Here is a 144,179-nt window from a genome sequence, read left to right as displayed (position 1 = left end):
ATTGATCCCTAGATTTGATTTAAAGCTTAAATTTATCTTACTTTACATCATCATATATAAATGCAGTTTTAAGAGTTAAGACTGACTTTGGATCTCACCTTTATCCACCACCTATTCATTTATCCATCCATACCCTCAGATTCCCCATATGCAAAATGGACATAATAAGAGTATATTCCTAACAGGATAGGATGAAGTAATCCATGAAAACTACTTAATACAATGCCTGGCACATAGTAAACACATACTAAATTGTCAACCAGTAGAAAGAGCACAGCATTCTTTTGGAAATGATGGTGCTCGCAGGGAGCAAATTCATGTATACAAGTGATGTTGAGGCAGCAGTGCTGATGATTCCCTGGGTGTCTTCACAGGCTCCTTCTCCTAGGAAGAAAGTGAAGATTGGCCACATTGGGTCAGCGATGAAAACAACACCTCCCCCACTCTTCTGTGAGTGAGATGGATGGTCATGGCATACAAATGTTGGCTCTTCCACTGAGGAGGAGTTCAGGCTTGTCATAGCTGGAGGGCAAACCTATGCTGACAGTTTCCCTCTAGAACTGGTTTAAACACTAATTCTTTCTGTGTATATGTAATGACAAACCTTTGTTGATCCTTTATTTTGCTTGTTAACTGAGTATCTTAACACACTTTGAACACCAATGTTTATAAAGTAGCATGAAGCAGACACAAAAAAATATATTTACTCCCCTCAAAGTAACTTACTTAGTTGAGAAAGGTACTTGTTCTCTCAGAGCCTAAATTTTCTCATGTATAAAATGAGAAGGTTAGTAGATTAGCTGTAACACTATTACCAAACAAATGGAGGTTTGGCTGCCTGTTGCCACAAAAAGCCAAACTTGTCAGGAAGGTGTTGGTGCAAAAAGGAAAGAGATTTATTCAGGTGCTGCACAGCCTGGGAGAATGGTGGACTCCCATCTCAAACACCATCTCCCTCCTCCTGCTCAACCCCAGAGTTCTTACAGAGAAAGGAGACAGAGGGTTTTTTTCCTAGTCCAATTATTTTTCTAGCTTTTGGTGTGCTTGGGCCCCATCCATTCATCTTTTGAGTCTTTAGCATACTCAGGCCCTATCCATTCATATCACTAGCTGTCAGTGCACTCAGTGTAAGAACCTCCCCCTGCTACCACCTTGGCTGATGGGTGGAGACTCTCCTGGCACTTCTAACTGACTGTTTTATGGATATAACCCACCCCCCCTTCAAAACTCTGGACCCTTGAAATCTTACATGGGTAAATGGACAAGGATCTTATTGTTCTGTAGTTACTTCCTGCTCACAAAGGATGCAGTCTTACCTATCTCTGGGTCCAGAGATTCTTACTATCTAAAAAAGGAAGAAGGGATCAGGAATTAAGGTAAGCTTTTATGCAAAGGAGAAGGATTACTGTCTTCAGAAGGTGGCATATGCAGTATTTCAAAGATGGCACTGGTGAACAAGTGAACCTGGTAGACTGCTTCATGTTTCAAGAGATGATGTTGCAGATGGGCTTCCAAAGTAAGACTTATTGTGCAGACAATGAATCAAGTGTTTAGTGAAGGGCAAGTCTAGTAGTACAGGAAGAATTTTAGTGAAATCAGAAACTGGAGAGTCTAAAGGATCCCCCATGACCTAACCCTGATTGGTGACACACCCAATAGCAGAATAAATTTGCTCAGGAAGCCACTGTCTGGGAAACGCAAAATAAAATAAAAAGAAACATTGTCACTTAGCTTTGGGAAACACTGTCCCTTTCCAAAATAGAAACTTTAAATCTCCTTCAGGAGTGTAGGCTCAGCTTTCCCTTGCAGTATCAACAGCAGCAGCAAGCTACCAGTCCTCCTCAGGCGGCAACCCCTTTATCCGTATGTGGTGGATCCAAGGCTTGATTCCCATGAGCTTTAGGAAAGACTATGTTGTCAGCAGGACATCATAGGGACTGGTCCATTGGTTGGCTAACTTCTGTTCAGGATCTTGAGTCTTCCAGGGTTTCAGTAAGACTAGATCCCCTGGCTGGAACAGGTGTAAGGGCTTGTCAGATGGGTAGATGGACCTGCAATGAGCAAACTTGTACCAAATTGTTAGTGTTTGCCTTAGATATTGTACATATTTTTTGTTTTTTTTAATTCATGTTCTAAATCTTAAGGGAGTATTCCTAAAACAGAAACTTGAATGGGTCTCCCATAACTATTTCAAAAGGCTTAATTTAGGCCCATTTCAGGATGTTACTCTAATTCAGAACAAGGCAATAGGAACTGCCTGGTCCCATTTCGAATGTGTTTCCTGGCATATTTTTGCCAGGGTCTTCCTTATTGTGTGGTTCATATTCTCAGTCTCCAAGATGCAAGTAGTTTCCATTGAATCTGCAGTGCCTGTCTTGTCTTCTGGGAGATTTCTGAAGTGAACGATGGTCTGTTGTCACTTTGAATGCTGTGAGGAAGGCCAAACCTTGGGATTATTTCTTTAAGTAGAAGTTTTGCTACTTGGGTTTCCTTCTCAGTTCTAGAGGAGTATTCCTCTACCCATACAGAAAAACTGTCCACAAAAACTAAAACCTTTAAAGTTTCCTCTGGTTTTAGGCACCTGTGTAGTCAACTTGCCAATCTTGAAATGGGCATATCCCTTTATGTTGTTCTCCCTTTTCTTTGGGTCATGTTCTATTTTAGGATTGTTTTTGGAGCATATCTGGATGGTCCTTTGCAAATGAAGGCCCTTCCAATGTGGTTTAATGGGGTCCATTAAAGCATCCCTTCTATAATGGGTCCCTTAGTGTGTTTGATGATACTGGAGGTTCAAGGAGTAAGATCATACCATGACTCTTGATTTTCCATATAGAATTAGAGTCAGTATTAGATAATCCTTCTCATCTCATTCTGTGTAATGAGGCTTAAAGTCTGACAAGACCAGGTGTGGAATCAAAGCCCCAAGAAGTGGTGGCCCTTGAATGTCTTGTCTTGCTGCTTTATCAGCAGTTTGGGTTCTGTGGCTTTTTTGGTAACCATTCCTCTGATGTCCTGGGCAGTATATTATGGCAATCTGGTTCGGTAGATTCACTGCTTCTAGTAATTGTAAAATCTCTTTCGCATGTTCGATGTCCTTATTCCCCAAGGTTAAGAGTCCTCTTTCTTCCCATATTGCCCCACAGGACGGACTACCATGTAAGCATATTTAGAGTCAGTGTGAATGTTAACATTCTTTCCCTGGGACAATTCTAAGGCTCTTGTGAGGACTATCAGTCCAGCCTTTTGTACTGAGGTTCCCAAGGCAAGGGCTTGGTTTTCTATTACCTTGTCCCATGGTGACTACTGCATTCCTGGCTCATTGCTGACCATTCTCTGAAGCTGCTCCCATCTGTACATAATTCCCAGTCAGGTTCTGTAAGCGGCTGGTCTAATAGATCCCGTCTGCTAGAATAAACTTGGTCAATGATTTCCAAGCAATCATGCTGGAGGTCTGAGCCTCCCTCTGAGTCTGGGAGCAGAGTGGCCAGGTTTATGGTAGTGGTAGTCTGTAAGGTAACATTTGGGCTGTCTAAAAAAACAACTTGATATTTTCCATGCACCGGCCATCAGCTAATACCCTCCTTTCTGTTCCAATAGAGCTAAGACCTGGTGTCATACATTTACCATGGTAGGCTACCCCAGAGTCAATTTCTCTGCTTCCTGTAAGATGTCACAAGTAGCTGCTACTACTCAGAGGCATGGCAGCCATCCTTTTGTTATGTGATCCAGTTTCTTTGAGAGATAGGCTAAGGGTTGAGGGGTATTTCCCAGAGTCTGGGTTAATACCCCAGTCCTATTACTTGCCTTTCATGAATGTATAATTTGAAAGGTTTCTGTGAATTGGGCAATGATAGTGTGGGAGCCGAAACTAGTTTTTCCTTCAAGGTGTTGATGGGGGACTCAAAAGTTGGAAAATTTTAGTTTGAGGTAATAGTTAAAAAGCCTAATAGTTAATGCATGTGAAAAGCTATTGTTTCAGGAACTTCAGGAACAGCCCCATCTGACTTCAGGAGACCACAGGTGATTGACCGTTGTGCTCCGGAAGAGACCATAAGTAATCAAGGTGCTATCCCAGCCATTGTGTTCCAGGGAGAGGCAGTCTGCTGCCCATGACCCAAATGAAGAAAATCACCCAGAACACAGGACACAGGACACAGATAAAGATCACCTGTCAGCAGATGAAAGTATGTTAGGGAAATTGCTGGACTGCAGCTTTTATCTGATTAATTCCTTTCCCGAGTCCCAACTCCTTTACCTACAGTTTTTTTCCCTTGAATTTCAAGTCTCTTACCTACAGTTTTTCCCCCTTATAAAAATGGCTGGCTTGAAAGGAAATGTAAGACGGTCTGTTAGGGTACAAACCTGCCATCTTCTCAGATTGCTGGCCATCTGAATAAAGCACCCATAAAGATTCAATCCCTGTCTTTACTTATTGGTTCTTATAGGTGACAGGCAGCCCGAACACCAGCTTTTCCAGTATCAATATCAAATGCCATCTGACAGTCTCTTGTCCATTCAAAAGATTAAGTCTAGTCCTTTGAAACAATTATACAATGGTTTTGCTATGAGTCCAAATTTTGGAATCCAAATTTGGCAGAACTCTGTAATCCCTAAGAATTCACGAAGCTGCCTCTGGTTCTCTAGGACTTTTATTGTAGCAATAGCTTGTTTTCAACCAGCCATCAAGCTCCTAGTACCCTGTTTTACTTGGAACCCCAGGTATGCCACCTCCTGTTTGCAATTTGGGCCTTGTGAGGTGATACTTTATAGCTTCTTCTTGACTAATGATTCAGAACTGTGATGGTATTGAGCAAACAGTCCTCATAAGTATTGCTAGTTATCAGTAAGTTGTCTACGTACTGTACTGGATTGGCAAAAAAAATCCATTTAGTTTTTTCTATAAAATAAAAGACAAGTTTTTCATTTTCATCAATAACTGTATTGATTTGGATTATTTGTGTATGTTGTCTATCTCCCACTATTGGATTCTAGTGAGTAGAGGCCAGGGGTGCTGCCAAATGTCTTCCAAGGCATAAAACAGCCCCACTGCAAAGAATTATGTGGCCAATGTTTCAATAGTACCAAGAATCTTCTCAAACCACTTAAACCACTTTTGACACATTCGATCAGTCACGGCACCTTCTCCATACAGTACACAAATCTTTTTTGTATATGTTTCAGTTGCATTTTTACCTCTCTTGAAATAATAAAGAGTAATATGCTGAAAATGCTGTGTATTTTCTTCCATCTTCAATATTAAAATGGCTGCACAAAATTCACTAATTTTGATAAGGTTTTTTAAATGCATGCTGATATAACAGTTGTCACAATACAATCTAACAAAAATTGTTTCCAATGAAGTTAAAGACAACTAAGCACTAGTAGAGCCATTGTACAGGAAAAACTTAATGAACTTTTTGGTCAATCCAAAAGAAGAACTCTCGATTTCAATGGAATCTACCTTAAGTCTTTTGCTAATATCTTCCCAAATATAGTCAGGGAATTCTTAAACCCTTGTGGCAACACAGTCCAACAGTTTTGGTGGGTGGCTTTAGTATCTGGGTCCTGCCATTTAAAGGTAAATAACAGTTGAGACTGTTCATCTATTTGAATGCAGAAAAAGGCATCCTTCAAGTCTAGGATTGAAAACCGTTTGTTATTCCTAGGGATATGGTCAACAAAGTATAAGGGTTGGGCACCATAGGATGAATATCCTGGACAATGTAATTTATGACCCTAAGATCCTGTACAAATTGATATTAGAGTGATGCTTTTAACTGGCAAAATGCTACTGTTACAGGAAGAATGGTGTGGCCAAATGAATCCTGATTTTAAGACCTTCTGTAATACTGGTTGAATTGCTTCTAAAGCTTCCTTTTTAAGCTTTCCTTCTTTTTTATTTTTTCTTCCATGGGATCCTCACCCCTTCTATTAGGTTAATTTTTACAGGTTGGATGTTAACTGCTCTACCTGGGTTTCCACTGGCCCAAACAGTTTGATCGACCTCTTCATAGATCTCAGGTGGGAAGATTTCACCACCAGGTCTTTCCAGGCAAGTCAGGAGTGCTTGGGCTGGAGAGCATGTTCCAACATGATTTCTATAACTAATTGCTGCTTCTCAGGAGAAAAAGTTATTTGTGTATGCAGTTTACAAAATAAATCTTGTCCTAGCAATGAAGTGGGTCAGGTGGCATGTAGAGAAAACTATGCCTGTTTTTGATCCCCAGTTGGCAATCTAGAGGTTGAAGGAATGTCTGTTTTTGTAATTGTCTGTAATTGTTTGTAATTGTAATTGTAATTGTCATTCTAGTGACCATTACTACAGCTAAATTTTTCTTGGTTAGTTTTGTATTTAGCACTGAGTATATAGCTCCTGTATCTACAAGGAATCAAGTAGCTTGTTCCTAATGTCCATTGTACCTGGTGCTCCTGTGGGGAAATAGTAATAGGTCAGAAGATGTCATGGGGAGACCTTGGGCCTCCTCATTTGTCATCAGATTCATCTTTCCTTTCTAGCATTTCTCAGCCAGAGTTTTAATCTTTGCTATTTTTCTTTTTGAGTTCTGGGTGGTCCTTTCTCCAATGGCTTTCTTCCTTGCACTAGGCACATTGATTGGCACCTACTGGGTCTTTTCCTTTTCCTTTTAGTTCCTACCTGTTTTTCTGGTTTCTCTGCATTGTTTCTAAGGAAAGCATACCCTGTTTTAACTTCCTTGTTTCCCAGGCATGGTAAATTTTAAAGGCTATGCCCCCCCACTGGGAGGGATTCATTCCCAATGCCCAGTCTAAACATTGGTGCTTCCTTCTGATATCTGGGGTGCTTTGCCCAATAAAAGTCATGTTGATCATCCAGACATTTTCTGGTGCCTGTGAGTCAGCACCAGTGTTCTTTCAATAGACCTGATAGATCCTTTCTAAGAATTCAGGAATATCTTTTTTATTTTCTGTTGAATGGCTTGTATCATATTCAGGCACTTTTGATTAAGCACCCTTTCCTTAAGCCCTTTCAATATGCACATTTTTATAATATTCTTTGTAATATCCTAGACTGAGGCTAGGTCTCCACTATTCAGGTCCCAGTTGGGCTCTGTCAAAAGAATTGCCCCAGCTGGGTCTGGGGTCCCACTGGGATTCTCTTGATAGAGTCAATGAGCCTCTTTATTAGCCTTATTTAAAACTAACCACCTTTCATCTCCTGTTAGCAGGATGTTAAGGAGAGCCTATACCTCTGCCCAGTTTGGATTGTGAGAAGCAAAAATGGAGGTGATAAGATCTGCCATTTTCTGAGGATCCTCCCTATATGAGGGGTTTGAATTCTTCCAATTCAGCACATCTGAAGTGGAAAGTGGAATATGGGCCCAATAATAGCCAGTGGGCTGGCCTTCCTGGTTTATTCTATAGGGTATTGCTTCAAAGGGAATTGTTCTGCTCTGAATAGGGATACTCCCTGGCCAAACTGGGTGTCCTGCTGGGTCATTGAGGGGGCGATCATTCCTTCATCACATAGGGGTGGGCCTGTTGCCCCTCTGGGCCCTATTTCAGGGGCATCTAACAGCAGGAGTGGTGATGGGGGAAGTCTTCCTGCTGCTAATTCTGTGTTCCCTAGCTTCAGGGCATTAAAGAGACTCATTTCCTATTTTCCTTTACTTCCTGTGTCTTACTATCAGAGAGTGGTTTTGAAACCACTTCCCTTCTCCACATCATTAAGTAGTACCCTTTCCTTGCCAAATCCTTATTATATAAAGACATAAATGCCTGGACATAAGGGATTTCATCCCATTTCCCTGACCACTGGCAAAATAATTCTAATTGCTTAGTGGTATAGTAATTTAAGGAACCATTTCAGGGCCACTTTCCCTCAGAGTCTAAAGTATACATAGGCCAAACAGTGTTAAAGTAGAAAACCAATTCCTTCTTAGCCATTGGATAATAGCTGTACATGGACCAATATGCTAAAATTTGACCCAGTGGGCTCCCTCCAGGAATTGAAACAGTGTTACAGAACAGAGCCAGGGTGGGTGAATGATGTACTATTACCAAAAGGACCCCCCTTTTTCTCTGGGGGTTCCCCCCAACCTACTAGGTTCACTTTGCCCACCACCAGAGGAAAGATGTCTCTCAATGCCAGAGATTGGTGAAAAGGAAAGAATTATTTATTTAGAAGTTATACAGACTTAGACTAATGACTTAATGTCTTCATTAAAATACTAAAGTTCTTTAGAATACCCACAAATGCACACAGTCCTTCCTTGTCCCCTTTGCCCAGTCTGGTGTACCGTATCTCAGGAAAAGAAGTAGAAGTCCATGGTTCAGGCAGCCCCTCGGTTTGGGCACCATCAGCTGTGTCACCACTGCAATCTCCAGTTAATCCAGAGCCATGTGGCACCTTCTCATGGCCCACCAGCAAGAGTCCTTTCTCCCCTTTTCTTCCAGGCAACATCTCTCCTGCTGCCGAAGCCACATGGCAAAAGGGAGCACCCCAAAGCCACGTGGTCCTCTCCCTACTCCTCCAAAGCCAAGTAGTCCTCTCTGGTATGGCTGCCATGCTTGGGTTTAAATCCCCTGCACCAATCTGCAGCCCCATTTCTGACTCCTCCTACAATCAGTTACACCTGCCACCATTCCTGTATTCTTCCAGCTTTACTGGGCTGCCATGGTAAGTCCAGGCAGGCGTGGTCCCATGGCATGGAGCCAGTCATCTCCAAGCTCTCACATAGGCACTGTAACCAGGGGGAGTTGCTTCCCAGTTACATCCTGGGTTGAAGTCACTCCTATCCTCCTGGCTCAAAGCATGGCCACAGCTATTTAACATATCTATGAAACCAGTTAAAGGTTATAGATATGTTAAATGACCATGCCAGAGGTTAGCTTTGCAGCTAAGGACATCATATATATTTTTCTCTAATATTTCCTGGACACCCTGAGTTCTGGACCCCATTACAAATCCCTATTTGGAGCCCCGCCTTGGCTGCACCCTGTTACAACAGAACAATCCCTGACACACAAAAGTTCAATCCCAAAACCATAACCACGACAAGACCCCAGACAAAGTCAGAATATACCAACAAAACTTGAATCCACAGTTCCATTATTCCAAATGAGTGCTCACAATCAAGTCTTAGTATCTTATCTCCTGCCAGCTGATACTGCAAGTGGTCCTAACCAGATGCCAGTGGCACAAAGGCCCAAATGGTAGGGATAGAGGACCCACAGTGTGCAAGCTGGTTCTACTCATACAGTCTTGGTGTCCATCTTCTACCAAGACCCATTCCCTTTCACCAGCCAGGTGTTTCAGGAAGCTGATGCCTCAAGCCTGGGGAATGCAAGGAAATTCCCTGAGACTGGGAAATCCCCATAACCCTGCTCTCAGAGTCAGCCTGCCACAGGCAGCTGGGACTGAGCCTGAGCCCTCTAGGGCTTCCCAGGACCATGAAGCCTCATCTTGGTTAGCCACAAACAGTTACTGAACAAAAAGGGAGGTTTAGCTGCCTGTCACCACAAAAAGGTGTCGGTACAAAAAGGAAAGAGGTTTATTCAGGTGCCACACAACCTGGGAGAATGTGGACTTCTGTCCCAAAGACTAACTGCCTCCTGCTGCTCAAGCCTGCAGTCCTTACAGGGAGAGGGAGGAGAGAGATTTTTCCTAATCTAATATCTTTCTAGCTCTTGCTGCACTCAGTGCCCTATTCATTCATCTTGCTAGCTTTCTAACCACACTCGGGCCCTATTCATTCATATCTCTATCTTTCATTGCACTCAGTATAAGAACTTCCCCTTGCTGCCATCTTGGCCAATGGGTGGAGACTACCCTGGAATGCCTACTAACTGTTTTATGGTAACAACACTATGTCTGCCTTTCTGGCATTTACCAGGAACTCTCATTGGGGTTTCCTAATTCTTGGACCCTGTCACAATTGTGTATGGAAACATATGGAAAATACTGATATTGACAATTTGGGACCTTCCCCCAGGTTCAAGTACCCTGCTATTCCTTCTCTATCTCCATTTCCACACCAAGATCAGATTGGCAGATGAGAGGAAAAGGAACAGGAAAACTAAGTGATAATAAATCTCTAACTGTACCAAATCTTTCCTCTGCTGGGATTGATGGCCATACTTTAATTTTATCATCTCTTCAAGGAACATCTAGGTGAGGGGTGTCCAACCTTTTGGTGTCTCTGGGCTACACAGAGATACCAAATGGAAGAAGAGGTGTTTTGGGACACACATTAAATACACAAACACTAACAAAAACTGATTAGCAAAAAAAAAAAAAAAGGTTTGTGCATAATTTTCATGATATCTGCCACCACAGATAAACAAAAAAGTCCTAACTATACAGTGGCCTTTTCTATAATCTTTTAAAATCACTGAGAAGGTGCCAAGTTTGTGATCACTAATATAGGAAATGTGCATATATAAGTAATAAAATTAAGTGATGTGTTAAGTAAATTTATAATTTTGTATTGGGCCGCATTCATAGCCATCGTGGGCCATGGGTTGCACACCCCTGGTCTAAGCTGTGTGCTTTTTGCTTATTAATAAGAATAAAAGTGCCCTGGCTGGGTGGCTCAGTTGGTTGGAGCATGATCAATTCCAAGTGAGAGCACATACTAGGTTGCAAGTTCAATCCATGGTCAGGCACATATGAGAGACAACTTATCCATGTTTCTCACATCGATGTTTCTCCTTCTCGCTTGCTCTGTCTCTCTCTCTCACCTCATTCCTTTTTCTCTAAAATCAGTAAACATATCCTCGGGTAAGGATTTAAAAAGTAAAGAAGTATAAGCAGGAATGCAATACTATTACAGCAGCCAGCATTTACCGTGTGCTAGCATTTATCAGTAAGACCTTTATAAGCATCATCTTATTCCCTCTCTTTTAGGATTTTTTTAATCATCACCCAAAGGACATGCTTATTGATTTTAGAGAGAGGGAAAGGGAGAAGAGAGAGAGGGAGAAAAACATTGATTTGAGAGAGAAACAACTATCATATGCACCCCAGCAAGGATCAAACCCACAATCTAGGCATGTGCCCTGACCGGGATCAAGCCCAGGACATTTTGGTTTATGGTACAACACTCCAGCCAATGGAGCCACAAAAACCAGGGCTCAGGACTGTTCTTAATCAGGACTTGTAGCAGCTCATGGCACTATTAGAGCTTTACCAGTTGATAAAATATGGAAAAACTACAGTACTAGTTGGTAACTAGACCCACCAAGTGCTCCCCACCTATCCATTTCCCTGACCCCAGGTAAGGCACCTGAGGGGCTGCCCTGGCTTCTACCCATTAAAAACCTGCTGGGGCTGCAACAGCTGCCACCCATTTTTTTACCCCCAGGCTCATGAAAAATGCCCAATACCAGCCTGGCTTTGCAAGGTGTGTTTTCCTGCCATCTGGCTCTCTCCGTAATTATGGTAGCTGCTTGTTGGAGTGGTCTCCAAGGTATATAATACAGGTTATTCAAAATTTTGAATGCCACCCATTGCTTCTTTTTTTAGTACCAACTACAGCAGATTAAAGCAAACCCAACTAAAAGATCTTTTTAAATCTCCCCAGAAGTCAGATGGTTTTCATTTTTACCTGCCATCTTGGAGAACTTGTTTGTGTATATCCATAATTATTACATAGTTGTAATCATAGCAAAGTTCATTTTTGTGTTTTGCTTCTTTTACTTAACATTGTCATAAGCATTTTCCCAAAGTAATACATAGTTTTCAAAATTATTATTTTAATGATTTATCAGGTGTTGCTTTGATTTAAGCCAGTTGTCTGTGCTCTAAAAATTATGTGTGGTGGGTGAGGGAGAAAAAGAGATAAAAGAAAGACAATAAAATGTTATCTCTCCCCATTTACTGGGGCCTCCCACATCCCTGTATATTTTCACAATGTAAAGTTCAAAGTTCTCCTACTGGGCTGAATTCATTGCCCTGGAGAAGAAATTCCAATAGAACTTCACAAATACTGTAATACAACCTCATCAAGATATCTAGTTCTTTGGTTCTGCAGTACTTATTTTAAAGTCATTTTCTTGTGGGAGATCAACCCCCATGACGCTATAATGCCTTTTGTAGAGGTACTAAGACTACAATTAAAGTAGGGCAACTAGGACAAATGATTAGTTTTGAAAACATAGCTTGTCCATTAAGTTCTAGAGAAAGATCACTAACTTCTCAGAAACATCACTTGAGGTCAAAGTGAGTAATTTATTTATGAGAACATTTTTAAAAATTGGGTCATCAATTTCTATGCCTTAAATCAATTGTCTCTATACTTTCCCATGTCTTCTTTCAAGTTGGGAAAGTAATAAAGAAAACTGAGAGGACTTGATAATTCTAGATATTCAACACACTTTCTAGTTACTAAGGCTTTAAGTTTTTTTTCTTCATAGAATACAATATTATCCCCTGCTTAGCATATTGTAGGCAATTTAACAACAGGGTTTACCTATCAGAGAAGTTTTTACTTGGTCTAGTTTTAGGTAATTACCTGTCTTTTCCATGCTTGTTTCTCTAGTACTTATACTGGCCCTGGTTTGTCACACAGCAACATTTATCCAAGAATCCCTGCTTGCAGGGCAATGGAAAGAACAGCTCAATCTCCTTCATGGAGTATCAAGTATGAAATATAAGCAAATGGATATAATAAGAAATTCCATGCCAGTAATAAAAATCTACCAATAAACAGGTGGAGAATGAATAAACAAAACCTGAACAAAATGCCTAAATAAGTGAATGATTTCATAAAACCAAGCCAACACTAACATTATGGGCAGCTGGATACCTAATCTGAGTCATTACCCAAATAGGGCACCCTACTCTATGTTTGTCGAATACTGGGGATTTTCATTCAAAAGGCTGTGCTTTCCTGGAACTGAGCTTGCTAATGCCTTAATAAAGTTAGTCCTTGGAAGTAAAGAAGTAACCTCTCGATACAAATTAAAAAGAAAATAAAGACAGGAAAAAAAACCTTTTTACTTACAGAGCTTCAATCTTTTTGTTTGAGCGTATTAAAAATGCTTTACTTCAAATAAAGGACACATTTCTAAATATTCATTACACCAGAGGGACAGAAAATATAATTTCTTCAAGACCTCCTCCATGCCAGGCGCTGAGTTGGTGCCTTTTGGGTATTTTCTCATGGAAACTCAGGCAAACCAGAAGCTGAAAACTGTCCCCAGAGGCTCCATGCCACTGGGTTGCTGAGCAGGCACTATAATAGCTTCCCTGCTTATACCACAAAGTTTTTGTAAGACTAGATCAATGAGGGCAGTTGGGGGCAGGGAGGACTTGAAACTTTTAAAAGCCATTATCTGTTTGGGGTCAGGGGCTGCCTTTTACTTTAGGCATTATTAAGATTATGCATTACATTTGAAGCAATCTACTTTTCCTTTACCAGTAGTATGCTAAAGATGTCTTAAAGTCTACAACATATTACAGTAAATATAACAATTAGTATAATCCATTTAATATTTAATTATTCCCCTGAAATCTAGTGAAAATGAAAAATAGCAGCTGAAAATTCCCTTTTTAATAAATAGACTTTATTTTTAGAGCAATTTTAGGTTTACAGAAAAAAATTAGCAGAAAACACACAAAGTCTTTATATACCCCCCTCTTCTCCATACATCCTTTCCCTATTATTAACATCGTGCATTAGTGTGGTACTTTTATTATACTGGATAAGCCAACATTCATACACTATTAACTCAAATCCAAACTTTACATGAGGGTTTACTCTTGGTATTGTACATTCTGTGGGTTTTGAAGTGTCAGCAAATTCACATGGTTTCACATGGACCAATCCCCTCTTCCCTCTTTTTGTAATTTTTCACTTGTCTGACTCTTCTCAAGGCCTCGCCATTCCCCCTTCTTACTCCTTTCTTTTCCCTTTAAAACATCCAGTCTTCTCTGTATAGATCAAGGTTGAGTTCAGTTTACCCTGAATTCTTTTCCTTCTTGCAGCTGCTTAAAATGTGTCCTTACTACTTTAACTAACAGCTTTATCTTTGACACCACTCATCTCATTACTATTTCTATAGTTTTGCCTCTTCCGGAATGTCACACAGTTGTTATCATACAGAATTCAGCCTTTTCAGGTTGGCTTCTTTCACTTAGCAATATACAGTTGAGTTTTCTCCATGTCTTTTCATGACTTGACAGCTCATTTCTTTTTATCTCTGTGTAATATTCTGTCGTCTTGATTTACCATAGTTTATCCATTTACCCATGGAAGGGCATTTAGGCTGCTTCCAAGTTTTGGCAACTGTGAATAAAGCTGTATAAACATTTGTGTGCAACTTTTTGTGTGGACATGTATTTTTTTAATGTAATTTTCATTTTGCTTTTCCTCCTGACACATTGTCTTAAGTCACTTCCAGAATAAGTAAAATTAAAAATGGTAAAACCCTAGTGAGTCGGAGAATTTAACATGTGCGATGTGCAATTAACCAGGATATTTTCCTCTGCATTGATTTTTAAGTAGAGAACAAATATATAAGGGAAAAAACTATTAGAAACTTATTTTTAAAAATATTACACCTTATAGTTTGAGTCCTGGGGATTTTTGCAGTTTTTATTAAGAGTTGTACCTATATCTACGTCTATGTCTTATAGGAGAGGAAAAACTTCCCCTCCTTCCCTTCCAGGTTCTTTGGCTGGCCTAAAATTAAATTTACTTAAGACAGACTAACAGAAGAAACAAATATATGTAGGGGAGCTCATAGAAATTTGAGACTCAAAGAAATAACCAAAGCAGGCAGCTTTTCTACTTTTCAGATAAAGAAACAACAAATTTGTGAAGATTAACAAGACAAAGGGGTTTGGGCTTGGGGTAATAAATTAGTGAAGAACAAACGTTGTTTATACAGCCTTCTCCTTTCTGAATTCCCCATCTCTGGTGATAAGGTTTTGTCTCTACCTCCTGATACAGGGAAGATACCTTTCACTTGGGAGATTTATCTCCTGACTTCAGAGGGACAAAGGCAGGTCAGTGTGTCCTTCTTATACTGGCTGTTTCTTAAGTAACTTTTATTCAAAATAATCAGTATGCCAAAATGGCATATTTTGGAGTGGCATATTTTGCTCCCCATCAAACTATAATGGCTTTCTCACTACACTGTCTAATATTGAGCAATATTAAAATGCTTGCCTTGGCCACCGATCTCAACTAATGAGCTCCCTATAAATGGGATGCCATGATTGGTACTATGAGATTTCACATCACACCATGATTCTGGCATATTTATCAGATGATTATCCCCCTGGTGCAATAATAGCAGGAAGCAGCTTGGGAGGTGATCTTTTGTGAGAACTCTACCCACTAGGGTCAAAGTAATAGGTGTCTTTGTTTAGTATACCAAGAAAAATACCCGTCTCCTGAGAAACATTCCTCTGACCACGTGGCACATATTGCATTCCATCAAGTTGTGAATGATGCTCTTGCCATTGTGCAGTCATGATCCTATCATGCCAGTCTGTTCTTCCCCAATATATACCTTCTTCCTTAAAAACCTTCGATGGTTCTCCATTATAATAAATAAAATCTAAACTGACTTTCAGACATTTCATGATATGTCTCCCACTAGTTTTCTTACCATTAACATTCACTACATGCCCCTCCCTTTTATGTCATATTGCACCCAAGGCTTGGCCTATTAGATAAGCCGTATTTCAATACATTCTGCACTCCTTAACTTCCATGGCTGGTCCAGTGTGGGAATCTCTTCCTCTTTTTCTCCTAGCACCTCATCAGACGACACTGTAACCATCATTAAAGGCCCTGCTGATATTCTACTGTAATTAACTTCCTAAATACTCCCAATTAAAACATATCACTTCATCTTCCATTGGCCAGTTATACTTTGTTTGTACCCTTGACTATTGTATATCCCACTGCTTATCTGTGATGATAGTCTTAATCAAAAGTCTCTTTCCTCCATTTTATATGAACCCCCAGAGCACAATGACTATACTGTCCACTTGGTATCCCCCATAGCTTCCCAACAGAGCATCTCACTCAATTCATATTTTCCATTTGGCAGAATGGAAGTCTTTAAAATTGGACAGGAAGCAGTTCAGGCAGTTGAAGTGAGCCAATTTGGGGAATCCTAGGAAAGTAATTTTTCCAAGTTGGCCTTGTCCTCTTATGCTGCCCACCATACAAGGCTCTCTCTTAAGCTCTGCACCCACAGCTCCACTGGAGGTGGCTCTGGGTCCTATTGAACTTTATTAAGCAATGACACTAGCATGAAAACCTTTGGGTAAATTTTCTTTGTTTTAATACTAATGAGAACCATGTGGCAACATTGTGATTTGTAAGAAATATATATTTGGTTTTAAAAAGTGTTGAGAGTGAAAAAGGTGTTTTTTTGTTATGTTGATGAAGTTGCAAAGCACAAAGGGTTGAGGGCTTGTTGCCAATGGAGCCAGTCTTATGATTAAAGGGTTGAAACTTTCAGTTCCACCTCACCACCTGACCTCCAGGGTGGGGAGATAGAATGGAGGTTAAGTCTATTGCCATGATTAATCAACCATTCCTATGCAATGAATCCTCCATAAAAACTCAAGAAGATGGGTTCCAGAGAGCTTCCAGGTTGATAAACACATGGATGCTGGGAGCATGGCCTGCCCAGAGAGGGTGTGGAAGCTTCATTCCTCTTCCCACATACTTTGCACTTTTCATCCCTTCCATCTGGCTGTTCCTGAGTTATATCCTTTTACAATAAACCAGTGATCTAGTAAGTTCCTCTGAGTTCTGTGAACCATTCTAGCAAATTAATGGAACCTAAGGAGGAGGTGGTTGGAACCTCCAATCTATAGCCAGTCAGTTAGAAGCATAGGTAGCCTGTGTATCTGAGGAATATGTGGGGAGGAGGAACAATCTTGTAGGACTTAACCTGTGAAATCTGATGTTATTTCCAGGTAGATAGTGTTGAGGCTGGAGAAACTTTCCCCTTGACCAGTTAATTCTTCTGCTTGGTTGAATAATTCAAACAACATACAGTAGATTAACAGGAAAAAAAATAAAAATTTTAATACATGTATACAGGGAATTCACAAAAACACAAAAATTCCACAAATAAGCAACATAGGGTATTATAACATTTTGGAAAAAGGAGGAAAGGGGGAAAAGGGCTCTGTAGATTTCAGAAGTGAGAATGAGAGATTTACAGGTAATTGAGAAAGAACTGAATATACATGGCAGGTAAATTTTTGCTAGGCAACTGAGAAACAATGAAACACAGAAGGTAATTTAGTAAACATGCTGGGAATCTTCCTGACGTGCTATGGTAAAAATGCTCAAGGTGTTTATGCCAAGGCACCTTACTAAAGAAGGTTCTTCTATCTAAATCTTTTTAAGGAAAAGGGGAAATAAAGAACTATTCCTGAGTCTTTTGGGCTTTTATTGGTTTCAGTTTAAAATGAGCTGTTCACCAGGATGGCACATTCTTGGGACACTCACTCTCAACACCCCCAATAGTGTCAGAATTGAATTAAATTCTGAGGATACCCTAGTGTCCTAAAAATTGTTTGTTGGTGTTGGGAACACCCCATCTACTTTGGAATTGGGTCCAGGAACCCAATTTAGATACAAAGAACCTGAAATAATGACTGGATTAAATGAATAAAATGAATTAGGGAAGAAAAAAAATGTTCTCTATAAAATGGGTGTTTTCTTCAAGTATAGAGTGACCCATCACCATTCTTGGAATTCTGTTTTCTAAGAGACACTGGGCCAATATATAATTTTAGTGATGTCTTAGACAATAATATCATACATCATATTTTATTTTTAATATCTTAGATTTTAATACAGAAAAAATAATTATGTGTTTAAAAAGAGGGTCACAATAATTATTCTATTATGTTTTTCTTATTAAAACACATTAGATAGTACCCAGAATAAAAATAATAATAAAAACTACCGGCCAATATGGAGGTGTAGGTAGATACACTTTGCCTCCTCCTCCAATCAAGAGAAGGACAACAACAAATTTAAAAACAAAAAACAACCAGAACTGCCAGAAAATCAAACTGTATGGAAGTCTGAGAACCAAGGAGTTAAAGAGGAAACATTCATCCAGACTGGTAGGAGGGGAGGAGATGGGCAGCTGGGGTAGAGAGGACTCACAGCAAGGTGGCTGCTGGAGGACTGGGGTGGGCAAGGTGGTGGATGGTGGACCAGGTTGCTTGCAGATAAACTGGGAGGAACAACTGGGGAGAAAGACAGACCGCACAACCCAGGGATCCAGCTTGGGGAAATAAAGCCTCAAAACCTCAGGCTGTAAAAACCTCTGGGGGTTTCAGCAGTGGGAGAAACTCTCAGCCTCACAGGAGAGTTCACTGGAGAGACCCACAGGGTCCTAGAATGTACATAAACCCACCTACCTAGGAATCAGCACCAGAAGAGCCCAATTTGATTGCAGGTAGAGGAGGAAGTGACTGAAAACCCACGGAGAGTTGAGCAAGCTGCATTGCCCCCTCTCAGAACCCTCTTCCACATACAGTGCCACAACACAGCAATGTGGGTTACCCTGCTCTGGAGAATACCTAAGGCTCCAATCCTTACTATGTAACAGGCTGCTGAGACAAAGAAATATGGCCCAAATGAAAGAAAAGATCAAAACTCCAAAAATAAAACTAAGTAATGAAGAGATGGCCGACCTATCAGATGCAGAGTTCGAAACACTGATAATCAGGATGCTCACAAAAATGGTTGAGTATGGTCGCAAAATAGAGAAAAAAGTGAAGGCCATGCAAAGTGAAATAGAGGAAAATGTACAGGGAACCTGCAGTGAAGAGAAAGAAACCAGGACTCAAATCAATGATTTGGAACAAAGGAAGAAATAAACATTCAACCAGAACATAATTAAGAAACAAGAATTCAAAAAATGAGGAGAGGATTAGGAACCTCCAGGACAATTTAAAATGTTCCAGCAACCTAGAGATGCCAGAATGAGAAGAGGAAGAGCAAGAAATTGAAAACTTATTTGAAAACATAATGAAGAATTAACCCAACCTGGCCAAGGAAATAGACTTCCAGGAAGACCAGGAAGCTCAGAGAGTCCCAAAGAAGTTGGACCCAAGGAAGCACACACCAAGGCACATCGTAATGACATTACCCAAGATGAAAGATAAGGAGAGAATCTTAGAACCAGTGAGAGAAAAAGAGAGAGTTACCTACACAGGAGTTCCCATAAGAGTATCAGCTGATTTCTCAAAGGAAACCTTGCAGGCAGGAAGGGTCTGGAAAGAAGTATTTGAAGTCATGAAAATCAAGGACCTATATCCAAGATTACTCCATCCAGCAAAGCTATCATTTAGAATGGAAGGGCAGGTAAAGTGCTTCCTAGATAAAGTCAAGTTAAAGGAATTCATAGTCACCAAGCCCTTATTATATGAAATTTTAAAGGGACTCAAAGGAAAAGAAGAAGATCAAAAACTATGAATGGTAAAATGACAACTCTCAACTATCAACAACTGAACCTAAAAAAACAAAAACAAAAACAAACTTAAGCAAACAACTAGAACAAGAACAGAATCCCCCAAATGGAGTTCACATGGAGGGTTATCAGCAGGGAGTAGGAGGGGAGTAGATGGGGGAAAAGGTACAGAGAAAAAGTAGCATAAATGGTAGGTAGAAGATACACAGGGGGAGGGTAAGAATAGTATAGGAAATGTAGAAGCCAAAGAACTAATATGTATGACCCATGGACGTGAACGAAGGGGTGGGTGTTGCTGGGAGGTGGTACAGGGTGGAGGGGAATAAAGGGGAGGAAAAAATGGGACAACTGTAATAGCATAATCAATAAAATACATTTCAAGAGTTCATCAAAAAATAATAATCAAATTTGAGGACATCAGGAGTCTAATTTACTTACTTGGAATTTCTGAATACTTAAAGTGTGGTATATATATAAACTTTGGTATTTTATTTTAATGACTTTTTCCCTCCCTGGTTAAACATTCATCCTTGCTATTTCTGTAAATTTTTATTGCTTTTAGCCTGACATGGTGGCTCGTTTTCCTGCACTGAATCACTGATTGTAATTTCTTAATAAAAGATCATTATATTATCCATGCTATGGTCCCTTGAAACAGCCTCATTTTTTATTCTCCTGAGAAAAATATTCCTTAATGATGGAAAAAAAGGGGGAAAAGAAAGAAGGAGGCAAGGAAGTTGGGAGGGAGGTAGTAAGCGGGGAGGGAAGTGTGAAAAGAGAGAAAGAAGAAGAAAGAAAAAGTCTTTACTGTTAGCAAGCACTGAGCTAGGTTCAGAAATGAGCTTCTTAAAAAAATCTAAACAGTGACTATTTAGTTTTTTCCTTAACATTCTTTAATTCATGTCTCCTCTTTTCTGTGAAAGTGATTAATATCATATATAATACTTCTTATATTTACTTTACTTAGTAAGTAAATTTTTAATGTATATTATATTGATTATGCTATTATAGTTTTCCCAATGTTACCCCCTTTATCCCCCCTCTGCTCTGCACCTTCCAACCCTCCAGCAATCCCCCACCCTTAGTTCATGTTCATGGGTTGTACATATAAGTTCTTTGAATTCTCTGTTTCCTATACCATTTTTGACCTCTCTCCAACTATTTACGCTTACCAATTATGCTTCTTCTTCCCTGTACCTCCCCCCACATTCCTCCCCTCCCCCTCCCCACTGAAAACCCTCCATGTGACGTCCATTTCTCTGATTCTGTTCCTGTTCTAGTTTGCTTACTTTTTGTTTTCATTGTTTTCTTTTCTTTTTTTTTAGGTTCATTTGTTTCTAGTTGTGAGTTTGTTCTCATTTTACTGTTCATAGTTTTTGATCTTCAATTTCTTAGATAAGTCCCTTTAACATTTCATAAAACAAGAGCTTGGTGATGATGAACTCCTTTAACTTTACCTTATCTGGGAAGCACTTTATCTGCCCTTCCATTCTAAATGATAGTTTTGCTGGGCAGAGTAATCTTGGATGTAGGTCCTTGCCTTTCATGACTTTGAATACTTCTTTCCAGCCCCTTCCTGCCTGCAAGTTTTCTTTTGAGAAATCAGCTGATAGTCCTATGGGAACTCCTGTGTAGGTAACTCTCTCCTTTTCTCTCACTGCTTTTAAGATTCTCTCTTTATCTTTCATCTTGGGTAACTTAATGATGATGTGCCTTGGTATGTTCCTCTTTGGGTCCAACTTGTTTGGGACTCTCTGAGTTTCCTGAACTTCCTGGAAGTCTATTTCCTTCACCAGATTGGGGAAGTTCTCCATTATATTTTCAAATAAGTTTTCAATTTCTTGCTTTTCCTCTTCTCATCCTGGCACCCCTATGGTTTGGATGTTGGAACGTTTCAAGATGTCCTGGAGGTTCCTAAGCCTCTCCTCATTTTTTTAAATTCTTGTTTCTTCATTCTGTTCTGGTTGGATGTTTATTTCATCCTTTTGTCCCAAATCATTGATTTGAGTCCTGTTTTCCTTCCTGTCACTGTTGGTTCCCTGAATATTTTGCTTTATTTCACTTTGATTATCTTTCATTTGTTCTTTCATTTTTCAACCAAGCTCAATCAGATCTTCGAGCATTTTGATTACCAGGGCTTTAAACTCTCCATCCGATAGGTTAGCTATCTTCTAATCGCTTAGCTCTCTTTCTGGAGTTTTGCTCTGTTCTTTCATTTGGGCTCTATTTCTTTGTCTCAGCACACCTGTTAAGGTGTAAGGGGACGGGGCCTTAGGTATTCACCTGGGCAGTACAACCCTCCTTGCTGTGCTGTGGTGCTGCCTGTGGGGGAGGTGCCAGAGAGGGAACAATTCAGCTCGCCCACTGGGCTCTAGCCCCCCCTTTCCAACAAACTCTCATGTGAGACTGGGAGTTTCTCCCCCCCATGGCACCCCCTGCCATAGTCCACAGTCAGCTCTGAGTTCACTTTCCCATTCATTCATCACTGCCCCTGCATTCTGCCAACTTGCCAAGGGTTCTCTCTGTTTGCCCTTCTTACCTGTCTTGTTGTTCTGGTTGACTGGTTCTTTAATTCCGTGGTTGTTGGGGTTCCATGCAGTTTGATTTTCCGGCACTTCTGATTGTTTATTGATTTTAGATTGGTTGTTAGCCTCCTTTTGGTTGTGCTAGGAAGCAAAGAGTTCTACCTACACCTCCATCTTCACTGGAACTCTAAATTTCTAATTCTATTGGTGATAGTTCTCCTACTCATGCTGTATACTCTGTGTCCCACAGCCATATGTATCCTTCATGTACAAGACCTATTATCAAGTCCTCTAAAAAACTTACCATATAATTTTGCCACAACCTCCTCTCTGCTACCTCTCACTTCTTTGTGGAATTTGTCATTCTGAATTATCATTCTTATGTCTGGCTTCCTCATTGAACAGTGAGTGAGGTTTCTTTTTTTTTTTCATTATTTCATCTTTCATAATTTTATTATTTTTATTACAGGTGACATACAATAATACATTAGTTTCAGGTGTATAACCCAGTGACTGGACATTACAAAACTTACTAAGTGGTCGTCCTGAGTCCTGATAAATCTAGTATGCATCTGACACCATTAATAGTTATTACAATACTATTGACTATATTCTCTATGTTTTGATTTTTATCCCTGTGACTGTTCTGTAACTACCAATTTGTACTTCTTAATCCCTTCACCTTTTTCACCCATCCTCCCAACCCAAAGTGATTATTTCTTAATTATGAAAAATAAAGAAGACCAAGTAAACATGATTTCTAATTTTAGGTATTATAGTATTATGTGATATTTTAAAATGTTACTTGTAAATGAACAAGATGAATTGCATCAAGGGCTTTCTTTTTTTATTTTTATTTTTTATTTTTTATTATTTATTTTTTAATTGTTATTCAATTACAGTTGTATGCCTTTTCTCCCCATCCCTCCACCCCACCCCAACTGAACCCACCTCCCTCCCCCACCTCCACCCTCCCCCTTGGTTTTGTCCATGTGTCCTCCATAGTAGTTCCTGTAATCCCCTCTTCCCACGAACAGTGAGTGAAGTTTCAATAACAGGAACCTTTTAAATTCCCCCTTAGTTGGGAAGCCTGTGAAAGCCTTTCTTTTTCATTTTTTACCCAGTAAAATGCTGCCACCTTTCTCTGGAGCTGACACACAGATTCAGGGAAGTTATTTCTCAAAAGGCCTCACCTAATCTCCATAGTCCTTTACAATCTAGACACTCATATAGTTTTGGATGGTTCTAAGCCTGTTTCTCTTACCCCTCATTCCCAGCTCACTTTTCTGTCTCCATAAACTGTCTAGCATATGTTCCCTTCCAGACGTCATTTCTTTTCTTTTGTCACATAGTCATTCTTCCTGGATATTCTTCCACTTCACATTCACTCAGCAATTAGAACAGAAATAGTCAGGGCACATGCCTGGGGTGCAAGCCAGGTTCTCAGTAGGGGGCCCGCGAAAGACAACCACACATCGATGTTTCTCTCCCTCTCTTTCTTCTTCCCTTCCCCTCTCTCTAAAAATTAATAAAATCTTTTTAAAAAGAACACAGATAATTCAATCTGAGAATTGTTTGAGTATTCTAGACTAATTGAGTATCCTAGATTCTATAGTATCAAATCCTATTATATCACTTATCCAAGTTTCTCTCCCCAACTATAAAATTATGTAATTTTATCTTCTGTATCCAGTGCTATTCAATTTCTAATTTCTTCTTTAGGTGCTGTGTACTCTTCCAGATTGCCATAGGTAGAAAGAATGGAAGACCCTTATTCCTCTCAAATGTACTCCTTCAGAGCACCTGCTCTTATAAAATGACAAAATGGTGAATTTATCCATATTTCTTCTTTCCTCCTAAGGAGATCCTAAGACTTATTTTAAGTTAATTTTAACTTACACAAGTAATATAAGATGCAAAAATTTCAATACTTATGGATAAATGTAAAGTCCACCCATTTCCAATCTTTACTATTATCACCAGGCTGGTGCATATCCTTCCAAGACATTTTCTATGCATGCACATATATGTTTAAATAGTCATAGAAATATATAGAATTTTTGGTTTTGCTTTGAGTTGCAGAACTATTAGTGGGAGTCAAGACCAAACCCCTAAGAAATTATAACATGCCAGTCCTAGCCTTTTGTAATATCCTTGCCCTGTGCAGTATAGTTCCCAAGGCAGCCAACTGCTCACTGTCCAACTGCCAAACTGAAGCATAATGTCTGGTAATAGCTATGGATTTTTGAGAAACAACTTGGCCTATAGGATGCCTGTGGCATCACTTCCCACTGTTAGCCATGACAGGTATAGATGAGGGAGGCTGGGATCCACCAAGCAGTGGTGAGAAGTATTGATTGCCATGGTCCAGTACTGGCCTGCGTCTCATTGCCAATTCTGCTGTCAGAATCTCAGGCTTCTGTCATGGATGTGGCAAATAATGACCAAGGAGGACAAATGGACTTGATTCAAGATTTGCTCTCTATGGTTTTTGATAAAACCATTAAAAAATTTCATGTAGCATAATTTTGGTTACTTATATAAAGCAAAATCAAACAAGCCAAATGCTATTGGAACTCCTGGAAGCTTTCTAATGCTTAACACTTGATAAGAATTCTGATCCATTTATAAGACAAGCCAGAATTGATGAGAAATAAAAACAAATACTTAGTCTATGATTGCATCATCACTTCTACATTTTTCCATTTCAGAAGGAATTCTGGCTGCATACTCTAAAGTGGAAGTTGTTGGTTAATGCATGCTAATGGGAAGCCTAATGGTACAGCAAAAGACTTTGTGCTAGGGCCCATGGCAAAGCACAAGATTTATTGAGAGATGATAGCACTGCCAGTTCTTTTATAAGTAAGAGAAACATCTTATCCAAAATATATTTTAATAATGCAGTGAAGCCTCCTTGTCCACCAAAGGCTGAACTAATATGAAATAACATCAGGCATCACTCAAGTTTTTTTATAACATGATACATAAACAAACACACACTCTACTTATATAAAATGTCTTGGTGAAACATACATTCACTATTTTTAAAAATGAAAATACTACATAATTGTGAAGGCTAAACATATTATTATTTTCCTACCACTTTCTAAGTTCTTCTAGTTGGGCTAATCAACAAATTAGCAGAGGCAAATGAACAAGAGAAAATCAAATTTTAATACATGTGCATGGGAAATTCAGATAAGCATGAAAATTCCAAAGACAGTGAGGCAACATTGGGTATATATGATATTTTGGGCAAAGGTTAAAAGAAGGGGAACAGGATATTAGAGTTCAGATGTGAGAATGGGCGTTTGACAGGTAGTTGAAGAAGAGCTGAACACACATGGCAAATCCTGCTTGGTAACTCAGAAACAATAGGACACAAGTGTTATCTAGCTAACTGGCCCCTGCCTGATGCCCAGGCTAAAGTAAAATCCAAAGATTCCCTTTCTGGAGTGGGCCTTTCCATCTGAAACTCTTAGGCAGGAAGGGGGATGGTTTAGGTTCTTTCTGAGTTTTGTTTCTCAAAAAATAGCTTAAAATCAATGTCCCAAAAAGTCAGCTTCAGGGTGGCAAAACTTTGGTTCCCTTCATAATCAACAGGGAAAAAAGTCAGCCTATTTTTAACAGTATAGAAATAACCCACTGTAAGAGTTTTCATGTGTGTCCTTCCATTCTTTTTGCTGTGATTATAAGGCAGAAGAGAAAGAATTTAGGGAGAGCTCCCCACAAGTGAAATGAGGAAGTAGGAATGGACATCACAGGCTGATAAGGTGCTAGGTCCTCTCACCAGAGCTCCCCACCCCACCCCCTGTGAATGAATGATCAAAGGAAAACAGTTTATGGAAGGAAATTCCTTTGGTGGTCACAGAAGTCAATGACAAGAACTGGCTAAATCAGATCAATCCAAGATGGAGGAAAAGTTGACTGGAGAATGACCCCAAAGTTCATTATACCATCATTATAATGAAAATTGACATCATAAGTAGTAAGAGGGGAACAAATGCCATGACAGTTACAGAACAGACCATATTAGGAACAAGACACCCTCCCAACCAAAAGGCAGAGACAGAAATTGGCACCACAAACTTCAGGAACAACCCATCTTTGGGAACACATAAAATCCCAAGAAGTGACTGACCTTGGTGCACAACTCACTTGTGAGTTTCCCTGTGTCTACTTGGATGTACACTTTTGCTTCTTTCACAACGGTGCCCTGTAAGACTTACAACCAAGGGAGTAGCAGGGAGCAGCAGCCAGTTCCTGCCGGAGTCCACATCCTGACCTCTTTCTTTCTCTCAACCTAAGTAAAACTTCTTTTGAATTCACTTAGACTCACTCTTGAATTCATCCTGTGTGAAGTCAAGAACCTGCGGGTCACAAAGTGCTTAGGAGCCTCATTTCCGGTTCGCCTCCAGTGATAATTATATATGTTTTTTTCAATTTTTAAACACTTCTTTCTATGAGTTTTAATGCAAATATATCAATAGATATATGTGACCTCCACCAAAATCAGGATATATAACAGGTTTATCACCCTTCAAATTCTTCTTGTTATCCCTTTGTATTCCTACCTTCCCTCACCCCTAATCCCTGGTACCAGCAAACATTTCTGTCACTAAAGCTTTGGGTTTTTGAAAGTATCATGTAAGTAGAATTATAGAATCTGCAACTTGTTGAAATTGGCCTTTTCACTTGGTATGTATCAGATTCATCCAAGATGTATGTATAAATAGCTCATGACTTTTTATCGCTGAGTAGTATTTCATTGTGTGAATGTAACATGGTTTGTTTACACATTTATGGGTTGAAAGACATTAGGTTGTTTCATAATTCTAGTGAATATGAATAGAGCTCTGAAAGAACTCTGAAGCTGCCTTTTTGGGATAGTGATTTTTAAGCTGATTATTAAGAAATGAAAGTCTGAGAAAGAACCTTTAACACTCCACCCCTTTCCTACTCAAGAGATTAAAAAAAAAAAAAAACCTGCTTCAGAAAAGGAATTTTAGGAGACTTCCAGCCAAGGAAACACAGGTAGATACACTTTGCCTCCTCACACAACCAAAAGAAGGACAACAAAAAATTTAAAAACAACCAGAACTGCCAGGAAAGTGAACTAACTATATGGAAGTCTGACAACCAAGGAATTAAAGAAGAAACATTCATTCAGAGTGGTAGGAGGGGTGGAGATGGGCAGCTAGGGTGGAGAGGACTCACAGCAAGGCAGCTGCTGGAGGACCAGGTGGTCCCGAATTTGTGTACGGATAAATCAGGAGGAGCAATTGGGGAGCGAGACAGGCCACACAACCCAGGGTTCCGGTGTGGTAAAAGAAAACCTCAAAACCTCAAGCTGTAAAAAATCTGGGGGTCGTGGCAGTGGGAGAAACTCCCAGCCTCAGAGGAGAATTCATTGGAGAGACCCACAGGGTCCTAGAACATACACAAACCCACTCACCTGGGAATCAGCACCAGAAGGGCTCTATTTGCTTTTGGGTAGTAGAGGAAGTGACTAAAAGCGGGCTGAGAGCCCAGCAAGCAGCCTTGTTCCCTCTGCCCCCTGCCCACATACAGCGACACAGTGCAGCAATGTGGGTTGCCCAGTCCTGGAGAATACCTAAGGTTCCATACCTTACTATGTAACAGGCACACTGAGACAAAGAAATATGGCCCAAATGAAAGACAAGATCAAAACTCCAGAAAAAATATGACTAAGCAATGAAGAGATAGCCAACTGATAAGATGCAGGTTTCAAAACACTGATAATCAGGATGCTCACAAAAACGGTTGAGCGTGGCCGCAAAGTAGAGGAAAAAGTGAAGGCCATGCAAATTGAAATAGAGGAAAATGTACAGGGAACCAGCAGTGAAGAGAAGGAAACCAGGACTCAGATCAATGATTTGGAACAAAAGGAAGAAAGAAACATTCAACCAGAACATAATTAAGAAACAAGAATTTAAAAAAAATGAGGAGAGGCTTAGGAACCTCCAGGACATCTTTAACCGTTCCAACATCCAAATCATAGGGGTGCCAGAAGGAGAGGAAGAAGAGCAAGAAATTGAAAACTTATTTGAACAGATAATGAAGGAGAACTACCCCAACCTAGCCAAGGAAATAGACTTCCAGGAAGACCAGGAAGCTCAAAGAGTCCCAAAGAAGTTGGACCCAAGAAAGCACACACCAAAGCACATCATAATTACATTACCCAAGATGAAAGATAAGGAGAGAATCTTAAAAGCAGTGAGAGAAAAGGAGAGAGTTACCTACACAGGAGTTCCCATAAGACTATCAGCTGATTTCTCAAAGGAAACCTTGCAGGCAAGAAGGGTCTGGAAAGAAGTAATCAAAGGCAAGGACCTACATCCAAGATTACTCTGTCCAGCACAGCTATCATTTAGAATTGAAAGGCAGATAGAGTGCTTCCCAGATAAAGTCAAGTTAAAGGGGTTCATGAAGCCCTTATTATATGAAATGTTAAAGGGACTTATTAAGAAAAAGAGGATCAAAAATATGAACAGTAAAGTATCAACAAACTCAACTATCAACAACCAAACCTAAAAAAAACCAAAACGAACTCAGCAAACAACTGGAACAGGAACAGAATCACAGAAATGGAGATCACATGGAAGGTTATCAGTGGAGAGTGGGAGGGGCAAGGATGAGGGAAAAGGTAAGGGAATAAGAAGCATAATTGGTAGGAACAAAATAGACAGGGGGAGGTTAAGAATAGTATAGGGAATGGAGAAGTGAAATAACTTATATGTACAACCAATGGACATGAACCAAGAGGGAGGGGAATGATGGTGGGAGGAGGTTGCAGGGCAGAGGGGGAAAAAGGGGGAGAAAAAATGGGACAACTGTAATAGCATAATCAGTGAAATATACTTAAAAAAGGAATTATAGGATGTTTGTCTTAGCCTAATTTCAACTAAGTAAGGTAATAGGAGGGCTTTTAGGTTAGGGTCTTTTAGCTAGATATCCCCTGTATCCCATTGTTTCTCAGTTGCCTAGGAAGAATTTGCCTGCCATGTGTGTTTAGCTCGTCCTCAACTGCCTGTAAATAATACATTCTTACTTGTGAAATCTAGTACCCTATTCCCCTTCTTTTATCCTTACTCCAAAATGTCATGTATACCCAGGACTGCCTTATTGTCTTTGGAATTTTCATGCTTATGTGAATTTCCTATGCACATGTATTAAAATTTGATTTTTTCCTATTAATGTCTCTGCTAGAATAACTTAGTGGAAGAAACAATATTTTTCAGTCTCCACAGTTGCTATAAATATTTGTGTACAAATTTTTGTGTGAAATAAGGTTTCATTTCTCTAGGATTTAAATACCTTGGAGTGGAATTACTGGGTCATATGGGAAATATATGTTTACTTTGTAAGATATTGTTACATTATTTTCCAGAGTAGCTGTACTATTTTTCATTCTCAACAGCAATATGTGAGAGTTCCAGATGCCCTGCATCCTTGTTAGTGTTTGATACTGTCAGAATATTTAATTTTAGCCATTATAATAGGTGGTCGTTGTAACTTGAATACTTTTAAGTTTAATTTGCATTTTCCTATTGACTAATGTTGTTGAACATCTATACTTATTTGCAGTCCATATGTCCTGTTTGGTAAAGTGTACAAGCCTTTCACCATAATTTAATTGGCTTATTTTCTTCATATTGAGTTTTGAGGGCTCTTTTCATATTGAATCACCAGTGTTAGCTAAGTGATTTACAAATTATTTTCTCCAAGTCTGTAGGTTTTCTTTTCATTCTCTTCACAGTGTACATAGATTTTTTAAAAAACAAATGTGAACTCAGCATGTGCATGCTATTTTGTTATATACATTTTTTCACTTAACAATGTATCTTAAACGTCTTTCCATGTTATTAGTTCTTCTCAACATAAATTATATCCCTTAAGTTTCACAGCTGAGTCAGAAGCATTAGTACTTTCACAAAGGGGGCATCACAGTCTAGGGAGAGACGGAAGGAAAACTTCATTTCTTCCTAGTTGGAATTGGAACCCCTACTCAGCCTTTCTACTTCACGGCACCCAGGACGGAAGCACCTACAAGAAAGGGAGATTTTATGTTGCGCCCTGGGTGAGCTTCGCAGCGACTTCTGCCTGTCCTGCCCGAGACAACGCTCAGACCCGGGTGCCAGGTAACCAAGGGAATAACTACGGGGTAGGCGTTTCCCTGGAGACGCCGGATCCGGAAGTACACAGTCCACTCAGTACCGCTGCCGTGCCCAGTCCCTCGCTCCTCCCACCAGTCTGGCCGCGCGAGATGACGTGTCTGAACTCTGTAGGCCTAAGCCAAGAAGAGGACGCCGGGTAGGAGATGGCTAAGTACTGCTGGTCAGCCTTGCGCCTGCGCGATCCACGCTCTCCTAGGCCAGGAGGGTGTCGGGAGTCCAGAAACCATTTCTTTCGAGGACTACTCCACTTGTCCGGGGTTTTGCTTTTGCTGAGCTCAGATGATTGAAGAGCTGGAGGGGTTTGGAGACAAAGAGGTTGGGGATTCGTTTCGACTCCCTGGCTGCTGAGGGCTCAGCCTCAATGAGTAGCCGAATGGCTGTGAGCAGTCAGTCATTCCTCTTTCCTCTCTAGAAGGAAGAAGTTAACCTTGTCTGGAAAACCTGACGTTTATTTCAGCGCTGGAAGTCTGCGATTCTAAATTCTGACCTGGAGTTTCCGTGGCTTGGCGCTACCAGTCCTGTAGTGTTTTCCGGTTACTTGCACCTCTTGTCTTTATGTGCCAGAAGCTGCTATAGATTCTGGGGATGTAGAGATGAGATCCTTACTCCGTGGAGTTTACATATGCATGGGGAGTGAAAAAGTAAATTAACCACACTAACTGCGAATAGTGGTAGTGTGGGATGCCATGCATTAAGCAGAAGAGTGGTATCGAAAGGAATTAAAAACTTTTGCCACCGAAAACTTTTCTGAAAGAAAGGGTTTATTGAGCAATATGCTAGCCAGATAAAGGACCAGGTCCTGGGGCATGCAGTCTAAACCACCAGCAGCAGGGCTAGGTGAAGAAGACAAACATGTCTGCTGTTCCGGTATGCAAAGTGCTCTTTTATACAAACTATTGGGGAAAAGAAAGATGTAAGTTGTTTTGAAGGAATTTGCATTAGCTATAGATGAAGGGGGTGGGAGAAGGTGAAGTAGGGACAGTTCTGGAACAGGTGATAAAGAAGTGTTTGCTCTTTGGATTAATTGTGGACAATAGTCTGGAAGATGTATTGGAGTAGCACCTGCTGGTAGGGTACTCTCTAAATAATTGTGGAAATAGCCACCTGGAAGTTAATTCAAAGTTTCTACATATATTCAGGAATATTATCAGTCTTGTTGGTTTCATCCTCTCTTGTCTCTTCCTTCCACACTCCAGCCTGCTGTAGTTTGACTTTGGGCATCTCAGAATTTTTCAAAGCTGGAGCCCTTAGTGTAAACTACCTTTACAAGCAAGAATTCTATCTTTCATTGTTCTGATTACCCTACAGTGTAAAACAATGATTCTTAATCTTTTTTGCAGGGTATTAGATCCCTTTGAAAATTTAATGAACGTCATCAACTTTCGGGGGGGGGTGCAAACACCCACAATGAGTTAGATAAGCTTTCATGGGGCTTCACACTTTTCTGAATTGTCCATTTATCAAACTATCCCATTCTTCAATTCTGAGCTGGATCCCTGGTGTAGATTCCTTGGTATATGGTGGTTAAGTTGATGCACTTTTTCAAAGTATTCATTGAACTATCTAGGCTCAAATTAATTGACTTAGTGTCACGAAAAGCAAATTTAACCTTGAAAAATACTCAGAAAATGTACCACACACGCGCGCGCACACGTGCACAAACAAACACGGACAACACGTCACTTCAATAGGAAAAGTGACAGAAACGTAGGTTTAATCATAGCGGATTTGTTTCGCTAGGACTACTTTCCAAACTGAGCTGTAGGGTGCCCATGTCTTTGCAAAGTGTCGACACTAGCTTCTTCTACTTGTCTGCTCCCATTTTTCCACCTCTTCAAGAGGTCTTGTGTGTTCTGTTCAATCACTTGTCCTACGTAGGAATGCTTGGAATCTCTCCGTGCAGACACCTCTGTGTAGCTATTTGAGCGAGGACTTAGAGCTAGTTCCTCCCCATTTATCTTCTTACCTGTTTATAAACAAATGTTTCCCAAACTTCTTTCTGCCACCAACTCGGCTTCCATCAGCAAGTACTCTCTGGAGCACCAGCTCTTTCATAGGGGTTAGCATGCTGGGGACAGAGCGGTAAGAAAATTTCAAGATATTTAAGGGAAATTGAGACAAAGCAAGGAGCCTGGGGGTGTCAGGCAAACGGAACTGGTCTACTGAGACCTAAGGGAGCTCTAGATCGGAACTTTGAATAGGAACGAGAACGCCGAAACGTCTCTCCCAGCAACCATCAAGCCAGCCAGCTGAAAACCTGGAAAGTGGATTTTCTCCACGCTCCCTCCCGGAAACTCTTCGAGGCGCTTGCGGCCGCTCTCATTGAGCATGTGCAGGCGGCGTTGCGCATGCTCTGCGCAGGTCCGGTTCGGTTTCTGTTGCGGGATCCGCTGTGTCTTCTAGCGCAACCGGAACTGCCCGTCGCGGGGCCGGACTCAGCTTGGGCGACGTTGTTGTCGTCTCTGAGCCTTCCTTTCCCTTATTCCCTTTTCATCCCTTCGACTTGTCTGCCCTGTTTCCTGAAACAGCCGTCATGATCGAGAGGCTGTTGGCGTGGACTCCACCTCGGTGGCCGGGGTTGTTGCTCCTATCGCTACTCCTGCTTGGGGCAACCCCGGGCCCGCGTCTGGGCGCGGCTTTCTATTTGCCCGGCCTGGCACCGGTCAACTTCTGCGAAGAAGAAAAAAAGAGCGACGAGTGCAAGGTGGGTGAGGCCTGGTGGACCTCCGGGTGCACTGTCGGAAGGGGAAACTTCCCTCTTCTGGAGAGCTTGGGTTTGAGGGGAAGGGGGTGTAGCAGTGGGTGGGGTCAAGTGTCTCCTGTTGCTTTGCGGCTCGACCGGGCTGTGGATCTGAGGCTCTGGAATGGCCCTTGCAGGGGGTTAGATTTTGGAGGACTCTGGGCCTCAGGCACTTCTCCCGTGTGGTGGGCCAGGTTGCACCAGCAGCTGTATTCGGTTTTCCTGGAATAGGGACCACGTATGTATGACGCTCCCCTGGAGTTGGATGCCTGCATGTCAGCAGCAAGCGTCCCACAAGTGAGAGAGTACGCTCACAGCCGTGTCACGCACTCCAAGCGAGTGGATAACCAGGTCTTCCAGTAACTTTTTGCTCCGTTGCTTCCTGTTTTATTCTACTTTACGAGAACTCTTGGTTGGTAATGAGAGCTTGTTCTTTCTAGAACTTTGATATTTTAAGTTCATGTTTAGCAGCTGGTTCCTTACATGTGGGATATAACACCCTGAACCGCGTAAACTGCATTAATAAAGATTTGCTGTAATGGTTGAAACTTTTAAGTGTAAATTTTTTTTAATATACAAAAAATATGTAAGATCCCATTATTTAGTTTCACTGAGATTGTTTTAAACACTCAAAAGGAGCAGAGGACAGGAGAAACTGACGTTTTCTTCCTAGAGCAAGTCTTGAAAACGTTGATCTCTAAAGACCATCACTGTCGAGGTTTTCAGTTTAACTGCTAGCAAAAGAGACGTAAGTAGAAGTGAACGCCTTTTAGGTTATTTGGCATAGGGCATAATGATATACATACATAATTATTCTAAGTTGGTAAAACTTAACCTTTTGGGCTTGAGGATCTCTTTGAAACCATTAATAAATTTAACAGTGCGAATAATCACTTAGCAAACTTTTACAATCTGTAAGGGTTATTTACTAACTTTGATTTTTTTTAAAGCTGGTGTTTATTTTATTACTGCCAGCTTTAGGGTAGCCGTTAATATTGAGCTGATTTTAGGGAATTAAAGAAGCTATTAAGTTTTTCATAGCATTTTAAAATTTCTGTTTAAAAATTTGGATCTCTGAAAATGTCTGAGGATCTTTAAGGTTTACTCAAGTCAATAATTAGCACGTGAAACTGTAACTCTCACACTTCATAGTGCAAGAAGCTTTGACTCTAAGAGTTCTGACTGAAAGAATATAGTGCTTCCAAGTGAAAGGGAGAACTAGTTTCCCAAGCACACTAGTTTTTCCACTAAATATTTTAGTAATCAGCCTTTAAAACCTAGTATGTGGTCTTTAAATTAAATTTAATAGCAATTGTGTACTGTATTCCTAGTGCCTCAGAGACAAAAAGTGTATCTCTGTCTTCTAGGAACCTCAAAGTAAAAGGACATATGTTTATGAATAGATTATTGAAAGCTGATGTTATTGAAGATGTATGTCCAAAGTGCTCTAAGAGAGACATGAAGAAACATTTGTGGATTGGAGTCTTAAGGGAAAAAAGCTTCAGGAGGAAATGACATTTGAGATAAACTTAGGAAAATGATTATGAGTGAAATTTACAAGTGGTCTGCCATTTAGATGGTTTTTGTTTTTTCAGCAGGTCCTTCTTTCAGTAGCTACTTTTTGACTGACTTTTGGCTAATCTCCTTTGGATTTTTAATTTTCAAAAGTACAGACACAAAACAGGGAAGGCACATTATTTTTCTGAAATGTTTGGATTTCATCTTTGTTGCCAGTTGTTTTCACATCTTGGTCAATGGAAACAACTCTTTGATGGGAAGAAAGATGTACTTTTAGCAGTTTTTCCCCCCTACAATTTGACTAACTAGTACAGGGAGTTTGAGGTCAATTTCAACATTTCTTCTCTTTTCCTCTCAAAGAATAAACAGTTTAAGCAGTAAACAGTTTAAAATTTCATTGCTTCAATCAGTGCATTAAACTATATTTTTTTCATCCATTCCATATTTGTTGAAAACAGTCTTGTTTACATTATTCAGAAAAGCTGAAGGGGCCTATTTTAAAAACTAAAAATGGGAATTGTGAAATGGGAATAATTATTTCCAGAAGATGCTGTTAGAGTAGGGAATCAAGAGCTGGATGAATTGGGCAAGTCATTGATGTTTCCATCTGTTTTTCCATCTGTAACATGGAGATGCTTATTACGTATAATACATGTAATACATGCTTATTATATATTCCCCTTGAAAGATACGCATTTCTCAGAGAAAAGTGCAGAACTTACTATCTTTGTGATACTATAAAATATTCATAAGTATAGAGATGAAACAAAGATGTGTATCTTTAGCATAAATGTAATTTATGTAGTTTAGTCTTTGTATGTACTGTAAAGTTCATGTCCTGCATTTAGCTCACCATGTATGTTGAAAGAGAGTCAAAAGAACCCTGAAGATTTGGTCATCTTTTCCTTTCAAAATATTTTGTGTTCAATTTAGTGGCAGAGAAACAGAAACTTAGTGAGTATGAAATTCTATTTATATTGCTCTGACTTCTGATTTATGATCTTTATTAGCATTCATAAATGCTTTGTGTTCTGTGGCTCACTTTTTTTCTTTTAGCTTGCTAACGTTACATGTACATACATTTGAATAGTGGACATTCTTAATGGTTTTTATTGACTATGTAGTATTTCATTCTATTACTGTACTATGGGTTGGTTAACCATTTCTTGCTTGCAGAGCATTTAGATTGCTCCCAATTTTTCTCTATTATAAGTAGCTTCTCTAGAATGTATTAAACAGGAATTACTTGCATATTTCTGAATATAAAATTACTAGGTCAAAGATAAGAAGCAATTTGATAGCTGTATTTAATATTACCACAGTTCTTTTAAAAAAGATAGTTTTGATTTACAATGCCATTAGCTAAATGATTCTATGACTCCATAATATTTTTTATTTTTATTTACCATTTCAATAGCTATGTGATGGTACCTAAAACATTTTTTAAAGATTCTACTTTTTAAAAATATTTTATTTATTTTTAGAGAGAGGGGAAAGGAGGGAGAAAGAGATGGAGAGAAAGATCAATTTGAGAGAGAAACCTTGATTGGTTGTCTCTTGTATGTGTCCTGACCTGGCCAAGCCTGCAACCCAGGTATGTGCCCTGGTTGGGAATCCAACTGGTGAACTTACGCTTTGTGGAACGATGCCCAACTGAGTCATACCGGTCAGGGCCTAAAACATTTTTTAATGCTGCATTACTTTCATTGCTATTGAGGTTTCTCTGTCTTTTCATTGTTTTCTTTTATTGAGGTGGCCAAAAAGTCTATTCAGTTTTTTCTTTAAAAGAAAAGACATTTTTCATTTTCACCAATAACTTTATCAATTTGGATATTTTGAGAATGTCAGCTGTCTCCCACATGGTATAACCTTGGTTGTTCTCAGTGTCTCGATTTGATCATTATCAACTCAAATGGTCTACCTGACTGTGGAGTGAGAAATCTCCAGCAGGAAACTTCACAAACCACTTTTGACACATTCACTCAGTCACAGCACCTTCTCCATACACTGCACAAATTTTTTTTTATTGTGTTTCAGTTGCATTTTTACCTTCCTTGAAATAATACAGCATAATATGCCCAAAATGTTGCTTATTTTCTTCCATCTTCAATATTAAAATGGCTACACAAAAATTCACCAATTTCGATAAGTTTTTTTTTAAAAATACATGCTGATATGACAGCTGTCACAATACAATATAACAAAATTGTTTCCAATGAAGTTACAGATAACTGAGTGCTACTAGAGCCATCTTAGGAAAAAACCAAATGAGCATTTTGGCCAACCCAATATTTGCCCTATTTTGTTAGTTTTTGAAACCAGAGCTATAAAAGATTGAACCATGGTATTACTTTTCTCTAGGATAAAATCAGGGGACAATAAGTTGAATGCAGTAAGTAGAATAAAGTGCTGATTAGAAGTGAATAGATCTTCACAGGGTAAAATGTGCAGTTCTACTCTACTTTGTAAAAGTTTTGGCTACTTCATTCAGCTGCTACATGTTAATTTATCTTTCAATTGAGTCTTAAGTGTGCCAAGTGACATTCTCATAGCTAATAGCTGAAGATTAGTGAGCAGTTCACTGTCACTGCTTTTAACTTTCAAGTAATTATTGGCTTGGCAACATGAATTCATATCTAACAACTAAACTCTCCAAACATCTGCCACTCTTTTACTATTTGATGTGCAGATCATATTCTTAGATGAAAGATTAATGTTTCCTTCCCTGTCTAGTAAGTAAAAAGAGCTAAATATATTCACTGATAGTTTTTAAAGGGAAGGTTTAAATGAATTAGTAACTTTTTGATAAAAAGAAAACTTAGAAGCATACTTTTTTAAAAATCCCAACCTAAGGTTATGTTTATTGATTTTTAGAGACAGAAGAAGGGAGAGGAAGTGGCGGGGGTCAGGGTGAGCAGGAGAGAGAGGAACATCACTATGAGACAGAAACATTGACCTATTGCCTCCCATATGTACGCCAACTGGGGATCTCACCGGCAACCTAGTTATGTGCCCTGACTGGGAATTGAACCTGCAAACTTTTGGCATATGCGATGATGCTCCAACCAACTGAGCAACCTGGCCAGGGCCAGAAGCATACTTTCAGTCTTCCTTTCTTGAAAGATTTTTTTAGAAGCTTTTAATAAGTGATATGTCTGTCGTTTTCTGAGCAGTTGCCTATAAATATGGAATAAGTCAAATTTAAGAAAATAGTTCTAAATGTTGCTTTGAACTGACCCAAGTATGAATGTATATCTACCTGTTTTAGTTCAACCATAGAAATAGTTTGAAGATTTTGAAATATTTAAAGAAAATATCATTTTTGTGATTAATATAATTGACATACTTAGTTATATATAAAATAATTGACATATTAATATAGTAATATAATATCAGTATAATTGATGTATTTATTGGTACTTAGTTTCACGTTCTCATAGTTTCCTCTGGAATAATAGCATTGATTCTTAGCTTCTGGAAAGCAATCATTGTGTGGGAGTTACTGATATTGTTTCAAATATGAAACCTGGCATTGGAAAGAATGGCTCTATGATAAATTCACATTCCAGCAGTTCTCCTTCCTGTTGAAAAAAATATGTGGAGTTGAGTTAGAAAGTTTGCTTTCAGAAATAAAAATTTTGAATGAAATTATTTTAAAACTGTGACTATTCATAGTGGATCTGAGAGCTAGGACTGGGCATGCAGATGTGGTCACTATAGATAAACTAATGTTCTGCTGCCTTCGGCTCTCTACAAAGAAAAGCCTCTCCAAAAGTATATACTTGAACATCTGAAACAAAATGACAAATATGTGTTCTACCCAACACCCAGACACAAGTGAGTTGTAAATACTGGTCCCTGCTGTCAAGTCTTAGAGCCCAGTTCCTATTCTTTGCAATTTTCTATCAGTATCCTCTCAGTAAGTGTTGTGGTTCATTGTAGGCACTTTAAGTGTGTTCTACAAGATGTTTCTCTATTGCCATTAAAATTAACTAAGTATCCATGAAAGACTTTGGAGGCAATTTGTGATTTTTTTTCTTTGCTCTTGTTATTTCTCAACTTTCAAATCTATTTATTGCCCTTTGCTAATAATAATAATGATATCATTAATCCTTAGAACAGCCCTGCGATTTTAAGATGGGGAAACTGAAGCTGGATAAAACATAGTAACCCTTCCAAGAATACATAGCTAGTAAGTAGTGAAGCCAGGGTACAAACCCAGGGGTCTCTGAACCGGAAGTCTGAGGTCTTCTTCATGTTGAGGTCCTGCTATATCTCCCACGCTGAGCACTCTCTACTTCTCCTGCCCTACTCTGGATATCCCTGGCTGCTTGTAATCCTGGACTTCCACAATTAGTACAGTCAACATAAAGTTCTTTACCTATGTAATCTTTAAGTAGTCAGATTTTATATTTATTCCTTTCTTTGATGTAGTCTAAAATTGAAATTCTTTTTTTCAGTAGAGTGGGGAGAAGAGACTTAGTATCTAGGAGATCAGCTTCTGGGCATTGCTGGTGAGATAATTCAAAGCTCATGAACATATATTTGTGTGTTCCACCATTTTTATTGTCTGATTTAAGATTTCTCTTCTTCAGAATTTTTGCCCCTATAAATACTCATAGCCCAGGAGCCCCAAAGCAGGGAGCTACTTAAGTGTTTGTGATATTCTGAAAAAAACCACCTGGAAGACTAGCAGATGTGGACACACCGTTTATCACTCACATTACAGGGGAGGGCACTGAGGGCAGCAGGTCAGTGAGAGAGGCCACACCTTCTCCAGTTTGAGGCTCATTCCAGACAAAGGAGGCACATGTTGAATGCAGGACTCTAAAAATACACTACCTTAGTGTGTACCTGCAGAAAGAAAAAGTCAAGAAGCCATCACAGGATAAGAAACTGCTTCCAAAAGGAGATAAGGAAGGAGTTACAATCAATTCCCAAAACAATGCCCTCAGTCAGGGGAGGGACAAGGGTCATGTCCATTGACCCCACAATAGTTCTTCAGTATTTAACAGTGGAAGCTTTTATAGTTTTTCTTTTTTTGTGGCTCTATCTTGGTATCTTAAACCCTTTTGTCACTAGTCACTTGCTTTGATCTGTGTACAAAGTCAAATTTCTTCATAGATTTCTTTCTACCTTGAAAACCAGTTGTAGGTGTGGGATGGGGGAGATGTGATGGCAGCCAGGTAAGATGTAGTAAAAACAGAAACAAAAGGAACAAGGAAATCAGAAAAAATGCAGTCCTGTAGCATGGACCATGTCTTAAGGCAATAAAATAGAGTGTAATTGTGACCAAAGCTGGGATCAGATGTAAAATGGACAGATTAGGACTAGAAATAAAATTGTACTTTTCGAAGGAGAAGGATTTAGAAAGGAGACCATAGACCTCTAAATTAAATTAAACTGTTTCTATTAAAAAGTTCTTATGGTGGATTGTAATCTGTCTGAGTCTTTCTTTAGAATTTACAGTCTTGATTTAGGATTTATCTGTAACTTTCTTAAAATGTTTAACATTGTAAGAACTTTTTGGGCTTGTAATTACTCAGTTTGGGACATTTTGAAAGCAAGATTATGCTCTAAGTAACACATAATACTCTTTCATGTTATATCAGTAATATTTTGGAGTTGGCCCTCTCTACTTAAGGCAAATTTCCAGAAGGAGATGCACTCAATGAACTTCTAGATGAGTAATAAAGAAATTTAGAGAAGAAAGTGACCTTAAGGCTAATCAGATATTATCCTCTTCTAGCACATTGCTATTTTAATGGTAAGAAAATTAAGCCCCATTGAGATTCAGTGTATGCCCCAAGATTATGTAAATGGCTTTGTCACTTTTTATTTTACTTTCATGAATGTATGCCTTATTTCCCCATCTGGATTATAAATTCTTTGAAGGCAAGTATTTATGTACTTCATATCATATCACTCACAATGTTTAGTAAAGTATATTATGGGTACGAAATAAATGTGTTGATTGAGTGAATTTCTTCAGGTTTTTCAGGATTTGTTAATGTTCTTCAGTTTTCACATATACTGCAAATTCTACAATTTTCCCTTATTTAATACTTTAAAAAAAAATCTTCACCTGAGGATATGTTGTTATTGATTTTAGAAATAGAGGAAGAGAAAGAGAGGGAAAACATCGATGTGAGAGAGAAACATCCATGTGTTGCCTCCTGTATGCGCCCCAACTGGGAATTGAACCTGCAGACTTTTGAGGCACAGGATGATGCTCCAACCAACTGAGTCACCCGGCCAGGGCTATTTAATACTTCTTTTGAAGTCATCTTCCCTGCTTCTTTTTTTTTTATTGATTGATTGATTTGAATGAAAGAGCAAGAGAAACATTGATTGGTTTTTCCCCTTATTTGTGCATTCGTTGGTTGATTCTTGTCTGTGCCCTGACCAGGGATCAAACCTGCAACCTTGGTGTATCAGGTCAATGCTCTAACCAAGCTACACACCTTGGTGTATCAGGGTGATGCTGTAAACAACTGAGCTACACAGCCAGGGCATCTTCTGTGATTCTCGAACATTTTTCCACACTAAATTTTATTCTTTTGTATTTATTTCTTACTGCTTTGATTTGGCTTCCATTGATTGATAATAAGACTCAAAGTCTGCTCCCAACTTAAAGCCTTTTCTTTTTCCAACTCAATTGTGACAATTTTGAAAATTCAAGAAAGTTGAAAGAATAGTATAATATTACCTGTATATTCATCTAGACTCCTAGGGCCAACAGTTGTTTATGTTTTTCCCTACTTATTTTATCTGTGTGTATATTTATATTTTTAGGGGTGAATTTCATGATGTACTTTGCCCTTTATCAAAAATAACAACATAAAACACATAAACTCATTAGCACCTCATTTCCTTTCTCCTTTCTGTCAATTTTTTTTAATTCTTACCCATGGATTGGTTTATTGATTATAGAGAGAGAGGGAGAGAGAGAGAAACATCTATGTGAGAAACATCAGAAACATCAACAGGTTGCCTTCTGTATGCACCCCCACTGGAGATCAAACCTGCAACCTCTTGGTGTACAGGACAATGCTCCAACCTACTGAAACACTCACCCAGGGCATTTCAATTTTTGACATTTGTTCTACTGCCGTGTTATGAGGATTCACATTCTTATAATACTTTTGAAATGTTCTTGTTTCATTATAAGGATCAATATTTAAAATAGAGTATCATAAATGTAGCATATTTACAGACATCGTAAATCAGTCTGTTTTATGTTAAAAGTATTCTTTTAAACTACTTTTCTTAGCATGTTTTAAGTGAAATTATAATTCTTAAATTTTCAGATTTTTACAGTGTAAAAAGGAAGAATGAATGAAAGTGCTACAAAAATAGCCAAGATGAACTGAATATCAAAGGTGTGTTGAGTAATTCACTAAAGAACAGGAAAAAGTCCGTAATTTAGTGGTGGTATTAATGATAGACTAACTTTCCTGTAAAAGTAAGTGTGGAAAAGTGTCAGAATTCTGAGACAAGAAGGAAGGAAAGTAGAGGACTGAGGGCAGCAGAAATTAAAAGTGATGGTAGCAGCAGTTGAGTTTATTTTTTTTTGAGGTAGCAGTCCAGTTTTTTAATTTATTTGTCTTAAAGTAGAGCAAGCAATCCCTAGTTCAAAACATTATTATGAGACTTGTGCTTGATGATTATCTTCCCCTTTCCTACACTTACAGCAAAGAAGATGAATAGCCATAAATGGTAAATCAAAAAGCATACTGTCCTAGTGTCCTTTAATGGAAGGAGAAGAGAGTGGGCCTCTTACAGAAACCCTCAAGGCTATCCTTATACTAATAAGTATTCAGATTTAGGAATGTCTGATTTTTCTAAAATAATAGGTAATAATAGCTACACTTATTTAGTCATTTAAATTATACTGATTGCGTACCAAACTCTGGCCAGCTTCTGTGTTGTTTGCTATTTTAGTATTACCTTATTCATTCATCACATGAAAAAATTATTACTTGTTTAGTAGGAGTTCATATTTATTAAGAATAGTCATAGGATTTGAGATGAACCCAACTGTCTGACATAATGCTACCTTCAAACTGAAGTTGTGTTCTCTATTTATGTGCTGTGTGTTAAAATTAATTTTGTTTATAGGTGAAAGTTTTGTGATAAGAATTTTCTTTTTGATTTTACTTGTTGGAAAAATTTGTGGACAGCCCTTGATGGCTTGTAGACATCCTTATAAATCACAAAGCAAGGCTAAAACAAGTGCTTGTTAGGTGGCCTTAACCCCTTTATTTTAGGAGTTGAACTTGAAACTGCTTAACCAAATGAGGAAAAGTTGACAGATAAGGTAAATTTAATGGGGATTTAAAACTAGATAAAATGCCAAGAAAATGGCTAAAACCTAATAATGTTCAAATAGGAAAATAGGGAGGGAAAGGCGTATAGGGGCCTTCGGGCTCTAGACTAAAATGGAGTAAGTGTGGTAATCTGTTAAAATGATAGTAAATTATATAAACAAAAGACTAGCATGATTTCTGGAACAGAAATTTTCGTGGTGTATAGAAGTTATTCAAGGACTTGTAGTAGACTTAGAGGGAGCTGGTGAGTTTGATTTCTGAGGTTTTTGACAAGATTTTAGTTTTAAAGGTTAAGTTGGAATTTACAGTAGCTTGGGTTAGCTTACATGCAGTGTGGAGTACTGAATAAATACATGGGGAAAACAGACTTCCAGGACAGGTGCTTGAGTCTAATTTGGATATTATATTTAATAGAGAATGAAAGCAAAATGTTTCATAGTATTAAGCTCTTATGTGTAACACATGGTAAAGCCAAGGGAATATATTTCCAGAAATTCTCTTAAAGTTACATGAGAACAAATCGGTAAGTTAGTTTAGTCGTGGACAAGTTAAGAAAGTATATTTAAGGAAAAACAACAACTATATTTTTGAGATAATGAGCTCTAAGCTGTTGCTTATATTGGATTGACCAAAAAAATTGTTCAAATTTAGAGTAAGACTTTTTTTTGTAAAAATTTTTAAAGATTTTATTTATTTTTAGAGAGAAGGGAATGTAAAGAGAAAGAGAGGGAGAGAAACATCAGTGTATGGTTGCCTCTCACACACCCCCTACTGGGCCCACAACCCAGGCATGTGTCCTGACTGGGAATCAAATGGGCGACCCTTTGATTCACAGGCTGGCACTCAATCCACTGAGCCACACCAGCCAGGTAGAGTTAAAGACTTTTTTTTTTAAGTATATGTTGTTGTTATGCTATTACAGTTGTCCCGATTTTTCTCCCTTTGCCTGCCTCTGCCTGGTACCTCCCGTCCCTCCAGCAATGCCCCCCAGTTTAGCTCATGTTCATGGGTTGTACACATAAGTTCTTTGGCTTCTCCATTTCCTATTCTGTTCTTAACATCCCCCTGCCTATTTTGTTCTTACCAAGTTTGCTTCTTATTCCCTGCACCATTTTGACCTTTCTTCCCCTTTCCCCTCCTAGACGATAACCCTCCAAATGATCTCCATATGATTCTGTATCTGTTCTGGTGGTTTCCTTCATTTTTGTTTGTTTTTTAGATTCAGTTGTTGATAGTTGTGAATTTGTTGCCTTTTTAATAATGTTCATGGTTTTGATCTTCTTTTTCTTAGATAAGTCCTTTTAACATTTCCTGTAATAATGGCTTGGTGATGATGAACTCCTTTAGCTTTACGTTGTCTGGGAAGCACTTTATCTGCCCTTCCATTCTAAATTATAGCTTTTGCTGGTTAGAGCAATCTTGGATGTAGGCCCTTGCCTTTTATGACATTGAATACTTCTTGCCTGCAAAGTTTCTTTTCAGAAATCAGCTTATAGTCTTATGAGAACTCCTGTGTAGGTAACTCTCTCTTTTTTTTCTTGCCGCTTTTAAGATTCTCTCTCTATCTTTAACCTTTGATATTTAAATTATAATGTGCCTTGGTGTGTTCCTCTTTGGGTCCAACTTGTTTGGGACTCTCTGTGCTTCCTGGACTTTTATGTTTATTTCCTTCACCAAATTAGGGAAGTTTTCCTTCATTATTTTTTCAAGTAAGTTTTCAATTTCTTGCTCTTTCTTTTGTCCTTCTGGAACCCCATGATTCTGATGTTGGCACTTTTGGAGATATCCCTGAGGTTCCTAAGCTTATCCTCGATTTTTTGAATTACTCTTTCTTTCTGTTCTGTTTGAATATTTATGTCTTTCTTATGTTTCAAATTGTTGGTTTGAATCCAGGCTTCCTTCCCTTCCCTGTTGGTTCCGTGTGGATTTTTATTTATTTCACTAAATGTAACCTTCATTTCTTCCTTTATTTTTATTTTTATTTTTTGCCATACTCAATGAATTCTCCAAACATCCTGACCACCAGTGTTTTTAATTCTACATCTGATAGGTTGGCTATCTCAGTTTCGCATAGTTCTTTTTTGGGGGTTTTGTTCTGTTCTTTCATTTGGGTCCTATTTCTTTGTCTCCTCAGTTTAGCAGCTGCCCTGTGTTTGTTTCTGTGTGTTAGATAGAGCTGTTTTTATTCCCTGTCTGAGTAGTGTGGCCTATTGTAGAAAAGGCACCAGTAAATTGCATGGGGCGGAGCCTTAGATAATTGTCAGGAGGAGACAGTCCACTTCTCTGCTTTCTTGATGTGTGGGGAGGGATCAGAGGGGGGACAGCCCTGCCACCTGGCTTCTGGAGGTTCACCTGGCACTCTTCCCATTTCCAGTCACTTCACCCCCTTCCTGTGTGACTGGCACCCTTCCAGCTGCTGCCCTGGTGGTGAATCCCAGAGTGGGTGGGTTTGCATATATTCTATAACCATGCGGACCTTCTAAGCCTTGAAATTGTGGCAGTTTCTTCTGCTGCCCCAATCCTCACTGGTTTTTACAGCCAGAGTTAATGGAGATCATCATCTCGTTGCTGGAACCCTGGGCTGTGTGGTCTGACCTTGGGCTGGGATCACTCTCTCCTAAGGTATCTCTCCCAATTTTCATCCACCATATGTGAATGGGGGACTATCTGTTTTGCCACTACGTTGCTGTACCACACTGCGTCCCCATGACTCTGCCCCTCCTAACCTGGATGAATGTGGCTTCTTTAAATTCTTGGTTGTTGGACTTCCGTGCAGCTTGATTTTCTGACAGTGGGTATTAATTAGTTTTGAGATCTGGTTGTAATTCTTTCAATGGTTGCACAAGGAGGTAAAGCATGTCTACCTGCCTCCATCTTGATCAGAAGTCTGAAGACATTTTTTTTTTTTCACCAAGAACTTTTGAACAACATATTTACCATTTGTTCCACTACCTTCTGTCATCTTTCAGGCAACTTCATAATTCCATCTTCCCAAAACTTTATATCTTTCTGAGCAAAGAACTGTTCCAGCTGTTTTTTGCAGTCTTTCTGGGAATTAATATTGTTTTTATTAAGAGAATTTTGTAAAGACCGAAATAAATGGAAATGTCTGGTGAATATGGCATTGAGTCAGAACTTCCAGCCGAGCTGTAACAGTTTTTGCCTGGTCATCAAAGAAACATGTGATCTTGCATTACCCTGATGGATGATTATGTGTTTTCTGTCGACTAATTGCAGAATCTTTTCGTCGCATGTTGCTTTCAGTTGGTCTATCTGGAAGTAGTACTTGTTGGAATTAATTGTTTGGTTTTCCAGAAGGAGCTCATAATAGAGGACTCCCTTCCAATCCTACCCTATACACAACATCACCTTCTTTGAATGAAGACTGGCCTTTGATGGTTCATTTTGTTTGCCCACGATCTCTGCTGTTCCACATTATTGTAAATTATCCACTTGTCATTTCCTGTCACAATTTGTTTTAAAAACAGAACATTGTTGTTAAGTGTAAGTAGAGAATCACATGGAAAAATATGATCAAGAAGGTTTTTTTCGCTTATCTTATGTGGAACCCAGACATCAAAGTGATTAACATAACTAAGCTGGTGCAAATGATTTTCATTGCTTGATTTGGACATTTTGAGTGTGTCGGCTATCTCCTGCATGGTATAACATTGATTGTTCTCAGTTAATGTCTTATCAATATGATTGTTGTCAACTTCAACTGGTCTACATGACTGTGGAGCATCATCCAGCAAGAAATCTCCAGCACTAAACTTTGATAACCACCGTTGACATGTTCGATAAGTCACAGCACCTTCTCTGTACACTGCACAAATTTTTTTATTGTGTTTCAATTGCATTTTTACCTTTCCTGAAATAATATAGCATAATATGCCAAAAATGTTGCTTATTACCTTCCATCTTCAATATTAAAATGTCTACACAAAACTTCACCAATTTTGATAAGTTTTTTTAATGCACACTGATATGATAGTTGTCACAATACAGTCTATCAAAATTGTTTCTAGTGAAGTTAAAGACAACTAAGTGCTACTAGAGTCAGTTTTCAGAAAAACCTGAACAATGTTGTTGGCCAACCCAGTAGAACATAGGTAAGAGATGAAGAGTGTCATCGACAAATTATGCTTAATGGCCAGAAAGGCTAATGAAAAGTAACAATGTCATTCTATACATATATAAAACTATAGTGTCTAAACCTTTGATTTTTGTTGTAATTCTCAATCACATACCTTTTAAGAAGGGTATGAGGGTAGGGCAAGGTCCTGAGAAAAGCAGCTGGCATGATCAAGAAGATAGGTGACTCAGAAAATTGAGACCTTTCTGTTTTGAAAGATTAAGATTCAGAGGAGATATGAGAGAAGTCAGACAATGAGAATAGGGTTTTCTCTCTGTCTTATAATCCTATAGCCAGAAGACCTACCGTGAAACTTCAGAGAGAACATCATAGGCTACGGAAAAATTATTGCCTCATCATTTGGGAGGAAATGGAAGAAACTTTTACCCATCAATTGATATGCCCTTGAACAATGTTCTAAAATTTTTCACACAGCATCAGGTGTTTAACCCAGCGCCCTGTTTTAGGTTTTCTAAGATGTGAATTTAAAGAACATTGAAAAATATGTAGGGCCTTGGCGGGTCAGCTAAATTGGTCAGAGCACTGTCCCAATACACCAAGGTCCTGTGTTAAATCCCTACCCAGGGCACGTACAAGAAGCAACCAATGAATGCATAAAAAAGTGGAACAACAAATCGATGTTTCTCTCTCCCCTTCCTCCCTCCCTCCCTACCCCTCCTCAAATCAATACATTAAAACAAATTTTTTTAAAGAAAAATGGCTGGCAAACACAGGTCGAGGATGGACTAGTAGTCAGATCCAGCTTGCTTATTGTTTTGTAGGATCCTCAAACTAAGAACATCAAACTTCAGTAACCAATAAGTAGAGTTTTATTGGGATGCACCCATCTTTATTCACTTATATACTGCTTATGGCTGCTTGTTGCCCTACAATAGCAGAGACTGGAGTCCTACAAAGCCTGAAATATTTACTCCCTGGACCTTTGATAAAAAGTTTGCTAAACCCCTGGTTTAGACTAACAATATTAGAATTATTTTTTGAGGTCAATAAAATATTGTAGTGACATGAATAAAATGTTATATGTATGAAGGGGTACTGAGCAGCATTTTATACTTTTCTGTTACTATGCTAATACAAGCCATTACTCTCCTGTGACTATTTAAATGTAATTAAAGTTAAATTTTAATTAATTATTTTACATTTTACAGTATTTATTTGAAAAAAAATCACCATGTAAGTAGACCTGCACAGTTTAAACTCATGATGTTCCAGCATTGGCTCTATTGTGTCTCTCTCTTTTTTGGTTATATAGCATCATGCTGTTTATTTTTTTTTCCATTTTTTTATTACATGTTTTTTTCCATTACCATTTATTCCTCTTATACCATTCCTCCCCCAAGCAATCACTACACTGTTGTCCATGTCCATGATTCCTTTTTTTTGCTCAAACCCTCCACCCCCTAACTTACCCTCACACCCCTGAGCCATCATTCTGCTCTCTGTCTATGAGTCTGTATATATTTTGCTTGTAAGTTCCGTTTATTCATTAGATTCCACATACAAGTGAAATCATATGGTATATGTCTTTCTCTGACTGGCTTATTTCACTTAGCATGATGTTCTTCAGGTCCATACATACTGATGCAAAGGATAAAATTGTTTTCTTTTTTGATGGCTGAGTAGTATTACATTGTATAAATGTCCCACAGTTGTTTTATCCACTCATCTACTGATGGACACCGGGGCTGCTTCCAAATCTTGGCTAATGTAAGTAATGCTGCAGTGAATATAGGAGTGCTTATGTTCTTTCAAGTTAGTGTTTTGGGTTCCTTCAGTTATCGTCCCAGAAATGGGATCACTGGGTCAACAGGCAGATCCGTTTTTAATTTTTTGAGGTATCTCCATACTGCTTCCCACAGTGGCTACACCAATCTGCATTTCCAACAACAGTGCAGAAGGGTTCCCCTTTCTCCACGTCCTCACCAGCACTTGTTTGTTGATTTATTGATGATAGCCGTTCTGACATGTGTGAGGTGATATCTCATTGTAGTTTTAATTTGCATTTCTCTGATGATTAGTTATGTTGAGCATCTTTTCATATGTATGTTGCCCATCTGTATGTCCTCTATGGAGAAATGTTTATTCAAGTCCTTTGCCCATTGCTGATTTTTTACTTGGGTTGTGTTTTTGGTGGGATTTTTGAGGGGGGGATGTTGAGTTTTGTAAGTTCTTTATAAACGTTGGATATTAACTCCTTATAAGATGTATTGGTGACCATGTTCTCCCATTATGTGGGTTGTCTTTTTATTTTGTTGATGTTTTCCTTTATCGTGCAAAAACTTTTTGGTTTGATGTAGTCCCATTTGTTTACTTTTTCTTTTATTTTCCTTGCTTGAGGAGAGATTTCTGATAAAATATTGCTATAAGCATTGTCTGAGATTTTGCTGCCTGTTTTCTTCTTCCCGGGGTGCTCTGCCTGCAGAGCTCCCACACTGCTACAGATAAGAATAAGTCTACCAAGATATGATCTGTTTGGGAAGGAAAGGCTGACCAGTTTCTCAGAGGAAAAAGGCCTCGAGCCTGTTTCTCAATGGGCTTTTGTTGGGTTTAGTTTGCATAGGAATATAGGGCATATATGTAAAGCTTATCAATTATTGTCAGGCAATAATGATCAAGGAATAGATAACATTCAAAGAACTATAAGGGCTTATTCTGAGTCAGGGTCAGATAGATAGAGTGATGCCAAAGGGCTATAAAACTGGGGAACAAACTCCTTTTGTGCTTGGACCCTTGACATTTAAATTGAGGACATTCTTAGCAAAGCAGGTTTCACAGGATTTTATGCATTCTTTCTTAGGCCTGATTCCCCCTGCCCCCCCCCCCCCGCCCTGCCCCCAGCCAGGAACCACCCATTCTGGCACAGGGCTACACCCCCCTTCAGTATTGTTTTAGGCTTAAGTCGTGGGGGGGGGGGCGGCGGGGAAGTTAGGCAGCCCAGAGATTAGGAGACTTCTTGCAGATAGAATGAGGACTCAGGCTATGATAAAGCCAAGGGGTGAGGGTCTTTTGTCCCTCCTCCATAATCCCCTAAGTCCTTCCCTGATGGCCCCTTCATGACTGTTCCTGTCTTAGGTTGTTCCTTCCTTGAGGAATCTTAACTGCCATTGGCTAACCAGCCATCCTCCAGGGGCCAAGCAGGGTGAAGTAAAGGGGACAGAGGCTGTGCTCCTACTGGGAGGATAAGTTTTGTCTCCTTAGTGGCTTATGGTCCCAAGGTCTTTTTACTCACCTTTAGCCATGGGGGGTTACACTTCTGAAACCATGCAGGGCAGTTCCCAACATTCCTCTATGATTTTTATGGTTTCAGGTCTGACATTTAAGTCTTTGATCCATTTTGAGTTTATTCTTGTGTGTGGTGTAAGAAAGTTTCATTTTTATGCATGTATCTGTCCAGTATTCCCAATAGCATTTATTGTATAAACTGTCTTTAGTGAATTTTATGTGCGTGCTTCCTCTGTCAAATATTAGTTGACTATAAATGTGTGGGTTTATTTCTGGGCTCTCTATTCTGTTCCATTGATCTATGTGTCTGTTTTTATGCCAATACCATGCTGTTCTGATTACTGTGACCTTAGAGTATAGTTCCATATTAGGTACCATGATTCTTCCAACTTTGTTTTTCTTTCTCCGGATTGCTGTTGCCTTTTGTGGTTCCATATAAATTTTTGAAATATTTGTCCTAGTTCTGTGAAATATACCATCAGAATCTTGATACCAATTGTGTTGAATCTATAGATTGCTTCAAGTAGTATGGGCATTTAAATGATGTTAATTCTTCCTTTCATTAACATGGTTAACAAGCATGGTAAGTGCTTTCACTTACTGGATCTTCTTCACTTTCTTTCTTCACTGTCTCATAATTTTCCCAGTACGGGTCTTTTACATCCTTGGTTAGGTTTATTCCTAGGTATTTTATTCTTTTTGAAGCAATTGTGAATGGGATTGTTCTCTTAATTTCCCTTTCTGTTAGGGAAATTGTGTTGGCATATAAAAATGCAGCTGATTTCTGGATATTAATTTTGTATCCTGTTTCTTCGCTGAATTTACTTACCAGTCCTAGTAGTTTCTTGGTGGAATCTTTGGTGTTCTCTCTGTATAGTATCATGTCATCTGCAAATAAAGACAGTTTTACTTCTTCCTTTCCAGTTTGGATGCCTTTTATTTCTTCTTCTTGTGTCATTACTGTGGCTAGGACTTGCAGTACTATGTTGAATAAGAGGGGTGAAAGCTGACATCCCTGACTTGTTCTTGATCTTAAGGGGAACGCTTATAGGTTTTGCCCATTGAATGTGATGGTGGTATTGGGTTTGTCATATATGGCCTTTGTTATGTTCAGGTATGTTCCCTCTATTCCCACTTTGCTGAGAGTTTCTATCATAAATGGGTGCTGGATTTTATTAAGTGCTTTTTCTGCATCTATTGATATGGTCATGTGGTTTTTATCCTTTATTTTGTTTATGTGGTGAAAACATTTATTGATTTGCGAATGTTGTACCAACCTTGCATTCCCGGAATAAATCCCGTTTGATCACAGTGTATGATCTTTTGATGCATTGCTGTATTTGGTTTGCTAATATTTTGTTGAGGATTTTAGCGTCTATGTTCATCAGGGATATTGCCTATAATTTTCTTTTTTTTTATAATGCCTTTATCTGGCTTTGGAATTAGGATAAAGCAGGCCTCATAAAGTGAGCTTGGGAGCCTTCCCTCCTCTTGAATTTTTTGAAATAATTTGTGAAGCTGAGTTGTTGGTTCTTCCCAGCATGTTTGGTAAAATTTCCCTGTGACGCCATCCGGTCAGGGCTTTTGTTTGTTGGGAGTTTTTGATTACTGCTTCCATGTCACTAGGTGTAATCTGTCTATTCAGACTCTCTGATTCTTCCTGATTTAGTTTTGGAAGATTGTATGTTTGGAATTTATCCATTTCTTCCAGATTGTCCAGTTTATTGGCATATAGTTGTTCATAATATTTTCTTACAATCCTTTATATTTCTTTGGTGTCAGTTGTTATTTCTCCTCTTTCATTTCTGATTTTATTTGGGTACTCTCTGTTTTTCTTGGTGAATCTGGTCAGAGGTCTGTCGATCCCATTTATCTTTTCAGAGGACCAGCTCTTGGATTCATTGATCTTTTGTGGGTGTATTTCATTTATTTCTGCTCTAATGTTTATTATTTCATTTTTGCGCACTTTGGGCTTTGTTTGTTGTTCTTTTTCCAGTTCCTTTAAGTATAAACTTAGATTGTTTATTTGAGCTTTTTCTTGTTTTTTGAGATAAGCCTGTAATGTTAATAGTTTCCCTTTTAGGCTTGTTTTCCCTGTGTCCCACAGATTTGTGCATTCTCATTTTCATTTGTTTCAAGGTATCTTTTGACTTCTTCCTTGATCTCGTTGTTGACCCATTCATTGTTTAATAACATGTTATTTAACTTCCATGTCTTTGTATGTTTTTCATATGATTGATTTCTAGTTTCATAGCATTGTGGTCAGAGAAGGTGCTTGATATGATTTCAGTCGTCTTAGGTTTATTGAGACTTGTTTTGTATCCTAACATGTGGTCTGTCCTAGAAAACGTTGCATCTGCACTTGAAAAGAATGTATATTCTGCTATTTTGGGATGAGATGCTCTGAAGATAATCAATTAAACTCATTTGATCTGGTGTGACATTTAACGTCACTGTCACCTTGTTGATTTTCTGTCTGGAATATTGATCCATTGAAGTTAATGGGTGTTAAAATCCCAGACTGTGACTGTATTTCTGTCGCTCTCTCCCTGTATGTGCATCAAGATTTGCTTTACATAACTTCTCCTTTGTTGGGTATGTAAATGTTTACTGTGATTATATCCTCTTATTGGATTATTCCCTTAGTCACTATGTAGTGTCCTTCTTTGCCTTGGTTTTAAAGTCTATTTTGTAGGATATAACTATTGCTACTCCAGATTTTTTTTTCTTTCCATTTGCATGAAATATCTTTTTCCATCCTTTTACTTTTAGTTGTTGTGTATCTTGCAATCGAGGTGGGACTCTTGGAGGCAGCATGTATATGGGTCTTGTTTTCTTATCCATTCAGCCCCCCCTGTCTTTTGGTTGGAACATTTAAGCCATTTACATATTGCTAGATACATATTTAGTGCCTTTTTATTTTTAGAGTATTTTCCTCTCTCTTTTTTTTTCCTCTCTTCTTTAAGCAATCCCTTTGACATTTGTGGCAATACACATTTGGTGGTAACAAATTCCTTTCTTTTTTTTTTGCCTGGGATGCTCGTTATTTCTCTTTCAATCTTAAAATGATAGCCTTGATGGGTGAAGTAGCCTTGGTTGTAGGTGCTTGCTTTCCATCACCTTGAGTATTTCGCACCACTCCCTTCTGGCCTGTAATGTTTCTGTTGAGAAATCAGAATACAGTCTAATTGTTGCTCCCTTGTATGTAACTACCTCCTTTTCTCTTGAATCTTTTAGGATTCTCTCTTTGTCTTTAAGCCTTTCATTTTAATTATGATGTGTCTAGGTGTAGTCAGGCATCTCTGGGTCCAAATTGTTTGGAACTATTTTTTTTTTTAATTGGTTATGCTATTACAGTTGTCCCATTTCCGCCCCTTCACTCAACTCCATCCTGCCCACCCCCTCCCTCCCACACTCCCCCCCTATAGTTCATGTCCATGGGTCATACTTATAAGTTCTTTGGCTTCTACATTTCCTACACTATTCTTACCCTCCCCCTGTCTATTTTCCACCTATCATCTATGCTACTTATTCTCTGTACCTTTCCCCCCCTCTCCCCCTCCCACTCCCCTATTGACAACCCTCCATGTGATCTCCATCTCTATGGTTCTGTTCCTGTTCTAGTTGTTTGCCTAGTTTGCTCTTGTTTTTGTTTTAGGTGTGGTGGTTAATAACTGAGTTTGCTGTCATTTTCACTGTTCATATTTTTTATCTTCTTTTTCTTAGATAAGTCCCTTTAACATTTCATATAATAAGGGCTTGGTAATGATGAACTTCTTTAACTTGACCTTATCTGAGAAGCACTTTATCTTCCCTTTCATTCTGAATGATAGCTTTGCTGGATACAGTAATCTTGGATGTAGGCCCTTGCCTTTCATGACTTGAAATACTTCTTGCCAGTCCCTTCTTGCCTGTAAGGTCTCTTTGGAGAAATCAGCTGACAGTCTTATACAATCTTCTTTATAGGTAGCTTTCTCCTTTTCTCTTGCTGCTTCTAAGATTCTCTCCTTCTGTTTCATCTTGGGTAATGTAATGATGATGTGCCTTGGTGTGTTCCTCCTTGGGTCCAGCTTCTTTGGGACTCTCTGAGCTTCCTGGACTTCCTGGAAGTCTATTTCCTTTGCCAGACTGAGGAAGTTCTCCTTCATTATTTGTTCAAATAAGTTTTCATTTTTTTGTTCTTCCTCTTCTCCTTCTGGCACCCCTATAATTCGGATGTTGGAACGTTTCAAGATGTCCTGGAGGTTCCTAAGCCTCTCCTCATTTTTCCGAATTCTTGTTTCTTCATTCTTTTCTGGTTGGATGTTTCTTTCTTCCTTCTGGTCCACACCATTGATTTGAGTCCCAGTTTCCTTTGCATCACTATTGATTCCCTGTACATTTTCCTTTGTTTCTCTTAGCACAGGCTTTATTTTTTCATCTACTTTTCGAACAAATTCAACCAATTCTGTGAGCGTCTTAATAACCAGTGTTTTGAACTGTGCACCGATAGGTTGGCTATCTCTTCCTCGCTTAGTTGTATTTTTTCTGGAGCTTTGAAGAGTTCTGTCATTTGGGCCTTTTTTTTTTTTTTTTTTGTCTTGGCGCGTCTGTTACTTAAAGGGGCGGAGCCTTAGGTGTCCCTGGGGCGGGGTAACACTGGTGGCAGCGCTGTGACGCTGTACGTGGGGGAGGGGCCGAGAGGGAGCAATGGCGCCCGCTCCACTCTCCACCAGATTTCAATTTTTCACTCTGCTACTCACAATCAAATTGGGCCCCTCTGGTGCTGGTTCCTGAGTGGGTGGGCTTGTGCATACCCTAGGCCCCTGTGGGTCTCTCCAACGACCTCTCCTGTGAGGCTGGGAGTCTCTCCTGCTGCCACCCCAACCCCCAGGGGCTCGTTCAATCAGAGGTTTGAGGCTTTATTTCCCCACGCTGGAGCCCTGGGTTATGCGGTCTGCTTCGCTCCCCGCCGTTCGTCCTGGTTTATCTGTGCGAGTGTGGCGTTGCAGGGTACTACCCGCCGCTCTACCTTCCCCGTTCTCCGCCACTCTGAGTCCGGCCCTCTTGGTTTCTCTGTGTGCGAATGTGGGGGCCACAGGGTCTGCTAGTGGTCAGACTGCCTGACCCATTCATCCCACACTGCCAGTCTTGGTACCCCAACGGCATTGTGAGTCCTCTCCGCCCGGCTGCCCATCTCCGCGCCTCCTACCGGTCTGGATGAATGTTTATTTTTTATCTACTTGGTGTCAGACTTCCTTGCCGTTCGATTTTCTGTCCTGGTTGTGCGAGGAGGCGCAGTGTGTCTACCTATGCCGCCATCTTGGTTCTCCCCCTGTTTGGAACTCTTCTGAGCTTCCTGGATATGTGTGTCTTTTTCTTTTAACAGAAAGTTTTTGGTTGTTGTTTCATTCAAAAAGGTTCTCAATTCCTTGTACTCTCTCTTTTCTTTTTGGTCTTCCCATGATACAGATGTTGTTATGCTTCATTTTGTCCCCAAGATTTCTTAAACTCTCCTTATTCTTTTTAATTTCTATTGTTGTTGTTACTGCTTGGGTATTTTTTTCTATGTTGTCTTCCAAATCACTGATTCAATCCTCTGTGCCATCTAACCTACTATTTATTCCCTCCTGTGTATTGTTTATTCCAGTGTATTGTTTATTTCAGATATTGAGTTCGTTATTTCTGACTGGTTCTTTGTAATGGTTTCTTTGTCTTTTTTCATGCTGTTGAGTGGTGTTTTAATTATTACTCTAAACTCTCTGATAGATTTCTTCCTTCCATTTTATCTTAAGCTTTCCTTCTGGAGAATTCTCTCGTTCTTTCATTTGGGGCCTGTTTCTTTGTCTTCCCAATTTGGCTGCTGCTTTGTGTTTGTTTCTATGTGTTAGGTAGATCTTAAAGACTCTGGTATAGGCCTATGTTACACGCTGCCTGTGACTGGCCCAGAGCAACCTATTTGGAGCTATCAGTGATCCACAGTTTGTGGCTCCCTTTGCTGAGCTTGGGTGTGTGCAGGAAGAACCAGGCTGTGCACCACGACTGGCTTTAACCAGCACTGGGCCTGGATAGGGTCAGCTAAAGTCTCAGTTTTCAGAGATCCACCTCTGTCTATAGACTTTCTGTTAGGCTTAAAGAGTGAAAGTCTTTCCACTGTACTCCTCAGCAGCAAGGCTTAAAGTACCACAGGGTGGGGCAGAGTAATTCCTGAGGCAGGACTATTGCTTCACCTATGGCTGATGCCACTTGGAGGAGTGGTCTGCCTGGAAAAGATGACTCCTGCAGTATGGGGAATGGCCCAGCACAGGGATCCTGGATCTTGGATCCTGGTGGCTGTACCTTTAGTTCTCTCCCCAGAGCCACAGAATATATTTGTATTCAGGCATATTGTAATGCTTATCTTTTTAGCTAAAGTGGCCAATGATATAGTCTTGAGTATTTCATGCAAAGAGACACATTTTCTTTGTGTGTTTGAGGTAGTGTTGCCATTGAGTTGTCATTTCATTTGAGTAGAATTTTAGGGGTTACAGATGATACTGTTTTCAGCTCTACATATAAAGGCTAATGTCTTGAATTCCATCTTACAACATGAATATTGAATAAGCATTTTATGGCATAATCAGTGGTGTCCAACCTTTTGGTATCTCTGGGCCACACTAGAAGAAGAGTTGCCTTGGGCCACACATTAAATACATTGTGACATGTAATCACACAAAGAAAAATCTTCTAATGTTATAAGTAAACTTAAGATTTTGTCTTGGGCCACATTCCTAGCCATCTTGGGCTGCATGTGGCCCACAGGGCACAGGTTGGACACCTGTGGGCCATAAGCAGTATAGTTTGGGCATTCCCAATTGTGAATATTATAAAATATATTTGGTTTTATTTATTATTAATAAAGTACTTTGGAAGTGTTAGCTCATCAATACCCCAATGAAGTAAATACTGTTATCCCCATTTTGCTGATAAGGAAATTGAAGCACCCATAAGGAAGCTGAAATTGTTACATAACTTGACCAAAGTCACATGAGTGGTAAGTGGTAGAACTGGAATTTGAACCCAGGCAAACTGGCCCCAGAGTCTGTTATTTTGCCTGTTATGTTTTGCTGCTTTTCCCATGACACTGTATTATTTGTTTTTTGTGTAATACATTAAACATCTTGTCTTGCTTTAGAATGTTAACAAGTATAAGAGGACGGCTGACAACACTAGTGAATGAAATCAAAATGACAAATGTGGCTCTATACTGTTCCAGGGAGCCTCATGATCAATCACAGACTCCAGAAGCAGCCATAGCGGGCTAACTCTATAAAAATAACTTGTCCCAAATAAGCAGCTCATTTTTAGTTAGCACACAAATTATTTACTGTGCTCTTCAAGTAAAGAACTCTGTCATGAATAACAGCGAGGCCCTAGTGAGAGAGTGGATATGTGTTTTGAGTTCTGTGGAGAAAAAGAACCTGAAACATACCCTGGAGAAATTTTGGGAGCTTCAGTGGGAAGGTGTAGTTTTAAATTAGCCCATATTTCCTAGGAAGCTGATACAGCTTTTTTTCCCCTTCCCCATTGCTGAACTTGATCTTGTAAATTTCTCTGCTGTTATTACCATGATCAGCATTCTCAAATTGATCAAAGCAGCCCTCCAAAGTTAGCTCATGTTGTCATTGTCTATTTCCTGTCTGCTTAAGAGTACACAAGTGCATGGGATCGTATTTCTAGTATAGTTAATACAGAAAGTGCTTACCCACTTGGAAGCATGTCTTCATTACAATGAAAATGTTTTTAAAAATCGTTTTAAAAGTAAATACTGTTTTTGTGCTTCAGAATGAAATACTGTGTTTGAAAACCAGGTTTTTATAAACATATATTGATGTGGTAAATGATTTAGTTAAAATATTTAATTTTTTAGAAATGTTAGAACTTAAAAAGCATTTGGAAAATATTGGAGACATTTGCACCTCTAATAATTCAGCTTTGGTGTAATTTGAATGCATTTAATCCCACTTGGTGAGTGGTTTTATAAGAGAATTGTTTAAACTGGGTTGGATATCATAAAATTTCACATTTCAAACATGTCAAAATCTTTTTAAATCCCAAGCAGACTTAAGTTTTGATCTTCAGTTGTTTATATTCTGATTCTGTGTTTCCTTATTTTCAGGCTGAAATAGAGCTATTCGTGAACAGGCTTGACTCAGTGGAATCAGTTCTTCCTTATGAATATACAGCGTAAGTTTTTCAGCTTGGCTTTTATAAAATATTTTATGTGACTCTTCAGAATTTTGTACATTGAGAACTTTATATGTCCCACAGTTATGAATAAATACATGTGTTTTTAAAAATGTGTGGCTCAGTGGATTGAGCATCAGCCTGCAATCTGAAAGGTTGCCATGTCGATTCCTGTCAGGGTCCGTGCTTGGGTTGTAGGCCAGGTCCCTGGTTGCGGGGGTGTGTGAGGCAACTGATTGATGTTTCTCTTGCACATCCATGCACATCAGTGTTTCTCTCCCTCTCCTTCCCTTCCCCTCTCAAAATAAGTAAATAAAATTTATTTTTATGAATAAACATCAATGTTGATGTAAACTTTAGAATAAAATAAAATGTTCAGGGCCTGAAAAAAAAACATTTTAAAATGGGCATTCTTTAGTACTGTAATGTAAAGTGTGATCTTTTTATGTCTCTTTGCAATACAATAGAAGCATGAACTAAAAACAGTGGATTTCCTTTTTCATCTGTATAAAAAAATATTTTGTTTTCTTTAAATTTTAAAATAATAAAAGCCCACACATTTTTAAAACAAAATCCTTATGTGCCACATAATTGGTGCCCAGAAATAATTACTTTAATGTCTGCTCCTACATTTTTATCTGCATAGTCTAATGTATATAATCCCATTTATTTATACACTTTAAGTGAAAAAGATTCATACTATCATATTTGATTTGCATCTTGGTTTTCTCACTGAATCTGTTGCATCTTTTCATGTTATACACAACTACCTGAATATTTTTAGTAGCTGTTTTTTATTCCTTTGTGGAGATTGTATGTAGTCCGTGTATCATTTATTTTACTAATTCTCTATTTCTGAAGATTTGATTATTTCCAGTTTTTTATGTTATAAAAATGTTGCATGAATATACTTTATTCACTTGATTGTTGTATACCATACGGTGTGTAAAACATAGTTCTTAAATTTTTGCTGGCTTCTAAATTTCTCTGGTATCTAAGAGTTTAGGAAATAAATATTTGTTTACTATAGGAAAAAAGTACACAAAAAAGTAAGACTATCCTAATAAGATTTACATGCTTAAATTTGTATGAGAAGAGAGTACAAATTCATGAATAGATGAACCATAATTTATATTAAACTATTGGAGACTTGAATGCTTTTCTTGGTTTTTCTTTGTTTTACTATGTAAATAAACACTTCTCCTTAAATCTTTGTGGATATTCCTGGGAAAACTCAATGGATCACTCATATCAAGTATAGATGGAGAGTCTTCATTTGGGACCTTCCTAGTCCCAGCTTTTTATCATCTTCCTCTTAAGAATCTAACTAATCTGTAGCAATCACAATGCTGGTCTGAAGTAATCCCATACTATTCCAGAGTGAACACAGAACTGCCTGTTAGTTTTTTAATAGCAGAGCTAAAAATAGGCTGTAATGTTTGAATAAAACTGTATTAAAATCTGGTTAGTAATACAAAGGAATTAACACAGAGAGAAGCTTAAGGTTGACTGGTGATGACTTTTCCACCACTCCATTCCCAGGTCTGTATAGCCATGCTTCTCACATTAGGATGTGTTGTCAGTGTATCTGCATGAGGCAGAAACCCATGGAAAATTGACACATATTTATTAAGTAAAGATTTGGGTTAGAAAGTTATGACAAAAGGAGATAAGTTATGTAAAATTCACTTGAAGAATAAGGATGTAAATCCTTTTATCATTGGAATGGACAAAAATAAATTGTAATGTATCATTTTTTAAAATTCTGTAATTTACATCTCAATAAAAGTGTTGTTCAGAATCAAAGCATTCTAAAGTATAATTTGCAGATGTTTTGGGGGTTTTTTGTTTTGGGTTGATTTGGTACATGGAACTTGGAGTATGAATATATTTCTTATTCATCTGTTGAAGGTACTGTAATGATCAGTACCTAATCTGCCATCAGGATTGCCTGGGAGTTTATTAATTGTTTCCTTTTATCTTTAAAAACTTAAATATCTTTTTCCTCAGGTTTGACTTTTGCCAAGCATCTGAAGGAAAACGCCCATCTGAAAATCTTGGTCAGGTATTATTTGGGGAAAGAATCGAACCTTCACCATATAAGGTTTGTATTTACTGTTATATGTTACTTAATTGCATTTTTTTTACCTTACAGAAAATCCATAGATAACTTGGCTCTCATAGCTAAAGAGGAATTCATTTTTCTTTTGCATCTTGGAATAGTTTCTTAAAGTCATAGTTTAGAAGGATTCCTTCTCTTCTCACGATATGCCATGATAAGTTTGTCTTAACAAACACTCATACAACCAGTATTATAAATGATAAGGTGATAGCCTACAGGATAGTGCTCAGAGCCCCCTGCCTTGCCTTACAGATCCCAGCCTGTAGTCATGAAAAGTTGCCCCAGCTGCTCCATATCTCCTTCCCTTCTTTGTGTGTGGTGTCCATAGACTCTCTGTGTTAGCAAATACAGCACTACTTTGACTCCTTCATTGGATTCTTGGGATTTTGACCATTGAAAGTATATTTGGAACATCTTTGACATACTTTTAGGACATCAGTTAAACTAATCTAAGCTAAATTATTCTATCCTTTAAATCTATAATAGTATCTTTTAAGCATATTACCTTCTGCATTGCACATTCCCGGGCTCATTTTATATCTGTTCTGCTGCTACACAAAGAATAATGGTCTCTCTCTTTTAGAAAAATTAAGCTGGTTTACAATAATACTGTATCACCATATAAAAAAATAAATATTACACTTTCCCCAGTTTCACATCAGTTTCTCAGTTATTCTTTCCTGACATTCTCCATACACTTAAAAGCTTATATAAATAAAATGAGAGATGTTCTACACAGTGCATTTTTCCTTTAATTCTCTACATTGGGCATCTGTTCAAATGTGTACTCCTTTTAATGGCTTGACCCCAGGTTTTATTTACCAGTCTGACAGCTTCCTCTCTTTGCTTCATATTCTTCCCTTCTATGGCTTAGACCCCATGGTTAGCTGCCTTCCCTACTTTCTCACTAAGCACCCTCATCTGTTTTTCTTGGCACCTGATTACTGTGAGCATCTGTCTAGCAAATCCCCAAGTCTAGATTAGTCCCGTTGGCCCTCTTAACTCCCTCTAGCACTATACCTACATCTGAAGCTCTGGGAGAAAAGACCCATAATTGTGAATATTTATTTAACCCATGCAAGTTTATAGTTTTAAGCTATAAGTATATCCTCTTAAAATATTCTAACTTGAGATTTTCTACCCTAAAGCTGATAGTAATTTTTTAAATTTTATAAAGACAACAGATTTGAAGGCCTAATGGGATGAAGTCCCCGGGAAAGATGGAACTCAAAGTATGTGCACATAGGTAGTATTGAGTAGGGCAAGCATATTCATTGTGTAACATCTCCCTCATACGATATTTTCAAAGATTACTTTAGAACTCATTGCATTCTCTTTCATAGAAGAGGGTGAATTTCAGGCATATTTATTAAGTAGTACAGTTAACTTAAAAATACTCCTATGGTCCCTCAGCCCTCTCTTTCTGTTTATCTCTTGGCCTTGAGAAATGATGGAAAGGAGAAAGAACATTAATAACACCTTCAATGAATTTGGGTGACAGCAGGTCTCTAGTAGTAAACAGCCCTTAACAGCAGTCAACATGGAAGACCAGCAAAATATTCAAACCCATGGAGAAATTTTGTCCCTTTGGGAAAGACTTTAAAAACAAATTACTTCCTTAGTGGCATCCCATTCAGGATACATTCATTTATGTGTAAAGACCATGTTTTGTTCATGCAAAAGACTCCTTTGGGCCTAGTGCTTTTTAGATTTAGTTTTGTCCTAGAAGTTGAGGTAAAGTAGATTAGGAGAAGTATTTTAAAATGGAGAAAGATATCCACCTAACATTTTCCTTGAGTTTTGTAGAATTTTTTAGAATCAAGATTGTGCTAAAACAAATTCTTTAAGCCTTATCTTTAAAGAGACAGAGCAGGCATTTCTTAAGACTAAGGCAGAGGTAAATCGAAACACGGGGCTAAGAGATCAGATTTTTTCCCAAGCCAGCCATAAATTTATTGACTTATATTTTTCAGTGTTGATTCAATATTAATTTTAGTATTGTTTATTAATTATATTTATATGACTACAGTTGTCCCAATTTTGCCCCTTTGTCCCCTTCTACCCGGCCCACCCCCACTCCCTCAGACAGTCCACACACTGTTGTCCGTATATAGATTTTTGGCTACTATGTTCCCTATGCTGTACTTTACATCACCATAACTACCAATTTGTACTTAATCCCTTCACCTTTTTCACCCATGGCCCCAACTATCTTCCTGTCTGTCAACCATCAAAACGTATTCTATATCTCTGATTCTGTCTCTGTGTTGCTTGTTTATTTATTTTGTTTTTAGATTCAATTGTTGATAGATATGTGTTTATTGCCATTTTATTGTTCATATTTTTTATCTTCTTTTTCTTAAAGAAGACCCTTTAACATTTCATATAATACTGGTTTGGTGCTTATGAACTCCTTTAGCTTTTTTTTTTTCTGGGAAGCTCTTTGTCCTTCAATTCTAAATGATGGCTTTGCTGGGTAGAGTTATCTTGGTTGTAGGTCCTTGCTTTTCATCACTTGGAACATATCTTGCCAGTCCCTTCTAACCTACAGAGTTTCTGTTGAGAAATCAGCTGACAGTCTTAAGGGAGTTCCTTTGTAGGTAACTTAAGTGCTCTTCTTTTGCTGCTTTTAACATTCTCTCTTTGTCTTCCCTAACTTGGTGAAGGAAATAGACATATAAGCCCAGGAAGCTCAGAGAGTCCCAAACAAGATGAATCCAAAGAGGCTCACACCAAGACATCATAATTAAAATGCCAAAGGTTAAAGACAAGTGGTAATGATTCTTTCGTCCTTTATTTTCAAAGAATTTTGCCTTATTTTAGATCTACAGTAAAAGCAATGGTAACAACAAGCAACAAAGCAAAACCCCAAATCTGCTTTGCCATCTTTTATCTATGAGTTCAGAGAAGGTCAGAAAACAACAGTGTAAGACATTGAATGTGGTATGTGAAGCTAGAGCCGCATTTCATAGGATCATAAACTCTCAAATCTAACCACTCATATTCACTCATTCACTAGTTGACACATCTGTTGAATGCCTTTCATGTGCCAGGCACTGTGGTAGGTGTGGAATATAGCAGTGAACAAGACAAAAATCTCTGCCCTGGTGGATCTTACATCCCAATGGTGAGAAGGAAACAAAATGATTACTAAAATATATAGTGTATTAATTGCTCATGTAAAAAACTATTGGAAATAAATCAGGAAGGTGGTTGGAGAATTTGTAATTTTAAATAGGCCAGAGAAAGGTTCACTAAGGTGACAGTTGAGCAAAAAACCTGAAGCACGTAAGGGAGTGAGCTATGTGAGTATCTGAGGGGAAGGTGTTCTAGATAAGGAGAGCAGCAAAAGCCAACGTCCCCAGATGTGAGCTTGCCTTGTGTATTCAAGGTACAGGGAAAAGTTGGTGCAACTTGAGCAGGTGAGCAAGATAGAGAATAATAGGAAATGACAGCAAAGAAGTAATAGGACCACCTCGTATAGTGACTCATAGGCCACTGTAAAGACTTTGGCTCTATATCAGAGTGAGATGGTTAGCATTGGAGAGTTTTGAGTCAGCTTAGATTTAACAGGATCACTACAGTGGTTAAGTTGAGAATAGATTGTGGGAGAGAAGAGAAGCCAGGAGACCCCTTAGGAGGCTCTTGCAGTCATTTAGATATGTATGACCTGATAATGGCTCAGCTCATGGATGCAGAGGGGTAGGGGTTGTGAATTCGTCAGAATCTCAGAAACTGGCTATATTTTGAAGGTAAGTCCACCAGAATTTGCTGAGGGATGGGTTGGGGGGGCAGGTGTTGGAGTTTCTGTTTTCTAAGATGGGAAAGCCTGTGGAAAGAGCAGTTGTGAGGGGAAGGGAAAGAGTTTTGAACATAGTAAGTATGAGGTGTATGTACATTAGGCATCAAGTAGGGATGTTGAGTTAACGGTTGAATATATATGTCTGGAGTTTGGAGGAGGGGTTCAGCCTAGTATCAGTGTATAAATGGTATTTAAAACTAGGAATTGATGAGATCCCCAAAAGAGTGAGTATAGATAGTGAAGAGAAGAATTACAAGGACTGAGCCTTGGAGTATTCTGTGTTAATATGTCAGGATGATGAGGATTCAATAAAGAAACTACCTCTTAGGATTGTTGGGAAGATTGCATGAGGTAATAAATGAGTGTTAATTATCATGACTAAATGTCATCTTTGGATTTGTTATTTTCCTTCACAAGTAAACACACAATTGACTTGCCTAAACCCAATGAGCACTGGATTGAGGTGTAAGATATGCCACCTTTGGCATAACTTATAATGTCTGTTTCTGCTTAATTTAAGTTTGACAACTATCCCTCTGTTTCCTTATGATGTATACTGTTGTTTTTTAATTTCCACTCTTTAAAAAGGAACCTGTAGGGTTTATATAAGGTTGAAAATATTAAGTAATTGCACAAAGATTTTGTATTTACAGAACTAGTAATGCAACCAGATTGAAACTCTGGGCTGGTAAGTGGTGGCAGTGGGCCGCACTGGACAAGTTTGTCAGCAGGTGCACAGAAACTAGTGTAGGGATTTTAATAAGTTATGTATAAAAGGATGGACTTAGAAGTGAAACATATGCAGATTGGTTTTTTTACCCCCTGTAATGAAGTTCAAATTTTTTTAATGTAAACAATTATGAACTCTATATAGTTACTTTAGTAAGTTACAGCCTTTAGAATACTAGGAAATAAATTTTTAAAATTAAGACATAAATGGGTCTTGATAAAATAAACCTACATTATATAAATGTTGTGAATATCATTATTTTTACACACATGAAATAAATCCTAGACTCTAAAATTGGATGAATCCTTAGTTTTTAAACTTTGCTTTAAAAAATTAATCAATTTTTGTTTCAACTTCATTAGTAAATAAGATCCCAAAATCAACAAATTATTTCAAATGTGAGGAAAAAAACCCTGCTTATCCTGATTGTAGACATCCAAATTTGGCCTGTAACATGACAGTCCATATTAGTCATTGTTGAATCCCCATTACCTGATGGGAGGGGACACTAAACATACATCCACCTGATGAATATAGGTACATAAACACTTGTCTGCTTATTACTATAATAGAAAGCCTTCAGATCCATAGTTTCTGAAACATTGTCAGGAGACATTACTATGGAGAAACTGATGTTCTATTTTATTCTGCATGTAGGTTTTGTTTGTTTGTCTTCTAGGACTCATTTACATTTAGAAGGTGGGTTGACTGAAATAATCAAAAATAAAAATAAAAACTGTTACTTACCTAAAGGAAGATGATAATTTTTTTTAATTAAAAAATTTTTGTTGAATTTATTGGGGTGATATTGGTTAGATGATAAGGTTTTAGAGAAACAGAGTGACTTTAAATTTGATTGAGCTATGACAAATTTTTAAATGTTGTTATCAATATTAATACACTTAAGTAATTAATGAGACCAGTATTTTAACTCTGGATATTTTTACTTAATTTGCTTTCCCCTTTATTTTAATATAGTTTACATTTAATAAGAAGGAGACCTGTAAACTTGTTTGTACAAAAGTATACCATACAGAGAAAGCTGAAGACAAACAAAAGTTAGAATTCTTGAAAAAAAGCATGCTACTGAATTATCAACATCACTGGTAAGACATGGAGATTTTGGATTTTTGACTTCTTCCTTTTCAAGAAGAAACCATGTTTCACTGAATGTATAAATTACTTCATTGACTCTATAAAGTATAACATATTATAGTTGATTTACTTTTTTGTTATTAGTAGAAACATGAAAGAGTGACTTTTCCTTGAAAGAGGTTGCTGAGGTTGACAGCCTGAAGTATTCTCTCTTAATTGTGCTTAGATTACTTTAATATCTGGTACTTGTCTTGGTACATAGAGCACTTCTTTTTTTCATATATAGTTAACAGGAATATATATATGCTTTGGGGAAAGTACCTGGATCAATCTTCTAGAAAAATATTATTTTATATTTGTACACCATGAGAAAGACCATTAGAAAACCAAATTTAACTTTTGTTTGATGTTCAATAAATAGCACCTACTTCAAATAAAATATTTCTATTTTATGTATCCTGTCTTTTGTTTTATAAACCTGGTATAATATTAACAAGGTTTTTACCAGTTTGTGTCATAATAAAAAGCATTTCTGGTTCCAAAGTAGTATTTACTTACTATACAGTATGCAAACTATCAAAATCCAGCTTTTCAAATACAACAGTTGTTATTCTTCTAGATGTTTGCCAACAGATGTCTCTATTATATGCGGGTTTGTGGTTTACATGTTTTGCCTCTTCTAAAAAAGTATAAGGTGCTGCAGCTGGTGAACAGGATGATTATCTTCATGAACTTCCTCTTGAATGTTTGTCCTATCAGTATCTTGGATTGACTCATTTGCCCACAGTCAGAGAGGTTAGGAACCATAGATCTCAGTTTGGACATGACCAGATCCTGTGGCTCAAATAATATGAGTGGAGTAACTCATCTCCTCTTGCTCCCTCAGTTCTTTTCCCTTCTCCTTTCCATACACATAGATCAAAAAAGTCATAGAGAGGGCCCACCTTCGGTCAGATGTCCATTCATGTACTAGTCTGTGATTTAGGGGGATTCACTCTGATTCCCTGGGTAGTATACACCTGAACCACACAGAAATGAGTTTCTCGTAGGAGAGCTCTGTTAGAAGGAAGGAAACTTGCACATTGTGCTTGTGTCAGATTTTTTCTTATGTGACCCTTAGTGCAAACAGGAACTTGAAAGTCTCCTGTATCTCATTTCTTTGTTTTCTGTTAAGACAAGAGCTTTTTTCCTCTAAGCTACTGTGAGAAAATTACTTAATTGCTGATTTGATTTAACTTGGGATACATTTTATTATTCATAAGTAACTGAAATTTCCCTTTGCTTCAAATCCTTCTTTACATCCTTCAAAATCAAATTTAAGACTTAGTTCTTGCATTTACATATTAGCCCCATTCACTTCCATTTTCTCTAACAGCTGCTCATTTGTTGATCAAATGAAAGAATGACCCTTAAGACCTACAGGTGATTTTTAGCTATCTCTTCTATCTTCTCTTAGAATACTGTTTAGATAGATTCTTGCTCCTAATGTTAATAGAAGCAACTCTTCAGTAACTTCCTCACAGTGGAGTACTTAGAAATATTTTTAACTAATTTATGATGCAGTTAGAATAGGTACTATTTTGATGCCAAGATGCTTAATAACAAGAAAAATGAATAATTTAAAATAGCTTTCAAAGTTAGAAAGCATTAGTACAGTATATTAAACAATTTGATAGGTGTGTCAGTTGCAAACTTAAACTATTCTTCCCAAAATATAAATTGGAAAAATGCTGATGAATAATGATTTTGTAGTTGAATCTAAAAAGTTTATGATTTCAATTTTGAATCCATTAACAAAAAAATCTAAGCCATATCACAAATACACAGTCTGGTAATTCTAGGCAGTGGGCTTTAGTCCTTAAATCAGTTCATTACACACTTTGGAAAATGTTGATTCACTTTGATGAATTTATTTGAACTCTGAGTTGAGTATATTTCTGTCTTTGACTTATTTCAGAAAGTTTTTATTGTGTAACTTGATTTTGAGCATAGATGACAGAGTTGATAGGGATAAATAAGCATTAACGTTTAAAATATGCCTGGGCTGGTGTGGCTCAGTAGATTGAGTGCTGGTCTATGAACCAAAGTGTCTCTGGTTCGATTCCCAGTCTGGGCACATGCCTGCGTTGCAGGCCAGGTCCCCAGTAGGGGATGCTCAAGAGAGGCAACTGCACATTGCTGTTTCTCTCCCACTCTTTCTCCCTCCCTTCTCTCTCTAAAAGCCAATAAATAAAATCTTAAAAGTAAAAATAAAAGACCTTAAAAAGTAGTGTTCTATTATGGAATTTTATTATAAATGCAGCATGTCTTATTAACCTTTGCACTGAGATATGTTGGGGAGAGTATAGTCATTTTCTACCTTAAGAAGTGCAGAAAAATATTAAATAAAAAATAAAAGTCTCCTCTGTTCCTCAGATGGTGCTATTATTATGTATGTTTCCAGGTTTTCTATACATATGCAGGTATATGAAAAGGTGTGTACATTTTTTAAATGTAATCAAAATATTATACACATTATTCTGCAACTTGCTCATTCATTTAAGAAAATATTGGCATTTTTCCATGTAAAACACATCTGTAGATCAGTATCTACCTCATTCTTTTCATGGTTATATAGCATTTCATGGCATGAATGAACCATAATTTTTCCTCCTTTTAACCATACTATCTTTTGAATGATTAAAATGATTGAATATTAGTTAATGTACAAACTTATCGTCATAGAGAATAGAATAGACAATAAAAATTAATAGTTAATTTTTAAAGGTTTTATTTTTTTATCTTTAGAGAGGGGAAGGGAGGGAGAAAAGAGAGGGAGAGAAACATCAGTGTGGTTGCCTTTTGCGCACCCCCTAATGGGGACCTGGCCTGCAACCCAGGCATGTGCCCTGACTGGGAATCAAACTGGCAACCCTTTGGTTCATAGGCCGGTACTCAATCCACTCAGCTACACCAGCCTGATAGTTAATTTTTTTAAATCTAAGTTGATGAATACTTTTAATTCTTATTTGTGACTTTAGAACATAATTTGAGGAACTTCCTGGCTTACTCTGTCAGTAACCTAAGTTACTTCGTGATTTGAGACTGACTAGTGTTATTGATACCAGCATGAGATGCTTATACCAGTCCATAGCCTGTTATGAACCAGGCCTGTTAGGAACCTAAGCTCCCCTGAGCTCCACCTTCTGTTGCCCTGTGGCCCCCTCCCCCCATTCATCCACAGCAGGCGAGGGACAAGCCAGTGAAGCTCACTTGAGCCCACTGTCTTCCACGAAACCAGTCTCTGCTGCTCTGCGTGTTTTCTGATCATATTTCTTGCCTGTGTTTCCAAATCTTTGTGACATTTTATAAAAGTATAAATCTTTGACTAGTTATCAGACCACTTAAATTTTCTTAGTATCATAGAATCACTGGGCTGTAGCTTCTTAGACAGAAAAGAGTCTTTGAAGACTTTTTTTTTTTTAATCCTTATCCAAGGATATGCTTACTGATTTTTTTTTTTTTTTGGAAGAGAATGGGGAAGGGAGGGAGAGAACATCAATTGGTTCCCTCTTGTAAGCTCCTGGCCAGGAACTGAATCTGCCACCTAAGTATGTTCCCTGACCGATAATTGAACCTGTGACCTTTTGGTTTAAAGGCCAACACTCCAACCAACTGAGCCACACTGGCCAGAGCTCTTCAAGGTTTCTAACCTAGTGAATTCCAATTGTGAATCCCACCAAGCTTGCAAAGGGGGATGATGTGCTATTTTTAACAATTCAAAATCCTAACAGATAATGTAAATATACTTAGGTTAAAGCTACATAGAATAACTTATATGCCAATTTTTCTTTACTTTTGGTTGCAATTTTCCAAATGTCTTTTAGCAACATGGGTTATTCTATTCTAATCAGAAATTCTGGGAATTTAATTAATTTATTGGGGAAGTGAGTTATTAATAAATAAAACTTGATTGATAGAAATCTTTTCAAATGGAATCCATGGAGGGTAGAGGGAAATAATGGAAAGGAGTCCTTAATGGTAAAAACCTGGGGCTAGTCATTCAACCTTTTTCTTTTTGAGTCCTCTACTTTTTTTCTCACTATATCAGATTGAAAATATGGTGTTAATATTTTTTGTTTTATAAATTCAAATAACTACTACTCCCTCATTTAGCAAGCAGAGCAGTAATTGAAAATCATGTTCTTTGAACTTTTGTACATTTATTTCTACGGGTTTATTGGTTTGTTTGTTTTTTTTCATTCTTTCTGTTACCAGGAAAAGGTTTATTGTGTCAAGTCATCAAATAAATGATAAATTTAGGATGCTTGCTTTTTAAAAAACCTAAATTGCCATTTAATTTCTCATTATGTAGCTAGCACTATAAATTTTATATAGTACTTTCTCTGATATGATAGCATAAAGATATTATATTTAATATGTTGATAGTATATGTTCATTGATTGAACCTCATCCTCTAAAAAATTAAAGCAATTAACCAATTCTTTAGGCCTGCAGAAAATCTGAATTATTTATATTATAGAACATTGCTTTAATGCTTCTAATATCTTACAGTTTTTTCATGGAAACCACTAACCTGCTGGTTATAATAATAAGCAATTTAATAGTATAGGTGATTCTAACACTAGGTACATTGGGTACTATTAAATAGCATTTAAATGTGACGAGACATGTTTTATTAGGTCATTAATGTTCACCTTGGGGGAATATAAAATCATAATTTTACCTCCTAAGGCATACATTAATTAACAAATAAAACATGCCCTGGAGTGTTGTCTTCTGACTGTAATACAGCTAGTATATATTTAGTAATTTTTTTTTATTTGTATCCTGCAGTGTGCTCTGGTCATAGGGGACCACATGCATGGACTTTATACAGTGCTACAGAACTTTAATTCTTTGCTTTTATCCTTTCTTGTTTAAAAAGTTCTTTTTCACTATAGAATTTGTAAGATTTGTTTCTCTAGTTTTATCGCAGTATTTTTTTTAGATATAAGTTGGATTTACACAATTTTAATAGATAATACTATAATTTTCACTTTTCAGCCTGGCCCTTACATTGGATATTTTCCCATATCCTGCAATTATATTCTCCTTTTTATTGAATTTCCTGAGTAATAAATGACATTTGCTTCTATACTGTTGTATAAATTTTTCTTAAGGTACCAGATATATTGCTTTGCACCTATTTTAGAGCTTTTGAATGTTCTGCTAATGGTAAAATATACTTAGGTGTCTAGATAATGATATTGTTAAATTAGTAATTGCAATAAATTAATTAACTGAACTTTCTTTCCTACATGCATTTATAGTTTCAGCTGTAAAATTTTTTCTTTACTACAGTGTATCAGATATTAGCATAATGCTATTACTTGTGAAATACCACATTTTATTAAAATTCTTTGTAGTTTGACATCTTAAGATATTTATAGACATTTAAATTTTATGAAATGATGACATGTTTGGGCAGTAATTCTTTTTTATTTTTAGTGATTTCTAACTTGATTTTTATTTCTGTGTGTAGGATTGTGGATAATATGCCTGTAACATGGTGTTATGATGTTGAAGACAGTCATAGGTTCTGTAATCCTGGATTTCCTATTGGCTGTTACATTACAGATAAAGGCCGTGCTAAAGATGCCTGTGTTATCAGTGTAAGTTTGTGATAAGCTCTATCCTTCTTTTCAAAATATAGCTTCTTGGTAGAAGGACTCAGTCTTTACCAGACAGAAATTGTTATACTCATCAAATGAATGCAACTCAGATGTTTTGAAAAGTACAACTATGTAGATCTTAACCTAAGATTAACAGTGTACAAATTTAACTCTAGAACAAAAATAATTCAGATTTAATTCAACATTTACTGAGAGTGTCTGATTTATGCTAAGCACTATGCTAAGGGCTGGGACTTTTTATGTTCTGATTCTGTCAAAAGTTAGATTCATAAATCTTATATAAAAATATGTAGATAGTACAGTGCCAAAAATACCTCACTGTAAGTCCATGAAATTGTATTGAAAATTTAAGTCTATAAAATACTGTATTATAGAAGTTTGGTTTTATACTTTTTAAAAAAGGTATCTGTCTTTGAGGCCATTATTTTATACTTTAAAACAGAATAATAAAGTGAAGACGTTAATATAGATAGTAATTAAAATTACTGGGGATTTATATTAAATTAAATTTTGTATAATCAGGTCACCCTGATTTAATCTCTTAATGATAAGACTTGGTAGAACTTAACATGAGATTGATCATGAAATTGGTTGTATTAGTGCTTTTGTGAGAGTTGACCAGGGACACTTGAATAACTTAGGTTATTGGATGCTCGTAATGTAATATTTTAAAATTCATTTTGTTAGTTATATTGTGGTGAAAAGCTAGAAAATATTAGATGTATTCTTTTTAACAAGCATTTAATATGTTTTATGTAAGAATTAAAACATTAAAGAAGTGCAATTTGTATCTCTGCCAATTAGTTTTATTTTATAAAGGGTTTAAGCTTAAAACTTGAATATTTTTATTGGGAAGGATTAAAATCCTGTCCAAGTTTAAATTTTCCTACTTGTTGTGACTCACTTTAAAGTTTTTTAATGTTTTGACTCATATATAGCCAGTTTTCTACCTTTAATTTTAAGTTCTGTTCCACAGTCAGAATTCCATGAAAGAGATACATTTTACATCTTCAACCATGTTGACATCAAAATACACTACCATGTTGTTGAAACGGGGTCCATGGGAGCAAGATTAGTGGCTGCTAAACTTGAACCTAAAAGGTAACTATCTTACAAACATAAAAAGTAGATAAATATAAGTGAAATTTAAACCCAAAGAATAAATATTTTGGGTCTAATTAACCTTTTCCCTAATTACCACTCCAGTGTATAATCTGGCATTTCAAGACTCATTTTACTAAAACTCCCTTTAGCATAATTTGTAACTGAGTTACGGATTTTTTTCCTGTCCGGTAAAGTAGTCAAGCCAAGGTGCCTTTTGTTTTGTTTTTTAGTCAGGAGGTTTTGACAACTTTTCCATGTCAGCTTGGAATGGAGAATGTGAGGTGGTAGGGGCAGAATTGTGCTGTCATTTTGAAGGTCTCCATGCAATGTTAGATGGCAGTATGTGACAAGTCTTTAAAAGGGCATCTCTTTAGCTTGCCAATTTTTTTTTAGGGTAAAAGTACCTATCAGTTATTTGTGAAATCCTTTTTTGATTGAGTGTTCCATTTTTTTCCATGACACACAACCCTTCCCAACCTGCTGCCAGTTGAGTTAGCCATTTTCACTGGTGGCAAAGAAACGCATGCCATAATAAGATGAATTAATTTAAACCTTCAGTGTTTGTTTTTTAAAGATTACTTAAAGCTTTTCAAGTATAATGTTTTCAAAGTTTGTTTCTAATTTTGAATAATAATTTGTACAGATTCTTATAACTAAGCTCATTATTTGCATGAAGTAAATGTTTGTACTATTAAGTGTGTCATGAATAATTTCACATTTGATTATCAACAGCATTGCGAAATACGTGCAAAATCTCTAACCTTTACTTTACCCCATTTTTTTAAAATTGTACTTCATCAGCATCTTGCCAAAATGTTTCTTCCCACAGTTTCAAACATACCCATATAGATAAACCAGACTGCTCTGGACCCCCCATGGATATAAGTAACCAGGCTTCCGGGGAGATCAAAATTGCCTATACTTACTCTGTTAGCTTCGAGGTGAGTTTGTTTTTGTCTTTACTATAACTCAGAAATTGAATTCATACTACTTAAGCTAATTAAAATATTAATGATTGAGCTTGTCAAATAGATAAGCTTTTAATGAGGTGATCTTTGGAATAGTTTTGTCAGTTCATGAGGCAGCATAATCACACAGGAAACTAAACCTTCATTTAAATGAGAAGGATAGGAACTTGAAGAATTGCGCCTGATTACATGTGAAGCCATAAGAGATACATATAAGACAGATAGGCATAGAAGATGGTGTGAAGTTGCCAAAGATAAATGCTACAAGCATTTGGGAAAACAACACTATTTTTAAAATCTGAGTTTGACTGTAAACTTAATGGAGAGTTTCCTGGTGGTAGATGATTTATATAGGTTCTTAGGGAATTCAAGGGAGGATTTTTATTAATGGGAAAGTTTTTAAGATGAAAGTAGAAGTTTATTTTATGAGGATCTTAGGCAATATTCCACCTCTATTTTTAATAAACTATTTTTGCAATCCAATATAGTTGTGACACTTACTATCCCCTTATAGTGTATAATTTTGTATGCCCAGAGCAGTAAACAATATATATTTCTTTCTGGGTACTAAAAACTCAGTGGGGGTTCACCTGCCAGATGTTGGGTGTACCCAGGTAATGACCCTGGCCTAGTTAAGTGTCTCAGAGGCGTAGACAGATGGTGTCAAAGCAAGTAAGTTATTCCACTCAGTTTTCTGAAAAAATTAAATGTAATCCTAACTTTTGGCATCTGAAATAACCCTTAGTATTTAAAATTCAAAGCAAGATTTAAAAAAAAAATACAAGTGACTAGTACCTTTAGGAACTTTTATTTTTTTATTTACTTATTTAATCTCATCCTGATTTTACTTAGACTTGAGTAAATTGGAACTCCCTGAATCTCATGACTAACCCAAGTTATGATAAAGAGAAAATGCATTTGTTGACTTAACGGAAGGTCAAGCTGAGAATGGAAATTTTTGGATTCTTAGTATACATTGTCAGGAAATGCTTATTTAAAGAGTTTTGTTTTGTCTGTAGGAAGATAAAAATATCAGGTGGGCATCCAGATGGGACTATATTCTGGAATCTATGCCTCATACCCATATTCAGTGGTTTAGGTAAGATTACAAATTAATCTGCTTTTTATGCTTTGTACTTACTCTACTCTTTGTCCCTTTAAACATCTGATTGACTCTCTAATTCTTCTCAGTTATTCAAAAGTCTAGCCTTTTGAATCAGATGGATTCAATCCTGGGTTTAAGTTACTGGTTATGAGTCAGGCCAGGTCACTCAATTTTACAGAGTCCATTTCTTTATCTAGAAATACCTGCCTCATGGGGCTGTTCTGAGGATTAAAGGAGATAATGGAACAAAGCACTTGAGCACTTTACCTGGAAAGGAAGAGCACGTGATAAACAAGCTGCTGCTAGTATTATGCTATTTATTTATTATTATTCCCTCTTACAAGCATGACTCAAAACTTTTATCCAGAAAGCTGTTTCATGGTGCTGTTACTCTCCTTTTCATACTTTGCCAACTATCCTTTGATACTCGTTAATCTACTGAGTAAATTTGTTCTTCAGTAAATTTCTTGAGATTTACTGAAGATCAGCCCTTTGTTGATGCTTGTTGCTTGTGTTGCACTGAAATGGGCACAGTAGTTATTTAATAATGTTCACCATGTACAAAAATAATTCTAGTTCTCAACAGACCACACAACTGTATTATAAATATATAAAGTATCCACTAGAAGGGCACATAGCGGAATATAGCAGTTCATTGAATTTGTTGAATTTTAGGTAAAATTTTGATTTTGAAAAATGCTATTTTAATGTTACTAAATAAACAATTTAAAAATGAGTTTCACTGTTCCAAAGATTAAGCTGTAGATTAATCCTGACATGCTTATCTCTACAGCATTATGAATTCCCTGGTTATTGTCCTTTTCTTGTCTGGAATGGTCGCTATGATTATGCTACGGACACTGCATAAAGATATTGCCAGATATAATCAGATGGATTCTACAGTGAGTGAAACATTTGAACTGTTCTACAGTCTTCCAAGCACAGTCTTTATAATTTCTTTGGAAGTGTTTTTTCTTTTTAATTTTTCAATTACAGTTTGCATTCAGTGTTATTTTGTATTAGTTTCAGGTTTATAGTATAGTGGTTAGACAGTCATGTGCTTTACAGAGTCGTCCTCCCTGATATGGAAAGGGTTTAAATAATAGCTTTAGATAGAATATGCACTTAAAACATTCTCCTCAAAAGTTGTCCTGAATTCACATTTTCAAATAGGAAAATTATTTTTAAGAATTGGAGTCTCTAGAAAGTCACCACAGCATTCAGAACTGAACTGTTCACAACCTCATCTGTGTCAGTAGATTGGTGCAGAATGGGCATAGGTGCACAGCTCTAGTTCTGTTGTCTTTTTTCACTTACATGCCGTCAACTCTATTAGATTCTCCATTCCCTGTGTACAACCCAGTGTGCGAAATAGCAAAGTTGAGTGGAATAACTCCCAAATAATTTTTGTGTGTATATTTAATTGTTTAAAAATTAATTTTAACTGAATTTTTATCATTTTAACATTTTGGTATATTCAGAGTAATTTAATGTCCCCAGTATCACTCATCCTCAAACATTTTAAGTTGCATAATGTTAATACATTTTGTAGCTTTTCATTTCACAGCAGCTCTTTAACAAAATTTCCACAAGAACCACAGTGACTTGTCAGAAATACAAAAAAAAGCTCAGATTTCTATTGTTTCCTCTTCCCCAGCTTCTTAGCCTTTCCCCCCCAACCTTTCTGCTTTCTTCTAATTAGCAAAAGAGTATATTTTTTATTTATTTATTTTTATTTATTTATTTTTAGAGAGAGGGGAAGGGAAGGGGAAAGACGGAGAAAAACATTGATCAGTGCCTCTCACGTGCACCCCATCTGGGGACAGAACCCACCCCATCTGGGGATGGAACCAACAACCTAGGCATGTGCCCGAACCAGGAATCGAACTGGTGACCTTTGGTTTGTGGGATGAAGCCCAACCTATTGAGCCACACCAGTTGGGGCAAGGAAAAGAACATGCGAATGTTTATAAGCTTCTCAGTACTACTGCTCTATAATCCTTTGTCATGAGTTTTATTAAATGTTTTATTAAGTATTTTGTTAAAATAAGTTCAGGGTACTCTTCATAATTGGCATTTCCAAATTATCAGTGGGTTAATGGTATTTTTCTTAATTTAATCAGAGTGTGCCATGGGATGCGGGTCAGGGCAACCCTCACCATACTTGTTCCCATTCTTCCCCTCCCTCCAGTTTCTTACTGGTCAGAGCAAATCTGTTCAAACATAAATCAGATCATTTCATTCCCGATCACAACCCTCCAGTGATTTCCTGTTTTACTCAGCGTGAAAGCCAGTGTCTTTATGGTGGTTTAAAAGGCCCTGCAGTACCTGTTGGAGCTCTGCACCAGCCATACTGGCCACCTTGCTATTCCTCAGACATATCAAGCATGTTCCCAACTCAAGACCTTATACTTGTTTTTCTCTCTACTTCAAATGCTCATCCCTCAAATATTTACATGGCTAGCTCCCTTAGTTCTTTCATGTCTTTACTAAAACATGATGTTCCCAGTGAAATCTTCCTGACCATTCCATTAAAATGACATGTTCTCTGCCCCACATACACATCCATACTTCTTAATTTTTTTCAACAGCACTTAAACACCATCTAATGTACTCTATATTTTATTTACTTGTTTTGTTTATTGTTTGTCTTCCCAAAGAGAAAACATACTCAGGAAAAGGGATATTTTTCTGTTACAATCACTGTGGTATCTATCACTGGTGTTTTGAACAGTGCTGAGCATATAATTAGTGCTGAATAAAGATTTGTTGAATGAATAAATGAATAAACAAGTCAGCCCTTTATGTGCCAGATTTGTCGGTGCAATGCTGGGCTCAAGATAGGTAATAAACGTATCCAAGGACCCTGCCCCCAACTTTACTACACCCCTCCAAAAAAGTGAGCTGAGGCCAGAACAGGAAGCAACACAACCTCTCATGGTTGAAATTCTCCTTGAGGTCAATGCTTATATAAAGTCTTCAACCAATTAGGAGACTAACTCTTAGATCATTAGTGAGGGAGCTGAACCTCAATTTCCTCCTCTGTTAAGCCTAGATTCTTGATGGGGAGCAAAATGATTCTGCTTTGTAAGTGCCTTCTGATTCTTGGCAAATTCAAGTAGAAATTGTCTGAAGGAAAGTTTCCCAAATTAAGCTGCAAGATTCCTATAATTTAAGATCAATGAAATGGTCTATTAGCAGAAATTCACATAAAAAAAGTTTACAATAAACAGCAGATTTAACCCCCTCCTGCCAAGGTATCAGATATTAGAACTATTAGTAACAGAGTATACAATATACAAAAATGTAATAGCATGGAGTTTTATAGAACAGATGAAAGATAAGAATCCATAGATAAAGGAAACAATGTATTCCAAGGAGAATAAATAAAAAGAAATCCACATCTAGATCAACTCTGACAAAAACCAGCCAGAGGAAGAAAAGACTTGAGCATCTGCAAAGAATAAACAAATTAGAAATAGAAGCTCAGAGACAAAATAATATCTTTAAATTGCTGAAAGAAATTAACTATTTATGAGAAGCTATCTTTTAAGAATAAAGGTGAAATACTTTTTTCAGATTAATAAAACAGTTGACCACAAACGGGCCTTCACTGAAAGAATTGCTATAGAAATACTTTAGCAGAAAACAAATAATAATAAATAAAAGCCAGTCCTAAAGAGAGATTTAAAAGGATTGGTAAACCAAAAAATCCCAAGAAAACATGTTTTGTATATAATAATAATGAGTCTAAAATTAGTGATTAAAAAAAGAGTGGGTACATAGTATTTGATAAAGTGAGTGGCTATCTGCGAAAAAATAAGGTAAAAATTAACTTTATTCCTTGTGTTGAAATAATGATTAAAATGACATTGTGAATCTGTGAAATAGTAGAACACATAGGAAGTTTTTTTTTTCTTATAATACATTTTTAAAAATTATTTTATTGTTCAATTACAGTTGTCTGTCTCACCTTTAACTGGAACATAATCAGAAGAAAAAAGCAAACAAAATATAACCAGGAAGTTATTTTTAAATCTTGGAGAAGGCTAGAATTTTATAAGCATGACAGAGAGCCAGAAGCCATAAAAGAAGTGATTGCTACATTTAAAAATCTGAATAGCAAAAAATACCACTAAATAAAAAGATAAATGTTAAATGTGAAAATATTTTAACACCTGTCACATACAACTTGTTTAACTTCTTGGTAAATAAAAAAATCCTAAAGTCATTAAGAAAATAGTCAACCATTCAGTAAGAAATGAGGCAAGGTACATGAAAAAAGTCCATAAAAAAGAAATACAAGTGGTTCTGAAACATAAAAAGATATGATATCATTCCTAAATAAGAGAAATGCAAATTAAAACTGCAGTGCAAGATTGTTCACCTGGTACATTGGCAGAAATTAAAATGTTTGCTATAATAATGTGTTGGGGCATTGAGGACAAGAGTATTTTGATACATAGTTTATGAGAATGTAAATTGTTATAACTTATGGAAGGCAGTTTGACAATATTAGTTTATAATGTAGTTTGACGCAACAATTCCATTCCTAGAAACTGACCTGGATACAAAGGATTTTACTATTATTGTTACTTTTTATCTTAATAAATATATGTTCATAATATGTTTGTAGTAGAAGATTTTAGTTATGGAATATTCATATAGCGGAATACTACCTAATCATTAAAAAGAATGCGGCAACTCTGTATGTAGAGATGTGGAAGTATCTTCCTGATACTATTAGGCTAAAAAGATAAGGTATGAAATATGGAATATAATATACTACCATTTTGGGGGTGTAGTATTCATGCATTTGCTTATATGTAGGTGGAATATCTCTGTAAGGATAATAAGAAACTAGGCACGTTTGTTTGCTTCAAGAAAGGAGACCTGGCTCTCTAGTGGAAACTTCATTTTCTTACATTCTTTGAATGTTTTAGTATACTTACTCAATAAAAAAATGATCAGAAATGGTTCCTTGTCTATTTAATATATTGCCTCACCTAAAAGAAGGGGTGCATGTAATTTTCCCCCTACACTTTCAACACATTCATACTATCAAGGAGATTAATTAGTATGCCCATCACCTTGGTGCAATAGTTACCAACTCTTGTTCAGTTTGTTTTACCTATAGAATCGTACCTACTCTCCTCCCACCTCAATTATTTTGAAGCCAGTCCCAAATATAATTTTATTTACTCCACTTAGAGCTCTTGTACCTTTAATAAAACTTCAATTTGTACATTTTTTGTAAATGACCAGGTAGCCTCTCATTCCCAGTGTATGTGAAAGTGTTTTGTACCAGCGAAGTGGCTATGAGACCTAATTTACTTTGGAAATTAATGAATGTAGGTTGAAAAGGGTAGAGCGTGACTAAAAATTAGGACATTAAGTCGGATCATACAGCTTTAGACTAGAACTAGGTGTAGGTATCACATTATCTTTGTATTTCCTTCCAGATTTCTCTATAATTATGCTTATAGATTTTAACACAATGCATTCCTTTAAAAACAATTCAGGAAAACCATAAAGCTCTATGCAAGCTTTATGCTTCAAAATTAAAATAAATATAATAACATTTGTAAGTTTTTGAAAATGTTTCCGTATTAATGAATAAACTATGTAGTTTTCTTGGTGACATGACAAATGATTTCATTCCCTTTTTAGGAGGATGCCCAGGAAGAATTTGGCTGGAAACTAGTTCATGGTGATATATTCCGTCCTCCAAGAAAAGGGATGCTGTTATCAGTCTTTCTAGGATCAGGAACACAGATTTTAATTATGACATTTGTGACTCTGTGTAAGTGTTAAGTGCAAATTAAATAGAAAATACTTTTTCTAAATAATTATTTAAAAACCAGTTTTCCTAGGTGAGATGGCTAGGCTAGTTTGTGTGTAAGAGGTTTTGGCATTCAAATCTGTGTTTTGGCTGTACTTGACTTGAGGTAGGATTAACTGCGCCCAAAAGCTGATTCTTCGTATCTCTCTTCATCTGCATAGTGACCAAGCCTTTGTCACAGCAGCACTGGAGCTGAAGAGAACTGAGTCCAGAAACACTATCTGGGTCTGAGTCTGGGCAGCCCAGAACCAGGGTTACATAGGTTGACAATCCCACCCCACCAGCAGCAGTATAACTAGGAAGCCAAGACATTCTTGCCTTCAAAGACAAGGAGAAGAGTGGGTAGGGCAGGAAGCTTGAATTATATAGATTGGCCATAGGAGTGGTTCTGTTAACTGCTCTCTGAGGACACATTTCTATGGTCTTCCAGTTTTCTTAATTTTAAGAGAAAAAAATGTTTATGAATAAAATTTTCTAAATTTTGCATTTATTTAGTTAGTTTTGAAAGTTTATTTTTTTTCCATTACCATTTAGTTCCCTTATATCTCCCTAAGCCCCACAGTAATCACACTATTGCCCATGTCCATGAGTCCTTTTTCCTTTTGCTCAATCCCTCCACCCCTAACCTCCCCCCCACCTCAGCTGTCATCCTGTTCTCTATGAGTCTGTCTGTATTTTGCTTGGTAGTTCAGTTTGTTCATTAGATTCCACATACAAGTGAAATCATATGGTGTTTGTCTTTCTCTGGCTTATTTTACTTAGCATAATGTTCTCCTGGTCCATCATACTGTCAAAAAAGGGTAGGATTTCCTTTTTTATAGCCAAGTAGTATTCCAAGTTTAACAGCTGCCTCAGTTGTTAAACTTAATCTGCCATATAGCCAAGCTATATGGCTGGTTTAAGCTCCACAGGGTGGGGTTATTGGTTCCCCTCAGGCTGATGCCACTTGGAGGGTAGTGCTTTGTCTGAGAAAGGTGGCCTCTGCAGTAGGGGGGATGGTTCAGCACAGGCATTCTGCAGCTGTTCCTTCAGCTCACTCCCCAGAGCCATCAGCCCCAGGTTCTCCTCATGCATCTCTAGTGCACTCTGCCAGAGCCCAGGGCAAGTGGCTGCAAACAGAATTTTGTGTGTTGGCCCTTTAAGAGGCTCTCCGAGGCCCTGTCTCAGGGAGCCATGTCTCCCTGGCATATAGCAACCCCTGCTACTTTTCCCCTCTGGATGTTTCCTGGATTCCTTTCCTGACTCTGGTGCTGTAGCCTGGGAAGCCCAGCTTGGGGTTTAGACAGCACACTTCTCAGGGAGAACCCCCCGGCTGCTGAAATATCCCTCTGGAACTTCAGCTGCCACCCATGTGAGCCCACCAGCTCACACCTCCTCACTTCCTACCAGTCATGTTGTGGTGAAGTGGTTTCTTCTGTCTCTCCTTGGTTATAGTTTCTCTCCAGCTAGTGCTCAGTTGGTTATTCAGAATGATTTCTCTACAATTTAAGTGTAATCCAGATGGTCCTCACAGGAGGTTAGTGTAGCTTCCAATTACTCCTGTGTAATGGGTCTCCTAGATTTTGCTCCCCCCCCCATTGATGCCTGTTAGTGATGAACAATAACAAATAAATATTACTGGAAGAATTCAGAAACCACTGACCTTTTAATAATTTTTAGTGAATATTTCTTATGCTTGATGCTTATAAAATATATAATAGTAAAGTCACTTTCTGTTAGTAAAACTAAATTTTTTATGGTGGAATTAACTACATAAACACTTTACAACGAGAATTACCACTTTGCAATGTCTGGCACCTGAATAAGTTTGGGAACTACTGATTAACACCTCCAGGTTCAATTTGAAGACTAACATGAAGATTAACTAGGACATATATATTTATTTAGATAAAGAGATGCAGCTGTGATGAGTAGGACTACAATTATTAGTAAGTGTATTACACTGGAGAGGGTAGGATGGGAGAAGTCATGAAAAAGACCTGGACACAGCTAGAGGATACTACAAAGACACTAGACTCCCAGGGAGCCAGGGTGGCATTAGAGCAGAATGGGTACTTGAGGATAAAATTCTTTAAAATTTTATTTGGAGCTGCCTTCTGCCACCATCTAGTTGGGATCGGCTATGAAGTGAACTTATGAGGAAGAAAAATTTCAGAGAGCCTAGGACAGGAAATGTTCGGGATCATTTTCCTTAAATACTTGAATATGAACTTTCTGCTTCAGAACAGTCCATTTCTCAGGCCTGGACGGTGGGGGGCGGGGGGAGGCAATGCATTTTAGCTGAAATTCTAGTATATCTAACGTTACCGTGATTGTTTTTCTGCCTTTGTGCTGATCATGAGTTTCTCCTCTTGCCCCTCTGTGCCGATCAGAGGTGTGCATGGGTGAGTGCTTGGTTATGAACACCCCAGAAGAAACACCAGGAAGTTTCTTGCTCCTGGGATTAGAAAGCCACTTGATTTTCTGTGCAAATCATAATTTCTGAGTCCCAGCTTAAAGTTAGAAGTCTCTAGAAATATAAGATTATATTTTTATTCTTATTAATAGAAAGGGTTATATAGAGAAGAACAAATATATCTAACCAACTAAATAAGGGTAGGAGCCAGAAATCCCCTGAGTCATTGATCTAGTTTTTCAATAACTAGTGTTCAAAAAACTAATGGTACTATGAAATCTTTTTTCCCTACTTTATTGTTTGATTAGATTCTCTTTTGTCTCATGTTTGAATGTTACAAGGGTTTTTTCACCCCAAAGGACCTTTTAAAAGGAACAGAGAGTGAGAGTATTTCATAGTTGGAATATTTTTATTGATGTTAATTTTAAAAGCGGTATTTGAATCTTAGTATCTGAAAGCCCTCAGGAGCATCTGGTCAGCCTCCTCTGATAACAGGAAAGGTGAGGCCTTACACAACCTGACAAGAAACTTCCAAAGTGGAGGTTGGCTTATGGGTGATGCTGTTGATGCAGTACCTTAAATATTACTAAGATTTAGTGTGGCTGCATGGTAAGATAGTGTATTTTCAGGAAGTTGTGTTCATTACTTTTAAAGAGTAGGGTCTTATATCACTTTACAACAAAGGAAATGAAATAAAACTTGTAACTTTAAATTACTTTTTCCTTAGTTTTTGCTTGCCTGGGATTTTTGTCACCTGCCAACAGAGGAGCACTGATGACCTGTGCTGTGGTCCTGTGGGTGCTGCTGGGCACACCTGCAGGCTATGTCGCTGCCAGATTCTATAAGTGTAAGTAAAAGCCACCCCAACTGGATGTCAGATCAGGAAGCTAATCTGTTACTTCAGTGCCTCTGAGCCTTGATGTCTGGTTTTTGATACTCCTTAAATAATTTGTATTATTGGTATTTACTCTTATTTAAAAGAAGCTTGTGAAGTGGATGACTATCCCTAGATTTATTTGTTCAAAAATACTTATACAGTGAAATAACCAAATTTAGGTGCTACTTGTCCACCAACCCCTGTCTTTTTTTCCTTTTAATTTTGACTTAACAAGGTTGTGTGAACAACTTAGGTTTGCTACATTCATGGAAACATGTAGACAAAGGAAGAAGTCTCCAAAAGGGTATCACCAATTTATTCACTAAAACAAGTAATATATACAGGAATATCTTTTCTTACATATGAGAAATCATACTTATATCAATTTAATGTTTATAAAGATAAACTATTTAAAGGAAACTTTTTTACTATCTCACTATTTTATAGAGCCCTGAAGTAAGGTGATTTTGTAACATAGTTGCAATTTCTTGTATTATTGCTAGAGTTCAATGAGAAAAAGGATAGGATATGATTAGATGACTTAGAAAGCAGCTTTGCCAGGATCCGTGATTGCCAGAGTTTGCCTCATTTAGGAATCCCGAAGTCCACTGAGATGGTACCATAGGTAATCTGTGAATTAAAGTGCCAAGGAGATAGGACAGAGCTAGGGTTGGTATGAATAAGGCTCGAGCTAAAACATAAAACAATAGGGCTACATATGTGGTTTTAACATGTTGCTTAGATGTTGTCTGATAGAATTTTCTCCTCAGTATATGAAGTCCCATATGTATATGTACATAAGTGTGTTTAATTTTGAATTTTTTCAGGTCTTTTATTTTTTCTTTCATCCTTTTCTAAAGGATGTGTAATTAGGGTAGTCATATATATTTAATACATGTGAGATATAGTTGGACCCCTGCCTGTGCATAAGTTCCCCATTTTTTATTGTTTTAGCGATGCTGACTTTCTTTCACTTCTTGTCAGGTAGTGGACCTTTACACTTGTCAAAGGATCTTTCCACATGCTGTTCCCTCTGCATGAAGTTCCAATCCATACTCCCTCATCCCAGACAAATCCCCCTTTAACTCCTCTTCTTTCTTAAGATCTCCCAGTTACAGATTAAATGGCATATTAATCAGAATATTCTGAGAGGTGCTACATGGCCCCAGTCACAAAATCCTTCATTATATAGATTCATTTCTAAAGTTTCAAAAAATGTTATTTTTTTTTCTGATTGGAATTAAACCCAAATGAATAATTTCACAATAGTCACTTTATCAATAATCCTGTGACTTCAAATTATATATATAATTGTCATTTTCTTCTAGGGCAAGTGGTACTTGCATATAAACTATGTTAACACTCTTTTAAACAATCAAAGTTGTTCTCAGGTCTCAGCCAATTTCATCTCCTATTTTTAAACTGGGAGTAGAGGAGTACTTTCATTTTTTACTCTGTGTACCTGAGGTTTTTTTTTAACTGGGAAAAAATTGGAGAGGAAAGGAGCAAAGGAGAGTAAAATGTTCATAAACAAATTTGTTCTGTCAAGTGGTCTCATAACCTTTCTTCTCTTCTTAACCAACTGATATGACACACTGATCTCCCTACCCCTACCCTCGTCCTACCAGAATTTAGAGTTCTTGGTTTTATATAATAAATTCTGAGACTGACCACAAGATAAACAAGGATCTCCAATGTGCCCTTTTTCTACCCAGTCCCATTATTGACACTGGCTTAGAATGTAAGGGTTTGTTTTGTTTTGAAGTAGAAAAAAAGAATAGAAAAAAAAAAACTAGTATGGATGACTTCCCTTTGATACTACGTTTATTTTATGGTGAAGCAAAAATCTTTAGAGCAGCACTTAACCCAGGGCAGTTCTGTGATGTGCATCTCTGATTTGGATCAGTTGATTAAGGAATATCGTATCATTTGCTAGTGTCATTTTCTGTGAAAAGGCACCCATTGCTGTCCGACAGTTTGCCCAATACCAGACCTGGAGTATTGGTGTGAAAAAAGTCTGTATGTATGCTATTTTTATTTTCTTATACAGCCTTTGGAGGTGAGAAGTGGAAAACAAATGTTTTATTGACATCTTTTCTTTGTCCTGGGTAAGTGAATTTTTCCATAATAACTTTGTTAACATAGTCATATGGTAGTTCTCAAATTTTTAATCCCTTAAGTTTTTAACATTATTTGTCTCTAAACTATGTACTCAAGAATTGACTTTTTTAAAGTGCTAAAAAATGAATATTTAATAAACATTTACAGAATGACTATTACATGTTTTATTTGAAAAAAATACCTCTAGGAATGGGAAATTTTTATGTTCCCTTTTAAAAAGTCTGTGCCTTAATCTGTAGATGTTAGTCTGGCATGTTACTGTATATGCTGTGTTTTTTTTTTTTAATCATAGATTTTTTTTTCCATTACCATTTAGTTTCTCCCCTTATATCCTCCTAACCCCCACAATAACCACTATTGCCCATGTCCATGAGTCCTTTTTTCTTTTGCTCAATCCCTCCATCCACCTAACCAACCCTAACACCAAATCCCTTCCCTGTCATCCTGCTCTCTATCTATGAGTCTGTCTCTATTTTGCTTGTTAGTTCAGTTTGTTCATTAGATTCCATGTACAAGTGAAATTGTATGGTGTTTGTCTTTCTCTGGCTTATTTTACTTAGCATAATGTTCTCCTGGTCCATCATACTGTCAAAAAAGAGTAGGATTTCCTTTTTTATAGCCAAGTAGTATTCCATTGTGTACATGTCCCATAGTTGTTTTATCCAATCATCTACTGATGGGCAACACTCGGGCTGCTTCTAAACCTTGGTGATTGTTAATAACGCTGCAATGAACATAGGGTGCTTATGTTCTTTGGAATTAGTGTTTTGGGTTCCTTCGGATATATTCCCAGATGTAGGATTGCTAGATCAAAAGGCATAGCCATTTTTAATTTTTCGAGGTATCTCCATACTGCTTTGCACAGTTGGTGTACCAATCTGCATCCCTACCAACAGTGCAAAAGGGTTCGCCTTCTCCACATGCTGTTGTTTGTTGATTAATTGATGATAATCATTTTAACAGGTGTGAGATGGTATCTCATTGTGGTTTTAATTTGCATTTCTCTGATGATTAGTGAGGTTGAGCATCATTTCATATGTCCATTGGCCATCTGTATGTCCTTTATGAAGAAGTGTCTATTCAGGTCCTTTGCCCATTTTTTAACTGGATTGTTTGGGGTTTTTTGGAGGGGTTGTTTTGGTGCTGGGTTTTTAAGTTCTTTATACATTTGTATATTAAACCCTAATCAGATGTGTTGGCTAATATCTTCTCCCATTCTGTGGGTTGTCTTTTTATTTTGTTGATGTTTTCTTTGCTTTGCAAAACCTTTTTAGTTTGATGTGGTCCCATTTGTTTATTTTTTCTTTTGTCTCCCTTGCCTGGGGAGATATATCCAATGAAACATTGTTGTGAGCAATGTACAACATTTAGCTGCCTGTGTTTTCTTCTACAATTTTTAAGGCTTTGGGTCTAACATTTAAGTCTTTGATCCATTTTGAGTTTATTCTCGTGTGTGGTGTAAAAAGTGGTCTAGTTTCATTTTTCTGTATGTATTTGTCCAATTTTCCCAACACCATTAATTGAATAAAGTATCTTGAGCCCATTGTATGTGCTTGCTTTCTCTGTCGAATATTAATTGACTATAAATGTGTGGTTTTATTTCTGGGCTCTGTATTCTGTTCCATTGATCTGTGTCTGTTTTTATGTCAATACTATGCTGTCTTGATTACTATGGCCTTGTAGTATATATAGTTTGATATTATGTAGTGTGATTCCTCCAATTTTGATCTTCTTTCTCAGTATCGCTGTTTCTACATGGGGCCTTTTGTGGTTCCATATAAATTTTTGAAATATTTGTCCTACTTCTTTGAAATATACCATCAGAATCTTGATAGGAATTGAGTTGAATCTATAGATTGCTTTGGGTAGTAAGGACATTTTAATGATGTTAATTATTCCTATCCATGAACACAGTGTGTGCTTCTATTTACTGGATCTTCTTCACTGTCTCATAATTTTCCCAGTACAGGTCTTTTACATCCTTGGTTAGGTTTATTCCTAGGTATTTTATTCTTTTTGAAGCAATTGTGAATGGGATTGTTCTCTTAATTTCCCTTTCTGTTAGGGAAATTGTGTTGGCATATAAAAATGCAGCTGATTTCTGGATATTAATTTTGTATCCTGTTTCTTCGCTGAATTTACTTACCAGTCCTAGTAGTTTCTTGGTGGAATCTTTGGTGTTCTCTCTGTATAGTATCATGTCATCTGCAAATAAAGACAGTTTTACTTCTTCCTTTTCAGTTTGGATGCCTTTTATTTCTTCTTCTTGTGTCATTACTGTGGCTAGGACTTGCAGTACTATGTTGAATAAGAGGGGTGAAAGCTGACATCCCTGACTTGTTCTTGATCTTAAGGGGAACGCTTATAGGTTTTGCCCATTGAATGTGATGGTGGTATTGGGTTTGTCATATATGGCCTTTGTTATGTTCAGGTATGTTCCCTCTATTCCCACTTTGCTGAGAGTTTCTATCATAAATGGGTGCTGGATTTTATTAAGTGCTTTTTCTGCATCTATTGATATGGTCATGTGGTTTTTATCCTTTATTTTGTTTATGTGGTGAAAACATTTATTGATTTGCGAATGTTGTACCAACCTTGCATTCCCGGAATAAATCCCGTTTGATCACAGTGTATGATCTTTTGATGCATTGCTGTATTTGGTTTGCTAATATTTTGTTGAGGATTTTAGCGTCTATGTTCATCAGGGATATTGCCTATAATTTTCTTTTTTTATATAATGCCTTTATCTGGCTTTGGAATTAGGATAAAGCAGGCCTCATAAAGTGAGCTTGGGAGCCTTCCCTCCTCTTGAATTTTTTGAAATAATTTGTGAAGCTGAGTTGTTGGTTCTTCCCAGCATGTTTGGTAAAATTTCCCTGTGACGCCATCCGGTCAGGGCTTTTGTTTGTTGGGAGTTTTTGATTACTGCTTCCATGTCACTAGGTGTAATCTGTCTATTCAGACTCTCTGATTCTTCCTGATTTAGTTTTGGAAGATTGTATGTTTGGAATTTATCCATTTCTTCCAGATTGTCCAGTTTATTGGCATATAGTTGTTCATAATATTTTCTTACAATCCTTTATATTTCTTTGGTGTCAGTTGTTATTTCTCCTCTTTCATTTCTGATTTTATTTGGGTACTCTCTGTTTTTCTTGGTGAATCTGGTCAGAGGTCTGTCAATCCCATTTATCTTTTCAGAGGACCAGCTCTTGGATTCATTGATCTTTTGTGGGTGTATTTCATTTATTTCTGCTCTAATGTTTATTATTTCATTTTTGCGCACTTTGGGCTTTGTTTGTTGTTCTTTTTCCAGTTCCTTTAAGTATAAACTTAGATTGTTTATTTGAGCTTTTTCTTGTTTTTTGAGATAAGCCTGTAATGTTAATAGTTTCCCTTTTAGGCTTGTTTTCCCTGTGTCCCACAGATTTGTGCATTCTCATTTTCATTTGTTTCAAGGTATCTTTTGACTTCTTCCTTGATCTCGTTGTTGACCCATTCATTGTTTAATAACATGTTATTTAACTTCCATGTCTTTGTATGTTTTTCAGTGTTCTTTTTGTGATTGATTTCTAGTTTCATAGCACTGTGGTCAGAAAAGATGCTCGATATGATTTCAGTCTTCTTAGATTTATTGAGACTTGTTTTGTGTCCTAACATGTGGTCTATCCTGGAAAGCGTTCCATCTGTACTTGAAAAGTATGTATATTCTTTTGGGATGAAATGCTCTGAAGACATCAATTAAACCCATTTAATCTAGTGTGTTGTTTAAGGCCTTTATCTCCTTGTTGATTTTCTATCTGGAAGATCTGTCCATTGATGTTGGTGGGGTGTTAAAATCCTACCCTGTAATTGTTTTTCTGTCTATCTCTATCCCTTTGTGTCCATCAAGATTTGCTTTATATATTTAGGTGCTCCTACGTTGGGTATATAAATGTTTATAGGGTTATGTCCTCTTGTTGCATTGTTCCCTTTATCATTATGTAGTGTCCTCCTTTGTCTCTTACTGTAGTCTTGGCCTTAAAGTCTATTTTGTAGGATACAACTATTGCTACTCCAGCTTTTTTTTCCTTTCCATTTGCATGCAATATTTTTTTATATCCTTTTACTTTTAGTCGTTATGTATCTTGCGATCTGAGGTGGGACTCTTGGAGGCAGCGTGTATATGGGTCTTGTTTTTTTATCTACTCAGCTACCCTATGCCTTTTCTTTAGAAAGAGAAAACAATAGAGGAAAATTGTTGAACATAAAAATGCACTAAATACATATCTGTCAATAACAACCTTAAATGTAAATGGCTTATATACTTCATTTAAAGCTTTAGACATGACCATAGAAAGGAATCCTCACCTGAGATCATTCAGGTAGGTTGTATTTTTAGATTTTTATCAAAAGGATTGCTGCATTTTAGAGTTTATTCCAATAAGTAAACACATAACAAAATTCTTTTGAAAAATTTAAAAACCAACGCAATAAAAAAACATGTCCCTTTGGAGGATAGCTTCTGATATCAAGTATCTGATGTATATGTAATCGTAGAAATAGAACCTACTTTCTTCCCAACTCGCCAAATTCTCTCCATCTGGTGGGCAAGAAGTAACCTCTGAACTGTCAGCAGCAATAAAGCAGGCCAAAGGTTTAATCCGGAGGCCAGTAATGAAAGTGATAATAGCCAAAAAATATTTTTTTAAGATTTTATTTATTTATTTTTTAGAAAGAGAGGAAGGGAGGAGGGGAGAGAGGGAGAGAAACATCAGTGTGTGGTTGCCTCTTGTGCACCTCTTACTGGGGACCTGGCCCGCAACCCAGGCATGTTTCCTGACTGGAAATCGAACTGGTGACCCTTTGGTTCACAGGCCCATGCTCAATCCACTGAGCTACACCAGCCAAGGCACAATAGCTGAAATTTTAATAAACATTTGGGATAAGTAATCTGAGATTTTTACCTCTCCTGAAGACTCGACCTTTTATGTTCTATTCAAATTTTAGTGCTTTTCTCAAACTATATCTTTTGTCCTCTTTCTTCTGCTGTCAACTCAGAAAGTGTCCTTCCTTACCAAGACTGTCAGTCATGATTTGCTTCAGAATCTTGACTTTCAAATGTCCCCCTGATCTTCCATTTCTCCCTTTCTGTGTTCTTTTCATGTGTTTCATCTCTTATTCCTACACATATGCTTAGGTCTCCCACATCCAAAAAGGGGCTGTCTCCTATCTTATTTCTTTTCCATTCCCAACAAAATTCCTTGAAAAAATAGTCTACACTTCGTTACTCTCATTTTCTCAACAATCATTTACAGGGTAAACCCATGCTGTCTTTCTTTTTTTCTTCTATCATTTTAGTGAACTTCTCTCTAAGGTTACCAGTGATGTCATTTTCAAATCTAGAAATGATTTTCACTGTCTTTACCTGTCTACATTGTCTGACATTGGGATACCTTCTCCTTGAAACTCCTTCCTTTTTTGGCTTTGTAGAAATTGTCCTATGGCTGTTCCTTTACGTCTCTGAACAACCCTTCTCTGATCTTCATTTTATCTTCAAAAATAGGTATTCACTAGTAGGATGGTGAGATAAGCAGAGACAGAGTAAGCCAAGAACCCAAGTTCCCAGATTAAGGGAAATTGGTGCTCACCTAGGAAAAGAAGGATGTTTCAATACTATGAAATTGATTCATATGATTTTATACAAATAAACACCTGAATAATTATTACAGTAGACATAACAAAATGGCATTTGATAATATTAAACATTGTTTCCAGATTTAAAAAGAATTTAATGTCCCTGTCTGGTGTGGCTCAATGGATTGAGTGCTAGCCTGTGAACTAAAAGGTCGCCAGTTCAATTCCTGGTCAGGGCACACGCCTGGGTTGTGGGCCACGTCCCTAGTTGGGGGCATGGGAGAAGCAACCAATTGATGTTTCTCTCACACATCAGTGTTTCTCTCCCTCTCTTTCTCCCTCCCTTCCCCTCTCTCTAAAAATAAATAAGTAAAAATCAAAAAAAATTTTCAAAAAAGAATTCAATGGAGAGCCCTGGCTGGTGTGGCTCAGAGTACTGAGCACTGGCCTGCAAACCAAAGGGTCACTGGTTCAGTTCCCAGTTAGGGCACATTCCTGGGTTAGGTTCCCCGGTGCAGGGCGTGTGAGAGGCAACCACACATTGATGTTTCTTTCCCTCTCTCCCTCCCTTCTCCTCTGTCTAAAAATAAATAAATAAAATCTTTTTTTAAAAAAAAACCTTTAAAAAAAGAATTTAAAGGACAGGGAAATGGTTTCTTATATTAATAAAATTCTCATCTCTATCCATTGTCATTTAATGATGAAACACTAGAGATCCTTTCATTAAATCACTTCTATGGCTTCAGTTTAGCATGAAACAAGGAATACATTTCAAAAGTTGGAGATCATATTATTGGTGGCATGTTATATACAGAGAACATCAACAAATTTCAGCTATGTAAAACTTGTAGAATTAATAAGAGTTTGGCAGAATGGCTAGATGTCACCTATTATTCCAAGATCATGAATACTGCCAATAGCAAATAATATATTTTAATGCATGTGGTAGTTTTGTGGGAACAGGAATCTACTTACAGGAGTATTAGCAGCAGAAAACCTTTATAATATCCTGAAATAACTTCTCAAAATAGGCATAATCCATATGGCCAGTCTACATTGCTTAACTAGTAAGATACAAATTCGCCATGATTCTTGATAAGAAAACTAAGTATTATGAAGGAGTTTGGAAATGACCCATGGCTAGCAGGACAGAGAACACAGAAATAGACCATGTATACATGGAAGCATGCTACATGAAGGGAGAAAAATTCTCTTCTTATCTCACACACATGGAATCAGTTCTAGATGGATTAAAATGGAAATGTATTCTAACAGGTGTAATAATTAGATGATGATACAGAAGAGTATTTTCATGATCCCAGGTTAGGAAAGGCTTTCTTCTCTTAAACAAGTTACCCAAAGGATAAAGGAAAAAAATTGATGACTTCGGTAACATTAAAAACTATGTGGGGTACATAGAAGTGATTGTAGTAAGATTACAGTCATGTTTTTGAAAATGTACTCATAGAAGAAAGAATGAAAGGAAATAAAGTTGTGATATTATATTACTTCATATGATTGCTACTATTTCGTTTTGCTTCTAACTCAAGTTTTACTTAAAAGCCTATTTTGTCTTTCAGGATTGTATTTGCTGACTTTTTCATAATGAATCTGATTCTCTGGGGAGAAGGATCTTCAGCAGCTATTCCTTTTGGAACACTGGTTGCCATATTGGCCCTTTGGTTCTGCATATCTGTGCCTCTAACATTTATTGGTGCATACTTTGGTTTTAAGAAAAATGTAAGTTTAACTTATTCAAATGAATTTCAACTGTGGAAAGTAGCATATGCCACCTTAAAAGATACATGTCTAAAAGATATAAACTTGTTCTGTGGGATCTGGAATTCACAGAAAATTGATGACTGAAGTTTCATTGCAATTTTGTTTAAAAAGTTGTACATATTTAGGAGTGTAGTAGAGAGATTACAGATATAAATTGAGATTTCAAAGTTCTCTAGGTAAGTGGAAACTAATATAAATTAATAGGAAATGAAAATCTAGTTTAAACTAATCAAAATTCTGAATTTTTGACATTAAAATAAATTATTTTCCTACTTTTTACTTTAACCTTAAACGTATGTATACTTTTTCCTTAGCAATAAATGTTTTCTAGTGTGCATTACTTAACTAAGTAACCAAGTGTATGGGTTAAGAAGTGAAGTTGTAAAAGAGGTGACTATAAATTAAGGCTAGCAATTTTTAAAGTAAAAATTGCTTTATAATAAATATTTTATTTTTAAATTATTTATTGTTCAGTTTCAGTTGTCCCACCTTTTTCCCCATTACACCCCATCCCACCCCCCAGCTCCCACAGTCAATTCCCCCCATTGTCCGTGTCCATCAGTCCTTAATTTGTGTTCCTTTGCTTGCCCCTTCCCTTTCTTCATTATCTCCCTTTCCCCTGCCCTATAGTCATTGTCAGTTTGTTCTTTATTTCCAGGTCTCTCATTCTATTTTGTATATTTGTTTGTATTGTTGTTAGGTTCTACTTACAGGTGAGATTTGTATTTCACTGCCTGGCTTATTTCACTTAGCATAATGCTCTCCAGTTCCATCCATGCTGTTGCGAAGAGTAGGAGTTCTTTCTTTTTGCTGAGTTGTATTCCATTGTGTAAATGTAATGTAATTTTTTTATCCACTCATTTATTGATGTGTACTTAGGCTGTTTCAAGCTCTTGGCTATTGTAAATAACACTGCTATGAGCATTGGGATGCATAGGTTCTTTTGAATTAGGGATTCAGTATTCTTAGGTGTAGTCCCAAGCAGTAGGATAGCTGGATCGAAAGATATTTCCATCATTAGTTTTTGGGTTTTGGGTTTTTTTTAAATATTTATTGATTATGCTATTACAGTTCCCATTTCCCCCCCTTCACTCCACTCCATCCTGCCTACCCCCTCCCTCCCACATTCCCCCCCTATAGTTCATGTCCATGGGTCATACTTATAAGTTCTTTGGTTTCTACATTTCCTAATACTATTCTCACCCTCCCCCTGTCTATTTTCCACCTACCATTTATGCTACTTATTCTCTGGACCTTCCCCCCTCTCTCCCCCTCCCACTCCCCTGTTGATAACCCTCTTATGTGATCTCCATTTCTGTGGTTCTGTTCCTGTTCTAGTTGTTTGCTTAGTTTTCTTTTGTTCTTGTTTTAGGTGTGGTTGTTAATAACTGTGAGTTTGCTGTCATTTTTACTGTTCCTATTTTTGATCTTCTTTTTCTTAGATAAATCCCTTTACTATTTCATATAATAATGGCTTGGTGATGAACTCCTTTAACTTGACCTTATCTGAGAAGCACTTTATCTGCCCTTCCATTCTAAATGATAGCTTTGCTGGATAGATCAATCTTGGGTGTAGGTCCTTGCCTTTCATGACTTGGAATACTTCTTGCCAGCCCCTTCTTGCCTGTAAGGTCTCTTTTGAAAAATCAGCTGACAGTCTTATGGGAACTCCTTTGTAGATAACTGTGTCCTTTTCTCTTGCTGCTTGTAAGATTCTCTCCTTCTGTTTCATCTTGGGTAATGTAATGATGATGTGCCTTGATGTGTTCCTCCTTGGGTCCAGCTTCTTTGGGACTCTCTGAGCTTCCTGGACTTCCTGGAAGTCTATTTCCTTTGCCAGATTAGGGAAGTTCTCCATTATTTGTTCAAATAAGTTTTCAATTTTTTGTTCTTCCTCTTCTCCTTCTGGCACCCCTATAATTCAGATGTTGGAACATTTCAAGATGTCTTGGAGGTTCCTAAGCCTATCCTCATTTTTCTGAATTCTTGTTTCTTCATTCTTTTCTGGTTGGATGTTTCTTTCTTCCTTCTGCTCCACACCGTTGATTTAAGTCCCAGAGTCCTTCCCATCACTATTGGTTCCCTGTATATCTTCCTTTATTTCATTTTTCATAGCCTTCATTTTTTCATCTAATATGCGACCAAATTCAACCAATTCTGTGAGCATCCTGATTCCCAGTGTTTTGAACTGTGCATGTGATAGGTTGGCTATCTCTTTGTTGCTTAGTTGTATTATTTCTGGAGCTTTGATCTGTTCTTTCATTTGAGCCATTTTTTTGTTTTGTTTTATTTTGGCGCACCTATTATGTACAGGGGCGGAGCCTTAGGTGTTCACCAGGGCGGGGTAACGCTGGTAGCTGTGCTGTGAGCCTGTACGTGGGGGAGGAGCCGAGAGGGAACAGTGCCACTTGCTCTACTCTGCTGGTTTTCAGTCACTCCCTCTACTACCCACAATCCAATTGGGCCCCTCTGGTGCTGATTCCCGAGTGGGTGGGCTTGTGCATGCTCTAGGCCCCTGTGGGTCTCTCCAACAAACTCTCCTGTGAGGTTGGGAGTTTCTCCTGCTGCCGCCTCAACCCCCACGAGTGTTTTCAATCAGGTTTGAGGCTTTTATTTCCCCACACTGGAGCCCTGGGTTGTGAGGTCTGCTTTACTCCCCTGCCATTCCTCCCAGTTTATGTATGCGTGAATGTGGAGCCACAGGGTCTGCCAACCACCACCTTGTGGGGTCTGCTAGTTGCAGCCTGGCCTGCCCCATTTAACAATCCACCACCTTGCTGGGTCTGCCAGCTGCTGCCAGCTGCCGCCTTGGTGCGGGTCCTCTCCACCCTGGCTGCCTGTCTCCGCCCCTCCTACCGGTCTGCATGAATGTTTCTTCTTTATCTCCCTGGTTGTCGGACTTCCATACAGTTAGATTTTCTGTCCGTTCTGGTTATTTTCTGTTTTTAAATTATTGTTGTCCTTGTTTTGGTTGTGCGAGGAGGCACAGTGTGTCTACCTACGCCTCCATCTTGGCCGGAAGCTCTAGTTTTGGGGTTTTTTTTTAAAGATTTTATTTATTTACTTTTTAGAGAGGGGAAAGGAGGAGAAAAGAGAGGGAGAGAAACATCAGTGTGTGGTTGCCTCCACATGCGCCCTACTGGCAACCTGGCTGGCAACCCAGCTGTGTGCCCTAGATTGGGAATTGAACTGGTGACTCTTTGATTTGAGGGCCAGCACTCAACCACTGAGCCACACCAGCCAGTGCACCATCTTTGGTTTTTTGAAGAACTTCCATACTGTTTTCCACAGTGGGTGCACCAGTCTGCATTCATACCAACAGTGTACTGGGGTTCCCTTTTCTCCACAACCTCACCAGCACTGGTGGTTTGGTGATTTATAAATCATGGCCATTCTGACTGGTGTGAACTGGTATCTCATTGTGGTTTTAATTTGCATCTTTCTAATGGCTAGTGATGTTGAGCATTTGTTCTTGTGTCTATGGGACCTCTGTATGTCCTCCTTGGACAAGTATTTGTTCAGGTGATTTGCCCATTTTTTAAATGGATTGCTTGTTTTCCTGGTGTGGAGTTATGTGAGGTCTTTTTATATTTTGGAAATCAAACCCTTGTCTGAGGTATCATTGGCAAATGTGTTTTCCCATATAGTTCGTTCCCTTGCCAGTTTGTTGGTGTTATCTTTAGCCGTGCAGAAGCTGTTTAGTTTGATGTAGTTCCATTTGTTTTTTCTTTCCTTTATATCCCTTGTCCTAGGTGATATATCTTTGAAAATATTGATTCATGAAATACTGATATTTTCCTGCCTATGTTTTCCTCTAGGACTTTTATGTTGTCACGACTTATATTTGTCTTTTATCCATCTTAAGTTATTTTTGTCTATGGTGTAAGTTGGTTGTCTAGTTTCATTTTTTTTGCATGTACTTGTCCGGATCTCCCAACATCATCTATTGAAGAGGCTCTTTTTACTACATTTTATGTTCCTGCCCCCTTTGTCAAATATTAACTGAACTCTATTGAAATGGGTTTATTTCTGGGCTCTCTATTCTGTTCCACTGGTCTATGTTTCTGTTCTTATGCTAGTACCAGACTGTTTGATTACAATTGCCTTGTAATATAGTTTGATATCAGGTATTGTGATCCCTCCTACTTTTTTCTTTCTCAGAATTGCTGAGGCTATTCAGGGTTGTTTCCTATTCCATATAAATTTTTGAAACATTTGTCCTATATCTGTTAAATATGTCATTGGTATTTTAATAGGGATTGTGTTGAATCTATAGATTGCTTTTGGTAGTATGGGCATTTTGATGGCGTTAATTCTTCCAATCCATGATCACAGCATATACTTCCATTTGTTTGTGTCTTCCTTAATTTCTTTCTTCAGTGTTGTGTCGTTTTCTGAGTATAGGTCTTTTACATCCTTCTTTAAGTTTATTCCTATGTATTTTATTTATCTTGTTGCTAAAGTATATGGGATTTTTTCCTAATTTCTGCTTCTTTTTTTCTTTTTTCTAATTTCTGTTTCTGATATTTCATTGTTGGCATACAAAAATGCCTTCGATTTCTGAATGGTGACTTTATATCTTGTCATTTTTCCAAATTCATTTATTAGGTCAGACAGTTTTTTGGTGCAGTCATTAGGGTTTTCTATGTACACTGTCTTATCATCTGCAATCAGTGACAGTTTTACTTTCTCAATTTGGGTGCCTTTGATTTCTTTTTCTTGTCTGATTGCTTTGGCTAGAACTCCCGATAGTTGTTGAATAGAAGTGGTGAAAGTGCACACCCTTGACTTGTTCCTGATCTTAGTGGGAAAGCTTTTAGTTTTTGCCCATTGAATATAATGTTGGCTGTGGGTTTCTTGTACATGGCCTTTATTATTATGGTGATGTATGCTCCCTCTACTCCTACTTTGCTGAGTGTTTTTATCATAAATGGGTACTGTACTTTATCAAAGTACAGCCTTTTCAGTATCTATTGATATGATCATGTGATTTTTTTCTTTCATATTGTTTATGTGGTGTATTACATTTATTGATTTACAGGTGATGTACCATCCTTGAATCCCTGGGATGAATCCCACTTCATCATGGTGTATGATCTTTTTAATGTATTGCTGGATGTGGTTTGCCAATATTTTTTTGAGGATTTTAGCATCTATGTTTATCAGCAATATTGGCCTGTAGTTTTCTTTCTTTGTTGTGTCTTCATCTGGTTTTGGAATTAGGATAATAATGGCCTCATAAAAAGAATTTGGGAGTCTTCCTTCTTCTTGGATATTTTGGAATAGTTTGGGAAGAATTAAGTTAGCACTTCTGTAAATGATTGGTAAAATTCTCTGTGAATCCATCTGTCCCAGGACTTTTGTGTGCCAGGAGTTTTTTGATCACTGCTTCAATTTCACCAGCTGATACCAGTCTATTCAAGCTTTTTGCTTCTTTTTGACTCAGTCTTAGAGGATTATATGTTTCTAGAAATTTGTCTATTTTGCCCAGGTTTTCAAATGTCTTGGCATACAGTTTTTCATAGTAATTTCTTACAGTCCTTTGTATTTCTGTGGTATCAGTTGTAATTTCTCCTCTTTCATTTCTGATTTTATTTATTTGCATCATCTCTCTTTTCTTGATGACTCTGCTTAAAGGCTTGTTAATTTTGTTTATCCTTTCAAATAACCAGCTCCTTGATTTTTTGATCCTTAGAATTGTTCTTTTAGTCTCCACATCACTTAATTCCATTGTGATCTTGATTATTTCCTTCCTTCCTCTTGCTCTGGGTTTTGTTTGTTGATGTTCCCCTAGTTTTTGTAGATATAGGGTTAGGTCGTTTAGTTGAAATTTTTCTGTCTTTTTTAGGTAGGCCTGTATTGCTATGAACTTCCCTGTCAGGACTGCCTTCACTGTGTCCCATAGGTTTTGGGTTGTTGTGTGTTCATTCTCATTTGCTTCCGGAAACTTTTTGATTCTTCCTTGATCTCATTGTTTACCCATTCATTGTTTAATATCATATTATTCAGTGTCCATGTTTTGGTTGTTTTTGAGTTTTTTCCCCAAGTTTGGTTTCTAGTTTCAAGCCATTTTTATCTGAAAATTATTTGATATGATTTTGGTTTTTTTGAATTTGTTGAGACTTGTTTTGTGTCTTGTCATGTAGTCTATCTTTGAAAATGTTCTGGGTGCATTTGAAAAGAATGTCTATTTTGCTTCTTTGCAATGAAAGGTTCCATATATTATTGGTTAAGCCCATTTGATCTAGTGTGTAGTTCAGTGCCACAGTGTCCTTGTTGATACTTTGATTGGATGATCTGTCCGTTTTTGACAGTGGGGTGTTAAAATCCCCTAGTATAAGTGTGTTGCTGTCTCTATCTTTCTTGAAGTCCTCCAAGGTTTTCTTTATATGTTTGGGTGCTCCTATGTTGGATGCATGTATGTTTACAATGTTTATAGCTTCCTGATGGATTTGTCCCTTTAGAATTATGAAATGGCCTTCTTTGTCTCTTTTTATGGCCTTTGTTTTGAAATCTCTTTTGTCTAAGTATTGCTATCCCGGCTTTTTTTTTTCCTCTGAATTTGCTTGGAATATTTTTTTCTAACCCGTCACTTTCAGTCTATCTAGGTCTTCTGTTCTGAGGTGGGTCTCTTTTAGACAGCGTATGTGCGGGTTGTTTTCTTATTCATTTAGCTACCCTGTGTCTTTTGATTGGAGTGTTTAATCTGCTTACATTTAATGTTACTACTGAAACGGGTACATACTCATTCCCGTTTTTTCTTTTGTACCTGTATTCCTCTTTCTCTCACTGTATCCATTTATCTTCTTAAAGCAGTCCCTTTAACGTGTCTTGCAATGCTGGTTTGGTGTAGGTGTATTCTTGTAACCTTCTTTTGTCTGGGAAACTTGTTATTTTGCCTTCTATTTTAAATGACAGCCTTGCTGTGTAGAGTAGTGGGTTGCAGGCCTTTGCTTTTCATTACTTGGAATATTTCTTGCTGTTCCCTTCTGTTTTGTATTGTTTCTGTTGCAAAATCAGCTGCTAGCTTATTGGAGCTCCCTTGTATGTTGTTATCTGTTTCTCCCTTACTGCTTTTAAAATTCTCTCTTTGTGTTTAAAACTTGGAGTTTTAATTATGATGTGTCTTAGAGTAGGCCTCTTTGGGTTCAACTTGTTTGGGATCCTCTGTGCTTCCTGCACTTGCATGGCCTTTCCCCTTTCCAAGTTAGGGAAGTTTTCTGTCATTTTTTCAAACAGGTTTTCTATTCCTTGCTCCATTTCATCTCCTTCTGGTATTCTGTGATTCGAATATTGTTACGTTTAATGTTGTCCTGAAGTTCCCTTAAGCTTTCCTCATACTTTCTGAGTCTTTTTTCATGCTGTTGCTCTATGTAGGTATTTCTTTCTACCTTGTGTTCCAGCTCACTAGTTCAGTCCTCTGCTTCATCCAGCCTGTTCGTAATTTCTTGTAGTGTATTTTTTATTTCAGATGTTGTATTCTTCATTTCTTCCTGGTTCTTGTTTATAGTTTCTCTTTACTTTTTCATGCTGTTGTAGTGCACCCTCAGTTCCTTCTGGTTGTCACTGAGTTTCTTGAGTATTCTTATAACCATTTTTTAAAAATTCTGTCTGATAGTTTGCTTGCCTCCATTTCACTTAGCTCTTTTACTGGGAATTCTTCTATTCCTTTTGATTTGGGGTTCTTTCTTTGTCTCCTCATTTTAAGAGACTGTTTTTGTTTGTTTCTGTGACTCCAGATGCTCTACTTTGCCAGCTGTCTTCGTAGGGTGAACTTCTGTGGAAGGAGTTCTGTGGGACTCAGTGTTGCAATCTCTTTGGTATTCTTGTCTGGATGTTCTAGGGTTGCCCTTTCTTCCATTTTTGTGGACTCTCTTGTCGTACTTGGGTTTTAGTTGTTGGTGGCTCCTTTGTTGGTGGTTTCTCCCCTCAGCGGATTTACTGGTAATCACAACTCCCACCTTGTCTCGTATGCTGTTGTACAGGTGTTGGTTAACAAAGCAGTATTACCAAACAACTGAACCTACGCCAGCAAAAAGAACCCCTCTACCACATCAGCAATCTCAACTGCAATTGAACAAAGATTAATAAAGGTGAAGAGAGATTACAGATATTATAAGCTATGACAAAGGGAATATGAGATGACTAAATGAGGGGGAAATGTTATTGAGTGGTAAGAAGAAGGAAAATTGATAAGAATAGGGATAGAACCAGAGCGAAGAAAGGGAGAGAACAAAATTTAAAATGTAAATTAAATGTGAAGGGGTGATGGGAACAAAGGAGTAAGAAGAGGAAGAGTATACTATGAGGTTTGAAGTAAAATTGAAAAGATATTAGACCAATGGGATGAAAATTGCCAAATAGCCACAGGAGGGTCAATAGAAATGACAGCCAATAGAAGCTTAATAAAGGTGGAACCGGAATAAGAATGTTGTAGAAAGGCAGAAAGTGAATATGAGATGTCTACAGGAAAGAAAAATGATTTTGAGAGGATGGGGGAAGCAAACTAGTAAGAGTGCGGTGTAAAGTCCAGGTTGAGAAAGCAGGGGGGAAAGAAAGAGAAATGAAATAAAATTCCTCACTGAACTGATCAGGGGCAGGGGGAAGGAGGATATTTTATGGGATTTAAAGTACAAACAAATAGTGAACAAATCAGAGTTCCATTGGAGAAGTACATCAATAACCATGGTATTTTGCCTAACTAGCCACTGTTTATAAAAGGTGAAAAAGAAAGAAAACTCTTATTAGAGAAGGAAAAGAATGTGAGCTGACTTAAGAAAGAAGAGCACTTATGTGAGGTTAGATGGAGGAGAAATAGTGAGATTAAGAGATAGGAACATGGCTCAGTGTGAGAGAAAATAAAGTTTACACAACAGTAATAAAGCTCAGGAATATGGCAAAATGGATTAAAACCAGGTAAGGGTCCTGTGTTGGATTTGGAATAACAGTAGTATGATTTAAAAAATGTATGATCTGAATAAAAAGTAAAAAGTAGAAGGCCAACAGTAGTGAGTTATTTGGAATACAAGTGAAGTGAAAGAAGAAAAATTAAAAAGCAATATGAAAGGGGAAAATGAACACGAGAAATAAAAATGCAAATTCTGATGAAGAGCAAGGTGAAATTTGTCTCAGGTGTTGGTGCTCACCTTCTGACTTCTTTCTGGATCCATCTCTGGTTTTCTCTCAGGTCCAGCTCTTACTGTCTTACTCTTGGTGGGGCATGGTGGGGCATTAAGCCTGCCGAGCCTTTTTTTGCAGGTCTTCTGGGCTCCTGCACATGGTGGGGGGTTGGGGTCTGTTTTCCCTTTCCGATGGTTCCTCAAGGATGGGGGCTCAGTCTGGGCTACAGTAATCACAGGTGCCCAGTTTGCAGCCCACACTATCGGAGCACTTGCTGCCCTGACTCTATTCTGCACAGTTGTGCACTGGGTTGGAGCCAGTAAAGCACCTCACTTTGCACCCTTTTGATCAATCCATGTGGTGCTCTGAGTGGGAGCAAATCGCCCTTATTGGTCTGGCAGCTGTGCATGCAAAGTCCCTGCCCAGTGTGCCTCAGTTCCCCTTTTGGAAAAAGTCTTTGTTGGTGCTACTGCCTCTCTGAGCCCCCGACCAGGTTTCCACACACTCCAACCCTCTGGCAAGTCCAGAGTCTGTCTGGGTCACAGCCAGTCGCGGCCCACCTGTTCTCCCAGCTCCAGTTACCGCCAGGATCCCCCGCTCTCTGGCACTGTCCAGACCAGCGACCTCCACCCCAGCTTGGGTGTGCCGCCAGCTGTGTGTGTGAATGCTGCCCTTCTCACCCCCCACCCTCCCACCAGGCGACTTTACACGTTCAAGTCTCTCCTGGCAAGGGTCTGGGATTTCCCGGCTCTGGGAGGGGAGGGAGCCACTAGGCTGTTATCACTGACCCGGCTCTCCTCCGTTGTCCAGGGGTGGCAGCCACACTTCCGAGGACCTTCCCTGTCTGCCTGTAAAACTTCCTTACCGACCATTTTGAAGAGTCCTCTGCACACTTTGGCTTCCAAACTTATCAGCTAAGATTCTGTTGGCTGTTCACTTTGTTCTTTGGAAGATCAGCTAAGGGTCCCAGTTGGGTGCAGGAGCAAGTGGACTCAGTTCCCACCTACTCCTCTGCCATGCTCTCTCTGCTTTATAATAAATCTTATATAGCTTACCTGCTAACAACTTGATTTTAAGGAAGATTATAATCAAGGGTCACTTCCTCCCTCACTGCCTTATCTTTCTCCACCTCTGCTATCCCCTTCTATCCTCAGACTAAGAGGAAAATGAGAATTTATTTTTCAATGTCTTTCTCTAACTTCACTATCCTTGCTCCTCTCTGAAAATATTCACTCCACAAGGTTAAAAGAAGTGACCTGGATTGCTTTGAAAGAAGCTGTCATTGTCTGATAGTCTCCACTGTACCTACCATGCCAGTCTAATAAAAGATTTTTCAATTCTTTGGCATTTTATTTAATCTATGATTTAATATCTACATAGCACAAATAGTAAACCGATACAGTTTGAGATTTTTTAAACAACATAGATTAGATAAGGACTTAAAATTCTAAAAATATAAAAATTGAAAGATGTAATAGTTTTATGAATATATATATATTCATAGAATCATATATATATACATGTAAAAATGTAGTCCATGAAAGTATAATCTCAGTGAGACAAGTTTTACATTTTGATGTATCGTCACAAAAACTTTAGAAGTGTGTTTTGAACTTTTTTGCAAGAAAATGAATTTCTACATACGTGCCCTTTTATTCCCACTCATATAACTATATTTAGGTAGTTTAGATTCTAGTTGTTTTTGTACTGTCATGTAGTGTGTTATGAAAGAGATAATAATTGAGAACATTACTCATACCTTATGGTAATAAAGCTTTATATAGCCATTCATTGTCTTCTTCATGTTCTTGGGTCTTAGTAAAATTGAGTAATTTTAATTTTAATAAAGATGACATTGCCCATCTGCCAATAAAAATACATTGATAATAATTTCAGAACCAGCTAATTTATTACAGGGAATATATATCTAAAAAGGAAAACGTAACTCTACTTTTTTATTAACCACTTTTTTCTAAATACTATATTATCTTCTTCTGAATATTCGCTATCAGTGTAAAGCCACTAGTCAGTGGATAACTGCTGGTAGCAGTGGTGGCTTGTTCTAGTAGACAGGAAATACTTCACCTAGTGCCTGGTTTGCTGCTTCTAAATACAGGTTTCTGTTGATGACTTAAGTAGACTTGTATTGCCATTAGTGTCAGCATGGAAGCTGAGAAAAAACAGGCAAATAATCTAGTACAGAGAAGAATTTTTAAAATAGATATATAATTACAAATTCTTTCTTTTTTCTTCCATTTTTTTCTTACTGAAGGCCATTGAACACCCGGTTCGAACCAATCAGATTCCACGTCAGATTCCTGAACAGTCCTTCTACACAAAGCCATTGCCTGGTATTATCATGGGAGGAATTTTGCCCTTTGGATGCATCTTTATACAGCTTTTCTTCATTCTGAATAGTATTTGGTAAGCTAAGGACTAAGTCCTCTTATGCCCATTACCAACATATATAGTACTAGCTTTCTCTTTTTGTTTATATGGGTTATTATTCTTATTTTACAAATGTAAACCATTCTCTAATAATCAGAAGTCTTAAGAGGGAGAGGGTTGCTGGGGGAGGTGAGGGAAAGGGGAAAAATCAAGGACAACTGTAATAACATAAACAATAAAATGCAATTAAAAAATAATCTTAAGAACCAAAAGGGGTTTTTTTTCCATGTGAGAAAAAAATAATAATGATACACACCTATTATTGATTGAGGACTTATTAATTCCTCTTACTTTTCACATGCCTATGAGGTGGTTATTAATCCACATTTTACAGAGATTAAAATGAGGTTTTGAAAGTTAAGTAATTTATGTGTCACAGGTACCATGTGACAAAAATTATCTCCAAGCCTCTATTTTTAAATAAGTAATTGGTACTTGCTTCAGAGAAGATATTTGAGCTCCTGATAGAGGGGTTTCAAGCAAGCATTAGAGGAAGGGTTGAGCTAGCTAACCTTTCAGAGTCCTTTCTTATCCCAAGTTCTTCATTCTCCGATTTCTTATTTGCATGAAGAATCTCATAGTGGTAATTTTGATCCACTTTATTAGGGTGTACAGATTGCAGTATATTATGATAGTTATTTGATCACATTGACATATGTTAAAGAAAGTATCAAGGTTCGATGAGCATAAAGTGAGAACTAAATTTGAGCTTTTTAGTGATTAGAACCTCTTTCCTTCTGATTGTTATAATATTTTCCAAATTCACCTGATTTTATATGTGATAAGAAACTACATATACTGCATATATGTACACTAAATGTAACCATTTCTTAGTTTGGCTCTGCCTTTCCATTGATTTTTTTATCAAATTTGTCAGACTTACCAGTAGACAAGTAGATTGAGCATATTTGAATTAATAAGAGTTTCAGGCTCTACCTGAGTAGGAAGGCAAAGTCCATGACGTTGCCATATCTTTTCTCCCCATCCCCACCCCATCACCATCTAAATCTATGTGAATTTGTCTTCTTTGATTAGTTGAGAGAAAAAGCAAACATTTTCAGTTGAAGAAAAATGAAAAGATTGTGTCATTTACTGTGTCAAAGAGAAAATATTTATACTTTCATTTTGATATGTTTGATTATAGGTCGCACCAGATGTATTATATGTTTGGCTTCCTATTTCTGGTGTTTATCATTTTGGTTATCACATGTTCTGAAGCAACTATACTTCTTTGCTATTTCCACCTATGTGCCGAGGTATGTATTAGTAATACTCACTTATGTTAATTTGTACACAGTGTTTATAATTTTGGCATGAAGCTAAAAGTATTCATTGAAATAATTTTTGTAGATACATCTTAAGACAAGAATTGACCTATATTTCTAAGTCAAATGTAGCCCTCTTTAGAATTGAATTAAAATTGTATCCCAGTTCAAATAGTATTTACTTTGAGCTTAACTTTAAAAGGCTAATTTCCTAAGAATAGCATGTCATGCAGAATTTTTATTTTTTAGTTTTTAAATGTCTGCCTTAATATATCTTCTGTGACACATTTATAGACCAAAAATTTAGGAAAAATAAACAGATTTTAATATTAAAACATTACATTGTAATGAGTGATATTTGTGGCAACCTGGCAAAATGATATCCTTATGTAATAGGTAGAGTTGCTGTCTAAAGATTTAGAGTGTGTTAAGTAATTCTTTTATAAGTTATTTTCTATACAGGACATAAAAATCTAACTTTGTTAAACTTGAGATACTTTTTTTAAAAATTGAAGTTAGTCCTGGCTGGGTGGCTCAGTTGGAACATCATCCTGTACACCAAAAGGTTGTAGGTTCAATTCTGAGTCAGGACACAGACGTAGGTTTCGGGTTCAATCCTGACTCAGGGCACATAACAGGAGGCAACCAATCAATGTTTCTCACATTGATGTTTCTTTCTCTCAAAGTCAATTAAACATATCCTTGGGCAAGGATTAAAGAAACATTTTTTTAATTGAGGTTAAATTCAGATAACATAAAATCAACTGTTTTAAAGTGAGTATTTCATTGGCACTTACTACATTTACAGTGTTGCATAACCACTACCTCCATTTATTTTCAAAATATTTTCATCACCCCCCTGCCCAAACAAAATTTCATATTTCCTAGAGGGGTACTTCCTAGTCCCCTCTTCCTCTGCCTCAGACCTTGCAACCACCAGTCTGCTTTTGTTTCTATGGATTTACCTATTTTGTATATTTCATATAATTGTGTAGGCTTTTGGGTCTGGACTCTTTACTTAGCAGACTGTTTTCAAGGTTCAGCATATTGTAACAAGTTATCAGTACTTGATTTCTTTTTACAGATGAATAAATACTCCATTGTATAGATATACCCCAATTTGTTTATTCATTGATGAACATTAGGTTTGTTTCTACCTTTTGGCTATTGTGAATAGTACTGCTGTGAACATTCATGTACAAATATTTGAGTACCTATTTTCAATTTTGAGGGGTATACATGTAGAAGTAGAATTACTGAGACATGTGGTAATTCTTCATTTAACTTTTTGAGGAAACTTCAAACTGTGGTTTCCACAGTGGCTGCAATATTTTACATTCCTACCAACAGTGCATAAGGGTTCCAATTTCTCCATGTCCTTGCCAACACTATTATTTTTCCTTTTTTTTTTTTTTTTTAAATTATAGCCATCCTAGTGTATGTGAAGTAATACCTCATTGTGGTTTTCCATTTTCCCAGTGGCTAATGATGTTCAGCACCTTTTATTTTGTTTGTTGACCATCTGTGTATCTTATTTGGAGACATGTCTACCCTGTTTGTTTACCCATTTATAAATTGGGTTGTTTATCTTTTTGTTTAGTTGTAAGAGTTCTTTATATATTCTGATAGTAGACCTTTACCAAATAAATGATTTGCAAATAATATTCCCATTCTGTAAGTTGTCTTTTTAATTTCTTGATGATGTCCTTTACATGAAAATTTTTAATTTTGATGAAGTCTGATTTTATCTACTTTTTTCTTTTGTTGCCATATCTAAGATATCATTGCTAAATCTAAGGTTACGAATAGTTACCTTTATGTTTTCTTCTAAGTGTATAATTTTAGCTCATATGTTTAGATCATTGATTGATACATTTTCAGTCAATTTTTGTGTATGTTATTAGTTAAGAGATCTGACTTCATTTTTTTGCATGTGGGTATCCAGTTTTCCAGCACCATTTGTTGAAGAGACTATTATTTCCTCATTGAATGGTCTTGGCAAAGTTGTTGAAAATTCATTGACCGTAGACGTATGGGTTTGTTTCTGGATTCTCAATTTTATTCCAGTGGTGTATACGCTGTCCTTATGCTAGTACCACACTGTTGGGCTAAGACCTCCATCTTTGTTCTTCTTTTTGAAGATTATTTTGGCTGTTCAGGGCCCCTTGCAATTTCATATGAATTGAGGATTGACTTTGCCATTTCTGCAAAAAAAAAAAAAAATGATTATAGGGATTGCATTGAATTTGTAGATCACTTTGGAGAAAATTTCCATCTTAACAATATTAAATCTTCCAATTTATGAACACAGGATGTCTTTCCACTTATTTCAGTCTCCTTTAATGTCTTTTAGCAATGTGTTGTAGTTCTCAGTGTATAAGTCTTTCACCTCCTTAGTTACATTTATTCCTCAGTATTCTTTTGGAGCTGTTGTAAATGTTTTAGGTTTCTTTTTATTTTCCTTTTTTTGATTGTTCATTGCTGATACATAAAAACATAACTGACTTTCGTGTTGATTTTGTATCCTATAACATTGCTGAATTTGTTTATTAGCTATGGTAATTTTTGTGTATGGATTCTTTTGTATTTTTAATCTTGGTATGCTTTTAAAATATATTTATTTTTCACATATTTAGAAGGGTAGCAGAGGTAGTGAAGTATTTCTTTCGCCAAATCTCCTTCTCAGCCATAGGCTAGAAGTAAAAGTAAGAACCGTTACTAAAACTTACCTTGTTTAAATTATGATAGTATATCATAAAGCTGAAAATGGATTTCATCCAGGCCTTAATAGACTTAATTTTCTTCCTAACATAGTTGTCTAAACTATAAGATAAGAAGTATTAATTTTGAACTGTGTAAATGTAAGTAAACTTTGTAAATAAACTATGTAAATAAGCAAAAAATATATTGCTTTTCTTTGGGAAGCATACATTTTAAAAATACAGTTTAACGCTTCATTATTCATTGTTTATAAACTGTTTAAGATTTTTCCATATGTTTTTAGCTGGTGTTAATTAGCTCCACCAAAGATAAGGGATGCTTCTTAGCCCCTTTAATGAAGAGGGAAATTAACAAAGTTTAGTAGGGGCAAAATACTGGAATCTCTAGCAAAAATTAGGTTCTGGGGGTTATTTCATTTATTTATGTTTGGCTAGTAACTTTATTCTGCTACATGTTATCTATTAATTGGAAAGTAATTCTTGTTCTTTAATTTTTTCTTTTCTACCTAGGATTATCATTGGCAATGGCGTTCGTTCCTTACTAGTGGCTTTACTGCAGTTTATTTCTTAATATATGCAATACACTACTTCTTTTCAAAACTGCAAATCACAGGAACAGCAAGTACAATTCTGTACTTTGGTTATACCATGATAATGGTTTTGATCTTCTTTCTTTTTACAGGTAAGAATTTAAATGATTGTTTTTAATTAATAAGTTTTTAGGCCACTTATTCAAAGTATTTATAAATATTTTCCTTATAAAACCCATGAAGGCTGCCACTGATCAGCTCTCTTATATTTAGTCCTGAATGCAAGTAAGTCCAGTCTGCCTCCCTGTGAGGTGAATATCAGTAACCCAAGGTGAGAAAGCAGAACCTGAGGAAAGACAACTAAACAGGGTCGTTGCTGTGCTAAAAAGCACAGGCACACCTGGACCAGTACATCTTAAGGTTTTCCTCCATAACCTTTGAATGGTGCAGTCTTTGTTTTGCCCATTTCAGAAGTAAAGTACAAAGCTCTAGCTGTCTAAGTTAAAAAGTAAAGTAAAAATTTGGGATTTGAAGTCAAGATGAGATGAGATTGAGAATAAGTGATATCAAGAAAAGATAATCATAGGGCATTTCTTATTCAAGAAATTTCAAACTACAAGTTTATATCTCCGCTTTAAAATTCAAATACCTCTTGGGATATATGGTAGTGTATATTATATTGATATTTATATATGTATTTTTCTCTGTCTATCTGGATAAAAGTTTTCTGTATCTCAGAGTCCTGTGGATGGTTAGTAAACATGTGTGGAATGACTGAACTAAAAACCGAAAATTGTGGGACTATTTTTGTCACAAAAATGTACATCTAAAATTTTATGTAAGATTGTGTTGCATGGTATATGAGGAAACATAGGAGCCAAAAAGGGAAAAATTGTTTTTAAAAATTAGAAATGTTCTCCCTTTTACTCATCTGTTAACATTTAACAGAACTAAATAGGGATTTGAACATCAATTCTGTATTCTGTCATTGGTCAGACATAAGAATGTTGGTGTTTTCTAAAGTGGAGTGTACCCATAGTTACTTCAGGACTCCCAACTCCTTGTCCAAGTCCATCTGTGTTACAAAACAAAATAAAAGTTTGTCACATAAAGAAAGATGTCACTTTTAGTATGTACATATCTATTCATATTTTTAATAATACTTAAAAGTATTTTATTAAGAACAAAATAAACTTTGTTAGGGTTGTCAGTATGGTGATAAAATGTTTTTTCTTATTTTAACATACCTTCTCATTATCTTGAAGTTCTTACTAAGCATAAGGTTGTTTAAATATATTTATGTTTCACCATGACTTTTCTAAAATGAACCCCAAGCTCTTCCCAAGCTAAGCTTACTAATGATCCTTTGAATATCCAAAAGGTACTGTACGTCCTCCAAAACAGTGACTTGTGCATAGTAGGTACTCGATACATGTAAGATTTAAGAATGACATAATAATGTTTATAACTTCCTATAGTAAGGTCTTACTTGACTGAGAAGATCTCATTTAGTACTTTTTCTTTATATTATATTTAAAACGATGGTGAAAACCATTGAGACTTTAAATATAAGACTTATAAAAGGAGTATGTATGTCCCCTATGTATTCTTATGCATGCCCACCTGTTGACTGTTTTTGGAGGGTAATCCTGGAAAAAAAATGGTATGCCTATTTTTAAAAAATATATTAGGCAGTTTCATAATTTAGTCTATATCCTTTTGCAAAACAGAATCTGTAAATTTATGTTTAGTAAATCTTGGCATGGTGTAGTTTAAAAGAGTACTACACTTGAAGTCAGAAAAAAGGAATTTGAGTTCTGGTCCTACTTACCAACCATGGGGCTGTTAATTACTTACTCCCTTGGAGTCTCACCCATCTAGCATTCAGATATTTTAGAATCTAGATTGATGAAGATACCTGAAAATCAAGGCATATATTTTTTTATGAATCATCTTATTTACTCTTTATGAAAGTCTATGGGGGTAGCTAGGGCATATAAAATCATCCCTGTTTAATAAGATAAATGGGTCTGTAAATTTCAGTGGTCTAGTCCAAAGATGTTATACACAGGTCATTACAGAGCTGCTCTGTCCTCTGGTACCACGCCACCCCTTATTTTCAGTGGGGTGCATCTTTGTTATTATCCTAAATATATCACTCTTAACACTTTGTAAAAAGTTTTTGAATTATGTTATTATAGTTCTTCAAAAACTGGTAACTCCCAATAACTATATCCCCATGTTAATTATTCTATGAATCTCTGCTTAATCTCTGATACTCTGCTTAAGATATTCATATTGTAACTTGAATTAATTTTAATAGCAACTTTCCATTTTATGATAAAATATTCTTAAATAAGAAAGGAAAATTGTCTCTCTTTTCATCCTTTAATTTCAGACTTTTGCATGTAGTAAGAAAAAATCTATTATAGAAATCTTAGGTAACTTACAGTATAAAAAGTTCTTTCAGTTTCTGTAGGAAATTTTACCTGAGGTGGTTGTATATATTTTTTAAAAGCTTATGGATCTATGGTATATTTCTGAAAGGTAATAGTTCTTAGTTTTGTGACTTTTTTTTGAGGAATCAGTCATTTTAAGTCTGTATTTTTGTGTAGGAACATGAAGCTTCCTTTTAAAAAGGGCTTATTTTTGTTTTTTTCTTTTATAGGAACAATTGGCTTCTTTGCATGCTTTTGGTTTGTTACCAAAATTTACAGTGTGGTGAAGGTTGACTGAAGAAGCCCAGTGTTCCCAGTAAAAACAGAAATAAATTCTTCAACAGCAAAGATCTTTTTTGTGACTACGTTGAGTTTTATCAGACTTATTGGCCTAGTAATCCTTCAGAAACAACATAATTCTAAATACACCTCTTTCCATATACTTGTCCCCACAAAATGGGTTTTCAACACCAAAACATTTGTATTGTGATTTTATTAAGTATATATTGAGTTGTTCTCAGTGAAGAGCAAATTTAAATATTATGTGTATTTGTAAATACAATAGCTATAAAATTTTCAGCACTTCTAATGGCAGTAATAGAGGAGGCTGTATTAAACAATATTGATGAAATGCCAGACAGTTCATTGTAAATAGGATTTTCTAGGCTCAGTAGGTGGGAAGAATTATTTTTCTTTGAAGGAAATAACTTTTTATCATGGTAATTTTGAAGGATGATTCGTATGATGTGTTTATTGGGGGAAGGCATTTTAAAAAAATTCTGTATTGGTTGTAATTGTTCATACCTTCTTTTCTGTGTTGACTTCATTATTCCCATGGTATTGGCCTTTTAAACTATGTGCCTCTGAGTCGTTCAATTTATAAATTTTGTTATCTTAATAAATATTGTAAAAACATCTTCACTGAATCATTACCTGTTGCATATTCAAAGAGAATCTGTAAATAATGGTGTTTTAAAATGAGTTATATGACTTTATCAAGTTTTACTGATTTTTGTTAATGTAGCACTTTCTGAGTTTTGATCTAAATGAAATTCCAGTGTCCTGGGCTTTGTGACAAATACAAAATTTTCACCATTAGGCAGTAATGGGAATTTCAGTCACGCATTTCTAGCTAGATAAGTTAATTATGTAAGTCTAGTTGATATGGGCCTTACTACATTGTCATTAAGGATTTTATGTTTTTGACCTGTTTCAAAATACAGCACTTTTGTTTTAAAAAGTTGATTTTTATGATCAACAATGACAAGCAAGTCTTCCTCTCTATGATTACATTGTCTTAATTTGGATTTCACAAATAATTTTATTTCTTAGAATTAAGAAATAACTTTTTTTTTATTTTTCGCAATTCTCTTTCACATACATCTGATTAATTGAAATTCATTTATGTGGAATATAGAAGTTTAGGATTTCAGAAACATTAGTCTGCTTATATCTATGAGAATATTCATTTTGTATTTTAGGGGCTAAGTGCTTGCTGCTCATGAAAGCAGATCAGATACTGTCATTAAACTTACAACTAAAATCACTCACTGTTGCTCACGTGATGTTGGTGGGATCTTACTCAATGATTTTATGTTGATAACCTTTTTTTTAAAAAAGATTGACCTGTTTTAAAGATTGAAGGAACTCTAGTTATTTGTAACTCTGACATAGAATATTTAAAATAGAAAAGTTCCTTTCAAATTTATTTTGTATACCTCTTGCAGTATATTCAGTGTTTCATATATCATATTTTTAAGGTAGTGTTGAGAGAGGCTGGTTGCCTACATAAAGAAAAGGTTTTATAAAAACTCCAGATTCAGACCCCAGGCTAATTTTGTTGATCAAAGTTAAGTTTCTTCCTTTTTTTTTCTCAGTGAACAATTAGCTTAGTGATTAAAACAGTCAATTTACTGTGTTGATGTAATTTATTTTCTTTTTCTTGACACTGAGTAGCAACTATATTTCACACTTAAGCAATGAAAAGGAAATTGGAAAAATAAAAGTATTAAAGGAAAAGATTTAGAAGGTGGGAAAGATGCAGAAGGAGGCTATGAAAAGGCAAGAAAAGACCAGCGGTGAGAAAGGCAGTGCACGAGCTGGCCGTACTGCCATGATATGTTTAGAACGTTCTTCGGGATAAAAGCGCCCTGGTCCATGCCGCAGGTGGAGGTGGTTGGTTAGAATCTCAGTAGTCTTTTCCTTAGTTTGAGTATACGCCAGAAAAAGAACAGTGATCTGAGCCCCGAGGCTGTGCTTCTCTGAGCGCTGGTGGAGAATGATACCTTAGAAGATAAAGGGCTCCTTCTGGGCTAAGTTTGTAGAAGTCCTGCTTCTGGTATGACCAGAATTGCTCAGAAAACCAGTGAACTTCAGCTGCTTGGAAAAGTTTTTAAAAGCCCTCATTGGGCCCTGGCTGGTGTAGCTCAGTTGATTGAGCGTGGGTCTGCAAACCAAAGGGTGGGCCAGGTCCCCAGTAGGCAGCGCAGGAGATGCAACCTCACATTGATGTTTCTCTCCCTTTCTCCTTCCCCTCTCTCTAAAAATAAATAAATAAAATCTTTTTTTTTTTAAAAAGCCCTCATTGATAAAGATCTCTTCCTTCATACTTTACAATGTAGTCATTTATCAGGTTTCTCTCTGCCCTCCACTAAGATTACAAGTAAGCTCATTGGGACATGGTCTCTATCTGTCTTATCCTGTTTGCCATGGTGCCAAGAAGGCAGTCATGTGTTTTCTGAATTGTTTTTCCTTGTCACTTCAGAATTTAGTTATGTCATCTTTTCAGTGTCCCAACTGTTGGCTAATTTGACCATCTAAGCAGTGTCAACATAAAATCTTAATAATGCTGTTTAACATTTGCACATTAAATTTTGTGGTATATAATCAGAGCTTTAATTGGAAGGAGTGACTGGAAAGAGTACTATTTAAGTAATGAGACAGTTTGGGGGAAGTAAATGTAGACCTTTCTGTGTCTGTCATACCACATATAAGCTTGTGCGTAGTGCAGCCCGGAAGTTGCTATGTGGTCCTAAATGGGCATCTGGTTCCTTTGTTGTGACTTGAAAATACCTTAAATCTGTGCTTTCAATTCCTCATACTGTCACTAGCTAAGATTATGCAATACCACAAGTCACAAAACACTTTAAAAATTATAAAACATAAGTCTTAAAGATTTTTTTGAATTATTAACTTTAGGTTTTATAAAGGCTGGCTTTTTAATGAACACAATAAATAACCTCTGTTAACAGAATGAATTCTTCAGCTTCTGCCTATGGGTGGCAGGATATTCTGGTATCATCAATATGTAAATATATGTCATGAAGAAATATATTATTTCCTTATTTGTATTTTTCTCCTGTAGCTAGAATAGACAGTGGCTACATCATGCCTACAGTGAGAATTGTATGCAGAAAATAATGTTCTGCTTTGCCAGGTATTTTTACTTTGATAGAACCAAAGCCTGTTTTCTTCTACTGATGTGTTTTCTCCTTCAATGTGATTTGAAGTCTCAACATTAGAAATCATCATATTTGCACATTTCCTGTAGCTTTTGAAATTCTACTGGATTTCTTCAGCTTGCTTATTTGAACTTCATACCTTTTTTTAATATACATTTAATTAGCTTCTTTTCCCTTTCATTCTTTGACCTGCTGATATATTTGGCATTTCAATTAATAATGAATTATTTTGTAAATAAGAAAACACAAGCTCCAAAAGATCCTCTCTATTATTTCCTTTGGATATGTTTGGCAAAAAAGTAGTCTGGGCCACATGAATGTATTGGCCATGATAAATAAATACATCATTCATTTCTCTGAAAAGAGTTAAAAATATAATAGCTATAAGTCAAAAATGATAAATTAAATTTACTTTTTAAAAGTGAGTTTTTACTGATACCTTACAATCAATGACATTGTTTACATAGAATTCAAATTTGATTTTCTTCCTAAATATGAGCTAAATGTTTTTTAGTTATCATCATTAGCAAAAAACAAAAAACATAAAGGGGTGAGTCAGAGTGAATAATGAATAATGCTCTTCTGGCTAATGCTACAAGTTATAACGTAGCATGTTGACTGGGACTATCTCATGTACAGCAATAAACTAAGGTGGTAGCTAGAGTTAGCCACACTAGTTTTCTGCTTCAAAAGTGCTGGGTGGAAGGAGCTGGGGACTCAGAACCCATCCCATGATACTGCTGCTGGGCCATGATTGCACTCAGTGGCCACCACCACCAGGATTCAGAGGACACCTTCCAGACTTCTACTCCTCTGCCTCATATGAGGTAACCTTTGAAAAACTTCACCAAGTCCTTGAGAAGAGGGGGCATGATTGAGAAAATGATGAAGCCGCAGAGCCAAGGTGATAGAATCTTCTTTCGGGACATCAAGGAACCAGATGGTAAGGACTGGGAACACATGAGTACAGTGGGAAATGTGAATCAGTTATTACTGACACCCAAACTAGCTGTCATCAAAAATGGCTCCCATTCATAAGACTTTCTTAAGAACCATTACGTGAATCTATCAAAGAATTGAGCAATCTGTGCAAGATAAGGGCCCAGGAATCTGGTGTCTGACAAACACACCCTGGAAGTCAGTGACAACTAGAGCCAAGGTTTAGGCTGGCTTTCCTAGAGCCACGGTGGTGACTTTGAACCTTCATCAATGTAGTGATGCATCTTTGGGTGACCCTTAGTCATTTTAGAGGCAATGCACCCACCTTTGTAAACCTGCCCAGTGTGTTTGTGTGTGTGTAAAATGTGAGTAAGGGTGATTTTGAGGGGACACTGACTTCAGAGTTCAATGGCGTGTGTTTCAGTCCTGCTTTCCCAATATAAAACTTTTGGCCAAAGTAATTCCTTTCCATCCTCTGAACTCATAGTAATTAGCTACATACTAATGTTTGACAGCACTGCTATTACTGTCTTAAATATTACTCAAATTATTGTTAAACTTTTCAGACTCATCCTCCCAAGTAGATCACAAATTTCTCTAGGGCAGGATCCACCACTTCTATCGTGTTTGGTTCATGCCCAGGGCATAACAGTATTTTGCGTGCAGTAGACATATATTTATTGATTGAAACTAGGGATTTAGATAATAAATGATGCCAATTTTAAATATGTAAATTGATGTAATGATTTAAAGATACCTTTTCAACATTTTGTTTAGCTGTCAGATTGCAGAACATGCTATTTTAATTCCATAAAATTGCACATCTTAATGTGCATCCAATGACGTTGTCTTATACACTAAAACAAATCAGCACTGACAGAACTTGGGCAGCTCCTCTCTACACTTAGTTTGAACTGTTCCCCATGGAAGCAGCTCAGACACAAAGCTACAAAGAGGCTAATTGAAATCAGAATGGTGGGTCATTTCTCATTCAAACAAAACAGATGGCCCTCCTTACCACACTTCTGTCAAACCTGGGATGGGGATGATTAAATGCATTTTTAACTCCCACTCATGCATGCTTACCCACTCCTTAAAGCAATTATACACAGATACTGAAATGCTGGACTGGAGGAAGGTGGGCCTTTTTTAAACAGCAGAGCTTGTTTCATCTTTAGAAGTTTTAAGAAAAAGCACTTATAACAGGAATATTCAATATTGACAGTTTCTAGTTAGGTTTGGGATATTTTAATTTTCACGTATTTTAATTCATTTTTTCCTTTGGAATAGGTAATCTACACACATGGTAAACAATTCAAAATGTACAAAAGAATATAGAGAAAAGTAAATCTCCCGTCATCCTTTAGTCACTTGATTTCTCTCCTGCAGAGAACCACTGTTAATGGCTTCCTATGTATCATTCTAGAAAACTCACCTTTATTTTTAATTTACCTACTGAAACCTATGTTTGGGTATCTGTTTAACTGACAACATTAATAGCATTTGGTTTCAGAATTGCCATGAGGGTTTTAAGGAAGCAACTGTAGAAGTTGTGTTTTTACTGTACAGTGTGTTCAGCATGTTAATACAAAGCAACACTTATTAAATTAATGACATATCGTTGAAATTTAATATGTAAAGTGACATAAGCCACCTCTTAGAAAGAAAATTGAAGGGAAAACTATTGCTCCAGAACTCAACTACTCACAGTTAGTACATGATGACAGAAACTCTAATCAAAGCTCTGCTAGATCCCACGTAATGGGCACATCATCTAATTCCGTGTACAGAAGTGTGGTCCTGTATTACTGGGATTTGGAAAACGACTTAAAAACAACCTGATGCCTGGCTGAAATGTGCACTCGGCAGTCTGTCTTGTTGCTTGAACCTCCCAGTTTGCCTCAGGAGCCCAAGACTCATTCCCTTTGCTTTCTCACCACCTCCCCCCACCCCCCACCAGTCTTATCAAAGCTTAACTTCAATGGAAGTCACAATATGCTTTATTTCTCCCTCAGGTGTGAATTTTGTTTTTTTGAATCTCTATCAGGATGGTTGCATTTTTTAACCATGAGTAACAGTGAAATGAGCTTTGTATCCTGGCACGGGGGCGGCGGGGTGGGGGGGGGGGAACAGGAGGATCCAAAGATGAGTGTTAACAGGTTGGGGGGGACTCCACTTAGGTTACTATGTCACTCCTCTAGACTAGAACAACCCTACTGGGTTGATTTGAAGGGACTGCCCCCTTTGCTTTCCCTCACCTGTCCTCAGGGCTGTGGCCAGAAGCCCAGGTGCATGGGTGCCTCAGAGCACACTCCCAGCTCAGGCTGTAGGTTCCAGAAATTCCCCAAACATGCCTGTCATGCCCTAGCACCCAGCATAGTCCCAGGAGGCTAAGTTACTCCCCCACCAATTGAACCTCAAGGTGATGTGGGTTAAAGGCTCCCCGAGGAAGGGAGAACAGCAGCCTCACACAGTGCCTATGAGTTGCCCTCTTCCCTTGGAAGATGTGGCCTATTTTCAAAACTGAAAAATCTGCAATATTTTATCTTTTCTGACATTTATATTCATAGATTTAATCTCTAGGTTTCTATTGTTATGTGTGAGTGAATATACGTGAAATTCTTTTGGCAAGTGGCAAAAGAATTGGGAAAAAAGGGAATTGGGTAAAGATGTCATTTTATATTAAGCCACAGTTTGCCTCTGACCCAACTAATTGGTTGGATCAGAGGCAAATTGGTTCTAGTTGCATAAATATAGGGTGGAGCAAAAGTAAGCTTAAAGTTGTTTGTGTGGAAAATAATACAAGAATAAACTCATGTACTCACAAGTGTAAACCTATTTTTGGTTTACGCTCTGTACTATGGTTTGGTATTTTTAATATTTATCCCAGTTTTATCAAATCTTCTATATGTACTTTTTAAAGAGTAATACATTACTCTTTATTTTCTTAAAATCTTACTGCGACTACCATGGGAAGGAGAGGATGTGCGTGCTGTTAGGCACATGGGGAGTACCATACCCTAATCTTGCTCCCAGGCAAGAAGGAGCTGACCTGTATGTAGTTCAGTTTGAGGGTTTAAGTTGCTGATTTCGTGGTGGAAGGCAAGACAAGTCCCTTCCAGTCAGCACAAGGGATGGTTGTGGATATCAGCTGGATGTTGACCAAAGCCCACTGACCAGAACCTGCTGGTTGAGGAGCCCAGATCTACTGGTTTTCTGGTGAGCAGAAAATGTGAATCAAATATAGGAGACGATGTGGCAGTTGAATGGCAACTGCCATTGAGACAAAATGTGGAGACGCAAAAGGAGGACAATGAATTGGTCTCTGTTTATGGAGCCTGACGCCCTGCCAGTGCTCACTTGCTCTGGGAAAAAGTCAAGGGGCCTCTTGACTGAAGTGATGCTCAAAGTGTCACCCTTGGTTCACACCCTTTATTTCCATATCTGTACTGGGCAGGGAACGAAGCCAGAGCTGCAGTGATCTGTGAGCACCCCATAGGCACTGAAGGGGAGAGATCCAAGTGGGCAGGATGCTGAAGGCTGTTGTGGGAGGGAAGTTCCAGAACTCTTCAGTTGGTGGGCAAGCAGCAGTCCTTGGGGAGATGAGCTGTTGCAACTTCCTCCTGTCTTCATGTGGAATCTGATGGGCTCCTTAGTCAAGGGCAGGTTTTAGAAGCTGCTTGGGGTCCAGGACCTGAGCCAACCTGAGACTCCTGATGAAATGTGGCTGAAGCAACACCCCAGACAAATTTCTCCCACATCTGGGAGTCTTGAATCAGTGCCCTCATGGCCAATGTAAAGGACATCCTGCTGACAAACGGGCTTCTGTCAGGTGGCACCCTCTAGAGACAAGAGATTTACCTGCACTTTCTTAGGCTTTCTGGAAGGTTCTGAGGTATGTGCTGGTTGGGCTTGGTGACCAGTTATTTCCCAAGAAAAATATGGTTTAAGCGATTGTATCCAGTTTCCATAGAAATGTAGGGTTTCCAGGGAATAAAAACTCCCCTTTGTCCCTTTCCACTCCATACTCAGTGGAAGAAATCAGAACTCCTCAACTGTTAAAGATTCAAGACACATTTCTGTATGGGGACCAGGACACACATCTCTCTTGTTTTTCTGATAATCATTTCTTTTTTTTTCTTTTCTTTCTTTCTGTTTAATTTTTTTTAAGAGATTGTAAATTTATATGCAGTTATAAGAAATGTGAGAGAGAGATCCTGTGTATCCTTTACCCAATTTTCCCCAATGGTAACATCTTGCAAAACCATAACACAATATCAAAACCAGCATGTTGACACTGATATAGTCAAGATACAGAACATTTCCAATACCACAAGGATCCCTCAGATTGCAATTTTATACCCGCACCTCCCTTACCTGCTCCCACCATTGATCTGTTCTTCATATCTATAATTGTGTCTTCAAGAATGTTACATAATGGACTCCAGCATTATGTGACCTTGGAATCGGCTTTCTTCATTCAGCATACGTCTCTGGAGATTCAGCCAGGCTGTTGTGTGTGTCAGTAGTTTACTCCTTTACTACTGTAGTATTCCATACATAATATGGATGGGACAGGGTTTATTTCCTCCATTGAAGGGCATCTGGGCTGTTTCCAATTTGGGGCTCTGTGTAGACTCTTATGCAGACTTTTGTGTGATCGTAAGTTTTCATTTCTCTGGGATAAATGCCAATGAGTGAAATTATAGAATCATAAGATAGTGACATGTTCAGTTTTACAAAGAACCACCAAACTATTTTCCAGAGTGGCTATACCATTTTACATTCCACCAGGAACATATGAGCCATCCAGTTTCTTTGCATTCTTAGCAGTATTTGGTGTTGTCACTGTTTTTTTGTTAGCTGTTCTGATAAGTGTGTAATTGTAATGGGGTGCAGAGCAGGAGTCCCCGAGAATATCCACCCCTCCGAAGCCCATAATTGGAAAATGGGGGAAAGGGAAGTGGGCAATATGGTTAAGATACTTTGCATATCTATGGAATTTGGTAGCTAGTTGGTAGTTGTGCTAGTGCCCCAGGCAAAAGGACTACATGACTTTAAGAGCATTCAGGGGCTCATGACATAGCCAGGGGAGGCAGAGGTCCCTATGTCACAAGTCACTCTTGCACTGACTACAGATGGCAGCTGAAAGAATGTAAAACTGGCAAATGTAGCACATTGTAGGAGGAGCTGAAGATGAGGTCACAGAGGAAGCTCCAAAATAAGGGTGGGCACAGAGAGAGCTGGGCTGGTCTGCCATGAAGTAGTGAGGAATCAATAAGCAGCCATGTTTGTCTGTAGTGAAAAGGGCAGCCATGTGAGACGGATTCTGCCATGCTGCCTCTACTGTGGGACGAGCTAGGTCTGCTTCTCTGAGGATTCAGCCATAGGGCCTGGGCTAATAAGAAAGAGATAGAAGCCATGAGGAAGGAGCCATGAAGTAAAGGATTCCACCATGAGGTCTGAGAAAGCAGAAAGCAGCTATGCAGCATGTAGTCACAATTTCACCATGAGGGCTGGTGTGTAAGGTAGAAGCCATGCTGGCCGGGAGTCAGGTTTCCACCATGTGGCCTGGTGTAGTAAGGAAGGAGCTGGAATAAGAAAAAGGAGACCCACTGGGAAACCTGCCTGGAGAACACAGTGGCAAAGCTGATGGAGCGGGGAATTGTGGGAACCTACCCAACCAAGCACGGATTCATGGGAGATGCCTAGAATGCTGAACTTTGGCTTGGAATGCTGAGACCATAGACTTCTGCTTCTCTGAAGGATGTACAGAGAAGCCACTTTCTTGGGAACATGTGCTTTCCTGGACTTCACCATGATCCAGTATAACATGGCACATATTTTCCTGGATTTCTACCTGGAGGCTGAGGACAACGTACCCCAGATCCTGAAGGAAATAGCTGCTGTGAGAGGATGGTGACCAGAAGGTTGGAGAACTGTTTGCACAGCCAGCTTAAGAACAGATAAGGATATGGGGAACTACTGGCATGGTTTTGGGTAATAGCCTGGTGGGGAGCCAGGGAAGTACTAGGTTTTGTGGGAGAACAGGGCTCTGAGCAGGAGTGCTTCCAGCTCCCACCCCCAAGGTTGGGATCCTGTAAATAAAAACCTGTTTCCCTCAACACTAATTGTTGGGTCATGCATCAAAGTGCCATGTGCACAAGCCCCAGTTTGCTCGGTTACACAGTGATACTGTGGTTTTAATTTCCCTTGTGGTTAATGATGGACTTTTTTTCATGTGCTTATTTGCCACCTATATATTTTGGTGTAATGTCTGTTCATGCCTGTTGCCCATTTTCTACTGTTTCTTATGGTTGAGTTCAGCTCTCCGTTTTTATAATATGGGTGTATGGGAGATTTCAGTGTGGCAGCCAGGGGCATTTCCAAAATTAGGCCACATTAATCCTGATAGTTTTTGCTCATTTCCTAGATCTCTTAGCCAAGAAGTAGCAAGGGGTGGGGGGCAGGCACTTGCATTTGAATCCTTGTTTTCTGCTCTGAATGGGGTGGGGTGGGTACCTGCAGGAAGGGAGCCTTCCCTGTGCATTTACAGGGCTCAGAAACAGGGATGAACCTCTTTCCTCCAACCTGTCTATTGGGGGCCGGGGGGGACGAGGGAAGAGAGAAATTAAATTTCAGTGACTGGCTCCTTAGTTTCCTTCTGTGACCACCAGACCAAGTGAGTCTTAAACCTGCACTTCTCAAACTCCAATGTGCATTTGAATCACCTGGAAAGCTTAAGCTGCAGCTTCTTAATCATTGGATTTGAGATAAGACCAGAGATTTTGCAGTCTCACCAGCTCCAGGTGATAAGATGCACCCTGTTCCCCATTCCTGGCCCACAGTTGAGAATAAGGGCCTGAAGACCACTAAAATCATTAAGCCCCTCCTGTTCACAGAGGGAGAAGCTAAAACCCAGGTAAGTTAACAAGTTAGCCAAAGTCACCCACAATGACCACAACCAGCTCCCCTTTCACCCCCATTACCATCTTCACTGGCAGCACCCCATAAACCCCATTACCTACTTAGGGAAAGTAAAATTCCTCTCAAAAAGTAGCCAGGAAATCATGCTAAGATGCATTTAAGTTAATGAGCTAATGCAGTTTCCTCCAAGGAATGTCTGCAGTTTGGGGCTTGTCTTAAATAGTTTTGTGTCCAATAAGCAGATTCTAGGCTGTATCAATATAACTGAACACCTATTCCATAAACCCAATTTTATCAGACTAGTACACTAAAAACTTTCAGGGTATATGTGAGAGTGATATGCTAGATATGTTACACTTTACGGTGAGAGGTAAGGTAGTTTTTTTTTTCTTTTTTTTAAGGCCAGCCTTTACAATCAATCTAATGGGAGTAATAGCCAGGAAAATAGATAATTAAATTTATGATCTGAGAAATGCCTTAACTATGCATCTTTTAAAGGCCTGAGGCTTTGTCGGGATTCCCTATTGCTGTAAGCTCTTCAAGAGCATATCCTGTGAGTTACTCCAAGTACTTCTTTTTGTGCACAAGAAATGATTCTTTGGGACAAGCCATTGCCACATAGGCAAGGGTTCCCCAGTCTCAGCGTGGAATATTTTTATTCATAGGCATATCAATTAATGTACTTTTGGAAAAATCTGGGTTTGGTTGGGAAAGAGAAAGGTGTGAAGAGCAGATGTTATGGGTTATCAGAATGTGACCTTTTTTGAAAAGAGGGTCATTGCAGATGTAATTAGTTAAGATGAGGTTATACTGGAGTAGAGTAGGCCCTAATCCAATGACTGATGCCTTGTAAGAAGGGGAGAATGCCATGTGAAGATAGAGGCACACATGTGATGAATAAAGCAGAGATTGGAGTGGTGCAGCTACAAGATAAAGAACACCAGGGATGGGTAGAATACCAGGAGAAGCTAAGGAGAGGCAAGGATGGGAGCTCTGTGAGCAAGGAAGCTCAGAGGTGGACAGAAACTCTGTGAGTGGGGCCCGGCTCTCTGAGTTTTAACAAACCAATCAAGGTGATTCTGATGCCCATTAATGTTTTAGAGGTAGTATGGCCCTGCTGACCCTTGATTTCAGACTTCTAGCCTCCAAAACTCTCAGAGAACAAGTTTCTGTTGTTTTAAGCCACCCGCTTGTGGTAACTCATTACTGCAGTCCTAGGAAACTCATAGCAGGCAACCAATAATGTCCCATATTCAGTAAATAATGAAATGTGCTCTAAAATGGGTACAGAAATGAAATAAAAATAGAAAAGCTCTAGAACCTTCACTTCCTCAGCCCTAATTTGCCTCTAACCTAGAAGATGGACAAATAATAGCTTTTGTATGGTGGTGACTCTCTTAAACACCTTTCAAAGTGATTTGGATTATTTTTAGTTTCTGTTCTATTGAAACGTGGATTCAGACCATGAATGCCCTTATTGTGCTGAATACCTTTTAAAGATTTTATTTATTTATTTTTAGAGTGAGGGGAAGGGAAGGAGAAAGAGAGAGAAACATCAATGGGTGGCTGCCTCTTGCACGCCCCCTACTGGGGACCTGGCCCACAACCCAGGCATGTGCCCTGACTGGGAATTGAACCAGTGACCCTTTGGTTCACAGCCCACGCTCAAACCACTGAGCTACACCAGCCAGGGCTGTAGTGAATATCTTTGACCTGAGGTAGGTTTTGGCTGAAAGTACAGGGTTCCAAGGGAAACAGACCCTGACTGGCCCATTAACCAGCTCTGACTGTCCTTGTTAGGCCTGGGAATTGGGCAGTGTGATGACAGCTTTAACAAAGGGGACTCACCCATGCTACCTGCAACTTTTGACAATGGGGTATGCCTAGGGGACAGGAGTAATAATAATAATTATTATTTTTATACTTTGAAAGGAATAGGAAGCAGCAAATCTGCTATTCTCCAGAAATTGCTCTCTGGGCTGACAACATAGAAAACTTCTCTATCTGTCCACTTGTTTATGCCAAGCCTCTGAGGTATTTGCTTTTCATAGCTACTCATTCCTTCTTGAAAATCTGGTGGCACTCAGTGTAGTTCCCTGAGCAGCAGTGTCAGCGTCACCTGAGAACATACTTCAAATGCAAATTCTTAGGCCCTACCCAAGACCTACTGGACAGAAACTCTGTGAGTGGGGCCCAGCTATCTGAGTTTTAACAAACCAATCGAGGTGATTCTTACGTTTAAGAAGCAGAGTTTGAATTTATTGCCATCTGTGACAATGCACTGCCTTACAGCACTCACTTGCCTTTCCAGCTGCTTTCACTGTGTCCCATCCTGACTCGTTCCTCCTTTATTCCCCTGCCTGTATGTGTGGATGTATGTATGCATTCTACATCCAGGAGAGCCTATCCTATAGACAGTTTGGTAGGTAGGTCTAGATGGGTCTGAAGCTCTGATGGGATGCTGGTTAAGCTCCTTCAGTTGTAGGAGCAAAGACCCTTTCAGATTTCTTCAGGTGATAGCATTTATTGTGAAGAAAAAATGAGGGAGAGCATCTCTTACTACAACCAGTAAAAAAAAAAAAAAAAAAAAAAAAAAAAAAAAAAACAGTATAAAGCTATTTCTAAGAGAGAGAAAAAGGAGGAGGAAGAGAAGGAGGAGGGCAAAGAGGCAGAGGAAAGAAAAGGATGAAAGAAAGAATTAGAATAAGAGAAGAGAGGCCTTGAGAAGTAAGAAAGACAGGAAATCATCTCAACATCTAGGCTGCATGGAGTCTTGGAATGTTCCCTACAACAAGCAGTAAGGGGTTCTCTACAACAGCCCCCAGCCACTCCAGCAGTCCAACATCAGTGTCCTTTGCTGCCGGCTCTAGGAACTCCACTCACAAATGGCAGAGCTTTGCTAGGTCTCTGCTGCTTCTATTACTATTTCTGCTTCTCTTCAATGCCACTGCTTACCCTCTAGGTCTGATTGCCTTGAGGGATCTGCATATTGGCTTCTCTTGTTTTCTTTCAATTATGGCTGCCAATACCAAATTCCTCTCTGTGTCACTTTAAAAAGAGCCCACAGAGGTCTGACTGGGTCTCGATTTCACTGAGTCAGTATGGAGCTCCCACTTTGGGTGCAGTCTTGCCATGGCCAGCCAGTACAGAGGTGACAGCTCTTGTGGAAGCACCAGTCACTGGTTGGTCCACTGTGTGCTGAATACCTGAAGAATTACTCTTGGTTTCTTGAGCCAAACACCCAACTCAAACTATATATACACACACATATAGACAAAAAAAACCCTGGAAAGTCCAATGAATGGCTCTGATCTAGGAGTTCAAACAATATCCGTAGGGTTTTCTCTCCCTTTCTCTGTCTCTCATCTCTGCTTTTCTCTGTTACCTGCATCCTCAGGCAATCACTCTCCCCAAAGCAGTCTAGGTGGTAATACTATCAGGCTTCTAGTGTGCTTACTGCTTTTGATATCAGAAGAGACTCCTTTCTCACCATTCATGTTCATACACCCCAAATGGACTCTCATTGCCTGATTGGCTCACGTGCCTTGCCTGGATCAATAGTGGTGGCAGAGAAGGTGGCCATGTGAATGACAGCCCCACCAACTCCCAGAAGGGCATTTCCCAAAGAAAAGATGCTGGGCAGACCAAACACCCACAGATGTCCGCCTCACCCTGCCATATGGTACCACAATCCTTACAACCCTGAGAATTGTTACAGGAGAGGACACTAAGGCTCAGAGAGTTTAAATTACTTGGAAAAGCCCCCAAACCTGCAAGAGGCCAAGCCTTACTTAGCAACCTGGTCTGTCTATGTTAAAGCTGGAGCTCTTTCCACATGTCCCACACGCTATACCACAACACTGCCATTTGATTATACTGCTCTTGCTTCAAACAGCTTTGCACTATACTGCAAAGAAAGCTCATAATTTTTCCTAAAATCATGCCTAAAGTTCGAAGTCTCCAAAAGTTATTGCCATTTTCTTAGTCTCCCAGGGTGTGAAAATTTGCCATCTTCCACTGATTCAGCCTTTTCTTTCATCCTCATGTCCAATCCTTTGTCAGTCTCTTCCCTCTTCTTCCAGTTTCTTTTGTATCTTCTGTCTGCTCACTTGTTCATGGAATGATCACCTGACATCTGAACAACTATATGATCTGTTCCCTACCTTAGTTTATCCTGTACACAACCACACACTAAACTCTCTCAAATCCAGGATTATTTTTTAAAAAATTAAATTCATTGGGGTAACATTGGGTTTTTTGAAATATGTTTTATTTAATATATTTATTGATTATGCTATTACAGTTGTCTCATTTTTCCCCCTTCACTCTACTCCATCCTGCCCACCCCGTTCCTCCCACATTCCCCCCTATAGTTCATGTCCATGGGTCATACTTATAAGTTCTTTGGCTTCTACATTTCCTATACTATTCTTACCCTCCCCCTGTCAATTTTCTACCTACCATTTATGCTATTTATTTTCTGTGCCTTTCCTCCCTTTTTCCCCCTCCCACTCCCCTGTCGATAACCCTCCATGTGATCTCCATTTCTGTGGTTCTGTTCCTGTTCTAGTTGTTTGCTTAGTTTGCTTTTGTTTTTGTTTTAGGTGTGGTTGTTAATAACTGTGAGTTTGCTGTCATTTTTACTGTTCATATTTTTGATCTTCTTTTTCTTAGATAAGTCCCTTTACCATTTCATATAATAAGGGCTTGGTGATGATGAACATCTTTAACTTGACCTTATCTGAGAAGCACTTTATCTGCCCTTCCATTCTAAATGATAGCTTGGCTGGATAGAGTCATCTTGGATGTAGGTCCTTGCCTTTCATGACTTGGAATACTCCTTTCTAGCACCTTCTTGCCTGTAAGGTCTCTTTTGAGAAATCAGCTGACAGTCTTATGGGCACTCCTTTGTAGGTAACTGTGTCCTTTTCTCTTGCTGCTTGTAAGATTCTCTCCTTCTGTTTCATCTTGGGTAATGTAATGATGATGTGCCTTGGTGTGTTCCTCCTTGGGTCCAGCTTCTTTGGGACTCTCTGAGCTTCCTGGACTTCCTGAAAGTCTATATCCTTTGCCAGATTAGGGAAGTTCTCCTTCATTATGTTTTCAAATAAGTTTTGAAAAATTTTCAATTTCTTGTTCTTCCTCTTCTCCTTCTGGCACCCCTATAATTCGGATGTTGGAACATTTCAAGATGTCTTGGAGGTTCCTAAGCCTCTCCTCATTTTTCTGAATTCTTGTTTCTTCATTCTTTTCTGGTTGGATGTTTCTTTCTTCCTTCTGGACCACACCGTTGATTTGAGTCCCAGTTTCCTTCCCACCACTATTGGTTCCCTGTACATTTTCCTTTGTTTCTCTTAGCAGAGCCTTCAGTTTTTCATCTAATATGCGACCAAATTCAACCAATTCTGTGAGCATCCTGATTCCCAGTGTTTTGAACTGTACATGTGATAGGTTGGCTATCTCTTTGTTGCTTAGTTGTATTATTTCTGGAGCTTTGATCTGTTCTTTCATTTGGGCCTTTTTTTTTTTTTTTTTTTTTTTTTTTTTTTTTTTGTCTTGGCGCACCTATTATGTACAGGGGCGGAGCCTTAGGTGTTCACCAGGGCGGGGTAACGCTGGTAGCTGTGAGCCTGTACGTGGGGGAGGGGCCGAGAGGGAACAGTGCCACTTGCTCTACTCTCTGCTGGTTTTCAGTCACTTCCCCTGCTACCCACAATCCAATTGGGCCCCTCTGGTGCTGATTCCCGAGTGGGTGGGCTTGTGCATGCTCTGTGGGTCTCTCTAACGACCTCTCCTGTGAGGCTGGGAGTTTCTCCTGCTGCCGCCTCAACCCCCACGGGTGTTTTCAATCAGAGGTTTGAGGCTTTATTTCCCCACACTGGAGCCCTGGGTTGCGTGGTCTGCTTCACTCCCCCGCTGTTCTTCCTGGTTTATGTATGTGCAAATGTGGGGCCCCAGGGTCTGGCAGCCACCACCTTGTGGGGTCTGCTAGGGGCAGCCTGGCCTGCCCCGTTTCACAATCCGCCACCTCACTTGGTCCACCAGCCGCTGCCTTACTGTGAGTCCTCTCCACCCCAGCTGCCTGTCTCTGCCCCTCCTACCGGTCTGGATGAATGGTTCTTCTCTATCTCCTTGGTTGTTGGACTTCCATACAGTTCAATTTCTGTCCATTCTGGTTGTTTTTTGTTTTTAAATTGTTGTCCTTCTTTTGGTTGTGCGAAGAGGCACAGTGTGTCTGCCTACGCCTTCATCTTGGCAAGCAGCCTCAAGCGGAGTAACATTGTTTAATAACATTATATAAATTTCAGGTGTACAATTTTATAATACAATGTCTGTATATGCCATTTTGTGCTCACTATCCAAAGTTCAGTCTCCTTTCTTCACCATATATTTGACCCCCTTTACCCTCTTCATCCTTCCCCCAATTCCCATACCTCTGATAATCACCATTCTGTTGTCTGTGTCTATAAATTTTTCTGTCTTGTTTGCTTGTTGCATTTTGTTTTATACAGGATTTCTTTTTTTTTTTAAGTCATGATCCTTTCTGCTTAAAAGTGTGTATCAATTTGTATTACCACAATAATGTAGCATAGCAGAGCACCCCAAAACTCAGGGGCTTAAAGCACAGCTATTTATTATTGGCGAGTGTTTATGAGTCTGCTGAGGTTCGGCTGAAGTGGGCTAGCTGGAGATTCTGCTCCTAGCTGAGGTGGCTTTGTGTCTCACTGCGGGTTTGTAGGGCAGCTCCACTCCATGGGTATCTCCTCCTCCTCCTCCTCACTATGATGGGCTTTGCTTCTGTCATGGTGGTGGCAGAAACATGTGAGGCCTCTCAAGGCCTAAAGCTGAAATTGACAGTCATCAGCCAAGCTCCAAGCCAAGGTACAAGGGAAAATACTCTACAACACTGAACCTATGTAAGGGTGAGGATAAAAAGACGAGGAAAGAATTGAGCCAAAAACAAATTCTACCACATATAGTCAAATCTCGTCTCGACTGCCTGGATTTCAAAGACTTCCACGGTCTGTTCTCACTCCATTCATCCAACCCGAGGCCCTCACTTTGGGCTATTCATCTGGAATACAGTTCATGAACCTTGGGAATTTTATAGAAACTGAACAAGATCAGGTAATTTCAGACAGTAAACTATAGTCCAACTGCAGACCATACTTACCCTGCCCCCTGCTTTTCCACTACACAAAAAAAGAGAAAGGAATTTTATGGGCGCATTTGTTTTTGATACTTTTTACAAAATAAACAAATATTAAACAAAATTTCCTTTAGGAAATAAACTAAGCCAGAGATCTTAGCATGATCTCTGGCTTAGTATATAAAGAGAAACTGTTATGATTTTCAAACAGTTTCTTGGGGAAAAAAGTCTCAATGAACTATTTTCTCAGTAAACAATGGCAACAGTTTATTTTTGTTGGATTGACTTGAATCCTCTCCCACTTTCTTTTTGTGGATTGAGAGGTTGACTATAGAAATAAGAAAGAGATAGTTTTTTAATTTTTTTTTGTGTGTGGTTCCCCTGGCTGGAAAATAAAAGCTCTGTATTCAGTGCACTTCAAAGGTATAAAAATGTAGATAAAGTACACCAGGTTGTTCTGGATCTCAGTCTATTTTTAACTTCCTCATATTTCACATTTTTTGATCACATGTTAAAAGAATGCTTTTGAAAAGTATAATGATTTGATCCTAGCAGTGGTTTTAACAAAAATCCGTGGGCCAATAAGTTAAATTAAAAGGATTTTAAAAAGAAGCAACAAAAACTAGATTTTGCAAAAGTTAGATTTCGCATGGGACTGCATGACAATGGGAGAATTTCTCAGCTATATTCCTATAAAAAATTTTTGTGTGAAAAATATTTTTCAAAGTTTACCAGAGTGAAAACATTTGAATTAGAAGAAACTGATTTCCTAATACTCTTAACTCATTTTCACAGCTTACGGAGGGACTCCTTGGATTTGTCTTTACTATTTTACATGTGTATTTTGTTTCTTTTTTTTGTCAACCAAAGTCTGAATATCTCCAAGTATACTGTAGTTTCATAATACAGTATTTACATAAAATACATGTTTTAGTGATTTACCTGAGAAGAAAAAGCAATTTGCAAAACAGTATGTATATGTGATATTATTTTTGTTGAGTTGTATATAAATAACTCTGTGACATATTTTATATATATATGTATACCTATGTATCTATGGAGAGAGAAAAATACATACATACACACACCAAAAAAATAGACACATATACACACCAGAAAAATGCATACGAACATGTCTATGAGGAAGATATTAGAATATTAACAATTACCTTTCAGTGTTAAGTTTCGTCCATGCTCCTATTGATTTTTCATATACTTCAGTTTGTCTATAATGAACATATATTATTCCTATGTAATACTAGATGGGATTTTAAAAAGAGAGAGGTAGATAGTTAACAGCTAGGCCTTTTCATCTGAAGAATTCTAAAACTCCTCTAAGTTTCAGGAAACTAATGATAAAACCTCAGTAGGGGCCTTGTGTAAATGAACACTGGAAATTATATGGCTAGTTGTATTGTTTCATTAGGGAGGAAATTAGAAGGAAGAAAATTAGAGATGGGAAGGGGTGAATTAGGACCTGGCTGGTCCTGAGGGGATCCCTGTAGTAGCACACAAAGTGCAGAGGTGCTTGTGTATCTGGATTTCATCTGCATCTTACAGAGGAAAGTAGACATAAGACCAAGGGTCAGGCAGATCTTGCTTAGTAAGATATTAATTTATGCTTAGAAATTTTTCCTTGTGTAGTGATACTTCAAAAGATAATCACATTCATTGTGGTATATGGATAAGATTTAACACTGACAATATGCATAGTTTTGGAATTTGGTAGATAGCATTTTAATTCTTTTTTAAATTATTATTCTATTACAGTTGTCCCACTTCTTTCCCCCTTGCCCTCCCCCTACTCCCACAGTCAATCCCCAAAGCGCTGTCCACCTCCATGGGTCACTCACATGTTTTTTGACTGATCCCTTCCCTTCTTTCCACCATTATCCCCCTCCTCCTCCTCTCTGGAAGCTGTCAGTCTGTTCCATGTTTCCATGTCTCTGATTCTATTTTGCTCGTAAGTTTATTTTGTTCACTAGATTCCTCTTATAAGTGAGATCACATGGTGTTTGTCTTTCACTGCCTGGCTTATTACACTTAGCTTAATAGTCTCCGGTTCTATAGCTGTAGCAATTTTGAGAAAGAAGAGCAAAGCAGGAGGGGTCACAATACCTGATATCAAACTGTATTACAAGGCCACTATAATCAAAACAGCCTGGTACTGGCATAAAAACAGGCACATAGACCAATGGAACAGAACACAGAGCCCAGAAATAAACCTAAGTCTTTACGGTCAATTAATATTTGACAAAGGCGTCAGGAGCATAAAATGGAGCAAAAATAGCCTCTTCAACAAATGGTGTTAGGAGATCTGGACAGCTACATGAAAAAAAAAATGAAACTTGATCACCAACTCACACCATACACAAAAATAAATTCAAGGTGGGTAAAAGACTTAAATATAAGTCATAATACCATAAAAGTCCTAGAGGAAAGCATTGGCAGGAAGATCTCAGACATTCCACACAGCAACATCCTCACAGACACGTCCCCTAAAGCAAGGGACTTAAAGGAAAGAATAAACAAATGGGACCTCATCAAAATAAAAAGCTTCTGCATGGCTAAAGAAAACAGCATTAAAATAAAAAGAGAACCAACCATATGGGAAAACATATTTGCCAATGATACCTCAGACAAGGGCCTGATCTCCAAAATATATAAAGAACTCACACGACTCCACTCCAGGAAGACAACCCAATTAGAAAAATGGGCAGAGGACTTGAACAGACACTTCTCCAAAGAAGACATACAGAGGGCCCAGAGACACATGAAAAGATGCTCAGCATCACTAGCCATCAGAGAGATGCAAATTAAAACCACAATGAGGTACCATCTCACACCAGTCAGAGTGGCCAACATAAACAAATCCACAAACAAATGTTGGAGAGGATGCAGAGAAAAAGGAACCCTAGTGCACTGTTGGTGGGAATGCAGACTGGTGAGGCCACTGTGGAAAACAGTATGGAATTTCCTCAGAAAACTAAAAATGGAACTGCCCTTTGACCTAGCAATTCCGCTGCTGGGATTATACCCTAAGAACACTGAAACACCAATCCAAAAGAACCTATGCACCCCAATGTTCATAGCAGCACAATTTACAATAGCCAAGTACTGGAAGCCACCTAAGTGCCCATCAGCAAATGAGTGGATCCAAAAACTATGGTATATTTACACAATGGAATTCTATGCATCAGAGAGAAAGAAGGAGCTTATACCCTTTGCAACATCATGGATGGAACTGGAGAGCATTATGTTAAGTGAAATAAGCCAGACGGTGAGGGACAAATACCATATGATCTCACCTTTAACTGGAACATAATCAATAGAAGAAAAGAGGAAACAAAATATAACCAGAGACATTGAAGTTAAGAACAATCTAACAATGGGCAGGGGGGAGTGGGGAGGGGACAGTGAGGAGAGGGGATTACAGGAACTACTTTAAAGGACACATGGACCAAATCAAGGGGGAGGGTGGAGGTGGGGGAGGGGGTTTGGTTCAGCTGGGGTGGGGTGGAGGGATGGGGAGAAAAGGCACACAACTGTAATTGAATAACAATAAAAAAATTTTTTTAAATGAGAAAAAACCACTATGGTACATTTACACAGTGGAATTCTATGCAGCAGAGAGAAAGAAGGAGCTTCTACCCTTTGCAACAGCATGGATGGAACTGGAGAGCATTTATGCTAAGTGAAATAAGCCAGGCAGTGAGGGACAAATACCATATGATCTCGCCTTTAACTGGAACATAATCAACAAAAGAAAAAAAGCAAACAAAATATAACCAGAGTCATTGAAGTTAAGAACAATCAATGGCCAGAGGGGAGTGGGGAGGGGACAGTGGGGAGAGGGGTTTACAGGAGCTACACATGGACAAAATCAAGGGGGAGGGTGTAGGTGGGGGAGGGAGATTGGTTCAGCTGGGGTGGAGTGGAGGGGTGGGGAGAAAAAGCAGACAACTGTAACTGAATAACAATAAAAATTTTAAAAAAATAGTCTCCGGTTCCAATCATGCTGTCACAAAAGCTAGGAATTTCTTGTTTCTTTCTGCTGCATTGTATTCCAGTGTGTAAATGTATCGCAGTTTTTTTTTTTAATTCATTCATCTATACCAATGCCATGAACATAAGGGTGCATAGATTCTTTTGAATTGGTGTTTTGGGATTTTTATGGTATATTCCCAGCAATGGAATTACTGGGTCAAAAGGCAGTTGCATTTTTAATTTTTTGAGAAGATTCCATATTGTTTTCCATAGTGGCTGTGCCAGTCTGCATTCCCAGCAACAGTGCTCTAGGGTTCCCTTTTCTTCACATCCTTGCCTGCACTTGATGGTTGATTTATTAATGATCGCCATTCTGACAGGTGTGAGGTGATATCTCATTGTGGTTTTAATTTGCATCTCTCTGATGGCTAGTGATGCTGAGCATCTTTTCATATGTCTATGGGCCATCTGTATGTCCTCCTTGGAGAAGTGTCTGTTCAGGTCCTTTGTCCATTTTTTAATTGGATTGTGTGTCTTCCTGGAGTGGAGTCGTGTGAGTTCTTTATATATTTTGGAGATCAGGCCCTTGTCCAATGTATCATTGGCAAATATGCATTTTAATTCTTATAAATCAAAAGGAATTATAGGTCTAAATTAAATTAATCTTTATATGTGTTTGCAAATGTAGTCTAGTAAAATTTATATCCAAGAACATCTTACCAAAGAAATTATGATAGTTTCTGAACAAGGCAATCCCACAACTGGTTTTAAGAATTTACTGTATATTAGCTACTGTACTGTTGCTGGGAATACAAAGACGAAGAAAAAAATGGACTTTGAGTTCAGGGAGTTTGGCTTATCACAGCAACAAGTTTAAGATTTGCTCTGTCCTTTTATTTCAATAATTCTTAGAGCAAAAAATAAAAAGGAGGAAGAGTGACTAGAGAATCTCAGCCACACAAACAATTATGAGGCTCTTTTGTAGATGGGCCATTTTGCCATCGTGGATCAAGGCTGTTTACAGCATTGTGGGCAGGGATGCAAATGTTTAGAAAACAGGGATTTAGTAACAGCTCAGAGCAATTAGATCACATAAAGTCCCAAAGGCCTAGTTTATCAGGATGAATCCACATTTGGCTCCTGTTGCTAAAAGGAAAAAAAGTGATGCACATGTTACATATAAGCAAACCTGAGGGCATGCCATATACTATCAGCAGTAAACAGATTTTATTCTTTTGTAAATGAGATTGCCAGGGCTCAGGGGATTTGTCAGTGTCTGGATAATCCTTAAACCATGTCTGCCCGGCAAGGTAATAGGAAATTGTTAGCAATAAGTCTGGTTAACAATTTTCTTGGATGGTGCATTAAAGATTATTCCACAAAACCCAGAGGGTCTTAACCAACCAGCCTTCATTTTATGGTTTAACATTATACATCTTATCAAGTCCCACTTCCACAGAGGTTATGGAGACTGTCAACTGTGCAAGTTGCTGGGACCTCACTCTGTGAAACACAAGCTGGGACTTCAGGAGTTTTTAATCCAATATGGGATATGGACCAGGTACAGAACTCAGCAGCTACAAAGATGCCAAAATGTGTATGGTATCCCACTCCCCAAATACAAAGATGTGCAGGGGGTTGCTCTGGAGCAGGTCTAGTTAGAGACCCACAGTTTGATGAAGGTGAGATGTGGCTTCTCTTTCCTTCACCTGACTGTTCATATGTTTTCTTGTTCTCTATTTTTCTTTTCTTGTTGTTCATATGATTTAAATTTAGTATTTTGAGTAATATGTATACATGGCTCAAAAAAATTTAATTGCAACAGGGATATAGTAAACATTTTTTCCATCCCTTTCTCCACTTGCTCTGTTCCTACCTCTCCCAACAAGTGTTATTTTATCCTTTCAGAGTTTTTAAATAATTGACTACAAGAATATATAAAACATATTTTTATTTTACCCTTTTTTACTCAAAATGTAGAATATAATACAATTTTTCTGTGCCTTGTATTTTTCCCTAACAATGTATCTCCTTTTATACATTAAAAAATAGCTTCTAAATTTGTATGTGGAAATTCTTTATTCTTTTTATAGTTGTATAATTTTCTGTTGTTTCATGTATTATACTTAAAAAATTGCTCCCCTGTTGATGGGCAGTTAGATTTATTTTCCAATATCTTGCAATAACAAACACTGATGCAGTAATTAATCTTACACATTAGTTATTTCTTATGTTATTACTATTGACTTTTCATAGGGCTACCTAGTAATGACCAAGACATGGCCTCTCTCCCCTGGCTCTCTAAGTTATTAACCAAAATTTCTAATAGAGTATTGCAGTAGGGAAACACCCTCTTTTATTTACCCAGTATGGGACCAGCCAAAGGATCATTTCTTAAGCCTAGCTATACCTCCTGTGCCCCCTCCACACACACCCTTATCCTCACATGTCACCTTTTTAATTTCCTCCTATCACAACTAACATCCTGGAGCAGCTTGCCTTTTTATCTTTATCTCGACATTTGAAACTGCATTTGGATTGCTATAATTTATTTCTTCTGAGAGGCAGAATAAGTGTTGCTGAACGATAAATATAATATCAGGCATGGTAAGTGCTCTGCATCTCTATTTAATTGGTTCAAGGATGAAGAGTCCTTTTCAAATGGCATAAAGAGAAAGGGTTCCAATTCTCTCGAAAATTACTGAAGTTGCTCTCCTTAAAAACTTTGATACTGAAGGAGGCTCTGGCCAAAGCAAAAGCTTGTTTATTCTGACACTGACAGAGACATCTGTGGTCATTGGAACCATATAGTGTCACTTTGGACTTACAAATGGCTTTAAAAGCTGTCTCTTTTTCCTCCTCCCCCTCCTCCTCCCCTTCCTCATCCTCCTCCTTCCCCTCTCACTTTTTGAGAGAGGGAAAGAGGGGGAAAGAAAGGAAGAGGAACATCAATGTGAGAGAAACATCAATTGGTTGGAAGGGATGGGGAAAGAGAGGGAGGGAAACATCTATGTGAGAGAGAAACATTTATCTCATATATCCTGACCAGGAATCAACTGGTGACCTTTACCTTTGTGGGATGATGCCCAACTGAGCCACACCAGTCAGGGCAAAAAGCACTCTTAAAAAGAGATTTGTACGTGGAAGTGCTCTTGGGAAGGTTTTCTTTTACAGGGATATTTGTTGCTTCTTGCTGCTATAATAAATTACTAAAACCTTCATGGCTTAAAATAACACAGCTTTATTATCTTACAGTTCTGGAGGTCAGAAGTGCAAAATTGCTTTCATGGGGATAAAGTCAAGTGTCTGCAGGGCTGTGTTGGTTGGAAGGGAGAAGCCATTTTTCTCTCCTTTCTAGAGGCTACCAGCACTCCTGGCTCATGGCCTCTCATCACTCCAGCCTTAATTCCAAGTCCCATTTGTTCTTCGGACTCTCACTCTCTTGTTTCCCTCCTACAGACTCCTGACTGCATTGGGCCCACGCAAATAATCCAGGATAATCCCCTATCTCAAGATTTAATCACACCTACAAGTACCATACTCACAAATTCAGGCATTAGCACTGCAGACCTTGGGGTGCTGTTACATAAGTGATTAAGAAGCAGCAGCTGGGGAACAAGATAATTGTTAACATACAAAGTCAGTTAAATAACAGGGGGAATTATGTAAAGAATAATCTTGGTAGAGAACATCTGTGGTGTGCCAGGCGCTGTTCCAGGTGCTTGGGTTACATCAGTGAACAAGATAGGCAAAATCCCTACCCTCGTGGGTCTTACATTCAACCAAATCGCCACAAGTAAGGTCATTATCTAGTATAATTTAGAAGAGGTTAAGTGCTATGGGAAAAAAGAGGGGACCAGGGGAAGGTACGGAAGGGTGGCGGGTGGCGATGGAGCTTGAGGAAACCCTCTGCCTGAGGACACTAGGGGGAGGTATAGCACAGTTTTGGCAGCTGAGATTGGAGAGGAATCTGTTACACAATCAGTATGAGGAAGCCTGAAGGAATTTTCAGGTCAGCTAGTCTAATTTCCTCAGTTTAGAGAAAAGCAAGGTTCAGGTCCACAATGTGGCTGCCAGTTATTCTGAATTTGGCCTAAATTTGAGAGACAGTCTCTTCCTCTCCCCAAGAAGGCCAGACATAGTCGTCCGCGTTATCAAAGCCAGCTCCTGCTAGGAGGAGCGGTGGGGAGGGTTTTGTATCAGAGCAGCAGGAGGGATGGATGATTTCAGAGTGTAGGTGTAGCTATGTCGCTGTTGAAAATTATTCCTCTTTTACTAAGTGCAGCATTCTGAAGTCTTAAATCAGTGACTCCGGCTGGTCAGCCTTTGAGAACATTGATGAAAATAACCTATCAGATACCAAAAGGAAGGAAAAATTAAATTATGATAAAGAGCCTTTGGTGTTTATAATGAAAGAATAATGCAGCTTTATTTTCCAAATCGTTAACTGCTTTAAATGTTTACTTAAGTTATTTAAACTTTAAATTACTTAAAAGGTTACAGTAAATAGAGGGTCGATTAGATTTTTTACCCAATATCTCCTTGGGTGTGACTATTTCCCAAAAGTGTAGCTGAGTCAATACAAAAGCACAATACTGTATTTCTAAGATTAACAGTGAGAGTAACAATGTAACACATTTCTATTCAGACCTGTTTTTTTTTTTTTTTTTTTTTTAGGGCAACTGGGGCTGAAACTTGAGCACTCAGATGTTTACAGTCTGGCCCCTGACAGTCCCTTCAGCTGCTGTGTTCTCTCTACTTGCTCTTCTCTTCCCCAAATACTTTCAGAGTCACTTTCCCTATCCCAGGTGGCTGTCGCCCTCTCTGCAAGTCCCCCTGGTTTCCCTGCCCCTCTCACACAGAAGGAATGGTAGGTAGCAACCTTTTTGCTTTTATATACTCCTTCCCCATGTCGGCAAGCAGACTTCAGAACCCACCCATTTTTCCTATTTAGCTGTCTGCCTCTTTTGCTAGACTGATAACTTCTTTTTAAAATCTTTTTTTATATGTGATACAATACACATAACATCAAACTTACTATTTTAACCATGTGAAATGTACAGTTCAGTGGCATTAAGTACATTCACATTGTTGTGCAGCCATCACACCATCCATCTCCAGAACTTTTCATCTTGGAACTGAAACTCTGTTCCCATTAAACAATAACTCCCAATTTCCCTTCCCTAGCCCCTGGCAACCCCAATTCCCCTGTCTCTATGCATTTGACTATTCTAGGAAACTCAAATAAATGGAATCATATAGTATTTATGTGTGTGTGCCTGGCTTATTTAACTTAGCATGAGGTCCTCAAGGTTGTTCATCCATGTTGTAGCATGTGTCAGAATTTCATTCCAATAGCTTCTTGAGATCAGGAGTCATGTCAATAAGTGTGTCTCTGAATTTTTTAAAAAATGGTAGATATGAGTAGATATGAGTATAAAGTAATAAGATCTGTAAACAATCTCAAAAGGAAGTTAACACTGACTGCCCCTTGCCAACAGGGTGAGCCCACAGATCAAGAGGCACACACGCACATGTGGCTACGGTGCCTAACTCCCCATGCTGACCGGCTGCTTCACTTACACCTTTCAGATTGGATGCGAATGTCTCTTGTGAACAACTCCTATCTGGACCCACACAGGCAAGGAAATTCTGGGAGAAGTGGTTCTCCAGTGTGAAATCCACTACAATGCTATTAGAGTGTATTCCAGACAGGAGAGAGCTTTTGTGTTGACCAGACATAGACAAGAATGAAACTCTCTGTTTGCAACTTTATATACCTGATGACTAGAAGAATTTTCCAAAATTGGTCTCAGCCGCCATACATTTCAAACTTTGTTTCTCTTCTACTTCTGGTGCTAGGTGCCCTAGGGGGCACATAGTTATTGGAACATCACCTCTGACCTTTAATAGGTTTATGCAGGTGAGTCAGCACAGAGGGTAGTAGCATTCCTGGAAGCCATTTCTAAACCAGGGCTGCTAATAATAACTAAACATGGAAGTGACTGCAAATCACATGAACATATTCTACTAAAACTAAAACAAATATATCTCAGTTCAATTTCCTATTAGTTGGACCCCCAAAATGCTGCAGCCACTCCAGTGCCACCCAACACAAAAGAAGTTTGCGAGAGGAAAAATCAGAATAGGCAGAGAGAACATCTTACCATTGGTATTTAAAATATCTTACTTTGTACGGTTTACAAAAACAAATGACCTTGTGAACACATTGGTGGGCACCAGGAAGGAGCCAGTGCAAGCCAGGGCTCTGAGGCCTAACTTCTATTGGCTCTGGGTAAATTTGCCTCTGCTCTTTATATGCAAAGCATTAGTTGAATTGATTTTATTTTCAATTTCTAAAATATATTTTATTGATTATGCTATCATAGTTGTCCCGGTTTTCCTCCTTTGCACCCCTCCACCTGGTACCCCCATTTCCTCTGGTAATCCTCCCTTAGTTCATGGCCATGGGCCATGCATATAAGTTCTTTGGCTTCTCCATTTCCTATACTGTTCTTAACATCCCCGTCTATTCTGTACCTACCAATTTGTAGTTCTTAATCCCTGTACCTTTTCCCCCTTCTACCCCTTCCCCCTCCCTTCTACCCCTGATAACCCTCCAAATGATCTCCATACCTATGATTCTATTTCCATTCTGTTTGTTTGCTTAGTTTGTTTTTTAGATTCAATTGTTAATAGTTGTGAATTTATTGCCATTTTAGTTTTGACCTTCTTCTCTTTCTTAAATAAGTTCCTTTAACATTTCATATAATAAGGGCTTGGTGATGATGAACTCCTTTAGCTTTTACTTTGATGGGAAGCACTTTATCTGCCCTTCCATTCTAAATGATAGCTTTGCTGGATAGAGTAATCTAGGTTGTAGGTCCTTGCTTTCCGTCACTTTGAATACTTCTTGCCAGTCCCTTCTAGCCTGCAAAGTTTATTTTGAGACATCAGCTGACAGTCTTATGGGAACTCCTTTGTAGGTAACTCTCTGCTTTTCTCTTGCTGCTTTTAAGATTCTCCCTTTATCTTTAGCCTTTGGAATTTTAATTACGATGTGTCTTGGTGTGATCCTCTTTGTGTCCATCTTGTGTGGGACTCTCTGTGCTTTCTGGACTTGTATGTCTATTTCCTTCACCAAATTAGGGAAGTTTTCTTTCATTATTTTTTCCAATATGTTTTCAATTTTTTGCTCTTTTCTTCTTCTTCTGGTGCCCCTATCATTCAAATGTTGGTGTGTTTGAAGTTGTCCCAGAGATTCCTTAGCCTGTCCTTTTCTTTTTTTTATTCTTTTTTTCCTTGTTCTTCTGATTGAATGTTTTTTTCCTTCCTTGTGTTCCAAATCATTGATTTGATTCTCAGCTTCATCCCTTCCACTGTTGGTTCCCCTGTAAATTGTTCTTTATTTCATTTAGTGTAAACTTCACATGGCCTGGGTCCTTTTTATGCTATTGAATTACCCAGTGAGTTCCTTGAGCATCCTAATAATGACTGTTTTGAACTCTGCATCTAGTAGATTACTTATCTCCAGTTTGCTTAGGTCTTTTTCTGGAGTTTTGTTTTGTTCTTTGATTTGAGCCATATTTCTTTCTGTCCTTTTGGCAGCTTCCCTGTGTTTGTTTCCATGAATTAGGTAGAACTGCTTTGATTCTCTTAGCAGCATGGCCTATTGTAGAAAAGCGCACCAGTAAGTTGGAAGCAGTGGAGCCTTAGGTAATAGCTAGATCGGGACAAACCATGTGAATCAGGTTGATGGAGTCTCAGATATAGTGTTGCCACTCTGTGGCTCTGTGTGGTGGAGGGCTCAGCAAAGGGACAATGCTTGGCCTCTGGAGTTTTGTCTGGGAGGAAGCTGTCCTCCAGCACTCACCTGTGATGCTAAACACTTCAGTTTCTCCCCATATGCCACTGGTGCCCTTCCGGCTGCTGCCCCAGTACTGGGGCCCAGAGGTAGTGAGTCTGCGTAAGTCCTAAGTCTATTGAGGCCCTTTAAAAGGATACCCCTGAGAATCCTGAAGTTTCTTCTGCTGTCCCAACCCCCATTAGTTTGTACAGCCAGAGTTATGGGAACTTGTCTTCCTGGCACTGGTGTTTTCAATTTTTTATTAAGAATATTTTCCAACATATACAAAGTCGAGGAACACATAATAAATCCCATTTCACCTCATGTACTCATCACTCAGTGTCAACAATTATCAGCGTTGGTTGATTTTTCTAGTACCCATCATCACCACCCCAAATCCATTTTGCTCTAGAGGTGTGATATTTCTGGCTCCTATATTTCTTTCTCAGATCCCTGCCAGGTTCTTACCCACCAGATTGCTTAACTCAACAGGGTAGTGGGTCTCACTGAATTATTCACCCTGATAAACTTTATATGTTTGTTTAAATATCCTTGGGGCAAACATACTTTATTTTCTTTTCATTTTGGGGGACAGTAAGTAAAGACAGATTTGACTAGCCTCAAAGGAGAAACTCTGGATCCTTTTTCTATTAGATCTGGAAACACAGCCTCCACAGAGAAATCCACACTCTATGTAGATAAAGTCTTATAAAGCTTTATTTAAAATATACCAACATTAGAAAATAGTTCTTAAAACCTACCAGTTTGTAATCTCATGAAGAAGCTCAGTAAAATAACAACAGTGTGGTGAAAATGGGCACAGCTGTAATTTTTTTCAAGCAGAATCTTAAAGAAATTGAACCAGTTAACAAATAAGCCTTAAGGGTAAGGGCATTGTTAATAAGGATAACTACTCATATGGCAGTTCTCAGAATTACAATGAAGCTGGTGGAACACTTTCATCTTATATTTATTAAATACCTATCACTGAGCTAGGGACATACAGCAATGACAAGATACACCAGCTCCCTGTTCTCAAAATGCTCACAGTCTATTCCTATAGATAGTGTTTCTAAACCAGAATATTAACAGTCTTTTTAAGTGGGACTGCCTGCACATTCCTAGCCCTGCCCCCTAAATGATAATAATACACCCCAAAAGCCCACCTGATTGACATTTCCCTCCCATGTAAGGAACTAGTATTTCTTCCACAGCAGGGAAAGCAATAAGAAAGTAAATTCACAAATACACAAATCAACATTGTGGTGAGGGCTGTGATGGAAATGGTCAGGTTGCTGTGACAGTGAAATTGACTCACAGTGGGGCTGGAGGGGGTGATACTCTAGTTTGGGTCATCTGCACAGGCCCCTTTGCACAGGTGGCAGGTATGGTAAATGTACTGGAAGATGAGAATTTGTAGCCATGAGTGTTTTGGAGATAGGGAACATTATGTTCCAAAGTCCTGAAGTGGGAAGGGGCTTAGTGAACTTTAGAAAATGTGGAAAGACCATAGGGGGAGAGGGAGATAAAATTGGAAAGACAGGTAGAGGTCAAGTCATGTAAAGCCTTCAGGGTTGTAGGGAAGAATTTGGATTTTGCTCTAAATGCTTCCCACTGGAAGCCACTAAGAGTTTTAAGAAAGTTATTGATGTGATGATAATAATGAGACATAGTCAACACTACTGAGCACCTGCTCTGGGCCAATCAAAGTTTTAAGCTCTTTATCTATATATTAACTCAATATAACCTGATAATAACCCTATGAGGTGAATACTAT

At 38.0% G+C, this 144,179-nt stretch overlaps 1 protein-coding gene across 1 annotated transcript; it reads left to right on the top strand.

The window, feature by feature from the left end:
• Positions 1-32,479: 32,479 nt before the first annotated feature.
• Positions 32,480-113,007, top strand: TM9SF2 (transmembrane 9 superfamily member 2). The gene is made up of 17 exons (XM_024578943.2): positions 32,480-32,873; positions 58,273-58,340; positions 60,351-60,444; positions 65,973-66,100; positions 71,614-71,743; positions 72,741-72,865; positions 73,698-73,809; positions 74,856-74,935; positions 75,735-75,843; positions 80,612-80,744; positions 83,906-84,025; positions 86,106-86,163; positions 93,370-93,529; positions 104,964-105,115; positions 106,284-106,395; positions 109,635-109,806; positions 112,323-113,007. Exons 1-17 carry the CDS (start codon positions 32,703-32,705, stop codon positions 112,388-112,390), a joined length of 1,992 nt encoding a protein of 663 aa, XP_024434711.1. The 5' UTR covers positions 32,480-32,702; the 3' UTR covers positions 112,391-113,007.
• Positions 113,008-144,179: the final 31,172 nt, after the last annotated feature.

The sequence above is a fragment of the Desmodus rotundus genome, chromosome 13, assembly GCF_022682495.2.
Source record: "Desmodus rotundus isolate HL8 chromosome 13, HLdesRot8A.1, whole genome shotgun sequence".
NCBI classification, from domain to species: Eukaryota; Metazoa; Chordata; class Mammalia; order Chiroptera; family Phyllostomidae; genus Desmodus; species Desmodus rotundus.
The sequence above is the reverse complement of the archived record's forward strand: the minus strand, read 5'-3'. Positions and strand labels throughout refer to the sequence as shown.

Bases quoted from the DNA above. Each gene is read 5' to 3' on its own strand.
- TM9SF2 (XM_024578943.2), top strand. From the start codon at position 32,703: ATGATCGAGAGGCTGTTGGCGTGGACTCCACCTCGGTGGCCGGGGTTG. The intron at 60,445-65,972 runs GTTTGTATTTAC...ATTTTAATATAG, and splicing joins TCGAACCTTCACCATATAAG to TTTACATTTAATAAGAAGGA. The intron at 71,744-72,740 runs GTAAGTTTGTGA...TCTGTTCCACAG, and splicing joins AAGATGCCTGTGTTATCAGT to TCAGAATTCCATGAAAGAGA.